Below are 142,361 nucleotides of genomic sequence, written 5' to 3'. Positions count from 1 at the left end.
TGTGGGACAAGTTTAAACTAAAAGTTTCTCCTCTTATGCTCACTGAAAGTCACATCTGGCTGGAGAGGAGTGTGTGTCTGTCTGTGTCCCACACTTGAGGAAGAGGCAGGAACATTTTGCAATCAGAGATTGGAGAACTCCAAGCCTAAGTATGGTCAGAAGGACTGTCTGAACTGTGCTTTCACCTTACCACTCGCCACCTCCATGAGTCGACAGGTGCCTCAGGCAGTACAATGACGCACCACGCACCTGAGATCATCATTTTCATGGGAATAGACTCCTGAGAGAAGAGAAAGAGTTGGTGAGACTCTCCCAGGGCTTCAGTCACAGTCAGCACTCACAGTGCAGATTTCACATGATACTTCAAAAGCCTTTAATAACCGCAAGGGATCTATGTTTAAAAACCTTCCAGAACTGTGCCAGGAGGAAATGCAGTCAATTAGGGGACAAACGTTTCACACCTCTTCAAATGAATTAACTGTATTCAGAGAGAGAGAGAGAGAGGAAATGTTTCTGTAAGACATAAACCAAATAATTCCAGACACTTATTGAAATTCAATACAGTTGGATTAGGTGCTTAATGATGTACAGTTGAGGAGGCCATTGTGTTCCGTAGGTCTTGGTTAATCATTATGCAAGGTGTATTAGGGTTTCTCAATTTAGGAAGCATTTTGAAGGGAATAAACATGCATCCGACCACCTCAATCCTGATGCTCCCAGGAATGCGCCTGCCAATCAACAACTCCACCCAGCAACTAGATCTGTGCATGGCAAGACTTTCACTTGGAGCCTGCAAGAAAAGGTACTTGTTTTTGCATAAGAACCCTTTTGCCCAGTCCACACATGTGTGGCGCACTGAAAATGCAGAACTATCTCACCGAAGTGCAATCGATGCCAGCATAGTTAACAAACATAGTCAAAAATACCTATTAGAGGCAAGAATACCTCCTTCAAAGAATGGAAGTCTTGTTCAAATGAAGAGAACAAAAAAGGAACACAAACCTTGGCTGAAAAAGGAAGTGCAGGCAGACAGTAAGGGATGCTTAAAAAAGAACATGAGAGGCACCATGGGCATAGCCAAGGGGGGCAAGAAGGGGCAGCTGCCCCCCTAAATCAGTAATAATAATAATAACAACCCCCTAACAAAAATCCTGGCTACGCCCATGTGAGGCACATGCAATAAACCTCAGGAGGCGAGAGGAGTACTGTGCTCAGGCGTTGCTTGCAAGTTTCCCACAAGCATCTGGTAGAGACCATAGAAGCCAACTCCTAGTGACTGAGGTCCCTTCAGCACCCCCAAATAAAATATTTGAGGGGGCTGGGATCCCCAAAGTTGATGGGCATTGCCATTCAAATGGTGTTCATGTGCCGTGTCATGTGATTGATTATGTGGGGCGGGGTTTACCGGCGTCCCCCAAATATTTTATTCAAGTTGGCACCCCTGTTGACCACTGTGAGAACAGGATGCTGGACTTGATGTGCCCTGATCCAGCAGGCTCTTCTTCTGTGCTTGAATTCTCAGTCTTGATGAATTCACCTCAAAATCACCATGCAGAGGCCTCAGCAGCAAGAAGAGAGTTTAGTCCTGCTGGCCACATGACCCGGAAAGCTGTCTGTGGACAAACGCTGGCTCCCTCAGCCTGAAAGCGAGATGAGCGCCACAAACCCATAGTCACCTTTGACTGGACTTAACCGTCCAGGGGTCCTTTACCTTTTTACCTTTACTTAAGAATAGTTTTATGAGACTGAGTCATCTTTCATGACTGAAGATCCAGCACTGGGAAGAAGGTTGGACTCAATGTCCTGCACAACATCCCTTCAGACTGTGTAAATCTGTGAGTTCATATCTACCTCCTTGCTTTACATACTGTATGTATGGTTTCAACAAATGGTTGGCGTATTAGATTTTAACTTGGCGATCACTATGATCCCCATAGTGGACGTGTCCAAAAGCACTTTCAGAAATAAGATTTTTGTAATACTTGTTAGCGTGTTGAATTAGCAAGTGGAAGCAAGCTCTCTGCTGATAGGGTTGGTCCCCTCCAATATCTAGCAGGGATTGATACACATGAACAATGTTCAGCACTGGAAGGTGTGTACCAGAGGTGGCAAATGTGTCATCCTTCCTAGTGCCATGAACTACAACTTCCATCATTGCGGTCAATTGGTCATGCCAAGCCAAAAGGAGGGGATTTTTTTGTTCACAATATCATTCTGGAGGTACCATGTCGGTTGTCCTTGGTGCAAACCACTATGCTGGTAGGAACCCCCACTTGATCACTCCCACTTCTGGTTCTGCAGTAGGATTGCCACTGTAGTTGCTGGGGGAATACAGATGGCAGAGACGGTAGCTTGGACACTTCCAGTTGGGACATCTAGAACCAGCCAAGCCTTAACTTCAACTATCAGCCAGCTACTTCACAGATATACTGTGAGACCGAGTAAGACCATGAGTGTTTTACTCTGAGAATCTAGTGATATTAATGAACATGACTAAGATCATTGGACAGTATTCTCAAACATGCATTTGACCAAACTGCAGGAGGCAGTGGAAGACAGGAGTGCCTGGCGTGCTCTGGTCCATGGGATCATAAAGAGTAGGACATGACTAAATGACTAAACAACAACGACAACAACAAGATCATTAATTTCAGTAGGTCTCTTCTGAGTAAAACTTAGTTGAACACCATCCAATTTTTTTAATGCGAACTCTGATCAGATTCAAGATAGGTAACAACTTTAGTGAACAGAGACAGGGTGGAATCTTGTATTCTACTGTTTCAAGCGAAAAGGCTCCATGCCTTCAACTACTTGCTTCTCTCTGCTCACGACAACCCTGAGGCTGCCGCTGCATGAGTCATCAATAGCTGGAAGCTGCTATTGTTACTGTATTTATCCTTAATGGAGCCAAACCAAAAGCAGGCACATTCTATGCGCCATTTCCCTCAGGGAGAATGAAAAAAAAAAGCATTTGAGGAGAAAATTTCCTCTCACAAAGAAGAATGCAGCTCATCTGGTGGGCTTTGGCACATCTCCATTGAAAACAGCAGCATGACGATATTTCTTTTTGACAGAGGTGTATAACAGGAATTCAACACGTGCATCAGCACCTCCAAAAATAACTACACTTGCTGAACGTAATACTTAAATTTAATACTTATTTTTATTTGTGTTCTTAGTTGTATTTGTCTTAATTTTATGCCGTGAGCCACCTTGGATCCCATACTGGGAGAAAGGTGCAACATAAATAAAATAAATAAATGCACTATTCATATTTATTAAACTTATTAGTCACTTTTTAAAAGCAAAAGTAACTCGCAGCAACTTACAATAATAAATAAATAACACATAGATTAAAACCAGCATAAAACAAAACAGAGAACAATCTAAACCTCAATTTTTAAAAGGTGGAACTAAAACATCCTACCCACTGAAGGAGGCCACAGATAATTAAAATCCAAAGGCCTGAAAAAAATGTTTTTGCTTGGCAGCTCAGGATAAGTAATGATAGCGCTAAGTGAGCCTTCCTGAGGAGAGCAAACCACAACCAAGGAGCCACCACTTAAAATGCCTGTTCTCATGATGGACCTCTGGACCGCCAGGGCAGGGGATACAGAGGAGGACCTCCAATGACAATGGCCAATCAGCAATCACCTACTAGGGTTTTGTTGCACTGGGTCAGAGCATCACTCAGAAACAAATAGAGAGAGCTATCAAAGCCATACCTAAGCAGGTGGATGAGGTCATGCTACAGCCACCTGAGATTTAGCCATGCTGCTGTCAGAGCAGGGCTTTGAGATGTCAGCTCTCTCCCCTTTTTGGAGGGCTGCTTTGCGGACGAGAATCTGGGGCCTCCCTGAAACTCGGCTGTGGGCGGAGGTACGCTGCCCACATCAGTAGCATCCCTGACTGCGTCATGCCCCCGGCCAGCCAATTGGGTTGCTTGGGGGTGTGGTCAGGGAGGTGGCCTCCTTTGCTTCCAATTTGGGATCTCCCAGCCCACCCACCCTCTTTCCTTGTTTGGTTTGACTATGGCGTTGCTGTGACTTATGTCGGTCGCCTGGTTGTCGGGGCCAGGTAGAAATTTTTCCACTTGGCATAATTGGCACTAGCCATTTGGTTTTCGCCTACCTAGTAGTAATCATCACAACTTTGTAAGGTTAGGCATTAAAGGTAAAGGGTAAAGTGACCCCTGACTATTAGGTCCAGTCGTGGCTGACTCTGGGGTTGTGGCACTCATCTCGCTTTATAAGCCGCTTCTGGCAAAACAGAGCAGCGCACGGAAATGCCATTTACCTTCCCGCTGGAGTGGTACCTATTTATCTCCTTGCACTTTGACGTGCTTTCGAACTGCAAGGTTCGCAGGAACAGGGACCGAGCAACAGGAGCTCACCCCGTCATGGGGATTTAAACCGCCGACCTTCTGATTGGCAAGTCCTAGGCTTTGTGGTTTAACCCACCATGCCACCCGCGTCCCATGAAGGTTAGGCATTGGGTAAGCCTTAAGGGTATCCTGTTAAAGGGATCCAGGGGTGTGGTTCCTGTCTGAAGCCTGGGCATGGGCCAGGGGCATGGCACAACCCCAACGGTGACCCGTGGCGGGGTGGGGGCTCAATTGATGTACATCATAAGGCTCCCCTCTTCTGGTGGTTGACCCTAAAAGAGACTTCCTGCGGTCTGGCAGGAATCAGGTTATAGTCTTGCTTCACCCAATTGCCTAAGCCAAACCGCTCACACCTGGAACCAATAAAGTTGTGGCCTTATTTATTCCATTAACCCAATATTCCTGTGTTTGTGTATTTATTCCGGGAAGCTGGGGGGGGGGGTGTCCCTGGGGCCTCGCCACACAAAGGCATTCAAGGCCCCACTCAAAGGTATGAAGGGCCTCCAAACACATCAGGGTGGGCTCACTGCATTTTGAAATGAGTAAAGCAAAGCTGGGTCAGGCCAATGACCCATTCAGTGCAGCACCCTGTTCTCAAAGATCTTATTAATATTGTTGTTTGGTACTAAACTTAGCAGGAAGGCAAAAAAATGCCTTAGAAGCAGAACCAGTTCCAGATTGGATGCCGCAATGGGAAGCCCAAAAGCAAGACGTGGACTCAACCCACTTGTGATTCGCAGTAACTGGTGTCCAGAATCCCACGGCAGGAGGTAGAACATAACCATCATGGCCAGTAGCCTTATCCTCCACGAACGAGTGTAATCCTCTTTTAAAGCCATCCAGTGCACATTGCCATCTAGAGAGGGGAGGCCCAACACCACGAAGTCCAGAATCTAAAATTTCCTAATTGCACCATTCTTTCTACTGCTCCTGAAAACAAACATTATTCCACATGGCTGCATGATATTAATCAAATTCTTTCCTTGCTGGAGTAGATGGAAAGGGAGACTGAGGTATTAAATGGCAGAGAATAGATTAATAATAAATAAATAAATAAATAAATAAATAAATAAATAATTTATATCCCGCCCTCCCCATCCGAAGCCGGGCTCAGAGCAGCTAACAACAATAAAAGTAACACAGCATTCTAAAATCAATTCATTTTAAAATAAGTTCAAAATCAAATTAATGGCAACCATTGGGCTAGAGTTCTGTGAGGATTACCAAAGGAGGGGGTCATACTATGTCTTGGCCAAAGGCCTGGTGGAACAGCTCTGTCTTGCAGGCCCTGTGGAAAGATGTCAAGTCCCGCAGGGCCCTAGTCTCTTGTGTTCTACCAGATCAGGGCCACAGCTGAAAAAGCCCCGGCTCTGGTTGAGGCCAGCCTAACCTCCCTGTGGCCCAAGACCTCCAAGATGTTTTTGTTTGAAGACCGTAAGGTCCTCTGTGGGACATACCAGGAGAGGCGGTCCCGTAGGTACGAGGGTCCTAGGCCATATAGGGTTTTAAAGGGTAAAACCAGCACCTAAAACCTGATCCTGTACTCCACTGGGAGCCAGTGCACCTGGTATAGCACTGGGTGAATGTGATCCCGCAGCGAGGACCCCGTTAGGAGTCTCGCTGAGGCATTCTGCACCCGCTGGAGTTTCTGGGTCAGTCTCAAGGGCAGCCCCACGTAGAGCGAGTTACAATAATCAAGTCTGGAGGTGACTGTCGCGTGGATCACAGTGGCTAGGTCAGGGAGAGAGAGGTAAGGAGCCAACTGCTTAGCTTGGCGGAGATGAAAAAACACCACCTTTGTTATAGCTGCAATCTGCACCTCCATGGAAAGAGAGGTATCGAAGATTACACCCAAACTCTTAACGAACAGTGCTGGCACTAATTGTGCCCCCGCAAGAGATGGGAGTTGCCCCCCCAATCCCATATCGTCCCAACCCAGGCCAAAGGACCTCTGTCTTCGAAGGATTTAACTTCAGCCGGCTCCCACGTAACCATCCAGCCACAGCTTCCAAACATCTGATCAGTGTGTCTGGGGCTGAGTCAGGATGGCCATCCATCAACAGATAGATGGGGGAGGGGGGCACAAACAAACGACAGGAAGCATTTTACTTTGACCAAGTCCAGGCATGCCTTTTGCCCTAGGTGTGGCCATCTTTAAGTCTATACAGACAGTGCAATAAGAACTGGAATGGCCCAGGATTAGGCTAATGTGCTGAGCTGTGACACTGTCAAGCTGAGCTGGCTAACACAACAGTTGTGATGATGAGCCCATTAATCACCTTGCAGCCCAGAGGACTCGTAGCTGAGGAGTCTGCCCTGGCAACAAACCCAATTAAGAAAAGAACTGTTTACTCTTCACATCTATGTCACGGCACAGGAGAACTCGAAAAGCCTGGTCATGGGAAGCCAAGAAAGAAAAATGCTTTTGCTGCATGCAATTTATGAACATAGGAAGCTGCCTTGTACTAAGGCTGTCTCCAGACTGCCGGTGTTTTGTGGGATTCAATTCAATCACATATTTGAGCTTTAAGTTTGCGCATTGAAAGTGCCCGGTCATTGTAGCAGAGCAAATTTGCTTTAAAGAAGCATCAATACACTTTGCAGGTTGGAAAGTGACGGGGAAATGCCCTGAAAACTGTGGCATGAATGAATGACTAACAGGAAGACTTGCAAACACTCTGCAAGCAAATCAGGATGAATGTTCCTTGTTGGATAACCTCCTTGCCAACCAGTGGCATAGCGTGGGTTGTCAGCACCCGGGGCAAGGCAAGTAATTTACGCCCCCTAACCCGTGGATTTGCGCCCCCTAACCCTAACCCCCAGATGTTGCGCCCGGTGCGGCCGGACCCCCCTGCACCCCTCACGCTACGCCACTGTTGCCAACAAATCAGAACAGATGTTCAATAAAATCTGGATAAAATCTAACCTTCGTGCAATATTTGTGTAAGCAAATCAAGATAAATGCTCAATAAATAGGTGATCTGGAGGGGCTCTAAGTCAGACCGTTGGCCATCTAGCTCAGTACTGTCTGACTGGAAGTGGCTCTTTGGGGTTTGGGGCAGAGTTCTAGCTCAGGCATAGGCAAACTTGGCTCTCCAGACGTTTTGGGACTACAATTCCCATCATCCCTGACCACTGGTCCTGCTAGCTAGGGATCATGGGAGCTGTACTCCCAAAACATCTGGAGGGCCGAGTTTGCCTATAACTGTTCTAGCTCAACCTTACTTGAAGATTCCCAGGATTGAACTTGGAACCTCCTCCATGCATAGCAGATAACTTATCACTGAGCCTGTCTATTCCAAGCAAAGCCCCCAAACCACAACAGCGGAACTGGGAGCTAATTCAGGAAGTGGGTTACAAATACTGTGTTTTTTTCTCTGTTAGGAACTAAAGTGGTCAGATCAAAATATTCAGAAATATTATTATAGCAACTTTAACTGAGATTCAGAGTATGAAACTATGTCCCCTTATGAATTGAAGGCTGAAATTAAGGAGGAAAGCCCTTAAAGTAGACAAAAGCCTTAGATCATGCCCCCATTATTTTTAAGCAGAAGCTGGATGTTCACCAATCAAGAATGTTGTGGCTTTGACAGGGGACTGGCCTAGATGGCCTTTGGAATCCCTTCCAACTCTATGATGCTGTGGAAACCTTTCATTGTACAATAGGCTTATACTAAGTCACTTTCAAAGTATTTGTGTGAAAACTTGGGATTCATTGATTTCCATGTCACCTTAGCTACCCACCTAAGGTTCGGTCCATTTTATCATCCCAAGAACCCTGTGAGATACTTTAGGCCAGGGATGAGGAACCCCAGGCCTGGGGATTGAATGCAGACTCCCAGGTCTCCTTGCCTGGCCCTGTCTCTCTGCAGTCCCACCCCCCCTCCCTTGCTGCTCCTGCTCCAAACCCTTTTCCTGGCTGGAATGTTCACTTGCAAACAGCACACCTGCACAATTTGGAGCCCTATTTAAAGCACTATTACACCAGTTTGTGGAGAATGTTTGCTAAGGAAAGTGACCCCTTACAGAGCTATAATTCGCAGCATGCTTGATGAATTATAGTTCTTAGGATTCTCCTAGCAAACTGCAAAACCCAAACTGCATATATGCCATGCTTTTTATCTTTTAAAAAACAAACTGCCTATCTCTGAAGCAAGTAGGAGATGCATAGATCTGCACTGGAATCCCTGATTCAAGCAGAGAGAAAACTTGTAAGAGAAAATAACAGAGCAACTGCTGTTGTCTAATTTAAGCTAATAACTTCCAGAGGGTTCATTGTATTTGTTGAAGAACAGACAAAGAATCACCCAGTGATGATGCAGCATATTTGCAATGGATTCTGGTCCATGGTTGCTTATGTCACAATAAATTTGTTTAGTCTTTCAGGTGCTACAAGACTACATTTGTTTTCAAAAATATATACATATATATGCAGCCAAAGCACACAACTGCCACCATGTGGTCCATTCAAGAACTTCAGTTCCTTGACAAAAGCTGACAATTACGTCTAATAAGTGGAACCTACGACGCAGTGTTGTTCCAGCTTCTCTCTTATTTCTTGAGAGGTGCTCCTTTTTAGGGCGGCTCCAAATAGCCTGAAACAGGTAGATAGGTAAAACGAAACAAAATAAAAAATTCATTCCAGTAGCACCTTAGAGATCAACTAAGTTAATTATTGGTACGAGCTTTCGTGTGCATGCACACTTCTTCAGATACAGTGAAACAGAAGTCACCAGGCCTTTATATATAGTGAGAGGGTGGGGAGGGATATTACCGTATTTTTCGTCCCATAGGGCGCACCAGCCATAGGACGCACCTAGTTTTTTGGGGGGGAAATAAAGGGGGGGAATTCCTTTATTCCCCCCCCCCAAAAAAACAGGTCAGGGAATTCAAACCAGGTTGGGGAACAGCGGGATGGCAGTGCTGCGCCTCCCCGCTGTCCCCTGAGCTTGTGGGGCTGCAGGCTGCTGCCCGCAAGCCTTGTGAGCCCGTGGGACCTCCCGCTGGGCTTGCAAGGCTTGCGGATGGCTTCCTGAAGCCTGGAGAGCGAGAGGGGTCGGTGCGCACCGACGCCTCTCACTCTCCAGGCTTCAGCGAAAGCCTGCATTCGCCCCATAGGACACACACACATTTCCCCTTCATTTTTGGAGGGGAAAAAGTGTGTCCTATAGGGCAAAAAATACGGTACTTAGAAGGGTGGTGGGAATGGGTGTTTGGCTGATAGGTGTGGTAAACCTGTTGATGACTGCTAACGACTGCAATTGGTCTTATCTTACAGGAAAAAGCAAGGGGTGAGATGGCCAAAAATAGCTTTATCATGTATCATGAGATAAGAATTCAATGTCTCTATTCAGACCAGTTCTCTCCATGGTTTTAAGTTTGGTAATAAGTTGCAATTTAGCAACTTCTCTTTCCAGTCTACAGTGATACCACGGGTTTCATGCGCTTCAGGTTACAGACTCTGCTAACACAGAAATAGTGCTTCAGGTTAAGAACTTTGCTTCAGGATGAGAACAGAAATCGTGCTCCGGCAGTGTGGCAGCAGTGGGAGGCCCCATTAGCTAAAGTGGTGCTTCAGGTTAAGAACAGTTTCAGAACAGACCTCCAGAACGAATTAAGTACTTAACCCAAGGTACCACTGTATTTCTGAAATTCTTTCGTAATAAGACAGCTACTTTGTAGATAGGTAGATTGAGAATCATGGCACAGCAGCAAAAACAAAATCCATATTGCACCATGCGCAGGCTTGTTGCAAATGCACCAGTGATTTAGGAACATAGGAGGCTGCCTTATATACTGCCTGGCAGCAGTTTTCCCTGGTTTCAAATGGGTCTCTCCCAACCCCAACAGAAGATGATGGGCATTGAGCCTAAAACCTTTTGCATGCATAGCATTGTGCTCTACCACTAAGTCTTTATACTTCTTCCCAATAATTCAGAGTGTCTTAAAAGGGGAACAGACTGTAGTGCCAAGGAGCCGTGCACGGGACCCATGTAAGGTAAAAAGGTAAAGGGACCCTGACCATTAGGTCCAGTCGTGGCAGACTCTGGGGTTGCGGCGCTCATCTCGCTTTATTGGCAGAGGGAGCCGGTGTACAGCTTCCGGGTCATGTGGCCAGCATGACTAAGCTGCTCCTGGCAAACCAGAGCAGCACACAGAAACGCCGTTTACCTTCCCGCTGGAGCAGTACCTATTTATCTACTTGCACTTTCACGTGCTTTCGAACTGCTAGGTTGGCAGGAGCAGGGACCAAGCAATGGGAGCTCACCCCGTCGCGGGGATTTGAACTGCCAACCTTCTGATCAGCAAGTCCTAGACTCTGTGGTTTAACCCACAGCACCACCCGCATCCCTTCCCTTGTAATGTAGTTCAGGTCTAAAAGGGATGTGTGAAGAGGACACAGAACATATTCACTCCTGGCTTTATCCTGCTGTGCTACGAGCCTAAAACTTGAGCAAACAATAGTTTGGGATAAGACAAATACAACTCCAAGCAGGAAAGGGGAAAATACGCCCTCCTCCTTTGCTTCCTCCTGAAGGTGCCACTAGAAGAAGTACATGACAATATGCCTCTGCATATCACTTGATGAACAGCACAAGTGGGAGAGTCATATTGTGTTCACATTGCACTTATGGGCTTCCTATAGACATCTGGTTGCCCAGTGTGAGAAGAGAAAACTGGACTAGATAATAATTTTATTATTTATACCCCACCCATCTGGTTGGGTTTCCCCAGCCACTCTGGGCGGCTTATATTGAAACATATATATTAAAACATAAATTAAAACATATATTAAACCATCAAACATTAAAAACTTCCCCAAACAAGGCTGCCTTCATGTATCTTCTAAAAGTTGTATATTTCTTCATCTCCTTGATATCTGATGGGAGGGCATTCCACATGGAGGGCACCACTACCGAGAAGGCCCTCTGCCAGGTTCCCTGTAACTTTGCTTCTCGCAGTGAGGGAACCAGCAGAAGGCCCTCGGTGCTGGACTTGTGTCCAGGCTGAACGATGGGGGTGGAGACGCTCCTTCAGGTATACTGGGCCAAGGCCATTTAGGGCTTTAAAGGTCAGCACCAACACTTTGAATTGTGCTTGGAAACGCATTTGAATTTATGTAGCAGGGCTCTTATGTACTTGTGTTGGCAATATAATCTGACAATCTCAGTCATGTTAGTCCCTTGGAATCAAGAAACCATGATCAGCTGCAAAGATAGCTCCACAGGATCAGTCAGGCTTCAAAAAAGTCAGCCAACTAAGTTAAGGAATGTAGTTAATGGGTTAATTCTCCATCAGTCAGCAGAGGTGACTCATTCCCCACAATGAAGGCATTTTGTCTCCTATCTGTTACTGGGCAGATTTGGCAAGTAACTCTTGTGTATAAAAGGGCTGCAGAAATTGAGTCAAGCGGTTAAGCTCGCCCCTTGATCAGGAAACTAGACTTCTGTCAATGCACTTTTAATGTGTATCTGCTGTGTTCTCATGATAATCAGGGTGTTGCAACTTTGGTGTCGTTTTACCTTTATTTTTGTGGTTTTATTATTTTACTGGGCCGAGTGCCGTGATTGATGTTTGTTTTAAAAAAATGTTTTATATATTGACTTGTCTGCTGCCTTGGGCTTTAACAAAAGCCCGTCACTCATAAAACACCCCATAGCCATAGGTTACAAGGAGACTTATTTGAGCAAGCAAGATCATGCCCGGTTGCATTTTCTCCTTATTCCAAACTAGTCTGACTGGTTGAAGGCCCAGTTTGAGGCGACACCTTTTTCCTCAGTCAGTTTTGGGTCCTAACATGCAGGAAGTGACCTCACAGCAGCAACCCTCTGACCTACTTGCTACCTGGCTGAAGAGCTGGGCTGGATCTACCATTATAGTGACTAACAAAGTTGCTGCCGTCTTATGAAATGTCTGACTGCCTCTTCCTTTCCCTGAAGCATTTTGACAACAGCGACTCCTGAGTCCTTCTCAAGTCAAGCACAACAAAATAACTTTCCAAGCAAGTAAGTTGCTACAAACAAAATATTTTATTAAAATTTACATCTACTGAGGGAGAGAAATCCAGAATTTAAGGGCTCAGGAAGCAGAGGTTTGCAGAAAGGGAACAAGGGGGGAGGGGGCAGATGGAAGGCGGGCAGAACTAGCAGATATAAAATATATTTTAAAATGGTGGAATAACCTGCCAACCACAGAAAATAATGAATTATCTCCTTCCCATTCCTTCACGGCACATTGGTGACCCTCACCATCATCTTCTCAATCTCATTCTGCCACTTCGCTGAGCATTAACAAAATCTGGCTCTTGGAAAGAGCTGCTCCCTTCTCTCAGAGAATTATTTTTGCTGGTGCCTGTTGGCTTCAGCAAAAAGTCCTTCTATACACACACACACACACACACACACACACCCATTAACACTACAAAATGAAGACACAAATATTCTCTGCTCACTCTGTCAACTTCACAGCAGAGGGCATTTCCAAAGCAGCAGACATAGCTATATACATTTGCTCTCCCAGTACAGAACTGTACCAAATTCATTTCAGAAAGCAGCCGCCCACCCATCACACAGAGAGGGTATTTTGTCCTGGTTCTTAAAGCAACGTTAGTAGGGCGAAAATGGGAGTTGGCTGATTAGCCAGAATGGGCCCATCTACTTAACCCAAACATTTGCGAGGGCTTCTGTGCCTGAAAATGTCTGGGAGTCACATGGAAACTCTCAATGATGGCTGCTCTAGGCTCACCATACAGCTTACCCCTATCAGATGAATCCTTTTCACAAACATCCTCCATACCTAGGGGAATGTATGCATGGGGGAGTAGTGTGGCCCCCACAGAGGTCCCATTCACATGGCATGCCTACACACAAGCAGCTGTTATATGGAGGGTAGGGAGAACAACACCACGGTTCATGATACTGAGGAGGGCATTGCAAAAATGTAGGGAAACGCATGGAGGATGGATCTTGTTCAAGCGTCGACAAGAACAATCAATTCAATACTCAGGACTAATGAGCGGTAGTCAACATGGTGCCCTCTGAATGTTGCTGGACTCCCAACTCCTACATCAGAATTGGGGGGGGGGTTTAAAAAAAAATCTGTTATACTGAACAATGGTGAACAGCAGCAAAAGGACAATAGCTTGCCTTGTCATCAGCAACTTCAAAACAGTAAATTGCAATTGGATTTATATATTATATGCTTTGACAGCTAAGACAGGTGATAAATGAGAAACCGGAACATACATGTCCTTCATTCACCCAGTTCATTCCTGTTCACTTTGGGGCAGAAGCTGCTTCTCTCTCTCCCTCTATTACTGTAGTCCACCAAAAAGCAGTGTCTCCTTCTGAAGCTCTTGTGAAAGCATGTAATGGGAAATCAGTAAGTGGTACTAGCTTGCAAATAAACAATTGGAATTCCCTATAATTGGGGCCATGAGGGCAGGGGAATAGTTACTGCTCCACAAGATTCACTATGTACTTGGGAGACCAGCTAGTTAACATCTTTCTAGTCACATTTTGATTCTATAAAAATAAATACATACAGGTGCAATATTCAAACTCAAAAACTAGTCTTCTAACATTAAAAGCAGAAATGGCAACCTTGGGAGGTAGGAACAGGCGGGAAAATGTCAAGGAGAATGAATGCAGACCCGGATTTTCAGTCATTTAGGAACAATTCTGCTGCACTTCTTCATATGTTCAAATTACGTTTAAAACTTATGGTCATGCTATATATTTTATGTTCCGTGCACTGCATCCTGCCTAGCGATTAGCATGCAACAAGGGCTGCAATGTATTTGGGAAGAGGCCAGATTCACTCCAGTGGTGCATCAAGCTTCTTTTTGATATCGTCTTGCTGGAAAGACCGCCATATGCAACCCTGAGTTCACAATGATCAAGTATGAGAACCTGCTCAGGACTCTCAGAAGTATCATGAGGTTTGAACTACTTAGACCCTTAAGCACAGAGAGGGTGGGCTCTAAGATGGCAGGACTTTCAAGAGAAACAAAAAGGAGCTAGGCAGAAGTACACACACACACACACACACACGAAATGTAGATTTGAGCAGGTTTGCGAAGGGATGAAATCCATACCAAAAATCAAACCACGACTCCTTCAATAGGTACAGTAAGCCCTCAGTGACAGCTTCCTCTGACAGCAACAGTGAGCCACTGTTGTCATTACAAAAGGGGTGGGGGTGGGATACTGTCCTTCCTCTTCCTCAGAAGCTGTCACATAGTCAGAACAATTGCTAGGGGCAGTAAGATGGCTGGAATTTGACAGTCTAAGGAAGGAAGCATGGAGGAAGAGGGACATCCTTCAGCCACAGGCTTTTGTTTCAGAAGTATCATCAGTCAATGCAACTGTCCCACTCCCAGAAGTGGAGGGCAGCTCTTCCAGATCAAATAGGCTTCGTAGTACTGTTGTAGACGAGGTGCTCCGTGTCCTCAGTGGTGGAGAGCACAGAGGAGAGAGTGGAGTTGGCGGCAGTAGCTGGCTGGCGCCGTCGCCGGTACGTCTTTCTGTTCTTCAGGAAAAAGTAGCCAAGGATTGCCAACACTATCATTATGCATACAGCCAGGAGCACTGCAATGGCCGTTTCGAAAGAACCTGTGAGAGATTTGAGGGGAGGGAGGGAAGAATCAGGGTTAACCAAAGCTATCTGGACCTTAACAAGCGTTAAGAAGGAGGTGCTGTTAACGTATTTACAGTAAAAGCCGGAGCAGCCCAAGGTTTGAAGCACCTCTGGTTATTTTGCTGCTTGCCTTTCCACACTCAAAATGGCACCTGTCCTCTTTTTGCAGTGTTCATCCAGTGAACCGCTTCTGACTTGGGTCAGTGTCCTAGGCTGAATGCACAGATCTTGAGATGCAAGATGCACTTTTAACGTGGGGTGCCTAGCCACCTCAAAAACAATAAGCAAAAGGTGATTGTGGGTCTCTTCCCAGAGTCCTCTGCAACAAGGACTTCCTGACAGAAGTACAATGGTACCTCGGGTTGCATACGCTTTAGGTTACAGACTCAGCGAACCCAGAAATAGTACCTCGGGTTAAGAACTTTGCTTCAGGATGAGAACAGAAATCGTGCTCCAGCAGTGACGCGGTAGCAGCGGAGGCCCCATTAGCTAAAGTGGTACCTCAGGTTAAGAACAGTTTCAGGTTAAGAACGGACCTCTGGAACGAATTAAGTACTTAACCCGAGGTACCACTGTACTCCATGGTGTGATTCCCTCACCAAGGTATGTAACATGCAGATACCCGGAGGCGCAGAATCCCAAGGTACCATCTTTTTCCGTGTATAACATGCCTCCATGTATAAGATGACCCCTATTTTTTTGGACCGCAACAAATAAAATTGGGAGGAGATTGCTCAGAGTTGTTAAGCTTTTTTGGGGGGGGGAGAAGCAACCACGCCTCACCGCTACTGTAAATAACCCGCCCAATTGCTGCAGCCGCTTGTCAGCAGGCCTTGCCACAGCAGCCAATCACACACCCAATCGCTGCTGCCAATCTCCTGCCACCAATCGCCTGTCCCCCCTCTGCTATCCGTGTATAAGACGACATGGAATTTTTGCCTATTACTTCTAAGGAAAAAATATTGTCTTATACATGGAAAAATATGGTAAGTGTGTTTAGACTTGCAGCCTAAGGCTACAATCCTATACATACTTACAACAGATCAATCCCATTGAACTCAACAGGGCTCAACTCTGAATAGATGTGCCTATGATAGCATGTCAAATACATGTTATTTCTAGAGCACTCGCTTAAATTTCACTGTTGTGATTTGTAGTCATAAGCTGTGTGACTAATTGTCAGCCGCCTAGGTCTTTTATTGAGTAAGTTGCATATACTTTTTGCTAACTAAAAACATAAATTACTTTTAAGAAACAATGCAGTGGATGAATATGTAACACACATAAGTGATGGTGACATGTTTCTAAAGGCAACAAGTTACGCGTCATCACTTTCTTTGTACAGAAGTATCAGGATTCTTCCCATGCCTCCTCCCAGTTTTCATATTTTCTAAAATACATGGCAGCTTACAGCCGAAGCAAAAGAGACAGACAGCAGAGACGGAGGAGCAAAGAAATATGTGTGCTACTAGAGCATTGTAGAGTTCAGTTTACATACTTAAACCTGCCTGCCGGGCCTCATAGGTGCTCCATCTCTGGCCAATCAGATCTTCTTCTGTGGAGGAGAGAAAGACAGGGTTGTATAATGATGCTTGGAATAATGGCAGGTGCTCCTTCCTTGAGGCAGTTTCATACAGTGCACTTTTAATATTAAAACTCTCCCAAAACTTTCCCTTTAAGTCATATCATATTTTCACCCCAACAGTTCAATCATATGTTCATTTATTATTTTTATTTTACTTCTTAGATTTATATACCGCCTTTCTCTGCTTTCCAACAGCTGGATTAACAATTAAAAAAGAAACCAGAAACCAGGAAGAAAAAGAAAGGAGTGTGGGAGGTAAAAGAAGATGGTGACAATGAAATATCACATTCTCAATCTGACCTGTGGACAGTCCAGGAATCAGCGTGTTTTTACATGAGTAGAATGTGTGCTTTTATTTAAATGCATCTCTGGGTTATTTGTGGGGGATAGGAATTCATTCATCCCCCCCCCAATATAGCCCGGCCCCCCACATGGCCTGAGGGATGGTGGACTGGACCACAGCTGAAAAAGGTTGCTGACCCCTGAAATAGGCTTATGAGGCCAACAGGCAATCACAGGCAATGATCATGCAATAAGCTAGACTTTGTGGCTTATTGTGGTATATTTATTTTATTTTATTGTTTATACCTTTGAAGGTGACCCGGAAACTACAACTAATCCAGAATGCGGCAGCTAGACTGGTGACTGGGAGCGGCCGCCGAGACCATATAACACCGGTCTTGAAAGACCTACATTGGCTCCCAGTACGTTTCCGAGCACAATTCAAAGTGTTGGTGCTGACCTTTAAAGCCCTAAATGGCCTCGGTCCAGTATATCTGAAGGAGCGTCTCCTCCCCCATCGTTCTGCCCGGACACTGAGGTCCAGCTCCGAGGGCCTTCTGGCGGTTCCCTCACTGCGAGAGGCCAAGTTATAGGGAACCAGGCAGAGGGCCTTCTCGGTAGAGGCGCCCGCCCTGTGGAATGCCCTCCCATCAGATGTCAAAGCGATAAACAACTACCTGACATTCAGAAGACATCTGAAGGCAGCCCTGTTCAGGGAAGTTTTTAATATGTGACATTTTAGTGTATTTTTCATCTCTGTTGGAAGCCGCCCAGAGTGGCTGGGGAAACCCAGCCAGATGGGCGGGGTACAAATAATAAATTATTATTATTATTATTATTATTATTATTATTATTATTATTATTAAATTTGTATACTGCCATTCATCCAAAGATCACAGGAAGAAGTGGCTGATTGCTCCCACTTTGCTTCCCCCCTGGTGCAAGTGGAATAAACAAACTAGGAACCTGGCTTTCTGTTACACCTGAACCAGGGATCAGGGTTAAATGCTTCCTGTCAAGCCACAATTGGGAGGCCAGCAACAAACCAGGTTCTTCCAGGGACCAGAATCAGCACTTGCTGTCAGCCAGCAGTCTATTACTGAGCTAGATCAGGCATAGGCGAACTCAGCCCTCCCGATCTTTTGGGACCACAACTCCCATCATCCCTAGCTAACAGGACCAGTGGTCAGGGATGATGGGAGTTGTAGTCCCAAAACATCTGGAAGGCCGAGTTCGCCTATGCCTGAGCAAGATGAACCACTGGCCTGGCTTAGTCTAAGTCAGCTTCTCACAAGAATACAAAAATGCTCACTTGAGCACTTAAGCATTCTGTCTTTTAATAGCAACCAGATAGATGCCACAGAGAAGTTCAGAAGCAGGTCATGATAAGCACCATTATTTGTTTGTTCCCACCATCTAGTACTGAGAGGTATAAATATGTGAACCTCTGGCTGCTAAACAACAATCTGTTACGCCTTTCATGCTAGTACAGACACAACAGGAGAAGGAGTCTGTGACTCCAGATTCTGCTGACCTCTGGCCTGCATGGTGCCAAAATTTACTCAAAAAACATTTACTAAGGAAAAGATGCCCCACATCTCCTGCCCACCTCTTTAGGTCCTTTTTCTACTTACTTGTGATACCTTCGCAAGATTTCATACACACTTCCTCCTCCTCAAAATTATTCTTGTTGCCTTCACAGCCTCCATAGGTGAAGCGACGGCATTTCTGAGCAAACGGGTTGTAATACCAGCGAGGTATGCTATCGTCACATCTCCCAGTATCTGGCATATCCACACAGTGACCTGCCAAAAAATATTATTTAAATGGTTTTGTATCAGGACATTAGCTAATAGCTGATCATCTGATAATAATTATTTAAATTGGCCTACTGCTTTCTTAGCACAACTGCCTTCAAAAACTGACTTTCCCCATAACCGCTTGTTGCTTCACTTTATTTCTGTTCTAACGCCGTTTACCTTCCCGCTATAAAGCGGTACCTATTTATCTACTTGCACTTAGGGGTGTTTTCGAACTGCTAGGTGGGCAGGAGCTGGGACCAAACGACGGGAGCTCACCCCGCCGCAGGGATTCGAACCGCCGACCATACGATCGGCAAGTCCTAGGCACTGAGGTTTTACCCACAGCGCCACCCGCGTCCCCTGCTCAGTGTTAGACCTATTGAAATTAATGAGCCTAAATAAGTCATGCCCATTCATTTCAATGGGTCTACCCTGGGCAGAACTAGCATTGGAGAAAACATAGGTACGGTCATACTTTATATGCCAGAATAAATTTGTTACTCTTTAAGATGCCAAACAACTTTTGCTGGTTTTTCAAACCAGTTGAAGATGAAGATATATTTTTGTTGTTTGAATAAAAATTAATGCATTTAAAATACTTGAACACTACTTGACCAGTGAACTGACCACATCTTCTTTGACTGGGAAAATGCCTAACCTTAGTGTTCATCAAAATGATGCATATACTAAGGAGCTGAGAATTGCTACTGTTCCTTTGCAGGAAAGCCTTTGGTACAGTTTATTTTTTTAATTTGAGCAAGGTAACTGCAATCCATCTCCAGTCCTTCTGAAAGAGTCACCCTTTCCAACCCCAATTACACTTGAAGAGATGCAAATGTAAGTAATCTAATTGGTTATTAGCACATTCATCCAAAGTAGAGTCCACTCCACAGGCATTCAGGATATACTTACTTTGGCTGGTGGTAACATTGATATTACGTAATCGATTGAACCCTTGCACATCTGCAAGAAACACAAAAGGGGAGGGGATAGTTCACATAATGGTTCTTTCGGTGTGATGACAGTGCAAAGACTCAGCATAAAGTCAGAAACTCCTCTTATTTAAATAGTTTCTCCCTGTTGTTTTGTTAGTAGTTCTCTGATCTTCCCCATTCACCTCCTTATTAGTTTCTGTTATCAATTTTAGACATACTAGACCAGGGGTAGGCAACCTAAGGCCCGGTGGCCGGATGAGGCCCAATCGCCTTCTCAATCCGGCCCACGTGTTTTTACATGAGTAGAATGTGTGCTTTTATTTAACATGCATCTCTGGGTTATTTGTGGGGCATAGGAATTTGTTCATTATTGTTACTATTTTTCAAAATATAGTCCGGCCCACCACATGGTCTGAGGGATGGTGGACTGGCCCACGGCTGAAAAAGGCTGCTGACCCCTGCTCTAGACAGTAATAAGTAGACCTGTATGTATGGCCTACTTTATAAACAAAACACCACAATAAAATTTTTGCATTTATTTAACTGAAAAGCAAGAAAAGCTGAAATAAAACTAATTCTGGGAAACGGAACAGGATTTGTATGTTCTCATTTTGCAAAATGTATCTGGCAATTTTTAAAGTATTAAACCTGTTGGCTGGAAGATTTCCTCTCTGGTTTCTGAGATTTTAGTAGACGTTGCCCACATACTTTTCAACAGCAACTGTGAGTGCTGTTGCTTCTGTAGCCCAAACAGTACCACCCACAAGAGGGAGGTATCAGCAGGCTTAGGGAAAGGTTTAGGAAACCCAAGGTTTGCAAGACATTTTGTTAAACAAAACAGAACACTACACAAAAAGTGTGTGTGTGTGTGTGTGTGTGTGTGTGTGTGAGAGAGAGAGAGAGAGAGAGAGAGAGAGAGAGAGAGAGAGAGAGAAAGAAAGAATAACAATTCAATAAAGACTGGGTATTCTCCATGGCCACAGATTGCTGATTGATTGTTGGGGTGTGTACATGTGCAGAATAGAGAAAACTGGAGCACAGGAAAACTAAATGGAATGGCTGGAATCCTAAACAGTGTACTCTACACAGCAACATTTTCCTTTAGTCCCCCCCCCCAATTTAATGAACAAGAAATAAAAAAATCAATGAAAGCTGGTATTATTTGTTAGCTGCCCTTTATCACCTAAAAAATACAAGAAATAAAAACACCCCCACCTTCAAATGCAAAACATGTTCTCAATAAGCCACATTTTGCAGTCCTGTGAAATTGCAATGGACACTTTGACCAGAAATACAAACAAGAGCAACGGGAACATTCGCAAAGGGAAATGCAGGACATTGCCATTAAAAGCTAGTTCATACATGCCAGCTGGCTGGTTCTAGTGTGCACATATGTGCACACACATGCATACTAGCTCATCATAAAATCTCTCCCCACTCAATCCAAATACAGAGTCCTGCGGTACAACATCAGCGCGAACAAGGCAATACACTGATACAATCAGTAGTCTGCTACGATGCTGGCGATTGCAATGGTTGGAAATATATTGATGGTGCCTCTGTATTCAGTCCTGCTTGCTTATATTTCTCCACACAAGATCCTGGACTCAATAAGAGAGAGAGAGAGGAGGGTTCATGTAAAAGTGTGCGGAGGGGAGAGAAATGCCTGATTTGCACGAGTGAAGCAGTCCTTACGCATTTTTAGATTTCAGAGGGGACTGTGATTTCTGTATTGGACTGATTAAAATGAAATAAGGTATGATCCATCTTTGGTGGTGAAAGAGAGGAAAAAAGAAGACTACCATCCTGCCCTTTCCAGCTTCAGTTCTGTGAACTTGTGGAAACGGTTCTAGCAGAAGAGATAGTAGATTTGATAGCAGCTTCAGTGGTCTGTCCCAAAATTGTACAAACACAAAAAATGAGAACAGAACATGACTTCCTCTCTTGGGGTGGGGAGAGAAAAGAACCATGTTTGCCATCAGAGGGTGGCTGCTTCCACCTGCCATGGTCCGCCCGCAGGTATCTCTCTAAGGGAGGAAGTGCCAGGAAAACAGCTAGAGTGTTTCTGGCCTTTTGACTCCAGATATAATTTCCCTGGAGATGCCAAGGCCTGCATTCTTCTGCATGCGTGGTATGATTATGCCCATTTTCAAAGACGTCACAGCAACACCTACTTACACGAATCACATAACTTCTCGTCTGACCCATCTGAACAATCTGCAGTTTCATCACATTCCAGGAAGCTGTCAATACAGCAGCCATCGTCACATTTGAAAGAGTAGGGCAGGCAGTTTTCATTGCACACTATAGGGGAAATATAAACCAGACCTTTTGGTTCTCAGCAAAGACAGTGCCCCTTTCCGGACGGGGACATTTGCTTCAGATCAATCATCCTTAGGGCAGACCAGGACTAAAGATTGTGCCAGTGAGAGCAGTAAAGACAAGAGCTTCACCATGCCAAGAAAGCTACCTCTTTGCAACGCTGCAAGCACAGAGGCAAGAGACCAGTCACCAGTATTTGCCATTGAGGCTCAAGTCAGCGAGAAAGTGAGAAAGGGTGGAGTCATGCAGATATACAGGCAGAACCAGCAAAGCCAAACCTTGGCTTAGGGAGAGGGCACAAAAGTGTTGCAATGTGCTGTGCAGGGGCCACGGTTTGGCATAATGTATTGTGAAAATCTGGGCTTATGGTTAAGTTCTTGCCTCGCTAACCATGAACTGTAACCAAGGTGTGTTATTGCTCACAGCTCATAGTTAGTGAGGAGAGAACTTAACTCAGGGACAGACTGTGGTTTTTCAAATTTCAGCGAAATCCTGCAGAAGGTCAAATTTCAGCACCCCCAGCTTGTCTCTCGCCTTCCGTTCTGCTCAATTTATGACATCGTAGTTGTGATGCTCTGTGGCGCCCCCTAGCCCCAGCACCCAGTGCGGCAGAACCAGTCCCGCTGCCCTAAATCCACCTCTGCTTAACTGCGAGCCCAGCTTCAAGAAATGTTAAGCCAATCCTTGACTCAGCTTAGTACAGCACGGCAACAGAAAGCACCAGGCAATAGCAGATTGGCTGCAGGTTCCACTCTAGGAATCTGCACATGTGGGCCATCTCCTAAGCCCAGACTTGGCTTAGTGTTCTGGACAAACCAGGCCACTGAAATGCTTACCTGGCTCATTTCGCTTTTCAACAGCACCTGGAGAGAAAGAAAGAGAGATTAGGAGGGGGAGAGATTGCTGTTTTTCAGAAAATTACGTGCAAGTCATTGGATCTCATCTAAAAAATCAGACAAAACAATAATACTTTATCTGTTAAAACATTTCCCCTCCTTTTAAATGCTGGCATGCACACAATTCATTTCCAGCTACACTACTGTGTTGGAGGGGCCACAGGAGAAAAAGAGGTTTTTTTGATGTGGTTTCCCAACAACACCCTTCTAGAATTAGTGAAACAGCGGTCAGTCCTTCCCGATTCCAAAACCTAGCTAGCTTTTAGCCAAGTACAAAAAGTCACAGGTTACAGAGACTCAGTGAACTCACTGTATTTAAAGCTATTAAGATTCAGCTCTGCCAATACCAGGGAGCAGAAGTATGGGAGAGAACATGACTTGTGTGTTGCAAAACTCAGCATTCTGAGGTTACGTCCTGAAAGGATTGCAAGCAGTTTGACCACAAAATTGAACATGAATTTCCCCAAGGAAGTGATTTACGGAGAGCTGGCTTCAGGTACCAGGCCTGTTGGCAGACCGACTGTGTTATTGGCCTCTACAGCCATAGCAGGCACTGTTTGACTTTACCCCCCAATGGCACACTCTTCCATTGTCTGAAGGAGCATCTCCACCCCCATCTTTCTACCTGGACACTGAGGTCCAGCACGGAGGGCCTTCTGACGGTTCCCTCACTGCGAGAAGCCAAGTTACAGGGAACCAGGCAGAGGGCCTTCTCGGTAGTGGCACCCGCCCTGTGGAACGCCCTCCCACCAGATGTCAAAGAGAACAACAACTACCAGACTTTTAGAAGACATCTGAAGGCAGCCCTGTTTAGGGAAGCTTTTAATGTCTGATGTATTAGAGTATTTTAATATTTTTTTGGAAGCTGCCCAGAGTGGCTGGGGAAGCCCAGCCAGATGGGCGGGGTATAAATAATAAATTATTATTATATTATTATTATTGTCTCTCAAGACAGACGGATACCAACAATGTTCAATTTTTAACTAAATGCATTTCTTGCATGCGATGATGAGCTCTGACTAGAGAGATGGGAAAAATTCCATGTTGCTTGCCTAGAATAGCTGGTCCTCATCAATCTTTAAAATAAATGCTTTGCAGGTACTGCCACAATTTATGATCTGTTCAGCATTAAAGATGTTGGAACAAGTCCCAGGCTAATTATTGCTTCTAAATTTATAGAGATTAAAAAACAGCCCCTCAAAAAGCCTGAGCACATCACATCGAGACTTGGTAGACGGGTTCTTCCTCCACCCCTTCAAAAATTAATTCTCAGCGGCATCTATCAAATGACAAATGTTTCCTCACTTGAATCTCTGAAATCCAGAAAGGAGGGATTTTCTCAAAGGACAGACCAACCTTGGACATTCTTGCAGGCAAGTTTACATTCTTCTTCTCGTATGTAATTGTTCTTGTTGGGTTTGCAACCCCCAAAGGTGAATTCCTGACACTGCTGAGTTTCTGGATTGTAGTACCAGCGAGGAAAGCTAGCCCGGCAACGTCCCACCTTATAAGGAGCCAAGCAGTGCTCTAGAAGAAACACACACAGTAAGTATCAGAGAAGACACTGGTTAGAAAGCACTAGTTAGGTTTAGGTTTAGCTTATTCCCCTGATATTATAATATTACTAGTTGGAAGGCCCCAGCATGCGACACTGTTCCCCAGTGTGTCCCTAAGACTAGTATCAGCCAGGGTTCCAGTTCTAGACTCTACCTTTGAAAGGTACAGTACCCACCTACAGTCTGCTCAGCATTTAGCACAGTGACGGTGATGTTGGTAGAGCCCTTCTGTCCAGAAGTATCTGTCACAGTCAGCTGGAAGATGTAAGTCCCTTCTTGCAGGTTGGTGAGCACCACATGATCTGTCTCTTTCTGAAGATGCAAAATGTAAAGAAGGGAGGTCCTTTCAGAAGGCATGATAACATAAGCTATAGCAAGAGCTTCAGCATTCTCTCATCTTGGTTCAAGAAATGGGTGTTGTCAGAGCCACCCGAGGTCCCAGCTCACAAGAGACCAAAATCCAGTCCAAGTTATATACAAAAGGTTTTATTGAAGAACATTGTTGTCGTTACATCCAAGCTCCGTGGCTCAGCATCTTTTACCCTTAGATGTTTGAAGTCCCCTCTGAGTCAGTCCCGCCCCTGCACCAGCTTAAGAGGCTTGTACTGCTCCACCTTTTCCTCTCCTTCCTTTTCCGCAGGGTCTTCCTGCCCCCCTGTGCTCCCTCCCTTCGGGACTCCCCCGAGGCTGAGTCTTCTGACGCCTGCTCCCCCCTCCTTCGTGCTTTGGGACCAGGCTCCTCCTCAGGGCTCTCCTCATTTCCGCGCGCCTCCACATTTGAACTTGGCGCGCGTACGTTGCCTCTGACCTTCCTTTCGACCGTTACGCTACTCTCGGCACTACACTCCTCCCCTTCCGGCAGGATGTTCTGCTCCGAACTCCTTCCCCTCTCTGCTCCCTGTTCTGCTCTTTCTGACACACTGGTAACTCCACCCCCTTCACTCCGTTCCGACGGAGAGGCCGGTCCCGATCTCCAACCCCCACTGGGGATTCCCTCTTCGTTCCCCTGCTTCTGACTGCTTCCCTCTCTACTGCCCCTTGGCCTGACCAGGGGGGCTCCCTTTTGGGAATCCTCGGATTCACTTGACGGACTCACTGACAACCTCGGGTCATCGTCGTCCTCTTCCTCGTCACCCTGGGACCCCTCCCCCTCGCTCTCTGTCCCTGAAACCCTGACATGTGTTTTTCAGAGTTGCCACAGAACTTCACCTAAAGCAGGCATCCCCAAATTTGGCCCTCCAGCTGTTTTGGGACTACAACTCCCACCACCCCTAGCTAACAGGACCAGTGGTCAGGGATGATGGGAATTGTAGTCCCAAAACAGCTGGAGGGCCAAGTTTGGCCATGCCTGACCTAAAGCCAGGATGGAGAACTTGTCCCCCACCACCACACCAGTGCTGCTGGACTACAACTCCCATCATCCCTGGTCAATGGCTATGCTCTGGAAATGATGGGAGCTGGAGTCCAGCATCATCTCAAGATGTCATGGGTTCCACAACCATGACCTAAAGCACCAAGGCAAATTTGGAGGTTCCCTACTCTGGCAAACCGCCACAGGAATTTTGAGGGATGTTTTTCAATGTCCATACACCGATACATTGAGAGCCAAGGACAATGGGGACTGCCCCACAGGACATTTCAAACAATGGACCCCAGCACTGGAAATGTTTTAGTAGACCAGTCTTGCAGAAAGACCACAACAAAATGTTACAGAACACACAGTATTATTAGGATAACTGAGATAGTTGTAATACAGCCTTTGAAAAAGTCACAAGGACCTCCAATCAAAGCTGTCCCTTCCTGATGACATCAACTAGAAGGACCAAAGACTAAAACTTTCTACTACAAAGAGTAGAAGGAAGTCATGTTGGCTGTAAGAAAAAATCTGAAAGCCATATTAGGGCAATACCTTTATTACACCAACCAAAATGCCATACAGTGATACAGTGAGTGGCCAAAGGAGAAGGAGACAGAACTTTGTAAAAGCTATTTGTACCTGCAGAGATGGGGCATCTGCTATTATGTGTTTTTCACTCCTAGGAAGAAAGGCCACACTTGCCAGACGTAGACACAGATGGCTTTGAACATCAGCCAACTCTCCTGCCTCCCCATCCCTCAACTTTCTTTTTTAAAAAAACAATGTAACCTGATGAAGAGTTCAAGGCAACCTTGGAAAAGCTTTTCAAAATTGTGTTTAGAAGCCATACATTGGTTCTGAAAAAACACGCACCAAGCCTTAAACACTGCAAGATATGAACACAGACTCAGATACCAAGATGGCACTGTAACCTGGCACCTCACATTTGTCCAACATAAAATGAGTGCTTTATATTCACTCTTGCGTCACGAAGTAGACAGTAACAATTTATGGGGCATGTAGATGGCATGGCATTATACAACAATTTAGAGCAGGAAGCAAAGGCACTGGACATAATAAGGTTGCCAGACTAGTCCCACAAGCTAGAATTTACATTTGACCTCAGGTGACCCACAAGGGAAGCTAGCAACCTCCAGTCTGGGATCAAGTTTCTCCCTTTCCCATCTCCCATCATCTCCCCTGAAGCAGAAAACTCAAATTTCCTTGTCCTGTTTGAAATCTGCATCTTCTTGTTTTGTTTGAATCCGTTTTTGTAGCCAAGACTCCATTTTCCTGGTAGCTTGTGGCCTAGCAAAACCATGAAATCTCACTATCCCTGTCTAGTTTAAACCCCCCTTCACACACACACACAAACACCATTTTTAGATTGGAAGTGTGAAAAACCTGCACCTTGGTATACTGAAAGAATGCACCATTAATCTCTGAAGACAAGTACCATAAGCAATGATTGAAGGAAGTTGGCTAGATGGAACAACTGACTAAATTTAATCTTGAAGTCAGTAGAAGAATGAAAATACTAATCACAAATAAATAAAAGAGGATGCTGGTGGATAGCTAACGAACGGAATAATTAGTCAAAGGTTAATAACAAAAGACAGAGCAGAATAGCTATACGTAATTACATATTTTAATGAGAAGGCTGGGAGGGCTAGTCAAAGGAGCGAAAGGATTCCCAATTGGTTTAGAGTGATGAAAGTGGGTTATAGGAAATTTATTGCAGTCATATGATTGGTTAATAGTAATCATGTGTGCCCAGCATAGAGCTTTTATACACTTCTGTATTACACACATGATTACTATTAACCAATCATATGACAGCTGGAGGGCCAAGTTTGGCCATGCCAGCTCTATGCAATTATACCATGTTACAGTCCTTCACTGATTTTTCATGAAAGCTGCCCCTGCATATGCTTGTACCACATAAAGGCCTAGTTTCACCTGAAGCCTGTTTTTTGAATGGCATTTTTCTTGGGACACCCCCCCCCCAGCCACAGACCCCTCCCTTTCCTTCAAAGCAGTAGTGATTTGTCCCTGTGACTGGCCCTCCCACTTCGCCTCCCTCTCACATGCAACTGAGGTGGCAACTGCCGGGTCTGATGTGGCTATTGTATACCTCCCCGCCAGTGGAAGGTACTTACAGTGCCCATTACAAGCAAGTGATGCTGTCAGCCCCCCCCCCCCCCCATTTCCCCCATAAAGGATAGAGCGGCAATTCTTGGATCGAAGCCCTCCTCAAATGCTACCACCTGCCATGTCTCAAAGTCAGCTTGAACACCACTGCATTCTAGGATTGAGGAGCATGAGGATATTCACCCAGTCACAATCCCCAAGACTCTCCCTTGCCCTGGGAAAAAGGTAGTTTGCTGCCCATCTCCTTGGGCCAGAAAAGGCAGATAATCTGACCCAGCACTCGTAGTGGCAAAGGACCTGCCTCTTGTTTTTGAACTCATTAAAGATTGCTGAAAGGCAGAATGTCAAACTGCTGGAGCCCTGCCTCCCTTGCAGTCATCACTGGAATCTGCCTAAACTGGATTTACTTACTCAGTAGCAAGCAAGAGATTGTATGTAGCACACATCTAGAATACGCGAACCCAGGACAGGTTCAAGCTTTGAACTGAGGCATGCCTTACATAATCAAACTTACACTAAGTACAGCTTACAGATCTGGCTTTCAGGCAGTCTCCTAATCCAGACACTGACCAGTCTCAGACCTGCTTTGATCTTACATATAATGTAAGAAAACCATATGCCCTTAGACGATTTTCTGGGATTAATAGTACTGAATGCTAATCTCATTGTCTTTTATCTTTGTGCAAAGTTCAACAATGCCATATTATTAAATATTAAAAAATGCATTAACCCATCTATTAAGGATATCAAGGATATAAAAAGGTTATTTAGTAGGAGAGGAAAGCAAAGGTGTTAGAGGGAGAAGGGAGTAAATGAATATCAGATGCAAAGCTGATGGCTATTCTCACAGAGCCAGTTTCTTTGCATAACATCTCCAGTAATTTGCTTAAAGAAAGGAGGCGTATGCTGAGTAACAACTTAATTGAACCATACTGCTGACATCATGACAAAATGATTCACTGGCTCAATTCAGATGATCATATGTTGACTTAATAAGGCAAGACATAAATCACCTTTTTGCCACAGCATGCAGCCCCTTCGCTCCTCTCTTAATAGGAGCCACAATTAAATCAGGGAATCCCTGAAGCAACCATAGTTTCCCATTTCATCCGTACCAAGAAACTATGGTTAGTAGTTTCAGAATCAAGGTATGATATTCAACCATAGACCATAGTTTAAGATTCAGGCTTGTTCTAAAGCTTTTAATCAATCTTAAACTATGGCCTATGGTTGAATATCATACCTTGATTCTGAAACTACTAACCATAGTTTCTTGGTTCGAATGAAATGAAAAACAATGTTTACAAAGAGATTCCCTTGTTTAATCATGGCTGACACAGAGGAAGGAGAAGGGGTTTCATGTGCAGGCAGTTCATTCTGTCTCAGCTTATTAAGCAGAGATATGATCACCTGAATGCTGATAAGTGTAGATTGGCAAGCTATTGTGGAAGCAAACCTAAGCCAAATATTTGGCCTTCCTTACCTCCATCACCAGAGAGTCATCGCCAGAGAGAAGAGTCCATTCATAATTCACAATACCATGGTCATCAAAACTTTCTGAACCCCTCAGTGTCACCGGCTCGTTAGGCTGCACTTTCATCTCCATCCATGCACGGGCCACAGGCGGACGATCATCTGACAAGGGAGAGAAGCAACAACATTTTTATGTATTAATTCAAAATATATTCTGCCAATCTACATACAGCACCATGCGCAGCTAACCAATAATAATCTAAACTGAATAAAATCATTTTTAAAAAATCAACAAAGGACGACAGAATGCCTGGATCCAACTCTGAAAAATGAAGGGAATGCACACATGACTAAAATGACATGACAGTGACAATTGCACCCCACAACCTGCAGGAGATTTTTAAAAAATGGATGTCTAAGGACAGGTATCACTGGTGGTTAAAATGCTACATTAGCAGTTTATTTAGTTTTTTTAAAAAAATATTAGACATTTTTTCAAAGTGGTGGAAGACAAGTAGCTTTAAGGACAGTAAGGTCAAGTAGCACTTTTGTAGCGTATTGTTGGCTCAGTGGCTGTTGCCGCCATCTTGTCTGCTTCCTTGCCTGTGCCCATTCTTATATGCAAATAGAAGAATAAACAGGGGAGGCTCATCCAGCAGTGGAGCACTGCCCTACTAACCTCAGTCTGCCTTTATCCAGCCCCCACCTGCTGTCTTCTTACTTTATAAAGTCCATTGATGGCATTTTTTTGTCCTCCTCCTTCTCAGTGTTGCCACTATACAACCCAGCACAGTGAAGGATGAGGGCAAAACCAGAATCCATCGGCTCTACCTCTCATTGGTTCTGACTCCACCTGTCACTGGTGGCCATCCAACCTCTACTTAAAAACCTCCAGTGAAAGAGTGATATTACTACTTGATCCTACTAACTCAACCAACAGGCCCTTGAGACAGTTGCCAAAGAAGCCAGACTACCGTAATCTTTTACCCCAGAAAGTTCACTCCAGCTTTCCTTTCCAATTTATCTTTAGCAATAAGGGCTGTTCATCTGGTGGGAAAGGGCCAAACCTAGTAAGCTGCAGGCAAAGACATCTGACGTCAAATGGAAATATACTGGGAAGTTTCCAGTGACCTTAAACTAGACCGAAGTGCAACCAGTTATGCCAGAGTTTTCAATCAGCTACCTAAATGTCATTACCAAAAGTGGCCGGAACAGCAAAACTTTTTAACAACAGGCAAAGACCAGCAAATGCTCAGGTCATACCCAAAGGATTACAATAGGTTATACCCATGCAAGCACACTGTTCCCATCATTTTCCCAAGATCGTTTCCCCACATGGATTGCCAGTGCTTAGGAAACTGGCAGTGGCTCTCCAAGATCTCAGGCAGTTAAAGGTTTTTCATAGCTTCTGCTACCTGACCCTTTTAACTGGAGATGCAAGGAACTGAATGGATAGAGAGTACCTGCAGGCATTGCTTCCATGGAATCCTCTGGTAAGCAAATGAAAGAAAACTCTCCATTTTATAGCAGGGGATTCTGATGCACCCAACCATCCACACCCATCCTGTTTCAACAATATGCATGATGCTGAACAGGTACACTGTGGGTGTGCATTCAGACATATATATGACAGATCAGATACATGTCTCAGAGGTTTTCAAATTAGAGCATACATGACTTAATAAATGAATAGCCCCCTGAGTATGTTTATTATGCCACCTCTTCTCCCCTGAAACTCATTAGATCAGTTTCTCCACAGCGACAGGCTCTTCTCATGTCACAAAGGGAGACAATCTAACATAAAGGTGCTTTACACAGAGGTTCAAACAACATAAGAATCTGGAAGATCAATTATAAAACTCCCCAGCATTTTTCTTCTTTTCTTACCCCATGAAAAGCAATAGGGGTGGGGCGCTGATCACAAAAATAGCCCGCAGGTAAATGATAACTACCTCCTTCCGCAGTGATATATATATTTATATATTACACAGCATTTAAACACAAAACATCCCTTCCAAAATAGAAATAGCACGTAACAAAAAATAAAAAATTACATCCTGAAAGTACTTCTATATAATGTATCTAATTTATGTTTATATATAAAAGTATCACTATACCATTTGATGTAAACCCCCCCCCCCCGAACACAAAGCCCCTTCATGTATATCAGAAACAGTTACCATGGGCCTATTTAGGCATTAATTGGTAATTTACATGATTTTGTTTGTTTGTTACTATGTTATATCTATTTTGTGTGTGTTTTTATACTGCCTCAGCTCAAATTACTTATTTGTGAAAACCAACCTGCATGATGCAAGAAGTAAGGCAATCGTTAGCTCCCTATAGATCATAGAGGACCCAGGCCCTTTTTATATGGTTAGGATCACATCAAAGTCCCCGTAGGTTTTTACTAGGATATCACCATGACAAGTGCACTTACTTGGCATCTGATTACATAAACCGTATGTCTCACAGTGAAGTACTCCTTCCAGAAACATTCCAGGAAGGTTTATAATTGCTCCAGGGAGTACTTCACTGCAAAACAAGTGTGAGCACACTTCCTAATCTCCAGTGCTATTTTTCTAGAAAAAGAGGTGCCAGAACTCACCATGAAAACTTCCCTCGTTCTCTTAGGATGGTTATGGCGCCCACCTGAGACATGTCAGAACCTAGTACCAGTGATTTACACCTGGGGGGGGGGGGGAGCCCTGCTAATCTCCACACTAAAACCAGGGCTAGAAAATATATCTATACAAGCTCTAGATAGGGTTTGTGCTGAAGCAATTGCCTGGTGTGGGACGTGATGGTGAGATCTTGTCTCTTTCAGAGCACCACTGATACATGCCCAGGTTGGAAGCCATCATTCATTTGTATCACTGACATTATGCCTCTGCAGTTCATGCACATGGCACATAGTTGCTCTGGGTGAGCTTTTGGGAACTATCGCTGGGTCAGTTTCAATTACTATAGTATTTAAACCTTCCTCCAAGGTGTTTAAAATAAAATTTTATTCTTGCACTGTTAGCAGCACCTGGGCCCTCCAGCTGAAGTCCCCAACTGCACCTTGCCCTGACCCCAGGAAGAAGGTGATCTGTTGTGCCAACTCTACCTAGGCCAGGAGGCTGCTCAGGCCAAGCAATTAAAACAGGAAATCTGTTTTTGTTTTCAAGTATCTTGAAGGTTCTTTCCTTTTACTGAAATAGGGGAAAAAATAAGATCAATATCGGATATATTTTTATCAAGACTAAAACACTAATCTAAATAAAAATGCAGAGCAGAAACAGAAGAAAAAATGAATGGGGTAAAATAAAAAGAGGGAAATGGAGAGAAATAGAAAAGAGAACTTCTGATTCTTTATCTGTCAGCTATTTAGAGAGAATTGTTCAACACATGGACTCCAAGACAACACTCAACAAATCCACCTTTTATAAACTAACATTATCTTCAATCCTCAAACCGAGATATCATAAGTACATTTTCTTTTTCATGCAAAAAACCCACAGAAAGTTTCCAATCTTTAGTAAATGTTGACAATGGTTTTTCTCTGATTAAACATGTCAATTTCACTATCTCAGCCAAGTCCAGTAATTCTAACAACAATTCCTCCACTGTAGACAATGATGAATTTTTCCTTCTTTGTGCATGTAAAAGTCTCGATGCTGTGATCATATATTGAAATAAAGTTCCACAGACCTTTTTTAATCATATACCCGTAAATCTCAGCAGGCTTGGGAGAACCTCTAGGTTTGCAAAAGTACCAAAAAAAAGAGTCAACCTAGACCAGGGGTCGGCAACCTGCGGCTCCGGAGCCGCATGCGGCTCTTTAACGCCTTTGCCGCGGCTCCGGGGTGGAGGCGAGGGGAGGAGGCGCATTTTCCTTTGTTCCCGCCCCAAGCCTCGCGCGCCCGACGGGAGCTCCTGCCGGGCGCGCAAGGCTTGCAGACACTCGCCCGAAGCACGGGGGAGCCCTCCGGAGGGCTCCCTGTGCTTCGGGCGGCAGGCTGCCGCCCCAAGCCTCGCGCGCCCGACGGGAGCTCCTGCCAGGCGCGCAAGGCTTGCAGACACTCGCCCGAAGCACGGGGAGCCCTCCGGAGGGCTCCGCGTGCTTCGGGCGGCAGGCTGCCGCCCCAAGCCTCGCGCGCCCGACGGGAGCTCCTGCCGGGCGCGCAAGGCTTGCAGACACTCGCCCGAAGCACGGGGAGCCCTCCGGAGGGCTCCCTGTGCTTCGGGCAACAGGCTGCCGCCCCAAGCCTCGCGCGCCCGACGGGAGCTCCTGCCGGGCGCGCAAGGCTTGCAGACACTCGCCCGAAGCACGGGGAGCCCTCCGGAGGGCTCCCTGTGCTTCGGGCGGCAGGCTGCCGCCCCAAGCCTCGCGCGCCCGACGGGAGCTCCTGCCGGGCGCGCAAGGCTTGCAGACACTCGCCCGAAGCACGGGGAGCCCTCCGGAGGGCTCCCTGTGCTTCGGGCGGCAGGCTGCCGCCCCAAGCCTCGCGCGCCCGACGGGAGCTCCTGCCAGGTGCGCAAGGCTTGCAGACACTCGCCCGAAGCACGGGGAGCCCTCCGGAGGGCTCCGCGTGCTTCGGGCGGCAGGCTGCCGCCCCAAGCCTCGCGCGCCCGACGGGAGCTCCTGCCGGGCGCGCAAGGCTTGCAGACACTCGCCCGAAGCACGGGGAGCCCTCCGGAGGGCTCCCTGTGCTTCGGGCAACAGGCTGCCGCCCCAAGCCTTGCGCGCCCGACGGGAGCTCCTGCCGGGCGCGCAAGGCTTGCAGACACTCGCCTGAAGCACGGGGAGCCCTCCGGAGGGCTCCCTGTGCTTCGGGCAACAGGCTGCCGCCCCAAGCCTCGCGCGCCCGACGGGAGCTCCTGCCGGGCGCGCAAGGCTTGCAGACACTCGCCCGAAGCACGGGGAGCCCTCCGGAGGGCTCCCTGTGCTTCGGGCAACAGGCTGCCGCCCCAAGCCTTGCGCGCCCGACGGGAGCTCCTGCCGGGCGCGCAAGGCTTGCAGACACTCGCCTGAAGCACGGGGAGCCCTCCGGAGGGCTCCCTGTGCTTCGGGCAACAGGCTGCCGCCCCAAGCCTCGCGCGCCTGGCGGGAGCTCCCGCCAGGCGCGCAAAGGCTTGCGGACACTCGCTGGGGCTGCAGGCTGCTGCCCGCAAGCCTTGTGAGCCTGTGGGAACTCCCGCCGGGCTTGCAAGGCTTGCGGATAGCTTCCTGAAGCCTGGAGAGCGAGAGGGGTCGGTGCGCACCGATGCCTCTCGCTCTCCAGGCTTCAGCGAAAGCCTGCATTCGCACCATAGGACGCACACAGATTTCCCCTTCATTTTTGGAGGGGAAAAGTGCGTCCTATGGAGCGAAAAATACGGTATATAGCATGTCTTTGTTGCTGGCTGATTTGCTGCTATTGCTTTGCAATTTGCAGCTACTGTTTTGAAGGGGAGTGAAGAACACACACTCAAAAAAAGGTAACTTGTTAATATAACGTTTATTTCTATGAGGAGGAGTAATTCTGAGGGGTCAAACAAAAAATAATTAAAAAGTGTCAAAAAAGTTATTTTTATAATGACGAGGATAACATTGGGCTAAGAAACAATGTATGCAGTGTTATATTTGTTTTAAATGTCGCAATGGTTTTGCGGCTCCCAGTTGTTGTTTTTTCTTCGGAAATGGGTCCAAGTGGCTCTTTTTGTCTTAAAGGTTGCAGACCCCTGACCTAGACCATGGCATAACCCCCAAAACAGCTATGGCTGAGCATGCTTAGTGGCCATGAAATGCTTGCTGTCTGAGTGTTGGAAGGGGGGGGGATGGGAAACTGGGAGGAGAAGAGGGAATGGGGGAAAAAGGAATTTTGACCAGCAAGGAGGACTCCTGTAGGCCTCATATGTAGCTCAGTTTCAAAACTCGGCAAGCCCTGCTGCACATTGTATTGTGTTGCAGCCATCCCTGGAATCTGCCTCAACAGGACTTGCCTACTTTATTCCAGACAAAAGATTTCACTCAAGGTACACATGAAGAAAAACAAACAAAACTCATACCAATAAAATTCTTATTTGAAAAGAGAAGACAGATTCTAAAGGTGAGTCTGGTCTTTAAGATAAGAGATTAAAGCATTCAAGCCTGAGCCATTCACCTTTATAGAGAAAGACAACAAGCACACAAACACACAAACACACACACACAAAAAAAAAAACAACAACAACACTTGGACCTTTGCTCAACCTGGAACTTTTTTTTCCCAACACGGAAATTAAATGAACTAAAGGACATATTTGTACTACAGTACAAGCTTAGATCAAGATTTTGGTAGTTGTATACGTCCAGGGAGGAGTATGTAGAGTCAGTCAGTGGAAATAATAAAGAAGAAGAAGAGAAGAAGAGTTTGGATTTGATATCCCGCCTTTCACTCCCTTTAAGGAGTCTCAAAGCGGCTAACATTCTCCTTTCCCTTCCTCCCCCACAACAAACACTCTGTGAGGTGAGTGGGGCTGAGAGACTTCAAAGAAGTGTGACTGGCCCAAGGTCACCCAGCAGCTGCATGTGGAGGAGCGGAGACTCGAACCCGGTTCCCCAGATTACGAGTCTATCGCTCTTAACCACTACACTACACTGGCTCTCAACACCACACTGGCTCTGTTATTAGGACCAGTTAATGTCCAAAACAGAAAGCAGTTGTTGCTTTTGTAGCAAGAATCAATTCCATGAAAGAGCCCTGGTTTGATCCCAGAACTATAATTCCCAAGGTTGTGTTGGGGAAAGGATCCAAAACAGTTAGACTGGGTAAAATCTGTAGCCAAGACGCCACTGGCAAACCCCTTTACAGATGAGAACATTTGAACCAGCTTGGTTTTTGCTCTGAGACGCAGCAATATTCTGAAGTCTCTGCCTTTTCCAGTTCTGCTATCCAAGATCCTTTTAGCTGGAGATTCAAATTGGGCCTTCTGCATCAACATGTACTCTGCCCCTGGAGATGCAGCCTCTTTCAACACCAGAGTTTCAAAGAAGTCCTTTCTCTTTTTATCATGACCTACACTATACAAAAACAAACCTCGCTTCGATACATAATCCTAGTCTAACTTCCTTTATCTGTGAACTTTGATTCAAGTAAGCATTTGCCTATCATAAGCTTAGATCAAAGTTCAGCATCATGAAACTGTCCAGTTGTTCGTTCTTTCTTTAGCACTGTATACATGAAAAATACCTTCCGACTCTAAGCACTGCAACTCTGTTTAGTCTGTACCACTTTGGATTTTCAGGGGTTCCGCTTCCCTTGTTTTAAGGCAAACAGTATCACATTCTCTTCAGCAAATCCAAAGAAATTCAGCGGCCACATGACACTGAATTTTTTTTGACTGCTGTGAAAGTGATGTTGGCCAGTATGAGTTCTGTGCCATCGCAATGAGTGGCTTTAAGCTTTCCTGCAAAAACACTGGCAAAGGTATCAGAACACTTCATATTAATCTAAAGCAGCAGCCAACTATGTCACGGTGAGGGTTAGGGCTGGGCGATATCAGCTTTGCAGCATAGCAGTATATCACCAGCCAAACGTTGTAGTCTGGCGATATACCGTGATGTTGAACAAACAAGCTGCACTGGCTGCGAGGCACTGGGTGAAATTGCCACAGCTCTCACCGCAGGAGCTGAGACACTTTCACCCCAGTGCTTAGCGGGCTGGGACAAGGCAGTTTGTTTGTACAGCTCAGCTGGGGCACAGGAGGGCTCCCCACCACCAGTTGAGCCATCCCTGGTGTTCCCCTAGCTTGCAGATGAGCAGGGAGACCAGCGGGGACCCCTTGCCTGGAGCCAGTGCCAGGCTGGGGGACTCTGAGGGGAGCAGCAACCGCACACTCCTCAGCTGAGCAGTTAAAAGATGCAGTGGGGGGAACAAGCTGTATGGGCGCTTCGTCGGTGTAGCTTTTTTCTCCCTCTGCACAGTATGAGGGTAGAGCAGGGGTGAGCAACCTAAGGCCCATGGCCACAAGCAGCCCATGGTGGTCGTTTAACCAGCCCATGGACCCCTGCCGCCCGCTCAGGGAACCCTGCTACCCACTCGGTCGGCTCCCATGCACCACGCTAAACTGGCACAGAGCAGACTGCCTTCCGTGACACTGACCAGCTTCCCATTGGCTGCAGGAAGCTCCTGCAGCCAATGGGAAGCTGCACACGCCTCCTCCGCGCCAGAAGGAGCACCGGAAATAGCCTTTGTGCATGTGTGCAAGCACGCACACACACACTCCGGCCCACTGCAGCGTCTGTGGGACTGTGAACCGGCCCAAGCCACAAAAACTTTGCCAACCCCTGGGGTAGAGCAACACTCGCTAGAGGAAGTCACTAGCAGAGGGACTCAGGAGCGGTGGTGGTTTCACCAGCGATATACTGGTGAGTGAAGCCGACATCGCGGTCTGCTCCTCATACTGGTCCTGGGATATACAGTGGTACCTCAGGTTAAGAACTTAATTCATTCTGGAGGTCTGTTCTTAACCTGAAACTGTTCTTAACCTGAAGCACCACTTTCACTAATGGGGCCTCCTGCTGCACCGCCGGAGCACGATATCTATTCTCATCTTGAAGCAAAGTTCTTCAATACGGAGTCTGTAACCTGAAGCGTATGTAACCCGAGGTACCACTGTATTGCCCAGGCCTAGTGAGTGTTGCTAAATCAAAATTAAATCCAGACCAATCCAGGATTCACACTTTTGTCCAGCAACGTTCACAACTGCTACTAACGGGTGCAAGCAATCAAAAGGAAAGAGGAATTTCTGTGTCCCACCATTTATTCTTCTGGTAAATGTGAAGGGGCTAAAGTACTTTACAACAACCCTGCAAGGTAGGTTAGGCTGGATGGCAAAGTCTGTTGGGAAAACAAATGGCGAATTGCTGGGCTCCACTGCAAAAACACCTTGGAAGGAAATCCCCATCTCTCTCAATAAAAGCCACTTCCCTGCATGCAAGTGCCTAGGATCAAAGTCCAAAAGTCACCAGCAGTTGCTTCTGGGGTAGTGACAGTTCTGGAGACACTTCTTCCCACCCAAAAAACTGGAGGCAGGCTGTGTTTGCAAGTATTTCACAGTATTAGGAGAAGTTGCTGTTCTAAACATAGGCAAAAGTTTGAGGAGGTTATTATTCCACTCCCACTGAACTGGTTTGCCTAGACCCAGAATAAACCTATGAAGTCATAACTTAAATAGCAGGCTCTAGATTGTTGCCAGTAAACATCTTTGGGTCCTGCCCTTCCACATAAGGAAAACACAGGATTCCCATTTTATGGAGAAAACAGAAGGAGCGCAGCAGCATCACTAAAGAGTCAAACAGCAGGCACCCAAGAATACAGTTTATGATGAACAGCATTATTCCTTTATTCTTAGCAGCCAAAACAATTCTTAACAAAAACAATGCTTAACAGCCAAAACAAGTGGCAAGAGCTGAGGGGGCGCCAGAATTGCTCAAGAATTACAAACAAAGAGAAGAGTCTTTGGCATATTATTCCATCTAAAGATTCCAGACAAAATGCTTTTATTTCTATTCTTGCTCAGCTTCAGCGCAATCATGTATCATCTTCTTTTGACTATTTTTTTTAAAGCGGTCAGCAAACAAGAACTCAAATACCCATCTATTCCTAAAAGCAGTTTTCTCATTTGAGCAGAAAGCGTTTAGGCACATAGAATCATAGATTCGTAGAGTTGCAAGGGACCCTGAGGATCATCTAGTCCAACCCTCTACAATGCAGGAATATGCAGTTGTCCCATACGGGGACCAAACATGCAACCTTGCCATTATCAGCACCATGCTCTAACTACCAACTGAGCTAATGCCTCCCCCCCTTTTTTTCACCCCAGAGCTGTTTTTGCACATCTGAGCATATATTCCATTTTTATTCTGGTATATAAAATCTTATGTGTGCTGATCAAAAGAATCATCATAGATCTTTCACCTGGACCACAAGAGAAGGAAGAAGGCTAATCTCAGTGAAGGAAGCAAATCTATTTCAGTACGGAAGGGGAGCCTATGGGCTTTCCAGAGGATGTTGGATTCCAACTCCCATCAGCCCCTGCCAGAATGGTGATGAGGATAGAAGGGTGTTCTAGTCCAACAATCTCTGGAGGGGGCACAGGTTCCTCACCCTGTTCTGTGGGATGGAACAGAGCTTCTACAGAAATAAACAAGCCACCCATGTGAGCCAAGGCACATATCGAGGATAAGGAAGAGCATAGCAATGTTACGCTGCAACCTCAGTTGTGTTTGCTGTGGTTGCATTTGACAGCTAACAAATAAAAACCAATGTGACTGTATTGGCAGTGCTTGGTGAGCTGATCATCACGAGGCTGTACAAGAGGGTGAAGGTTGCCACCATAACTGGGCAAGGCTCTGGAGAAATCATACTGGAATTATACTGGACATACCAGTTGGGGCATTTGGCCTACAGGATGACAAAAAGGAAGTAGCATGGCCCAACTGCCCATCCTTATTTTGACATTATGGAATTTGCCCATTATTACCCTTCATGTTCCGCCAGATTAACACTTTGGGAAGTGGCATGTACCAATTCTTAGAAATTATCTCTAAGGTACTCTTTAGGGCTCCAAATGCTTTGCAGTCATGATCAGATTTATCCTAGCAGCAGCCCTGTTCCCATTTTATTGATGGGGAACTGAGGATGCAAGAAAGGAACCCTGCCCCGATGCATTTCTGAAGTCAGCTCCCACAGGTCTAAATCCAACCCAGCACAGAGGAGAGGACCTGTGGCCCTCCAGATGTTGGACACCAGCCCCCAGCAGCAGCAGCAGCAGCAGCCAACCTGGCCAGTGGTCATGGATTATGATTATTGCAGTCCAGCAGCATCTATAGGGCTACAGGTTTCCATCCCTATTCTGGAAGCACAGTCGTCGTCTTCTTCTTTGGCGATCACTCATAGCCGAGTAAGACTGTCTTCCATAAACACAGTTTTAACAGTGAGTTTGTAAGTGACTGTGGAGGCCAATTCTGGACCCACACGTCCTTCCACAGTGGGGACATTGGTTCCCTGCAACATGATCAATGGTCATGGATGGTGACTATTGCAGTCCAGCAGCATCTAGAGGGCTACACATTTCCATCCCTACTCTAGGAGCACAGAACCATCTGGAGAACACATAAAAACAGAGAATCGTAGAGTTGGAAGGGACCCAAGTGTCATCTAGTCCAACCCCCTGCAATACAGCAATCTCTTGGCCAACGTGGGGCTTGAACCCATGACTCTGGGATTAAGAGTCTCGTGCTCTACTGACTGAGCTATCCTTCAGGTCATACTTGATTTATATTCTGACCTAGCCTCCTCCATTACCCATGTAGCTTATTTACTACTGCAATTCTGACCGCTATATTGCTCTTTGGGCTAATAATGTGAGAGCTAGGCACACATTACTTATGCACTGCATGCTGCAGGGGTGCAAAGCTGCTAAACCAGTGTTTCTCAAACTGGGGTCTCCAGCTGTTGTTGGACTACAACTCCCATCATCCTTGACCACTGGTCCTGCTAGCTAGGGATTATGGGAATTGGAAACTATGGAGACCCAAGTTTGAGAAACACTGTGCTAAACTGTATCATTTGAACAGTCAACTCTCCTACATTTTTGCTGTTCCCTCTCCCTTTTTGACTCTACATATCCCTTCACATTTACAATAACCTAAACACATCCAGCAAAAAAGCTTGGAGAACTGATCAAACGGAGTGGACAACATGTATATCTGACCTGCTCCTCTTGAGACTGCATGCAGGGTTCATTACGACTGGGATGCTATTCTACACATTCTCAGCGGTCTCTGTTCCTTACTCTTTGGGTGGGGTCATATGCATTGCCTGTCAGACAACCACACAGCCTTGCCTGCCAAAACTAAGTTTTAATGATATGCACAGACTGGAGGCAAACGTCTGTGTTTTGCCTCTTACATTCCCTCCTGTGCAGCAGAAGTCTCAAGCAGGTCATGGAGAGAAAGTGACGTAAACGAAAAAGTATCTGCCAGGTAGGTAAGTCACCTCAGTGCTCAGGGGCTTTGTTAATCCGGTCTCCTAGAAACACACCTATAGTAACCTCACTCTTCCCGGGCACCCAACGGAAATGATGCACTCACTTGTCCTGTTCAAACAAGCCTTCCATTCCCCACAGGATTCCCCACCTCCTGACCTAGTTCATATGTCATATCTACAGAATACATTTGTTTTCTGGCTCAGATCCCACCACCACTCCTTGTCAGCGGCTTCAATTGTATTTCATTTTCAAATATCTCAATCCCACAAATCAGCCCCCAGCAAACATAAACATGTGGAGATTTTTAAAGCCACACACAAAAACAAAGCGGGAAAGAAGCAAATTAAAGCTGGAGTAGACAAAAGAATAAGTGTTTAGCTTATCTCCAAAAGCTCATCTGGATAGAATTTACAATCCTGGGTCAAAATGAAGAACAGGCACCAAGCAAACCTTCCCAGAAAGGCATTCCATAATCTGGAGATGCCAGGAGGCGTCTATGATAGTCACTCAGAGAAGGCGCCTCAAAATATGCCCTCAACACAAGGGGAAGTTTATACAGGAGAAAGCCAAATTGATATTACTGCGTACAGTCTCCACAACACATTCAATTTTTGTGAGCTAGTTTATTGTTCACCAATCTTCCCATCTCCTGGCTTGAAACAGTTTTTCAGCTCCCTTATAATAATTGGGTGGTGGAGGTTAAGCTTCAATAACGTCAAACTTTTTCCTAACACTAACACACACACACACACACACACACACATATATATGTTTCAGTATACTGACAGGGTCTATTTACACAAACATCTACATTCCTTACTTTTTTGGGAACTGCCCCCACTAACAGATAAAGCATTAAATTTGCTTTGGTTACTATTCAGAAATCCTGCAGCAATTTTGAACAGGGAAATGTGTAATGAGTGCAGGGCAAATTGCTCTCACAGCCTTCAAAACCATCCATGCCCATGTATTTGCCATGCCTAGCATAAAGTATAAAAAGTAGGAAACTAGTGTTTTCATATACTGTATATATATAATCCACTACAACAGCTACATTTTAAAAAAATGTGGTGGATTGTTCAGGAACATCAGAAGAGTGTGCTGGATCAGGCCCACCTAGTCCGACATCCTGTTCTCACAGCAGATAACAAGATGCCTATGAAAAGCCCACAAACAAGACCTGTTATTGATGGCATCATGCACACACGACAAAACCTTTCAAAAATACCCGACATCACTATCATGTTATCCTCCTCTTTCCAGTAACAGAAAAGCATGAAACATTCCGAACAGAAGAGGAAGCAAAAATAAAAGGTCTTCCTAGCTGTGCCAAGACCTCCTTTTTAATGTTTTATTTATGCTTTTACAGTAAATTGGAACATCCAACTGGTAAATTGGAGCTGAGACCTCCTATACAAACATAGGAAGTTGCCTTACATCAGATCAAACCTTTGCCCATTGATCTTTCTAGCCCAGCTTTGATCACCTCCTTGCTATATATTTAAAGACGGAGCTGTTCCACCAGGCCTTTGGGCAGGATGCAGTCTGACTTACTTTCCTTTGTATAAAACAAGCCCAAAGGAGGCCCCCAACCCGCTCACAGGTCCTTGTAAGATCAGTGGAAACAGTTGGTCCTGGCAAGTACTCAATTCCAACCTGATAATTGCCACCTGCCCAGATTTTAACTTGTCTGAATTAATTTTAAGATGTATTTTAATTAATTGATGTCTGTTTTTATGCATTATTATTATTATTATTATTATTATTATTATTATTATTATTACACTGTTATGCCACTTTAACACTCATGGGGAATCCTGGGAACTATAGTTCTGTGTGGGTCAGCACCCAAAACAAACAACAGTCCCCAGGATTCTCGATGCCTGTCAAAATAATATAACAGTGCCTCAAATGTATGTTGTGGATGCGACCCTTGGCAGTGGCTCTCCAGAGCTTCATGCAGAGGGTTTCCCACACCACCTGCTGCCTGAGCCTTTTTAAACTCGAGATGCCAGGAAGCCGCAGTTCCACCTCCAAATACTGCACCTTGCACTGTATTCTTCTCCTCCATTAAAGCATTCCTGGTTCAGCATGAGGCAATTAGGTTCCAGGAAGGCTCAGACCTAATCCCCATGAGACTCCTTGCCCTAGGTTTAGATTTCTTTGAAGACTTTGATACTTCTGTTGCCAGGCCGCAAATAGTTAGAGAAGAGAAATGGAAAAAATGCTTCATGGAAGGCACATCTTTCCGTGCAATTAAATGCTTAAAGCAGCACTTTTAAAACGTTTGGACCCGCAAAGATATTTTGATAGGTGCACAATGAGCTTTTACTCAAAGCTCTCTTAGGTAATCCAAGATCTGAAACTCCCGTTTCTCTCCCACAAGTCTCTGGACATTCAGGAGTCAAAGCATATTTAGGCCAAAGGAAAAAAAATAATAGACTATAGGCATGGATGGGTACATCACATTCCCTTGACCCTTCAGCATTGTATCTGCAGATGACCTGAGTAAGGTCTGGGGTTGTGCATATTCAAAATGTTCCCTATGGCCTGGCACCGTGCTTCTGTCCTCAGTGAAATGTGGTAGAATCCCTTCTTACAGACTCTACTAGAGTAGTGCAGGACTTTGAATGTCATTTCAATGACTGTGCATGCGCTGTTCTTATTTGTTGATATACTCCTTAATATTCCCCCAGAAGTTCATGTCTGCAGTCAACGGGGCTAAAAGGTTTATCACTACAACAAGGAACCTGAATATGTATTAGCAACAAAGTTTCCCTGGTCCAAATCCTGCACAAGTCCAAGTCATGTCCTCATTGGGAATGTCCAACCAGTCATGACACAGGGCATTCCTACAGCCTTGACTGAGTTTAAGAAGTACAGCATCACATCATGGGTTGTTGCAGGGGAAATATTCTTGTTGGGTAAGTCAGAGATTTTTGAGTCCACGGCTCAAGCAACTACCTTCTTTCTGCGGCACCCCTGTGGGGCTCAGGAGCCCAGTTAGGTCACCCCTTGCCCACAGAGCTGGCAGCCTCTCACCCCTTTTCGAACATCCTCCTTTGTGGAGTGTTCCCTCAGCCTTCTCTTCTCCTGCTGCCGCCGTTCTTGCTGACCCCCCACCCTACCCCAAAGAGAGGTGCCTTCCAGAGGCACCATTCACCTGTACAGTTTATAGCCAGGGCTGCTGCAATAAACAGCCATGCAAGCCTTTGGGAGGCAGAGACATGAGAGGGCATCAAAAGGAGGGAGGGAAAGAAAGAAAGAGGGACAGAGGCTAGTGTTGCCTGTGGCACCCCGACCATCATTCAAGGCACCCCAGGGTGCCACGGCACACTGGTTGAAAACCACTGGGGTAAGTGATAGTCAAGCTGGTATGCAGGCTGGTTAGTTAGTGACGACTGATAAAATTACATCACTGACTATACCCAGGAGTTGCCCATAACACAACCTGAAGCTAATCACAGCAACCATAGATGAACTGTTGTGGAATGGGATGTAGTTTCCTAGGCACACAAGGCAATAGAGGAATCAAATAGTACAAGCAGATCAACTTTACTTGTAAATCTGGCAATACTCACCTGCATGTCTAATACTGCATTGTTTGTGTGTTTGGGGGCAGGAGCTATTTGCAGGAATGTTTATAAGATCAGCAACACTCAAATGGTATGTGCTTGACCAATGATGATCAGATACATTTGTGCAAATTTACTGTCTTGAGTAATAACGATAAATCACAGATGCAAATTTTGAAGCAAGTTATAAAATGAATTTTTAAAGACTCGAGTTACTAAAAAAATGAACAAGGCACTCTTTGCTAGAGTTAGTATGAAGCCGAAGGCCACCTTGGCTGCAAAGTACTATAAAATATAACATTTAGTGGGTGGAAAATGCAATCACCCTGAAACAAAAGCCCAGTCTTGAGGAAGGATACGCAGGCAGCACACAAATAATGGGCAGCACATGTACATTTATAGTGTTAAGAGATCAACATGTGCAGAAAGGCCTTTAGTGGCATTTCCCCATGAGTTTACCATTCTTTTTGTTAAAGTGCTACTCTGCGTCATAATCCATGTTGCATGGGGATGTGCGATACATGTTTTACACGGTCACAATTTGCATATGCACACAAGAAGCCACAATGTGGAAAAGTTCCATAGTTAAAGTAAACTGTACATTCCTGTAATATTACACTTTTCCAGGAAAAAGTAGAGAACTATGTTATTGATGAAGAGCCTGACTGACTGCCACTCCTCATATTAGTTTTGTTAGAAACTGCTGCAAAGAAAGATCTTTATGTAGACATTCTACTGGAAGGCTGCCATTATAGAGAGGCAATAACAAACCACAGACCCTTGCCCTTCACCCCTATAACACGTCCAGTTAAATTATTCAGGCAGGATCCATCACACAGTGAAAAAGCTGAAAGTTCTTAAGCTTTCATTTACACATTCCAGTTATGCAGTATAATCTGAGCATCTTTTTCTCACAAGTAAATCTCACTAAATTCAATGCTATTAACTCCCTGGTGGATTTTTCCAATGAGATTTCCTCCCTGTGCTTAGATTTCAGCCTTGGTAATATATGTGCTTTCCCTTCCTCCTGTTGAAGATTCTGGATTTATGAATTTTCAAAACAGTGCTTGACCAGAGTCTCTCTCACAAAAGCATATTAACTTTTTCCAGATCAGACCAAGGTCAACTGGTTCCACTGTTCATTTTCCAGGGGCAGCAGATGCCTCTGGTTACTCATGATCAAGGCATGAAGGTGGTCACTTTCTCCTGCCATTTGTGCCCAAGAGGTATAAACTGCTCCTGGACATGGGGGCTCAACTCAGTAGTTAAAACTGCTTTGATAGACCTACACTCAATTCACTTGGCTAATCCAGGGATCTCCAATGTAGCACCTCTTGGCACACATGCACCCTTGACACCCACAGGGTGCCTGCGCCTCCCACTGCTGAAATTAGGCTCGAAGGAAGCATTTAGCTGTAGCCAATTAAACAGGTTGTGGTGTGTACTTGGTAGTGAGGGTGGCAGCAGCTGTATAAACACATTAAACTTAAAGGGCAAAAAAGAAAGAAACCTGGGTTCGCTTCTACATAGTTTCATCCTTAATTCAGACTTTGTGATATATCGGTATATTGCAATGCTCAGCTGGTAATATATCACAACGTTGAAAACTAGACATCACCCTGTCTTACAGGGAACTGCAATTTGTGCTGAGAACTGAACCCGAGAGGGGTGAACTACAGTTCCCAGGATTTTTTTTGGGGGGGGGTTGTGTGTGTTGTGCTACCTACCACATTTCCTCCAGTTTGTGAATAAACTCAAGGCCCCTAAATGTTGGCGACCCCTGGTCTAATCCTTTTCTCAAAAAACAGCTCCTAACTCCAGTAGAAGTCCTACTTCTCCTTACTCTTGACCCGCCTTGTTTGGGTCTCTCTGGAATTCTAATATTGGGGGGGGGGGGGAAGAATAATACTTCAGTAGGGCAAATCTCGACACGTCCCACAAGACACCCCGACCACAGCACACATCTCCTTACCCCGATGGCCTTTCTCCCGCATGGCCACATAGGCCTCGTACACGTCCTTCTTGACATAGTTGAGGAAGCCATCCTTCCGGGCAAACTTGCAGACGAAGGCCTGCTCGTAGAGGCAGTCGAGGAGGAAGCAGCTGTGGATGCCGTCTTCCCCGTCCCCTCCGGGGACCTTCTCCACCAGAGCCAGGTTGCACTGCGGGTGCTTGCAGCAGGCCCGCACGCAGTCGCGGCCCCTCTCCACCGACGGCGAGGACAGGAAGGTGGCTCCGTTTTCCACCGAGGCGTCCGTGTCCAGGACGAACTCGGGCAAGCCGGCCGTGAAATGGGCCTGGCACCTGTCTCCGAAGGACTCTCCTTCCGCCGCCTCTTCCTGCCCGACGGCTACCAAGGCAGCCGCCACGAGCTGAAGCAGCAGCCCAGCCTGGACGTGAATCCGACGGGGGAGCATCGTGACGCAGGCGGAGCCCCTTCTTCCGCGCAGGCGGTGGATCTCCGCAGCCGAGCGAGGGCGGAAAGCAGGCAAAGCGCAGAAGGCTCGCCAAGGAGAGTCGACCGCGCCGTCGACTAGGAAAGCTGAAAGGGAGTTGTTTCGCCTCCCGTCTACTTGTGGCTCTTTAGCCCAAAGAGCATTTCTTTAAACAACTTTCCCCCCCAGATTTTATATTTTTTAAACTCTGGCTCGCCTGTTCCCCAAAAGTCCAACTGCAGATGCGCGACGGCGACTCTTCCTTTTGGTTCCTCCTCGGAGAAAATTGCGGGCGGCGGGCGCGTGTCCGGGGATCGGAAGAGTGAAGCTCCCTGGGCGCCGTCCCTTCGGTTTTGTGCGACGACTTCCTCCCTCGGACCTCTGCGATCTGTTTCCCTTTTCGGGTTTTTTTTCACTACCTGCCGACTGGTTTCAGGTGAAACTGACTCACGGGCTACGCTGCAGCCCAAGAGGGGTGTTTCCCTTCCGCGGATCTCCGATTAACTCCTTCCCCGCCGCCTGAACTTCAAGGTGCGCCCTTTAGCAAGAGCTCAGGGAGAGACAAAAGACTCCAGGTGACAGGAAGTGAAATTCAACGCCTGGACACCCAGCCCTTCCTATTTACTTTGAGCAGGCAAGAGGGAAGGGAAAGGGGAGGATGCTTAGAGGCGCGCCTTTCCCCCCAGCCGCCTCCTGTGAAAGGGAAGAGGACGGGCAGATCTGAAAGAATTTGGAAGCCCTTTCAGGCCAGGGGGAGAATGTGAAATTGAAATACTGCCCATTTCTTAGTGCCCGCTCTTCCCTGTGGAAAACGCTGGGCGAAAACGGCAGCCTTTGGCTGATTGACATCCGATGTTCTGGGAAAGGGATTATGGGTTTGTTGTTCTTAATTTTATCGTATATATTTTATATTGTAGTTTTATGTTGTGAACCTCCCTGAGAGATATCGATGAGGGGCGGGATACAATCAAAAATAAAAATAAGATGTTCCACTGTGGTTTCCTCCCCCATTGATTTCAAATCTAAATATGACTTACATGGGGCATTTCATCCGTGAATCTTCAAATATCCCCACACAGTGAAATGTGTTACATTGAACAAACATATTTATTATTTATTTACTTAATATCTGCCAAGGAGCTTTAGGAGGCGTACATGATTCTCTCCCATCATGTACCTCACAACAACCCTATGAGGTGGGTTTGGCTGAGAGACTATTATGGGCCCTACGTCACCCAGTGAGCTTCAGGGCTGAGTGGGGATTTGAACTCTGATCTCCGGATCCTAGTCCAGCACTCAAACCACTACACCACACTGGTTGTAGTGCACAATATTATACACTGTAGAATTATTTATTTTGTCTAGTTATGTAATACATTTTTAAAACAAACAAATTTAATTAAATATTTTCTTAGGTTACAGAAGTATGTGCATGGTCTCTTTTTTTTTCCAGGTCATGATATCTTTTCTACAGATCAGTTACATTCAATTTGAGACTGGGAGAGGCTCCCGCTCACCCAGCAATATGCCAGAAATAGTACCACTGTACAATCCAAGTTAACAACCCAAATCCTGAGCATAGAGGTGCCTAAAGGCTTTCCAGAATGGCACATCAGATGTGTTTCCCTGGGGAGGGCTGTAATTCATTTTTCTTAAAAAAAAAAAAAGGAAGATCACAAGAAAAGCATATTCTTTGTTCCATGTATAAATCCTTTAAGGAGCTAGATGTGTGCTGCAGGCCAGCGGACATCCGATCAGACGTGAGGAATCTTCGTCCCACCAGATGTTGCTGAACTACAAAACCCATCAGCTCCAGTGGCCAGGCATGATGGGAGTTGTAGTCCAGAAACATCCAAAAAGGCAAAGCTTTGTCACACCTGCCTTAGCCGTATCCTTCACTTTGCTCTGATAAAGTCAACTATGGATCATGTCTGTGATTCAGAAAGGCGGGTGGGGAGAATAAAATTCCCCCTGCCTCTTCATCTGTAGGGCCTGCCCTGCTGAAGTATGGGAAAACCCCTAGATTCATTGCCAACATAACTAAACTGTAGGTTCACATTCAGGGTCAGAATTCCATTGAACAGCATTTGGAGTGAGTCAACAGAGGGGGAGGAGGCTCTTATCCTCTTGTCCTGTTTCTATGGGCTTTCCAAGGGCATCTGGTTAGCTACTGCAAGAAACAGAATCCTAGACTAGATGAAACTTATCTTGATCCAGTTTTCTGATGCTGGAGACCAAAGCTTGCTTTTCTCTCTGTTGCTTTAGCTTAACAATGGGAAGAATCAGAGTTGATGCATCCTAGCAGGTGGGAGCCTGCAAGGCAGATATGAGCCACCCTGGCAAAACCCTCCATCCTCTGCCATGCGCTAGGTACTTGGCGCTCCCCACCCTCAGCTGAATGGCAGTGTGTTAGCAGGAGAATTGCAGTCCCCGGATTGTGAGTGTGATGCAGCAGAAGATTAAAGGCATTGCCCGTCCCCTTACCAATTGCCCCAGGCTCTTCTAACAGGAAAATGATGTCAGCAGTTTCTGCAGATTTTGTCTCGAGACTTTATTTGGATTTGATGTAGAAGTGATTTAAAACAAAGCAAAACTGCACAGTTTGGCTGGTTGAAAGTGATGAAGGACACTTCCGCATTATGCTTCCTCAATAGCTGCCACAGTGCTTACTCCCCCTCCTGCCACCCACCAAAAAAAAAAACCTAAATTGAAGAACCTCTTAAAAACCACTTTAGGGTGATCACATAAAAATTAACATTGTTTGAAAAGTCAGGGAAGACTTAAAGGGGTACCTGGGTAGCGTGTGGCATTGTGGTTTCAACCACTGAGCCTCTTGGGCTTGCCAATTATTTTTTCCTGCCCTTAACCCTGAGGTCCCAACAATGGGTTACAACGATTAAAGCACAACGTTAAAAGCCGTTTGAAACAACTTACAATCACAGAAATAAGCTGGGTCCTAAAAATATACACCCCAAAGATCAAAAGACAGGACAAAGAGGGGCATCTTCAGCGTTCACTGTGAGTTGTATGGTGAAGGTGGTAGATGCACCTTTGTGGGGAGGGGATTTTGTGGCTTAAGTCTAGCCATGGAGAATGTTCTTTTCTGGAGCACCACCGCCCTGAGTTTCTGAGGCTGGTGGAACAATCAAGAGGGCCCCCTCTGCAGATCTGAACACCTGAGAAGGACTATATGGAAGGAGGGTTTTTTCAGATATTTGAGGCCTGGGTCATTTAAACACTAATGTGAGCACCTTGAATTGGGCACGAAACAGCTGCCAATCTCTTTTGGTGCATAATAGGTGAAACCTTACAGGTGAAACTTTACCTCAGCATCAAGATCTAGTAATGCAGAGGAGGCCTGTTACATTTGAATCTCTGCTTCTTGTGAAGTTGTTAGTGTCACTGGAGCCCTGCCAGAAAAGGGTGGTTACCTATTCAGAAGAACCACTACGTATTGCTTTCCAGTGCCAGAATGTGTGAAGACAGGAATGACTGTGTCTTATTTTTACTCCTGCAGCTAGGTCAACTACTACACGATTAGCCTTAATAAGGATAAGGAGAAAGGTTGCATTTTATTAACGCTCTTCAGTGGGGGGCAGGAACAAAACCCATTTTGATTAAATCTGCTACACAGTAACCTTCTGAGGAAATACCAGAGTATTTCGATTATTGGAGTAATCGTCTTTGCTTAGCTTCCTCCAACAACAACCACTTCCAAATTCACAAGGCCAGTAAAATCTATTTATCTCCCTGCTCTAATGTGGAGAACCTGTGGCCCTCTAGATACTATAGGACTCGCACTCCCATCAGCCCCCAACAGCATAGTCAATGGTCAGAGTCATAGATGATGGGAGTTCTAGTCCAGCAACAGGATATCCTGCACGAATGGATACTCAGAAATCTCTGTCAAGCTTGTCAGCAGTTAAAGACATGTGCAGGCAAACATTCATGCGTGTGTAATATTTGCATGCCTGTATTTTATTTAAACATGCCTTTTATTCTAGTAGAACAATACACTAAGAACCACCAAACATAAATCAAAAGATTAATTGCTAACTCAGCCTTGTATTTATTAGCTCACCTGGTTGAAATAGGCGACAAGGAATTCCATGCAGGTGAGTGAGCAGGCTGGTAAACGAGGGACAGATTTTCTCCATCCTTCCTCTGCCAGCCTTCCACATTGCTATGCTACCTAGCTATGCCAGAGAGCACCTCCTCCTCTGTTCCAAGCATGGAAACATACTGGGCTGGTGGGGGAAAGTTTTTGCAAACAGTTGCATGGCGTTGTTTAAACTGAGACTGGAAGAGCTGAAACTAGGACTCAGAATTGTTGCCAGCACTTGCTGCAATTGGCACCTGTCAGTTGTGATGAGACTGATCCTCTCACATTCAGCATTTTTGAAACTCTATTCACAGTTTTAGAGAAACAGATAGAATTAGTTAAAGGATGGGTGCATATCCAAGTATATACACAAGTAATTCTTTAAAAGGAAAAATCAGTGCAATGCTACCTTTTCCATTTAGCAGTGCCCTGCAGAACACTTACTTTTCAATTTATAAAGCATTTTGCTTAGTGGTGAAATTTATAGTCTCTAAACGCTGCAATTCAGACAGTAGATTGAACAGTTTTCTTCCCTGAGGCAAAGGGAAAGAAAGATTGCAAAAAGCAAGTTTGTTCAATTAATTTTTTTGTCTTGTTCTTTCCTAGATGAGCACTGGATGGAGTGCATAATTCTCTCTTCCCTTTTTATCATCACAATAATCTCATGATGTAGGTTAGATTGACAGACAGAGCCCAAGGTTATTATTGCTTTTAAAAATTGCTTATAGTGCACAGTTAAAACATTTTCATGCCATTGAAATGCACTTCTGTAAAAACAACAACAACAAAAGGTTTATTCAGCTATATCTCATTAGAAAATAGTGACATAAGACACCTGATAGCTTAGGGACTGCATCAGAATTATGCTCGTACATTGTAATTAACATCCTAATCTAACAAACAGGACAAAGCTGGCCAACAAAAGCATATTTTGAAATATATAGATAATAGATAGATATAGATAGATGATAGATAGATAGATGATAGATAGATAGAGATAGATAGATAGATGATAGATAGATAGATAGATAGATAGATAGATAGATAGATAGATAGATAGATAGATGATAGATAGAGATAGATTAGATAGATGATAGATAGATGATAGATTAGATAGATAGATAGATAGATAGATAGATAGATAGATAGATGATAGATATAGATAGATAGATAGATAGATATAGATAGATAGATATAGATAGATAGATATTGTTTTATTTAAATGTATTTCTAATTGAGCTGTTTGATATGCTGAAAACTGCATAGTACTGATGCAATAAAGGGTGGTCAATTAAATATAATGAATACATAATAAACATTCTAAATAATAAAAAATAAAAGGTGGTTTCTTCTAAAATACCACTGCTGGTACTAGTGGGGCACTAAGAAAAACATACTGACACAGAATCCAAAATATAAATATAGGCAGCTTCAGAATGTCTAGTATGCTGGCTTATCTAAGGTCAACTAATTTGCGTGTTGTCTTTTTCTCTTAACTCTTTATTTGTTTGCAGTTTCCACATAAGGCCACAAATTCTTATCAAGAATAAATACTGGGCCTATTACATTGCATGACTTTCCATGGAAACTGTCTGCCCAGAGCAGACAAAAACGCCGCCTTTCTCATATTGATCTCTGTCCTTCAGACAGGCATTGTTTTGCCTAGTGGTTAGAAAACAGAGTAACTGTTTTATTTCATAGAATCAGAGAAACAAGGAATTGTAGAGTTGGAAGATCCCCTGACGGTCATCTAGTCCAACGCCCTGCAATTCAAAAATATATTGCCTGTTGGGCTCAAACCCACAACCCTAAGATTAAGAGTCTCATGCTCTACTGACTGAGATATTCCTCTCTTCCTATTGCCATATACTGTATTTTTCGCTCTATAAGACACACTTTTTCCCTCCTAAAAAGTAAGGCGAAATGTGTGTGCGTCTTATGGAGCGAATGTAGGCTGCACAAGTGATCCCAGAAGCTAGAACAGCAAGAGGGATCGCTGCGCAGCACTCCCTCTCGCTGTTCTGGCTTCTGGCTTCTGGGGGAGCCTTCATCCCGCTGCCCTGAGGCGGCTTCGCGCAGCTATCCCAGAAGCCAGCATACTAGACATGGTCTGGTGCGTCTTATAGAGCGAAAAATACGGTAGTAGTTTTCTTTGAACTATCAGCTATTGATATATCTGCCCCTTGAGAAGTAGGATTCACTTTTTGCAGTCTCAGTTTCTCTATATCACTGACAAGAATGTTTGGTGTCCCATAGTCAGGAGGCCATTAAGCATCACTTTTGAAAAAGAGTATCCATTTATTCTGTGTGGAAATGTGAATACAGGACATTAGGCTCCATCTATATCCAGATGTTCTAGAATGATATGGACCACCCTTTCAAACAAAGGATATTCTTAATTTCCAAGGACCTTGGTGTGTACTAAAACTGCAGCTATGGTTGAAGCATGCTTCAACTTGACCGTTACAGGTACTTTGCTCTAGTACTGAATGTATACACTTCACTAGGATGTTTAAGGTCGAAAAAACTTGTGGAAACATAGGCGCCGAGTTGCACCCAGCGTTGAGGGGCCTATTGCTTGTGCATGACATCACATGCATGACACATGGATCCCAACCTGACAAGGCCGACTCGGCCCGCCATCCCCCCCCCACCATCAGCCACCTTACCTTTGCAAAAGGGACATGCAGGGCAAAGATGTTTCACCCCGCACATCCCTGGCAGAGATTGTCATGGGCCAGGAGTTGGCTTCACCTGCTGAGCAGCAGCCTGAAGGAGCAGAAGGCGAAATGACTCCAACTGCTGCTGATCAGAGAGCCAGTGTGATGTAGTGGTTAAGAGCGGTGGACTCGTAATCTGGTGAACCGGGTTCGCTTCCCCGCTCCTCCACATGCAGGTGACCTTGGGCTAGTTACACTTCTCTGAAGTCTCTCAGCCCCACTCACCTCACAGAGTGTTTGTTGCGGGGGAGGAAGGGAAAGGAGAATGTTAGCCATTTTGAGACTCCTTTGGGTAGTGATAAAGTGGGATATCAAATCCAAACTCTTCTTCTTGCTCCTGATGAGAACCAACTGGCTCCAGCTTTCTTAAGCAGGGTTTCCAGCCTCAGTCAGTTGCTGGAAACAACATTTGTCGCGCCTGGTCAGACCTTGCTGCTTCTCATTTCTCGTGACCTTGGACCCTCAGATTTCATGCCCCCTGGATCATCTGACTACATGAACTGAGGTGCTCGTGACCTTAGGATTGGACTGAATCTTGCATATGGAGTCTGCCTCCAGGCAAGTACCCCACTGAGATTCGGCTGGTTGGCTGGCTTCTCCCTCCACTGAGCTCTGCCGTGGCTGGAAGCACAGGACTACAACAAAGATCACAGGAACGCCTTGCCACATTGCTGGTGGCGATCACCAGCATGCCCCCCCCCCCAGAAGGCACTCTGGTATCCACCAAAGGGAAGTGTGGGACGAAGCTTTATCCTGCCGCGTCCCTGGCGATCCTAAGGACGTGGCATCTTCATCCTGGTGTATCGTTTTGAGGATCACTGTGGAATTTTGGATGACTACCCCTTTCTTGAACATATTGGGAGTCTCTCCCTGCCCCCTCATAGATGACACCCTGTTTGGAAACTAGTGGAGGTTGTACACACTGGGAAATAGATCAGATGGTGCTATGCACACAGAAGATTGACACAACCCTTCACACAAGGACCTTAAATGTACCAACTCTGTTTTCTAGGTGGTAAAATGTGATCATTTTCAAGTTAAGTTTTTCGTATTTCTTTTATGGGGCACGCAAACCACCAGACTCCCCAAAAGCAGGTTATTTGTACCAGTATAAATAGATAGACATAATAACGAAGTAGGACAGTATGAGCTGCAATACTGTGGAGCCTTGTCCTAAGGACTCTTGAATGCCTACTCGTTGCATGGAGACAAGGCAGTGTGAATCAGTCCTTTGTATAATCCCAGTATGACCTATTTTTGCAACTGCAAAAAAACACACTTTAAAGTAATGGAAATAGGCTACACTCTTATATATTGTGGTCTCATGAAGTGATAACCAATGCCAGCCTCCACAGGGGACCCCAAAGCAGGCCTGCCCCCCAGAATGGCATGCATGTTTGCCACTAGCCATGCAGTGACTGACTTCATGTCAAAATTCTTGGGGCTTTGCTTCCATGACTTTATTCCCTTAAAGGAACTACAAATCACTCACCACAAATTAATCTGATGCTGTGATTTTGCATACAAAAGATTCTACTAGGGAGAGAGGTATATTTTTTCAGAACTCCTTCTAACAGAAAGAGTTGTCAGTCATAGTTCAGGATCTGTCGCTTTTCAGATAAGGCTAAAATAAATCAGACTATGGCACATTCCATTCTGCTTATACATTTGGGTGATAGGAGATTATTGCCAAGCGTAATGTCTAAATGTGATTCTGGCGTTATACATTGACTGAGCATGTTTGTGAAACGTCTTTGGTCTCAGCATAAATGTCTGCTTTTGGATCTATAGTGCTAAAACGATCAATTAGTCTGCATGGATGGATTGATCTGACGTGTGTCTAGTACAATAATAGTTATTAAACAAATATGGCATGCCACATGCTGCAGGTAACATCAGAACTGATTTTTTAAATATGACTCAGAGCTAAGCTAGCCCACATGAAGTTTATGTGCATCAATCTGTTTATATTCTTTTTTTTTCTAACTTAAAATTTAAGGGCAGAATCCAAGTTAGGCTCACAGAAAGGCTTTTATGTATCCACTAATGGAAGAAAAGAGAAGCCAAGGTTTGCTCCCCCAGTGCCCCTGAAAATAGGCTGCAGACCTGAGTATGTCTTCTCACCAGTCAGAGAAATGGAGTGGTTTTGTTTTGGATCATTTCTTCATTTTGGTTTGACATCTCTTCCCATTATTCCAGTTGTCTAAAAACAAGGCATGGTAGAGACAACAATAGGATGGAAGGATGCTCAAGTTGCAGGAAACATTTGCAGCCAAAGGCAATCTGACCTTTCATATAAAACTTAAAGAGGTCAGCGAGTGCCTTTTGGATCAAACTGTAAAACACCCACTCCTTTGACAACAAAAATGATGCTGACAGGTTGCCTAGATACGCCAGATGTCTCTGGGCAACCTGTCAACATCACTCCTGTTGTTCAGGGCAAGCTTTATGGTCTGCTGCAAGAGGCAATCTCCGGCCTGCAATCTCTTATCTTAATAATTTTTGGCTCCGATTACTCTCTGCAAACTCTCACCTTGTTCCATCTAGGTGTTGACTGCCTTGTTTCTAAACAGCTTTTAAGAGGCAGCTGAAAAAGGATTGGCTTGTTTGTCCTTTGGCTCCTCCATCTCCACCCACCAGTTTAATTGCCTTAGATGTTGTTGGGTGTCAAATTTCCAAGGCAAGAGGAAGAGGTGTGGACCTAAGGGAAGGCAGAAAGGTAGCGCAGGAAAGGGCGAAGGGGAAGGTTTCCAGAGTTCGGCAGTTCATGACTAACAGTCAAGTTAAGCTGTGGTGTGAAATAGAGCAGAAAAATGAATGACAGGCCTCTGAGTCCACAAGGAAACACACTGCTGCAGCGTTTTGCAATGTGTTTCTCTGATTTGCCCCCTAGATAAGCTTTCAGATGAGCAACTGAAGGCTCATCAACCCCATATACTTGGGGTTTATCTGGTTATAGTGAGTGAGGAGGGACCTACCAGGGCTCTGCAGAACCCTTGTTTACTGTCAGCAGAAAGCCCAACATTCCACGCCAGAAACTGTTTGGATGCCCAACACTTTCCTCTTTGTGGTTCCTCTTGCCGTAGCATGTTCAGCTGTAGTGCTTGGCACCTTTATTGGAAGGTAAATTCCATTGGACTCGGTAGAACTTACTTCTGAACAAGCACACTTGGGATTGTGCTCGCAGTATGTTACCAGAATTCATCCAGAATTCATTCCTGTTGTATTTGTTCATTCCTTTTGTTATTTAAAACATTTTTCAACCACTTAATACATTTTTAAAAAATACCTATCTAGGCAATATACAACATAAAATCAGTAAGCAACAGCTTTAAAAGAAAAAGGTGACATGAAACCGGTGAAACAGTAGTATGAATGCATATAAAAACAAATACAGGAATTCAGGCAATTTATACAAACAAAAACAGGGTTCAGTCTTATGGGTCAGGGAAAGCACGGGTGAAACGATACGTTTTACAACATATCAAAAACAAATGATGGCTGCTGCTTCACGTATGGGAGCTGAGCTGTCCCCACTCAACACAACCCCTGAAATAACTTAAGTAATCTTTTGTCAGGCCTTTAAGATTAACCATGAGGAGAGCCAAACTGCAAGAAAACACAAGTAATTAATATGGCCCCTGAAGTTCCACTGCCTAGGAAAAATGTCACACCTACTGACTGAGCAGTCCTGGGACTCGGCTAGACTGCTAAACAAAAAGCGATTTATATGTGTTGTATGTGCAGTATAACATTGTGCCATCAGATGGTGACGTGGAGTCCCGTTTTTCTCTACTCGTTTTCCCTGTTTAAATTTACAAATGCTTTAAACTGAAATGCTTCTTTGATGTGTCTAGATCCAACCCAGGCCATAGGGAAATAGGAAATAGCCTTATATGGAGAGAGCCCATTGGTTCATCTAGCTCAATATTGGCTACACTGGCAGGGGAGGGATTTTCCCGGCCCTAACTGGAGACGTCAGGGATTAAACCTGGCACTAATGGATTCATGGGACGCAGGTGGCGCTGTGGGTTAAAGCCTCAGCGCCTAGGGCTTGCCGATCGAAAGGTCGGCGGTTCGAATCCCTGCGGCGGGGTGCGCTCCCGCTGCTCGGTCCCAGCGCCTGCCAACCTAGCAGTTCGAAAGCACCTCCGGGTGCAAGTAGATAAATAGGGACCGCTTACCAGCGAGAAGGTAAACAGCGTTTCCGTGTGCGGCTCTGGCTCACCAGAGCAGCGATGTCACGCTGGCCACGTGACCCGGAAGTGTCTGCGGACAGCGCTGGCCCCTGGCCTCTTGAGTGAGATGGGCGCACAACCCCAGAGTCTGTCAAGACTGGCCCGTACGGGCAGGGGTACCTTTACCTTTAATGGATTCATAGCCTCCTTTCATACCCAGTATGAATCTTCTTCCCTAACAAGTCTTGTTGCTGTTGGTTCCTGGTTTTGAAAGAAGTGGCAATATATCTTAAATATTGGGAAATAATGAAGTTAGTCCATATGGGCGATAACCAACTCGGTCATATTCAGACTACACACAGTGAAATCTATAAGACCTGTCAGTTGATTTCAATGGGCCTGCTACTCTGACAAATGTTGGACCATCACTCTGTGGGTTTTGCAATGTGGCTTCCCACTCTGCAGTAGGACACGAGGAGATTACAACGGCCTGACTCCTTGTAGAAATGGCTTCTGAATTGTTTAGTGTGTGCACCAGTTGTTAGTTTTGACAGAGAGATGAATAGATGCTACTGGAAGAGGATGTAGTTTAATTGGTTCCAGAACAGAAACATCTTTCTTCTAACTGCCTGAGGAACAACTGTAATATGTTTCATTCTCTGCTTGAATGGAATGCGGATCCTGGCTAAGACTATAATGGACTTTGTAGACATGTGTCTGTACATGTCTCCTCTTATTTCTTTTCTTAGTACAGTGACCTATACAAACGTTAACTTTTATGAGAAAGGTCTGCAACCAGTCCGTGACAGGAGATGTCAACAAGTCTAAAGACTTGAGGTAAAATTTCACATGCAGAGTATAAATTTGAAATGTCACATTTAACTTCGGTGAAATTGGTGTTGCCAACTGAAAAAATATTTGCAAATTTGTGTTTCAGGTTTAATTTCATGTACCAAAATATGAAATAATGCATTGAATCAAAGTAACTATCACATAGGGGATTTTGTTGGTTTCCACTAGTGAATCTAATTCAGAAATCATTTCTACAAACTGGACTTGTTTTTTAAATTTCTTTCTTAGCCAGGTATTCAAACTAAGTTCAAACTGGTATTTCAGAATTTTTTTATTTTTATTTTTATTTCAGAACTTCACCTCCTCCTCCCCCACATGTAGTAACTTTAAGGCTCTATTACAAAGCAATGACATTGTTGCTGGCTGACAAGTCTTAAGGCCTCAAGCCCAAGTGAATTCAGTCCTGGAGTCTACGAGGCATGGATCTCTGAGCACACCCTTCTCTGGTCTGGGAAGGGCAAGATGTATAGATCAAGTAATCTTTCTGAGGGAAGACCTTTATAACAGGAGCTGCTTGGTCTTCCTGGTCTGGGCATTATCACCTGCTCAGCTTCTGGATCTGATCTGGGAGTGAAGAGTGCTTCCAGGGTAGACTTCCTTTTTAATGAGGGGAGGACAGCCATAACCTATAGAATGTGCTGGTCCCGGGGGGAAGGTACCGTGATCGTAGTCAGAGTTCACAAGATGAGAGGCGAGGTCCGAAACAGGGAGCCGGACGGGGAACAGGAACGCTGGAAGGTCAGGAGCAGGAGGCCGAGCAGGGAACAGGAACGCAGGAAGGTCAGGAGCAAGAGGCCGAGCAGGGAACAGGAACGCTGGAAGGTCAGGAGCAGGAGGCCGGGCAAGGAACAGGAACACTGGAAGGTCTGAAGCCAACAACGACGTTGCTCCCACAACCTGGGACCGGGCTGACTGACCTTTATCCTCTTCTAAGGCCGGGGGCGGTCCCGGCCCCCAGGAGCCCCGCCTCCTCTGGCCTTAAGGCGAGCACTCCTCCTGGGAGCAACCAGTTCCCTTCGCCTCTCTGCCCTAAGCCTCTGCAGTTCAGGAGAGGCCGAAGGGTTACTGGGCCCCGGAGGAGGCTCACCTGTAGACACTGAGTCCTCAAGCACCTCTGGGGCCAGAATGGTTTCACCTGGTGCCTGCTCCTGAGGATCTGACACAGGTGCAGGCTCCTCAGAATCTAGGCCTTGCCCCAGTTCAGCCGGCCCTGGAGGCGGGGACTCCTGTGCAGGCCGGGATTCCTCTGGTTCAGCCTCTGAATCGGAATCCCAGGCCATCACATAGAACTGCATTATAAGAACATGAAGAACTTGGACTTGAGCTTACGTACCCCTCCTCCCTTCCATTCCTTTTTCCTCACGTGTCATGTATTTTTAGATCACAGACCTGAAGACAGGGACTGCCTCGGTATGGATTTTTGTAAGCTGTTCTAAAAGCCTTTTCAACTAAAGGACGTGGGTGGCGCTGTGGTCTAAACCACTGAGCCTCTTGGGCTTGTCGATAGGAAGGTTGGTGGTTCAAATCCATGCGACAGGGTGAGCTCTTGCTGCTCTGTCCCAGCTCCTGCCAACCTAGCAGTTCAAAAAGCACACCAGTGCAAGTAGATAGATAGGTACTAATGTGGCGGGAAGGTAAATGGCATTTCCGTGCACTCTGGTTTCTGTCACAGTGTCCCACTGTGCCAGAAGCCATTTAGTCATGCTGGTCACATGAACCAGAAAGCTGTCTGTGGACAAACGCCGGCTCCCTTGGCTTGAAAAGTGAGATGCGTGCCAAACTGCAGAGTCGTCTTTGACTGTACTTAACTATCGAGGGGTCCTTTACCTTTTTACCTTTTCCTATAAGGAAATGCCACAAATAAATAAATAAAGAGATGGGGGGGGGGTAAAATATATATCCTGCTTTTCTATGGCAATATTGACTCGACACAGCTGTGTGTGTGTGTGTGTGTGTGTGTGTGTGTGTGTGTGTGTATTGTGAACTGCCCAGAGACCTGGGGGCATATGGTGGTATACAAATTTAATAAAACAACACTAACAGTGGCAACAACAACAACAATAGATAGCAAATAGATAGATGGATACTGTATCAGAAAGAGGCCTCCTTACGTAAGGGTATTAGAATTAGACTATTAAAAGGAAATAGCATATTTAAAGCACAAAATGTATTGATCAGAAATGCATCAGAGAGATGTGTGGTGGTTGTTTTTTGCATATTTCAGAAACATGCAATTTAATATTGCCTGCCTTCCCTCTCCTCGCTCTCAATTATCCCCACTTAGCTCATTCTCCTCAGGAAGTGGATTGCATAAAACATTAATGGACTCTGTCTGCCCAGTCTATGATCGCTCAGCCTCTTCTAACAACAGATGTTATTACAACTACTCTCCCTCCCACATTGCTTTTGTCAGTGTCACTAACAGTGAAACCAAATCAGCTTTTTCCTAGAGCAGCTGATTGATTGCTTCTCCTGCGACTTCTCTCTCTCTCTCTCTCTCTCTCTCTCTCTTTCATCTAGCGACTTGCTCTGGGACACCACAGGCAGTTTCTTCTGCTCTTTGAAAACAATCAATGGCAATTTTTTGAAGGAGGAGGAGGGTAGGGGGAAGAAACATGCTGGAAGAGAGAGCATTGTCCCTGGAGAGTACAGAGGAGGTGGGACAGTTAGTGAGCATAGCCCAGGGCCCAAGTTCCCTTCCTCGGGTCACTTTTAATGCTCCAGAGAAACCAGAAGAGGAAACGTCCCACAGAAGGCTGGGCAAATTAACCATCAAGTATAACCGAAAAGATCTTCAGAGATGGCTAGATCTGGAGGAGTGGATTGATGCCCAGTTGCAAGAGCTGTATCAGTACCAGGTGAGTAACTATTTGACTGGATAAAGACATCACACATAAGCCCAAAGAATTTTACCTATGCCAGGACTGTCTGTAGCACAATGTATGGCTTGGAATGGAATGGACATCTGTTTTGGTGATAAAGGAATGTGATTCACTATCACACTCATTAACTTGTTAAATTCTCCCACTCCCATTCTGCATGAGATTGCTGTGTGAGATTAGACTGGGGCTTAATGGTAGAGCCACAAAGCATCTGCCTGGAAAGGATCAGCTCATCCAACTCTCCACCCTGAGGCAAAGACATCTTATATCCAAAAAGCATTCCTGGCAGACACCTTTCTGCTCTTACCTTGGAAATTTCCAAGCCCGAGACCTCACCACCTTCTTAAGTAGCTTTTTCAGTTGTGGGAATGCTCCCATGATCAGGAAGTTTGTCTTAATCTTGAATTTAAATCTACTTCCTGCAACTAAAAGCCATTGTTTGTTGTCCTGTATGCAAGTTGAAGAGGGACGCAGGTGGCGCTGTGGGTTAAAGCCTCAGCGCCTAGGACTTGCCGATCGAAAGGTCGGCGGTTCGAATCCCTGCGGCAGGGTGCGCTCCCGCTGCTCGGTCCCAGCGCCTGCCAACCTAGCAGTTCGAAAGCACCTCCGGGTGCAAGTAGATAAATAGGGACCGCTTACCAGCAGGAAGGTAAACGGCGTTTCCGTGTGCAGCTCTGGCTCGCCAGAGCAGCGATGTCACGCTGGCCACGTGACCCGGAAGTGTCTCCGGACAGCGCTGGCCCCTGGCCTCTTAAGTGAGATGGGCGCACAACCCCAGAGTCTGTCAAGACTGGCCCGTACGGGCAGGGGTACCTTTACCTTTACCTTTTTTTTATGCAAGTTGAAAGAATGGATGACTGTTTCCCTTTTATTCTCCAATATCTCTAAAAATGTTTGGAGCATGTCTGGGTATCTTACAGAATTTCTGGATATTTTAGACTGGCCTCAAAGGATTTGCTTTTTTATTTAGGGCAGCCTTTCCCAGTTTAGTGCCCTCCCATCATCCCTGACCATTGTCCTGATGGTGGGGGCTGCTGGGAACCTGAATCTAAAACATCCAGGGTGGATCAGGGTGGGGAAGGTTGACTTTGATTGGCATCCGTCTGTCTCAGGAGATAATGAAGGGGTTTGCCTTGGGTGTATGTGTGAAGTCAAACTGTTGGGAAGTTACAGCGCCTGTTGGGTCTGTAGAGACCAATGCAGGAGAAACATGCTTTGTTGTAGCGGGTGCAGATGAAGGCCTCAAGTTGTGCTGTTGCAGATGCACCATGGCTTTTCTTCTCCCAGTGGTCATTCCTCCTCAGGTCATTGCTATGGATACACAACTTGACTGCATGTCTCCAGACACTGTGCTTGTCTACAAAGGATTCCCACACAGCAGGGTCGATGTTGCCAACCTCAGGTCACATTTGCAGACATTTTTGTTACGCATAATTGATTTACGGCATGTGTGTCTTGCCCAATTTGCAAGGGCATTTTAATTTCACAACATCCCTTTGTGGAGATGATCAGCTGGAAGAGATTGAGAAATCTGTCCATAGTCATCCCAATGAGTTTTCCATTTCCAAACTCACCTTGAACCATTTAATCCACATTTACTTTCTGTGGCTACTTTCACACTGGGCATTTTCTGTGGAACACCTACCCTCTGTTCACTCACTTTTTATGGGGAATCTGCATGATGCCGTTGTCAAAACATCCTCCCATGATGATCTTCTTCAACTTCCATCCTTTTCCAAAGCTCAATTTCCCAAGAGGTAGATGACCTATCAGGTTGTTGGGCAAGTTATGGATTATTAGGTTGTTGGGCAAGTTATGGATTGTATAGATTGCTCTAACAATTTCCTTCCCTATGATCCATCTCTCCTATCTATGAATCAGATATATTACTTTAACCCTTCCCTTCTCAAATAGCATTTCATTTATATCCATTTCTATTCTACTCTCCCCATACATCACACCAAAGGGAGGTAACTATGATCAAGACTGCAGCAAGTGGAGGAAAGGGGGGGGGACATTTAACCCTTTCCTCCATGCCCTTGCTGAAGTGAGAATTCTCTTCCTCCCCATGGACACTTGAGACTTGAAGGCACTGTCTAGTAGAGTGCCTAACAGAGAGCATCCAGGACCTTGGACAGCTCCAAAAAGCCCCCCTCTAAAACAGCCACAAGAGCAGCTGTTGCAGCAGGGAGCTATAGCCTTTGTTGTTGTTTAGTCTAACCAAGCCTAAAGTGTGGCAGATTCCACTGCCCTGGAAGAGCTTGTCTGCTGGTTAAAGGTCCCTTGCCTTATTTTGTAGTCTCTGGGTTCTACAAGGTTTGAGAGACAGAAGTAATGCAGGGGACTCACCCTTTAAGTCAGAAGATAGTGGCAGGACTGTGTCTGCTAGCCCTGAGTAAGGCACTGTTTGTTCTTCCTCTAATGAGTAGCCTGAACTTCATCTGAACAATGCACTGCAAGGTTCCCAGGTCATGGATCATGACACCTTAGCATCCGAGGCTGTTTTTCTTGGGGGGGGGGCTACCCACCTGGGTACATGTTGAATCCTAAAGACAATAAGCCTGAAAACAGAGTTGCTATTCCACTTGCAGCCTAAAGCAGGACAGCAATTATTGTGTCCGATTAATTATCACACCTGGAAACACCTGAGATCTTTACCCATGCTTGTAGAGTCCTCTTCCATCTTGTCAGCTCTTGAACTATGGAACTTAAAACTCAACATAATACTCTAAATGAGGTCTCAGCAGGGTCCCTCAATAGCACCACTAAATTTCTAAGTCTGGAAGACCATTTGATAATTTGATTGTACCTAAAATAAGTTTGTTTGTTTCATGAAATGCATACACCACTTGATTGTAATATTTTTTAACAATACTTTTAAATATACAGAAAGCTAAACTATTAAAACAGATTAAAATTCACACCAGCATTTCTAAGCATCTGGATAGGCTTGCTGAAACAATGTTTTTAACAAGTGCCAAAAAGAATATAGTGAAGATAGCTGCTTGATATCAATTGGCAGGGAGTTCCAAAGTGTAGATGCTGCCACACTATTGTGTTCTTATAAAGGCCGAATGGGTGTTATGTGGCATCTGTAATATTGCCAGTTCTGCCAATCGAGGTGGAATTAGTCTATTGGGATCCTTTGCTGGGGGTGAAGGAGGTTGAGGGAGCTTATTAACAACCAAACTAATTGTGGGCTAGCCTTCACAATTAGGGTCACTGAAAAGAGTATTTCAAGCCTGTTTCTGTACAGGCAGCATGTAAATGCCTGGCCCTCTTATCTCAGTTCCAAAGGTTGTTTTCCCGACACAGTTTTGCTGATGCTTTACTTTCCAGCAGGCTTATCCCTGCTTCTCAAAGGCAGGTAAAGGTGAGGATATTCAACATTATTGAAAGGAGGTTGTTAAGTAATCAAGACATTTGCTGACCTGTCTGTGTAATATGGAACTGAAATCTGACTGTGTGCATGTGTCACTGGTGGAGGTCCTGGAAAGATAGAGGAGGCAACCATTTGAAATTTGCTTCAGTCAATCAAATTTATGTATATTTATAAAGTTTACCTTCAGAGTAGCAATGGGTGGGCCAGATGAAGAAACAAAAACTGAAGGTGTTATGTGCCTCATTAAGTGTACACACACATACTCCTGAATGAGACAGAATCACCCTACCTGGGTAGCAGTCCTATATGAGATGCTACAGTATTTATTATTGTCACCAAATCCATAGTAATAATTCATTACAGCTGGGTGGAAATGAGAGGTTGGGGTAGATTTTTTTTTTTCAGGGGATAAACAGCACAGGGAAACCCCCTCACCCCACAATCCTGATTCAGATTGGGGTCTTCCTGCAGCTGCTAAGAAAGGTGTGGCTAGTTAAGAGCCCACAATTTAAAAAACGTGCTTAAAGTCACGTCTCATTGACACTTGTTAGGCCACTGGAGCTGTTGGAGCATGGCAGGAGACTCTTGATTGGCAGGTGCAAGTATCTGATCAAACAGAGTGCCAGGCACTAGCTAAAGAAAGATTCTGCCTGGGGACGTAACAGGAGTGGTTCTGCCTGAATAAACAGAGCTATGCCTGGCCGGGGGCCAGTTGGCCAGCTTCAACCAGACTGGTAGACATGGTGGAGCTGGAGAAGCCCAGGCAGGATGGTGGTGGCATCTGATTAGAGATTGAGGTGGGGAGGAAAGAGATGATGGCTCCAGTGCCTTCTAAAAGCAATAGAGAAGGGGGCAACCCCAAAACATGAAGGGCAGCGCCTGTGTAATTTGAGCATTGGTGATTCTGCTCCAGTTGCAGGAGGAGACAGAAGCCACAGCCGCTCCAGAGCCAGAAATCGACATTGAGGATCTTCTTGACGTCTCTAACGAGGAGCAGAAATCTAAACTGCAGGTTGGACAGAGTCACCTTTAACTGCCTATTTAGACGGTTTGTGGGGACCAAAGGAGCCTTTTCCAACGTTGCAATGTTAGTCATCATGAAAGGAGGTTCTCCGTGAGCTGTTGAACACAGCGTGACTCAATGAGACAAAACCATCTGCCCCATTTTTTGATGTGGTGCCACAACTAAATAACTGGAATTGCAGGGCGGGGTGGCATGGGGTGCAAGCTCTGTGTACCATTTTTGCATGTGGTTGAATTCTGAGATTGATTCAAAGCAGGCAGGCCATTTCAGACTTGGGAGCGTTTTGAGAGACTGTCCATAAAGTACATCAGTTTTCAACATATGAGTCTGCTGAATACAGAGTCAGATGATTGGCTCATGTGGCGCAGTGTGGTATACAGTGGTACCTCTAGATACAAACGGGATCCGTTCCGGAGCCCCGTTCGCATCTAGAGGTAAACGTAACTAGCGACGGCACGTCTGTGCGCACGCATCGCTTTTCGCCACTTCTGCGCATGACGTCATTTTGAGCGTCTGCGCATGCGTGAGCGGTGAAACCCAGAAGTAACGCGCTCCGTTACTTCCGTGTTGCCGAGGAGCGCAACTCAAACGCGCTCAACTCGAAGCATATTTAACCTGATGTATGACTGTACTCCTATTGCAGATAAGCGAAAGGCCATGGTTCAGTGCGAGAGCATTTGCTTTGCATACAGAAAGTCCCAGGGTCATTCCCCAGTATTTCCAGTTAGGGCTGGGAGAGGCCCCTGCCTGAAACCCTGGAGAACTGCCAATCAGGGTAGACTATACTGAGCTAGTTGGACCAATCATCTGACTCGCTATAAGGCAGCTTCCTGTGTTCTTTTGGCTGCCAACCAAAGAGATTTTGCTTCCTTGCCCCTGGGGGTAAAATGTAGAGGAAGCTATATAGAGATATATAATTCAAATACATGCATAAATGTTTTATCTTATCTTGTAGGAAATTCTCCAGGAATGTTCCAGACCTACAGAGGTGAGCATAGAGCAAAGCAATTGTCAGTGCTTTTTTTTTTATTTTTCCAGGAAGTAATCAAGTAGCGGCACCTTTTTTGTTGTTGTTAAAAATTGTGGCACTTACTCTAACAACTTCATGGTGAGTACTGGCACCTATTTTTCTAGAAGAAGAAAAAGCACTGGTGATGCTTTAATATCACAGTGTTTTGCTCTAGGAACAGCTGAACAGCCAGTTCTACAGATGTTTTGAAGCTATGTTTAGTGTGCATTGCTCATGCTTTCATTTTTCAGCCATACTTACACAGGTATAAATTATTTTATCCCAAACGGTTTGTGGCTCAACCAAGAGGTTTGGATAATGCCAAAATTTGGATAAACAGGAGTGCAGTTTATTTTCTCCAAATAGCACAAAACTACTAGGGTTGAATGTGGTGGGTGGACAAGATGAAAGTTCTAAATATATTTGCTTTGAATGCAGTAGAGCCAAACTCACTTAGGAAGGGCTGTAGCTCAGTGGTAGAAGGTATCAGGTTCCTACCATCTCCAGATAGGTCTGGATATGTCCCCGTGTGAAAGCCTGGAGAGCTATGGCCAGCCAGAGTAGACAACGCTGAACTAGATGGACAATGGCCTGACATGCTATAAGGCAGCTTTCCTATGTTCAAACTATATGCTACTCTTAAGGTGCAGCTATGTATCTAGTCTCATTTTCCTTAACTACAAGCAGATGGGGAAGAAATTATTACAGGGAAGTTAGTGGGGGCTTATTTCTTCCCTCTCCAGTGCAATCAGAGCCAAAATTGGCTTCCTTGTGCAGCTAAAATGCTTAAGGGAAAAAATTCCCATTGATAACAATGGTAAGTTTTCTTTGTAAGTATTATAGTCATGCTGGAGGGGGAGGATGATTTTGGTTCTGATCACAAAAGGGATGTTCAACGTTCCTTGCAAGGATCACCCACACACCCACACACCTATACTTAAGAAAGGGAAAACTTGATAAGGTTTCATATCAGGCAGGCATTAGTTTGGCCCTAAGAGAACTACTCAGTTCTCATGACATTCATTCCTCTTCCTTCTACCTGCGTTGGTTCATCCATGGAGTCACTATCATCAACTTTCCCTTCAAGGTTAACACCCATCCCTCATGCAGATTGCTGCACATGAGCTAGGCGACTGTGTTGTTATGCAAAGGACACCACTCGTTTTCATTCATTTCAATCGGTCTACTCAGAGAAAATTACTTGCATACCACCACCCTGTAATTATGTTTGGAGGGGAAATCAATTGGGTTATCTATTGAAATAGGACTCTGAACTATATTGTGTGCTACAGCTGAAGGAGGCGAGATTTTCCTTCTCTACAACTAGTGGCAGTTGACTCACCATTGTTGATCGCCATGGTAACTTGACCAATCCTTGTAGAAGTTGTTCAAAGGTGACACAACAAGCAGGGTTGGTGAATGATTTACTTGTGAACAATAAGATAGCACTCAGATGTGGCTGGGTAGAAAGGGAAACCCACCAATGACAGTGCTAGCTTGAAGCATTACAAGAGGTAACACACAAAGCCCATCACTCGGTACAATTGGATGTGTGCAAAATAGTCACCACCTGTACAGCTGGTGGGGTATAAGCACATGGAAGGCGGCTTCTAGATGTGTAACTCAAGCGGGATGAAGGGCAATATGTGATCTAGCTTCAGGACTGCGTCTCTCTCTTTCTGTTAGAAAATAGCAGCAGTAACCTTCAGTTACTAAAGGGCAAGTGGAGGCTTACATGGCTGAATGGTGCCCACAGCAGCGTTTGGTGGGAGGCCGGGATATACCGTAAATTCCGGCGTATAAGACGACTTTTTAATCCCTGAAAAGATGTTAAAAAGTCGGGGGTCATCTTATACGCCGGGTATCCATCCCCCGCTGCTACTGCAGCGGCTCCGCTCCGTGCCAGGAGAAAGCCGCCCGGCACGGAGCCTGCCCCTTGTGCTGCTTCTGAAGCAGCAGCAGGGGCTGCAGGCTGCGCTCCGCTCTGGGCAGTTTTTTCCTGGCGCGGAGCCCAGCCCCCCGGCTGCTTATGAAGCAGCGGGGGGCTGGCTCCACTCTGCACCGGGCGGCTTTCTCTCGGTGCGGAGCTGCCCAGCGTATTAGGCAAGTGGGCTTATAAGACGAACCCCCAAATTGCAGCTGCCAATTTGGGGGGTCATCTAATATGCCCACTTGCCTAATACGCCGGAATCTGCAGTACATTTAACAAATAAATGAACAAATACATGTTCCTCCAGACAAAAAAAAAGGCAAAAAAACTGAGAGTCAGGAAATAGGCTAAGCTAGAATGCTTCTTCCTGACATACCTGTTTTCTAAGCAGGAACTGTTTTCGTGTAGATGAGTATTCAGACATAAGAGTTGCCATCTGCATTCTGAAGTGGTACGGTCCAGAACCTCAATTGCTGTGCTTTTGGTATGCATGACTTACATTTAATTTGCTTGATCAGCTGAGTCTCTCCATTCTACTTGCACTCCAGGGTAGAATGGTTGAAGTCCCCCAAGAATAGATTTCAATTTATATTTATAAATTGGTTGGCATTTGGTTTATATTTAAATAAATCCCCTTATGGTGATCTTAGAAGATAGCGGGGAGAAGAATCTGTCATGTAGTTGATCCTGTTTTTTAAAAATACATGGCGATTCTTCTCCCACCTGTCTGCTAAGATCTCCATTGCATGAATGGCTTTTCACAAAGTGCATTGCAAGTATGGGGACCCCAGTCCAGACTGGAACCCTGGTACTGGAGGGAGAGAACCTTTAACCCAGTGTTTCCCAACCTTGTGCCTCCAGATGTTTTTGGCCTACAACTCCCATCATCCCTGACCACTGGTCTTGCTAGCTAGGGATGATGGGAGTTGTAGGCCAAAAACATCTGGAGGCACAAGGTTGGGAAACACTGCTTTAACCTTTTGCCCCTGCTGCAGTCCTGATCCAGCCTGGGGCAGGGGAAGAGGGGAGGAGACAAGACCTGGGTGTCAGCACTATATGTCTTCATTTGGCCTGGAGAACCGGTGTGAACTAAAAACTGCTTTGTAGGGTAACAGAGAGGAGGAAGGCCTACCATCTGCATTAAAAGAACAGCTCCATTGGTGTGAACGGGAGCTTCTATTCCAATGCAAAAAGTGGGTCTGGGGACATAGATCCACACTGGAACTGCAATTTGGGCCACGCCAAGATCCCCATCCAGACTGGGGGCCCTGCACTTGCTATTTACTTACTTAACAAAATAACTTTGAAATTGGTAATGGCGCAGAAGACGTTTTGTCTCCTTGTGCCCCAAAGCTACCATGTCAAACAGGCTGGCCTCAGGCCAGCGAGGGTCAGGGCTTCTGAATCTTTAATAGCTTGAAAGAAGGAGTTTCAGCAAGTCTGTCATGTCAACTCCAGGCTCATCCAGACTTCTTTTTGTGCTGCATTTCTAGGAACAGACCTGTGCCTTAAAGTGTCTAAGGGCTTTTGCAGTGAAAACTCGCTCTTTGCCTCTGAATCAGAGCAAATGGCAATCTGCAGAAAACTCAAATTGCTGTTTGTTCCGAGCTAGTTAAGGAAGCTACACCCACCAAGTTTCCTCTTCTTCACAGCTACTGCACCATTGTTTATTTGCATGCCACTTATCCATGGAAAACCATACCCAAAGCAGCTCATATCAAAGTTTACATAAGATAATTCACTAGCAATTATACGACATAACAAAATGTAAATAGTCATATAAGCAATATGCCAATGAAAACATCTCATTATAATGAAACTATAATGAAATTAAACTATCTCCTGGTAATTCCTAATAAAGGCCTAACAATAAAAATACAAGAACATAACAGCACAACTTCTCAGCCACAGCAACAACCCTAAACAAAACTCTAGCCTGATTGCCTGAAAACCTTAATCTTACCCTATTTTTAGCCCTAGCCTGATTGCCTGAAAACCTTAATCTTACCCTATTTTTAGCCCAGATGGGGGGGTGGTATTTTAATTATGGCTTAAAAAGGTAAAGGTAAAGGTACCCATGCCCGTACGGGCCAGTCGTGACCGACTCTAGGGTTGTGCGCCCATCTCACTTAAGAGGCCGGTGGCCAGCGTTCTCCGGAGACACTTCCGGGTCACGTGGCCAGCGTGACGAAGCTGCTCTGGTGAGCCTGCACCAGCGCAGCACATGGATTATGGCTTAATTAATTAATTAATTATGGCTTAGCTGCTTCTTAATGCTTTGCAAGAGGAGCATGCCAGGAGGTTGTAAAGATCCAGCTACTTTAATTTGGTGGAGGGTGAGTTAACTGTATGAATTAAAACCTTGTTTTATGGATTTTGATTCAGGACTTTGTTACAGAACTGCTCGATCGACTGAAAGGTCTCAGGAGAATGGCCAACAATCAAAAGAAATGAACCGCGATGACAAAAACCTGTAACACAAAATGCATCATCCCGTGGAAGAGAATTATTAGAAGACACAGGGATGGAATTCCAGCGCTGCCTGATATCGTACACATCAGATTCCAAAGCATCCATCTTCATTTGCCCCTTGTATTTCTATCTGCAAGCAGTAGCTTGTTTGCGGGGAGGAGAGGCCATAGCTCAGGAGGCAGATCAGATGCATTGCTGGTCAAAGCTCCCAGGTTCAGTTCCTGACCTCTCCATTTGAAAAATACTTATAGAGCAGGGCTGATCTCTGCTCAAAGCTCCGGAGAGGTAAACATGGAACTAGACATGCCAATGCTCAGACTGTTAGAATCAAGCTAGGTCTTTAAGAACAGGGACAGGGAGTCTGTGTCTCCCCAGATGTTGCTGGATTTCAGCCCCCATTGAATCCTCCCAGTGTGGCCTTTGCTCAAGGGTGCTGGAGAGCAGGGTGGGGAGGGAACAGCTGTTATGGGAGGGAAGCATCTCTTTCCTCTTTGCATTAAATCAGGGAGGGGAACCTTTGGTCCTGCAGATGTTGCTGGGCTCCCATCTTAGCTTGAGCCAGCATGAACACCAGAGGGCCACCAGATCGTTGTTATTATAATTAAATGTGTATACTGCCCTTCATCTGAAGATCACAGGGCAGCTCACAACATAAAAATACAAACACAAAATACGTAAATCCCTTGTTGCCCTCCACCCATTGTGTCATGTTTTTGAGGGATGGGGAACCTGGGGCTCTTGTTGTTGGACTCCGGCTTCCATCATCCCTGATGCTGGCAGGATTTGGTGGGAGTCAGAAGACAGCAACAGCAGATTCTTTGCCCCTGAATTAGAGCATGGGGGACAGGACAAGTCCCTCAAGCGGTACAGGTTATCTGTTTGTATGATGGCATTTGCAAGGAATAATAATTTTCAGTTGAATATTTTTGTGCTTCTTAATATGAATGTATGCACCAGACATTTAAAGCACACAGTTTCCTCATAAATCCTGGGAACTGTATTTTGTAAGGGTAGTGGAAATTGTAGCTCTGTGAGGGGCATTCTACAGTTCCCTGGATCTTTTTTGGATTTAAAAATGTATTATAAATGTATGGTGTGTGCATAGCCTAAGAGAAGCATTTATTAGAATTTATCAGACTCCCCAGTTTTCATTGACATCACCTCTGAGATCAGTCTTTAAAAACATTTTTCCTGCCTAAAGTGATTTCCAGCTTTACTTCCATCAACGATACAGCTGAGAAGGTAAGGCACAGGAAACAGAGTCATACAGTGAAGAACGACATCATGATGGGGGTTTACAACTGGAGTATCCTATCTTTGTTACATACCTACGCACCATTCAAAATGCAGAAAGCTGACAGAATGCCAAAAATGGGAAGCGGGGAAGTCAAGTTTTCAGTGACTGAAAGAGGGGAAGAAGTTGGACATGGGAAAGTGGATTTAGCTCAGCCCTTGATTATTTCTCTCTTTCATGGATAAATGCTCTTAGGTAATTGCACGTGGCTTAGCTACCAGAGTCTAGAATCCAAAAATACTGAGGCATGGGAGTTTCTAGCAGCTAAACGTGAAGGAGGTGGGAGATGAAATACCTGAGCTGCTGCAGATCTGTGAGTTTTCTTGAGTAACACATGTCCATTCATGTAATTACAAGGTGGGGTTTCCTGTCCTTTTTATTTCCTATTCTGAGGAATACACACTGGTGACTAAGGCAATGTTGAGATCGTTCATTCTTCTGAGCAATGGGAATGACTTCACCAAAAGATCTGTGCTCTTTCAGGCACCAGGGCTGCATCCATAGCAAAAACCTGTGTTCACTGTTGCTTTTCCCCCCTTTCAAATATTGTGTTTCAGCACAAACACCTCAAGCATGTGATAGTTTGGGATGCATAAGGAGTTAACAAAAATGTATTTTTGCCTTTCATTTCAATCACTTTGTACAATATCTTCGTCATCATAATCATCATGTTTAAGAGGTACATTTTCTATGGCCTCGGTGTGGTCTTTCCAATGTCACAATTCCCATGCCCCCATCTCCAGGTGTCTTTCACTTGCCACATTGTGAATGGAGGTGACTATATAATGCTTGGTAGCTAATCTGTGGCATGGGTGCTGTAAATAGCACAAGGAACGCAGGTCTATGCTATTCCTGGACCAGAGCAAGCGGGTTTCTGGGCAGAGGTGGATTTCGGGGAGCGTGACCAGCTTGCCCCCACTGGGCTGCAGGGGCCCCCACAACTATGACTTCGAACAGATGAGAGACAGGGGGCACCGCTGAAATTTGAAAGCCCAAAGTTTGCCACTGTTGTGGCAGAAAGCTTGGACTATGTGCCTGCCTCTCTCACCTGCCTTGAGATCTAGAGCTTGGTCTCGTATCTCTGTCTACTGGACTACACATATAGTTTGGGTTACAGGCCAATTTCTCTGTCTGTCTGCAAGAGATCCATTGTTAGGTTACTTCTGAAACTGAAACACGCCATGGATAGTGTAAGAGGAGAGCAGCATGTGCAGTGGTACCTTGGTTTTTGAGCAGCTTAGTTCCCGAATGTCGCAAACCCAGAAGTGACTGTTCCAGTTTGTGAACTATTTTTGGAAGTCAAACATCCAACAGGGCTACCGCGGCTTCTGAGCAGAAGCTGCAATTTGGTTTTTGAAAGTTTTGGAAGTTGAGCACACTTCTGGAACGGATTCTGTTCGACTTCCAAGGTACGACTGTACTGCACTGCAACATGCTTCCAGGCAACGTCTTCTGCTCGCACACTATGCTCACATGCATTACAAACACACCACCTGAAGGAAAACACTCATTTCTCCATTCTTCAAACCACCTGGCTAGCTCAGCCCTCCTAACAAACTGATCAAAGTGCACTGAGCCTCATATTAGAAATGTTGTGTCTGTTTCCCTCCCTTTCCTACATGCATTTTCTTTGCAGTACTTGCTGGGCAAGTTGCTCAAGTCCATAAAACACACTCGAGAACGGCAAACAACAAACACAAAGGGTCAAACTGAGGTTGAAGAAGAAATTATATTTGTGGAAAAATACAGCATCAAGGAACTAAAACCGATGCTTCCCTCTCCAGCAGGCAGTTTCATGCAACTTTTTGCATGAATGCGTTTAAGCACAACATGCCACAGAAGGCATTGTAAAGAAAGCCTGTCACTGACTTCAGAATTTGTAGGAACTGAAATCTCTGTGGGGAGAAAGTGACTATGTGGTTCTGGGCCAGTTAGTATTCCCCACCCTGCTCTATAGCTGTCTTGGTTCAATCCCCTTTCCTTCCCTTTCAGCAGATAGTCTGAAAAAAAGGACACACACACAAAGACCAACATGAAGAAAGCTTCGATCCAAGGGCAGGGCCCATAGTGGTTAAAAATAAAACCTGGCAGACTGGTTACTGAAACAATTCAAGGGAGAATAAGCTGGATGTCAAATAGATTGTCACCTCTGAGCAGGCAGACTGCTCCTCCCTTTCCCCCCATCCTGTCTTCTTCAACACGGTCCAAATATGCTAACCACAAACACAGCAGCAAAAACTGCTCTGTCTGAAACCTGCTGTCCATACGAAGCAAATCCGAGCTGACAGTGCATGACTAGATACTACAACTATAAATGTTGTGGTTCAGCTACTAATCGTTTCTATGAAAGTGAGACTGCCTTTAAAATTCTTATCCTGCCCCCTAACAGCCATCCAGCCCCCATGATTATGCATCTGGATTCTGCATCAGGCACACTTCTGCTTCTAATAATGTTGTTGTTGTTTAGTCGTTTAGTCGTGTCCGACTCTTCGTGACCCCATGGACCAGAGAACGCCAGGCACCTCTGTCCTCCACTGCCTCCCGCAGTTTGGTCAAACTCATGCTGGTAACCTCGAAAACACTATCCAACCATCTCGTCCTCTGCCGTCCCCTTCTCCTTGTGCCCTCCATCTTTCCCAACATCAGGGTCTTCTCCAGGGAGTCTTCTCTTCTCATGAGGTGGCCAAAGTACTGGAGCCTCAGCTTCACAATCTGTCCTTCCAGTGAGCACTCAGGGTTGATTTCCTTCAGTATGGAGAGGTTTGATCTTCTTGCAGTCCATGGGACTCTCAAGAGTCTCCTCCAGCACCATAATTCAAAAGCATCAATTCTTCGGCGATCAGCCTTCTTTATGGTCCAGCTCTCACTTCCATACATCACTACTGGGAAAACCATAGCTTTAACTATACGAACCTTTGTTGGCAAGGTGATGTCTCTACTTCTCAAGATGCTGTCTAGGCCTGTCATTGCCCTTCTCCCAAGAAGCAGGCGTCTTTTAATTTCGTGGCTGCTGTCACCATCTGCAGTGATCATTGAGCCCAAGAAAGTAAAATCTCTCACTACCTCCATTTCTTCCCCTTCTATTTGCCAGGAGGTGATGGGACCAGTGGCCATGATCTTCGTTTTTTTGATGTTGAGCTTCAGACCATATTTTGCGCTCTCCTCTTTCACCCTCATTAAAAGGTTCTTTAATTCCTCCTCACTTTCTGCCATCACATAATAATAATAATAATAATAATAATAATAATAATAATAATAATAATTTATTATTTGTACCCCGCCCATCTGGCTGGGTTTCCCCAGCCACTCTGGGCAGCTTCCAACAAAGATGAAAAATACACTAAAATGTCACATATTAAAAACTTCCCTGAACAGGGCTTCACTGTAGACATAATGCTAATATGGGATGCTGATCCTTTTTAGGGGAAATCATGACATTCAAGCTTCTGCAGCCACAGACCTCTGAGTGGGGCAGTCCATCACAAATTACTGAATGCACAACACCTGGTGGATACAAGCCATGCATCTGAGCGGGGGGGGGGGGGTTTACGCTAAAGTGCTTCTGTTTATTTCAACCCATCTTCCTGTTAAAACACGATTTGTTTTCTCTTTGGGCGGTGTCCAGATCCGATGATGGGCATGTTACTCTAGCACTAGTCATTGTCCGGGTATTACTTGCTCTATTCAGAGTAATTACCACCATTCACACTGAAAGGAAATGGTCTGTATGTGCTTCTTTGTCAGCTCACACCTGCCCATCCAGACTCCTGCCAAGTGCCTGGCTTCCCAGGTAGACTGCCCTTCTGTTCACCCTAGATGGAAACACGCAGAAAAGGCCACCAATCCACCCAAGAGTGTGTTGCAATTGCAAACCAGCTGCTACAGAACACAGCTTTATGCCCAACCTCCTCTGGCTATTTAAATTGTTTAGAGGAGAGATGCATCAGGAACCCATGCCCACCCAGCTATGAATTCTCGAAATGTTTTTACCGCCTTCAGTTCAGACATGCAGAGTCCTTCAGTCACCTTGGTTCACATGTCCAAGAATGCCATTTCCTTGAGTTAGAGGAAAGCAGAAGATCTGGACACCAGTAAGAGCCAATGAAGAACATTGCTTCACACCCAGTGGCGCCATCCCGTTCACAAAAGGACTTCCACAATGGAACTTCCCTTTTCTCTCCTGTTCTGGGGGTTTGCCAATGCTGGCAGTTCCCTCACGGCAAGAAGCGAAGTTACAGGGAACCAGGCAGAGGGCCTTCTCTGTAGTGGCACCCGCCCTGTGGAATGCCCTCCCATCAGATGCCAAGGAAATAAACAACTATCTGACTTTAGAAGACATCTGAAGGCAGCCCTGTTTAGGGAAGTTTTTAATGACTGGTGTTTTACAGTGTTTTTAATATTTTGTTGGAAGCTGCCCAGAGTGGCTGGGGAAACCCAGCCAGATGGGCAGGATATAAATAATAAATTATTATATTATTATTACCGCGACATAGGGAAATGAGAGGGAGGGGAAGTTCCACTGCAAAAGTCCTTGCAGGATGACTTCATTGGATGCAACCCCATTGTTTATAATTTCATTTACCTCACCACTTGGATTTTTCACTTCAGATGCCAAAACGTCTTCGGCAAACCCTACAACATGGCCGACTAGGACAAGCAGGGCAGATGAAGTGACTGGCTGCACCAGCCTGCCTCCTCCCCCTCCCCCGGTTCCTTGTAAGGGTGTGATATGCTCTGATACAAGGGAAGTGTGACCGGAACGAGTAAAAATACAGTGGGCAAATCTCTGTCTGCCACACTCTCCAGAAGGGATAGTTCTAGCAAAACCTAGCACAGAGAAGATAAAATAGCATACACTTGAAGCATAAAAGTAGTCAGAAGCAGTTTGCTGGATGGAGTGGAGCCATAATGCTAGTTTTGCAATGTGTGTGTGTGTGTCTCACTGTTGCTTACAATGAGAGAAAGGGACAACATGCAGAGCGGAGGGTAAGTCAGCACAGTACAAACATACCAGCAGGAGTGCTGGATTGGGTCCCATGCCTTTGCTCTTCACCAGCCTTCCCACAATCTCTGCCCTGCCCCCCCCCCAAGCCACTTCTAAAAGAAGCAATGTAAGGGGTGAAGTGGTCAATAAATCCATGTGTTTTGCCTATGAATGAACACAGAACTGAGAAACGGGGTTCCATTTCTAGAATCTGCTGTTGTGCATTTCAAGGGACCTTGGTGCAACGCCAATACATGTCCGTTTAGCACACTCAGCTTGACTTACTAAAAGCATTCACCTCATAATGGTTTTGGAATTCGCTATTGTGAAGCGAGAACAAAAAGGATGCTATTCTGAAAATTTAGTAATTAAAAACAAGACATATGAAACCTAAATCTAGTTCCTTTTGTAAGGGGGAAAACTGACCAAAGAGAATGGAAAGATAGGAATTGAATGTTTTCCTGATTTCAGAGGAAAGGCCTTGGTTATGATCCAAGCCTACCTGGAATTTACTATAAAACTGGTTCCATTTTTGTGAAGAACTTTGCTGTTGAGGCAACACTACTGCTTGCATTAAGGACGGTGTAGTTTTAAGAGACCTTGAGACGAGTTCTCAGATTGTAGAATGCAACAGTGGACATCTACGGGGGGGAGAAAAATCACCACAAACTTCTCTTCATATAATTTATTATCTTTGCAATATTTCCTATGAACATCTCATCCAGGTCAATGGCAAATCTCTGCAAAATAACCCACCTTTTCAAGCATGCCAGTCTTCATTCTCACTGAATTAACAGCTTACTCACATGGCAAACCACCTTCAGCGTACTACAAGCTCCACAGTGGCTGCCTTGATTTTGCTGGGCACAACCATTTGCCCTCCAAGCTTCTCAGTGACACAAAGCTGCCTTTCAGAGTCTGCCAGCTTTTGCTGAAATAGCAAACCTTTGTGGACATCTTCTCTTTTATCCCCTTCCATTTCACCTTCCTCCCCTTTTCTTCTCACGCTCCATAGGCTCATTTTTGCTTTCGAGGACGACAATAGCTAGACGTTCGGTGCTCCCTCCGATCAAATTCATCATGGCTTTCCCTGAAAACCAAAACAGGAAGTGCAGGCAGTGTTTACTAGGAGTCTACTGTCATGCCAACCAGAATATCCTGCAGAAGTGATGGCGACTCTCACTCATTCATGGAGGTAAGAGGAGATCACAAGCCCTCCAGTGATCTGAGGCACAAGGTTTTGCAGGCATAGAAGTCTATGAATTACTAGTATGAAAATTTAGGTTACTGGGCACAGCTGGCAAACAGGAGGCCTCCAGCCATTCCTTCAGATCCAACTCTGAAACTGCACTACAGGGGTGGGGATGCCTTCTCTGTAGGATTGTGAGCCACAGAAAAGAGCAGAGAAGGGCCCAATCCGCTGACAGGATCGTCTTGCACAAGCTCAATGGAAGGAAACAGAACTATGTGAGTACACATCACTGTCATCACCCGCAAATAAATTACTCTATTTTATGTATGTGCTCACACACTGTGAAGTGTTTTAATCTTCGGCACCATAGTCTGAATGACAAATTTCTCCCTCCCTGCCCTACAAGAAGAGAACTGCAGAGAGCCAGTGGGGTATATAATAAGCCAAGTGATGGACTTGAACTTTGGGACAAACTACATGTTCACTTAGGTACGCAGCATAGAGCTACTTATTTCCCCTTAAATAATTGCAGGCATGAGAGTTCCCGGTTCTTAATGTAAATACAGCTCATAGAGAGGGGAAGCTTCTCTCTTCACTCTCCCACTTTGATTGGAATGGAGATTCCTTCCCTTCCTCAAATGCAGCTAGAAAAATAAGTTCCCACTGATACCAATGAGGACTTTTTATCTAAGGCTCTCAGCAGCACAGAGGGCTTGATCTCCATTCCAGCTGTGGGGTGTGAATATGAAGAGAACTTCTCCCCAGGCTCTGCTTTTGCAGTAAGAACCAGGCTTCCCCCAAGCCTGTAACTATTTAAGAAAAGGCAATATACACAAACTCATGCGACCACTTTAGACAGCCATGGCTCCCCACTCAAAGAAATCCTGAGAGTTGTTAGGAGACCCCTGTTTCCCTCATGGAGCTACGGTTCCAAGTGGTTTACCCATCAATTCCTCTTCCCAAGGAACTGTAGGAATTATATCTCTGTGAGGGAACAGCGGGGTCTCCTAACAACTTTCAGCACCCTTCATAAACTACAGCTTCTCTGGGGTAAGCCATGCTTAAAGTGGCAACATAGTGTTTTAAATAGACAGTGTGAATGTGGTCATAGTCTGGGCCTGAGAAAAGCTGCCTTTAGGCCCGACACCAGTTGTGTGGTCGTTGCAGGAGGCACTGCAAGCGTAGATTTTCCACCAATTTCCCTCTCCGAAAACAGCCCTCAACTCCTGTCCCAGATGATTCCTCCATCCTTTTTAGGGAGAGCAGGAAGTTGCAGCAGGATAAAGGAAGTGGGACAGTCCCCTCCCCTTAGGCCCAAGTCATGGGGATTGCACATTCAGTGCTAGCTACTTTCTGCCGTGGGGCCCCTGCAACTAAGGAGCTTTGTTTCAGCCTTTCTGGCACACAGCTCTTCCTGCACACTCTAAAAAAACATGCAGCACACGATCACGCTACACAAGCTGCATGGAATGCTGGGATTTCCACCCTCCGCCCCGAGGTTCTTGCCATTACCGGAAGCATCGCTGGCAGTAGAGGTCGCCATCACAGGCGTGGCAGCGTAGGACAGCATCCTCGTTGCAGATGCAGCACCAGGGCAGCTCTTCCTCGTCGCTGTCCGGTAAGACGAGAGGTTTAGCAACCGCTGGAGCTTTTCCCTAACGGGAAGGGTAATATGCATAGATGTTGCAACAGAAACTCCAAGAGTACCTTCTGGTGTGAATGGGGAGCTGCATGACATTGCCTTCACTGTTTGCATTCTGCAAAATTCCTCCCACTACAACTTTGCACCAATTAAAAACCCAAACCCACTTATCTAAATCAGTGCAATATTTCTACATATATCATGTAATGCTCTCATTTCAATTTTTTTAAATTCCAGTTTTTTAAAATTAAAAACACACACACACCTTGCCTATGTGTTTTTTGTTTTTGGGGAAGCCACATGAGTGTAAGAGGAAAGATGTGATTGGCAGTCAGAGCACATAGAAGGGATGCTATAGTTGTTTCCTGGATCCCACTCTCAGCCATGGGTTGGACTGCATGACCACCAAGGTCCCACCTAAGACTCTAGTCATGGCTGAGAGTGGGATCCAGCAGGTAAGAAACTGAACTAGACAGGGCGCAGGACTCTGTTCCCTGAAGATCACACCATTTTAAATATATGCTATGCACATATCTACATATACAGTGGTACCTTGGGTTACAAACACTTTGGGGTTACAAATGCTTCAGGTTACAGACTCCGCTAACCCAGAAGTAGTACCTCAGGTTAAGAACTTTACCTCAGAAATCGCACACCGGCAGTGCAGTGGCAGTGGGAGGCCCCATTAGGTAAAGTGGTACCTCAGGTTAAGAATGGTTTCAGGTTAAGAACAGAGCTCCGGAACAAATTAAGTTCTTAACCAGAGGTACTACTGTATACACATTCTTTTTTTTGGAGATTTGAGATAACCACTGTGTTATTAATATGAACCATCAATTTCCTGCTTCAGGCCTCAGACAGTTCTTACCTGAGACAGTTCTTCTTTCATTCTAGGCCTACATTCCCTCCTCCTCACCATGTACAATACGATGCTTGTGGTGTTACCCCATGTTACAGGGCTGTTTTAAGGAAAATACTGGGAATATACATGAAGCGTTTGAGACACCTGAAATGTCTGCATAAATGCGAAGTATTAAAATCTTACAGCCACAAGGACCAGAAACTCAAAAAATAAAATAAAACTGAGCTGCTACGAACTCTGCTGCAGGCCCTAGAATACACTTCTAACCCTGCGCAATATTGGACACCTGAAGACAATGCAGAACAGCCCAAGCAATAAAGGAATGACCGCTTTTGCTTGGTACAGGAAGGGCCCATCTGAAGCGATGAGGCCTTGACGTGAGTTTTGTAAAGTCACAGAGGAAGAACGTGGAAGAACTGTTTGTTATTTCCCACATCAGCACCAGTCACGCTTGATTGCTATTTACTTTAAAGTGCACACACAACTTCGGGCACCTCATCTTGCTCACATAGACATCAAAACCTATTGTTCTAGAAGAGGACACCTATCAATTTTGCCTACAGCTGGAGGGCTTTGAATTGTTTGGCATAACACAGAACTAGGACACAGAGTGTGGCTCAGAATTAGCAGGCCTTCGAGGAATCATTTTGTCTTTTGCTTCTCAGCTTAACCATTCGGCCAATGGGCATTTTGTTGTTGTTTCTGTTTAGGTGCCATTTAGCACGATGGGATGACACCTAAACTAAAAAGGGCCTTGCTGGGATCAGCCTGATACTGCACTGAGCACAGCAAAGTCAGAGAATGCCACACATATACGCAGTGCTTTTTTCCTGGGGGTACGCAGGGGTACACATACCCCTAAACATTTTGTGAATCTTTGTACTTTTGTCCATTTACTGTATTTATTTTTCCTGATTTGAACTATAAAACGTTGATTTTCTTGAGTCAAAATGAGAGTACCCCTAAACATTTTTTTAGAAAAAAGCACTGCCCCTAAACATGTATTTTTGTCCATTTACTGTATTTATTTTTCTCGATTTGAACTACAAAATGGTGATTTTCTTGACAAAAAATGAGAGTACCCCTAAACATTTTTTAGAAAAAAAGCACTGCATATAGGATTGAATTGGCTGCTTACTTGCTCAGGTTTCCTGGCTGGTTTTTGTTGGTCGGTCGCTGGTTGGGTGGATCGATCCGGAGAAATATTGAAGCCGCTTGCTTCATCCAGAGCCGCCTCCTCAGTAAGCTGATGGCAGAAACAACAGTTGAAACAAAAGACTTTTCTTCACACAAACCTTCCTCTTAGAAGCGTCTTTCTTCTACTACTTCCTTAATCTTTGGTTTAGTAAACAAACATGCAGCCACCAGATTAACTATTGGGCAGGAAAGAAAGCAGCTTTACAAAGGGCATTTATGACCAAAAATCTAGTCATTAAATACTCAGAGAGCACCTGGGTACAAATTCCTACTCAGCTAATTAATATCTCTAACCTACCTCACAAGTTGTTGTGGGTAGCTCCTCTGGCTAAAAATTAGGTAACAAAATCAATAATATGGATGCCCTTCCCTTCAGATATTTGCATGGCTTGTCTTTCTGTCTCTCAAAACCCTTTTCAAAAGTCTCAAGCATGACAGCTTTGATTTTTATTATTTTTATTATATCTATCTTCGTTTCATCATTCTTTCATTGCTTCCACTGAATAGCAAATATTTGTTCATTTTACTACGTACTTCCTATTTCCCTCCCCTTGTTTCTCTGATATTGTGAGCCTGCAGGAAGAGCCCACTGATTACAGAATGCTTAAACATGCATCCAATTGCTGAACTACTGCCATTGTGAGTTTTAGATGGTATTGCTTTTTATGATTGCTGTAAGCTGCCTTGGATGGGCTATACCCCAAAAGGCAACCTATAAATGAGTTTACAGATAAATAAAATTGTACTACACAACTCCTACAGTTAATTGACTACAGTGGCTGTTGTACACATATTTTAACTCTAAGCTGACATGCACAGGAACTGCATCACACGATTTCTTTAATCGAGTGAAAGCTCTACATAGTACTCTACAAGGCTTATGGACTAATTTGGGAAAACCATTAGGAGCACACTCTGAGGATGGATTTACAGCAAAGATAAGAAGCTGGGCATAGCAGAAATCTTGTCTTTGCAGCAAGGCAAAAACAAGAGGCTTGACAAATGCAAAACTCAATTCCAATTACTATGGACCTGTTTCAAAACTCTCTGAATGGCTTCTTCTTCTTCTATTTCTTCATCACTATTGGGGAATCTGTAGTCATCCAAAGTCACTGCAAGAGAAAGAAGAGGAAACTGAGGAGCTAAAGATGCAATTCATCAAGACGGCCCATCATCATCTTATGTTTCTTGCCCTCCTTTGCAGATTTGCCTTCCCTATGGGAAGATGGGTTTTTATTTTGGCTCACATTCTTTAGTGTATTTCTAGTCCCTGTAAAGCTAGAGAGAGAATAAAGGACCACCTGATAGCATGTACCACTAATACATCCCCGATGGGTGTATTCTTAGAAGAATAAGGGCTGTTCCCTGGTCACTTCCATTCCATCATCAGATGGCACAGTATACCAGAAGGAGTGTCTCCACCCCCATCGTTCTGCCGGGGCGCTGAGGTCCAGTGCAGAGGGCCTTCTGGCAGTTCCCTCACTGCGAGAAGCGAAGCTACAGGGAACCAGGCAGAGGGCCTTCTTGGTAGTGGCACCCGCCCTGTGGAACACCCTCCCATCAGATGTCAAAGAGATAAACAACTACTTGACATTCAGAAGACATCTGAAGGCAGCCCTGTTGAGGGAAGTTTTCAGTGTGTGACATTTTAATGTATTTTTAATCTTTGTTGGAAGCTGCCCAGAGTGGCTGGGGAAACCCAGCCAGATGGGCAGGGTACAAATAAATAATAATAATAATAATAATAATAATAATAATAATAATAATAATAATAAATTTGCTGCCTTTGGGCTCAAGGAAGCTAGCAATCCGCCCTCTTCCTTTTGTGGCCTTGTTTCTCTAGCAGCCAGTCCTTCCTTCTTGTTCAGCCCAGGCTCTCTAGGCTGATCATTCTTTATGGTAGAGTCCCAGGAGAAACATGTTACTTTTGGTTCCAGTCAGCAGGATTTCTAAAGACATCCAGGACCCTCCTTCTCCCATCATCAGTGTAGGCAAGGCTAACTCTAGCTGTGGCAAATGGAGCTGCTAATGGATGAGAGGTCACTTTGACAGCAGCTTTGTTTGTAGGATTAGCAGCGGATACTTTTTAGGTGGAAAAGTTCCACACACTCACTCTTGCATATCGAGGTTATATCAAAGGCAAAAGATTAGGCCAAGGTATTGTCTTTCCTCCAGTTAGTTGGGAGCCCTAGCAGACAATGTGAGAATGCACTTATTGATTACAGAGGGAGCATGAAGCTACTGTGCAGCTGACCCAGTTGCACAGGCTGCAATATTTTCTAACACTTGGAATTACTTGAAGGAATAGTGTGTATATTTTATTTTATTTTATTTTATTTTATTATAATAATGTTCTGCAAAGCTATTTGTCTGTTTGATACACATTTGGACACCTCTTAAGGTATCATAAGTCACATTTTGAATGGGGGTTCCTGAGATCAAGGAGCAGGTGTTTAATCTATGGTGCGGGGGAAATGGAAGACCAAACCTTTCAAAATGGCACCAATATTTTTGTTTCTTCAAATTCCTGAGCAATGCTAGGCACCCAGGGGTGAAGAAATATGAGAGATGACCAGGCCCCTGGCAAATGCCCAAGGCTGGAGAAAACACAGCTAAGTACTGAATTTTGCTACAGGCCTGTCTATACGCAAATCAGGCTTTGTTCAAACAGTTTCGCTTGTGAAAGAAACTAAGGGTTTCTGTTACAAGTTAGCTTTGAGCTATCCACCGATACCAATTACTTGTTCCTTAAAAAACCAGAATCACAGCACTAGGAAACAGTCATATTTTTCGACAATTGTTTCTCAGGCATATTCCCACTAGCCAACAAAGAAAATGTAAGGATGTAAGAACGGTCTGCTGGTTCAGGCCAGTGGCTCATCTAGTCCCACATCCTTTTCTCACAGTGGCCAACCAAATACAGTCAAACGTCGGTTCTTGAACAGCTCCGTTTTTGAAAGTTTTGGCTCCTGAATGCTGAAAACCTAGAAGTAAATGTTCCGGTTTCTGAACATTTTTCAGAAATTGAACGTCCAACATGGCTTCCACTTGAGTGCAAGAAGCTCTTGCAACCAGTCAGAAGCTGTGCCTCAGTTGTCGAACATTTCTGAAGTCAAATGGTCTTTTGGAACAGATTACGTTTGACAATCGATGTTTGACTGTATTCCACGGACAACCCTGCAAACAGGACCCAAGAGCACTGGGACTCTCTCCTCCTGTTGAGAATGACTCCACTTAAGGAAATAGAGTGGCTGTTTTTCTGCTTCCTTTAATATCCCATGTTACACACCTTTATCAGGATCTTGGCCTTTTAGTGCGGCCAATCGCTTGGCTACTTCTAGAATCTTCTCCTGCCTGGTGTTGTCTTCCCTCAGCTCAGTCGCCGCCGATGCCAGCAATCTATTCTTCTCCTCCTCCAACTGTTTGGGATCCATATCATCAATGCCGCCAATGCTGTCGGCTCGATTTAAGTCATTTAAAGTTTGGGTCCTAACTTCTGGAAAAGCAGAGACTTAGGGTTAATTCAGAAATATATGACCATTGCACGATGACTGCAACCTTAAATGATGCACGCAGCACAAACCTCACAGACCAAATGCGGCAGACGGAACATCTATTATCTGGCTCCCACATCACCATAAAAACAATGCTATTTCAGTCTGCAATGTCTATCGCCCCATGAAAAGGATTGTGATTACAGCAAGAACCAGCAGCCAGCAAATAAAACACATCCGATCGGTAAAGGCAAAGGTAAAGGACCCCTAGACGGTTAAGTCCAGTCAAAGGCGACTATGGGGTTGTGGCACTCATCTCGCTTTCAGGCTGAGGGAGCCAGCATTTGTCCACAGACAGCTTTCTGGGTCATGTGGCCAGCATGACTAAACCGCTTCTGGTGCAAAGGAACACCGTGATGGAAACAAAACCGCATGGAAATGCCGTTTACCTTCCCACTGCAGCGGTACTTATTTATCTACTTGCACTGGCATGTTATCAAACTGCTAGGAGATGGGACAGAGCAATGGGAGCTCACTCCATCGTGCGGTTTCGAACTGCTGACATTCTGACCGGCAGGCCCAAGAGGCTCAGTGGTTTAGACCACAGCACCACCCCATTCCTCCATCTAATCGGTAGCAGCCGATCAGTGTCAAGCACCACTGATGGTTACCAAGCTGGGGGATGGGGAGGAGCAAGGCGGCAGGGAGTTTGGTGTACTGCAGGCAAAGCGCTGGAGCCAACACGATACTCCTGCTGCTGTGCCTACCCTGCAGTAAGCTCTCTGCCTTCTTGCCTTCCCTCTCAGTAGTCAGTCGCGATGTGTGGCATCAAGAAGCCAGGTCAACAATACAGCATTGTCCCACTGGGCACTGCTGCATCAATCCCAATAAAATAACTAAGACACAATAAATCATTAAAGCTAGAAGAGTATTGCAGATTCAACAACCCCATGCAATTCTGTTAAAGAGAACATGACAGAAAACAATCAAAGCCTTTGGGGGCTTTTTGAAGGCCTGATATAATGGGGATGATCATCCTGGAAATGCAGCTAAAATTCAAGATGCTTGGAGATATAACACTGAAGGATATATTTTCATGCCAGTAGTGTATGGTGTTCAAAGCGAATTTTCATGGTAAGTTTCTGTGCCCAGGAAAACTGTGGCCCGATGCAGTGGAAGAGTTCTGCTAGTTTGCAGCAGGACCCAGCTGTGGATAGTGCAGTTGGCTGGCACCTGCAACATCAAAAAAGCTCTGCTCCCTCCCAGAATAGTTTTGCACTAATTTTTCAAAATGCTTTCTTTAAAAAATAGTGATTAATTAGTAATGGTCGATCTTGACTTGGGTTACATTCTGGGGGTTCATGTGCAAAGGCCAAATCATGCAAAGTCAAAACAACCGCTGGAACTGCCCCAGCTGCTTGAGATCTTGCAAGGCCCTACAAGATCTCATGAGAGCCTCGAAAGCCTGAAAAGCAAGGATTTTCCATCACCTTTCTATTTATTCGTACGTTTGCAATTGCTAAGTAAAATAAGTGTAAATTTACATGTGGCACTTTTAAAAAATAATAACAAAAAGCCCTCCTGAAGCACAAAGAGAGGGTGGGGTGAGGCTGGAAGATGATGCAGGTTTTGAATTTCTGGTATGTGAATCTGTTCTGCAAATTGCCAGGCCAGGTTCACACTGCAGGACGTGAATAATTATTCTCCCCACCTAGTGAAAATTAACAGCAAATAACCCGCTACCATTTCTCTTTAAATGTTAGGTTTGCCTTCAGCCTAGGACTCGCCTAGGGAGGTCTGCTCTCAGGGAACCTCCCAAGATCCAAATGCCAGCAGAGGGTTGGGCCAGAGGCAGACATGGGCAGAACAATCGATGTGACTTTCACCTTCGCGCAGCAGATACATTCTAGCCCCACAAAAACCAGAGGTTTCTGCACCTCCCACCTACTCTGGCTTCCAGGCAAGTAGAAGACACAGTTTAAGGATGGGAAAAACAACAACATTGAAGAACAGGAGCAGGCAGCATGGAGCCCTCTGGACAGTAGTGTCACTGCTGCTTTCTGGGTCGGTATGGGGGTTGAGCAGGGTGACATCACAGTTGTGTGGCTGCACCAGTGGGGTCAATCCTGCATTCCCACTAGTGTGTGCCTGCTAGAACCCTATCCCTGCTGCCACCATTCTGCAGAGGACACTGGTGTCAGAGAGGCAGCTCCATACCACCAACCCAACATGCTGGCCCTTCATGCTCCATGAGAGTCCTGGGGGCCAGATAGAGAAGCCTGGAGGGCCACATTCAGCCCCACACCTGCTATATACATAGGAGGGGAGTCAAATTTCTGGTGGGTATGATAAAAAGTAAGACCTCCCTGTATACTTTTAAATATTGTCGGTGGGGGGGGGGGGAGAGATGCATCTTTGTAGGAGTTATTAATGAAAGAGAGGTTTGATACTATTGAGGATTTCCTCTGAGGGTTAGAGGTGCACTTTTGCAGTGGTTCTGTATCTATCAGCTGGGTCAATTTCAGAAAGCAACCTTGGTCCCCTAACAGTTATGCTGTGAAGCACCACAGGGCACTATTTTCTCCCCATTCCTATTTAATGCCTAAATGAAGCATTAGGAGTAGTCATTAGGAGATCTGCAACACAATGCTTCCAGTAAACTGAAGACACTCAGCTTTCTTGCCCCATAACATCTGAATCAGGAGTGGTCTCTTTCAGAGGCATACTTACGTTTTGTTTTATTATTGACCACTGATCATCTCCTGGTCTTGTACTGAAATTTTAAACTATTATCGCTACTGCATATTTTATGTTTATTTTTGCTTTTCTGTACCCCACTGTTGATATTTTATAATGAGTAGCTTATATTTTTTTTTTGAAATAAATACAGTGGAACCTTGGTTCCTGAATGGCTTAGTTTCCAAACAAATCGGCTCCCCAGAAGTAAGTGTTCCGATTTGCAAACGTTTTTTCAGAAGCCGAATGTCCAACGTGGCTTCCACTTAAGTGCAGGAAGCTCCTGCAGCCAATCGGAAGCCGTGCCTTGGTTTTCAAATGGTTTCGGGAGTTGAACGGACTCCCAGAATGGATTAAGTTCGAGAACCAAGGTACCACTGTAAAATGAATAAAAACATGTCAGCCAAAGAACGACACTGCACCATGACTCTGATCAAAGTACTCATACTGTTCTCGAACTGTAACTAAAGAGATCATAGCAAACAAAGATGTATACAGTGGTACCTCGGGTTAAGTACTTAATTCATTTCAGAGGTCCGTTCTTAAACTGAAACTGTTCTTAACCTGAAGCACCACTTTAGCTACCGTATTTTTCGCCCCATAGGACACACTTTTCCCCCTCCAAAAACGAAGGGGAAATGTGTGTGTGTCCTATGGGGCGAATGCAGGCTTTTGCTGAAGCCTGGAGAGCGAGAGGCTCTCTCTAGGCTTCGTGCAGATCTCCGCAAGCCGTGGGAGCCCGCGCCGGGCTCCCGCAGCTTGCGAAGATTTGCCTGCATGCCGAAGGCTGGGCGCGCTGAGCTCTCCGCAAGGCGCAGGAGCCCAGCGCTGGGCTCCCACGGCTTGTGGAGAGTTGTGTGTTCTGGGGGCTGGGGTCAGGGGAAGCTCTGGCTTCCCCAGCCCCACGCCTGGGGGGGGAAATAATTCCCCCCCTTTATTTCCCCTCAAAAAAACTAGGTGCGCATTATGGGACGGTGCATCCTATAGGGCGAAAAATACGGTAATGGGGCCTCCCGCTGCCACCGCGCCGCCACCCCACGATTTCTGTTCTCATCCTGAAGCAAAGTTCTTAACCCGTGGTACTATTTCTGGGTTAGCGGAGTCTGTAACCTGAAGCGTATGCAACCCAAGGTACCACTGTATATGGAAACAATTCAGATAACCTTGTTTTCCTTTATATACCGTACATTATTTAACTGGGACCTGCAGCAAGGAGTAAATGTTGGGTGATGTGCTTGAGCGAGTGATTATACTGTAATGGATATATTGATCTATAGCAGTGGTGCCCTTTGAGGTCTTGAGGTGTACTTGCTTGTTCCTCCATTTTTAATCAACTTGCGGGGGGGGGGGGGAGACTGAGCAGATTTAAAACAAGACAGGGACCTTGTGGCGTAACTCCTGAGCCACCGCTCTCATCAATGGCAACTTCCTCAGACATCTGCTTCAGCAGGTCATCTGACTGCTCAGTTTGCGTCCTGGCATTAGGGGCCTCGTGTACCTAACAAGAGAAAGAAAAACAGAAAGGGATTGCACAAGTTACATCGGAATTCCCAAACTTTCAAGTTCACTGACCTCTGGATGAGTTCAGAAAGTTGCCATCAACCTCTACCCGAATTCTTAGGAAATAAAGGGGTGGCCTTGGGAAGCAGCTAAGCAGAGCCCTGAAGAAAAATGAGGCTTTTTAAAGGCTCACTGAAGTTTCCCAAAGGCAGCTTGCTTTTATATATTTGGTTGAGGAGTGTTATAATTAGTCTTTTAACACTGTAAAAAAATAATATTTTACAAGTGAAACTCTGCACTTACATACATTTATTTTTGCAAAAGAACAGAAGAGCATGGTCTGAGAATCCTGTTGCAATGTGGAATCATCTTGTTAAATACAGAGGTTCCTCAATGGCAAGGGCATTCAATGGCTCTCTGAACATGCCCTTGCTCAATAGTTTGTAATTAAATTTATTTTTCACATTGTACCTTATAAATTCCTTTTCCACCCCAGGCCCTTTTGGACCCCCAGATCTTTATTCACCCCTGCACAGTCCCATCAACCCCAGAGGGTCAATGTTGACCACTTTGACAAAACCTAAGTTATACAGTCAATGGAAGGAGCCCAGAGGTTCAAAACTAAAAGAAAGAACAAGGGGCCCAGCCACAACAACTTCTCAAATGTCTCAAGGGACCCAGGGACATTTCTATTCTTTCACACCAACCTAATATACCCAATCTTATTTTCAGGGGGCCAGACAACAGATATAGCCTGTCTCTGAGGCAAATGGCCTTGGACAGAGATAGCACAGGGAAAACCAACACCTGCTCTCTCTCTCTCAGCTTTCGAACACAGCTGAGAACTTGAAACACTAGTAGGTACCAGAATGTCTCTGGTGGATTCTGTACTTCATAAAATTTCCAAACCCTATTAGTAAGAGAATGATAATAGGTAAAAAGGTATAGGGCCCCTGGACTGTTAAGTCCAGTCAAAGGCGACTATGGGGTTGTGGCGCTCATCTCGCTTTCAGGCCGAGGGAGCTGGTGTTTGTCCACAGACGGCTTTCCAGGCCATGTGGCCAGCATGAGTAAACCGCTTCTGGCGCAACGGAACACAGTTACAGAAACCAGAGTGCACGGAAACGCTGTTTACCTTCCCGCCGCAGTGGTACCTATTTATCTACTTGCACTGGCATGCTTTCAAACTGCTAGATTGGTAGGAGCTGGGACAGAGCAATGGGAGCTCACCCCATCATGCACATTCGAACTGCCGACCAAGAGGCTCAGTGGTTTAGACCAGTAGCATTGGCCAAATTAATTTCTCCACATAGCCTATCTCACAGTTATTACATTAGGTTGGTGTTAGACCACATGCCACCCACGTCCCTTGACAATACTTATGTAGCAGCTAGAAACAGAATCTGGAAAAGAGTGGAACCTGCGGCCCTCCAGATATTGTTGGACTACAATTCCCAGCATCCCTATTCACTACCATGCTGGCTTGGGCTGATGGAAACTGGAGTTCAATAACATCTTGAGGGCCACCAGTTCCTTATCCCTTGGAAATTATATATAGTGGTACCTTGGTTTACGAACTTAATCCATCCTGGGAGTCCGTTCTTAAACCAAAGCGTTCTTAAACCAAGGCATGCTTTCCCATAGCAGCGGGGAACTCAATTTACAAATGGAACACACTCAACAGGAAGCGGAACATGTTCTTATTCCAAGGCAAAGTTCACAAACCAAAACACCTACTTCTGGGTTTGCAGTGTTCTTAATCCAAGTTGTTCATAAACCAAGCTGTTCTTAAACCAAGGGACCACTGTATATATATACCTATATATATATAGAGAGAGAGAAATCTTACTGGTTTTGGAGCTGGAGAGGGGATTGTTCTGCCCTGCAAGGCTGCCAGCCGGTTTTCCATCTCCTGGGCTGATGGAATGGGTCTTGCAGGGTCATCTTTCAGTGCTGCCAGCCTAGACTCTATCTCAGCCTGAGATGGAATGGACTCTGTTCAATTAAGAACAATCTTGTTTTACTAAGAGAGCCCAAGAGGCTTTTGTAGCTTTCGTGCCTTGCATTAAAACAGATAGGCAAGTATTTCCCCACCCCCACGCCTGCTCCAGCCATCATATTGACTAGACCCAGAGGATACCGAGACCCACCTGTGATACTGGAATAAAACATTTCCCTTCTCCACCCCCACCGCATCATTCCCTAGCCTGCGCACGTTCAGTGCCCTCCAAACCCCAAATCCTGCTGTCTGAATAAAGCTTAAGTAACAGACAACAATTGATGCATTGTGTGCTATCTCTGCAGGCAGGACAAAGAACTATTCAGGACACAGAAGCTCCACCTGCTGACCACTGGAGGGCCTTCCCATTCAGTCTGAGGTTTCCATCAGACATTGTTCACATATCAAGCAATGCTGCTTCAGAGACCTCAATCGCCAGAAACTAAACAATGAATAGAAGTTCCTTTCAACCGCCCACAAGAATATTTATAATGCCTACCAAATGTCAGATGCTTGCCTTGTGTGGCAATCCCAGGGACACACTAATTATACATAGCCCTGCCTAAGTATCACACAGATGTGAGCTGAATTCAGACCATTGTTAGTCTCTAGTGCCTTCCCTTCAGCACCTTCAATTGGAAGGTATCTAAAGCAGCTTCCAGCAGCAGCACAACAGCCTGCAAAAGGAAGAGTCGAAGATGGACACAGAGGTCATCAACCCAGAGCATATAGCAATATATCGACTAACTGCACAATTCCATAAGCACTGCCTGAAAAGTAAGTTCTATTTTTGCTCAAGACAAACCATGAGCTGTAAACCAAGAGCAAACCTAGGTTACCGCTCAGGTTACAGCTTGTCCAAAGCAAAACAAATCACAAGGCCAGGTTTGTACAACAAACCATGGCTTAGTTCGCAGCACTGCAGCAGGATCAGAGGAAGAGTAAAGTGGCTACAATCGCCTCTCCAGGAACCAGTGTGTTCACACTAAGCCATGGTTTAGTGTAGCATTATGTGCAAACTGGATCAGTGTGTGGCAGATCTATTGTGCAAATAGTGAAGGTAACCTTGCCATTGTTGGTTTTTCCCACACTGCTGCAAGCACGTGTTGGCTTTAAAGCTAAGGACAAGCCTTCCCCTCCATTTGCAAGGCTGGGAATTCATTTTTTAAGTTCTGTTTTATGTTGTGTCTAAAGCAGGCTTTCCAGGGGTGATAAGAGCGAAAAATAGTACACAGCTTACTGGGTTTTGTTTCCTTCTTGAGCCTCTCCAGTCTCTCTGCTAGAGCTCGATCCTCTTTTGATAGACCTTGATATCTGGAGCCTGCTTGGCTTTGGGACTTCAACAAACCCTTCTGGAGTCCCTGCGGCCGGTTCTGCTTGGCTTCAAGGGCTGCTACACGCCTGCAGAAAGAGCAACCAGGAGTTACAGCAGGGTTTTGCATGCACAAAACAAACACTACAGATGGAGTCACCCCACCAAGTTAAACACAGTCCTGTTTCCCAAGCCCATTCACATGTTCAGCCAGAGTCATGAAATACTGAGCAATCAAAAAGTACCTAGGCATGAGTGAATCGGTCCTAAGCAAGGGGTAATTTTAGATGAAGGTTATGCAGCGACTATGGAAAACTGCCTTCGCTCATCATATGAGTGGATATCACAGCTACTAGAAATAAGAAACAAGAACTACCATTTCAACAGCAAAGCAGTGCTAGATGAGGTTGAGAAAACAATTTTGACTTCCCACCCTTTACATTAGGGCTTCAAATCCTGGCACAAACTAGAGAACGAGAACATTACAGGTGGCTGGTTATTACGTACAGTGGTACCTCGCAAGACGAAATTAATTCGTTCTGCGAGTTTTTTCATCTTGCGAATTTTTTGTCTTGCGAAGCACCTAAAATCCAAAAACCCCCCAAAAAGTTTAAAAGTTAAACTTACCAAATGGCTGCAAAAGAAGTTTTGGAAAAGCTTCAAAAATCACCAAAGTCTTAAAAAACCTCAAAAAAGGCTTTTAAGAAAAAGGAAAAGGAAAGAAACTTGCAAGACGTTTTCGTCTTGCGAAGCAAGCCCATAGGGAAATTCGTCTTGTGAAGCAACTCAAAAAACGAAAAACTCTTTCGTCTTGCGAGTTTTTCGTCTTACGAGGCATTCATCTTGCGAGGTACCACTGTAGAGCTAATGGTGGCAGTTCAGAACAAAGACTTGGATCTGTAAAATGAGCAAATGTATACACCCTTGTTTGCAACTTACACCAAGGATATGGAATAAAACCAGCTAGACTGTTATTTGTGTACCAGATCCAGGTGCTCTTGGGGAAAACTGATTTTCTGTATCTATTTCACTTGGGGTTTAGGCCTGGTTTTGGCACAGAAATTGCTATGGTCGCCCTGTATGATGACATCTGTCAGGAGAGAGATAAGGACAGTGTCTCCCTGTTTGTGGAATGCCCTCCTCAGGGAGGTTCGGCTGGTGCCTTCATTATACACCTTTAGGTGCCACGTGAAAACAATTCTCTTCAAGGCCTTTGGCTGATTAACATCTGATACCCTTTTAAATGTGTTGTGAGAGGGGGTGAGGGGAAGGGAGTTATTAGATTGTTTTTGTTCTTGTTTTTATTACATATTTGGTGTTTTATATCTTGTATTTTTGTGTGGTAAACGGCCTCGGGACTTGTGGATGAAGGGCGGTATAAACCTTTTAATGCTGATAATAAATTAACATCTGCATGAAACTACTGAATAGGATTATCTGGAGTTTTGCAGTACATTGTCAGCAATATGCTGATGACACACACTTCTCATTCACATCGGCAGGTGTGGCAGTGGAAGAGCTGGACCAATGTCTTGCCTTGGTCACAAACTGGATGAAAGCCAATAAACTGAAGCTCAATCCCGGTAACATTGAGACACTGTTAGTGGGCTCTTCCCTAGACTAAATGGATGGGGAGGTTGCCTGCTTTTTATGGGGTTACACTTCCTCTAAAGGAGCAGGTACATAGCATGGGGTATTTCTGGATCCACAGCTCCCCCTTCTGGACAGGAATAGCCTAACTTCAGTCATCTATGCTCTGGCAACCTCTAGGTTAGATTACTGCCATGCAGAGGGCGGTTCAAAAACTTCAGCTGGTTGACCACTGGGGAAAGATGGTTTGAGCATATTACACCAATCCTGACCCAACTGCACTGGCTGACAATTTTGGGGCCCAATCCAAAATGCTGTTTTTGACCTATAAAGTCTTAAATGGCTCAGGACCGCAACACCTCAAGGACTGCCTCTCCTCATATGAACCAATGTGGACCCTGTGGCCATAATCTTAGGCCTTTCTTCGTGTGCCTCCTTCACTAGATGTCCAGAGGGTAGCAACAAAAGAACAGGCTTTTCCTGTGGTGGCTCCTTGCTTGCAAATGCTCTCCCCAGGGAGGCTTGCCTGGTGTCTTCATTACATATATTTAGGCACCAGGCAAAAACATTTCTCTTTAACCAGGTCTTTGGCATCTTTGGCTTTGGCATCCTTTTAAATGCATTTGTGGGATGGGGATATTGGTTTGTTTTTGCTCTCCTTTTTATTATGTATTTTGTGTTCTCACTTTGTCTTTTTATGCTGTGAATCATCCTGTGATCTTCAGATGAACAGCAGTGTAGAAAATTTAATATATAATAGATTAGATTAGATAGAACTCACTTTTTATAGTTCTCTGGTGGAGACCATTTAGCTGCATTTGACTGAGGTGAGCCGCTGTAAAGCAAAAGGAGAAATGTCACAACGGCAGAACATAAATCCCTTCTTTTTTTCTTTAAATATTTTTTAATTAGGAATTTCAACAAAACATTTTATCAAAAAACATATCATCCTTAATTCCCCCCCCCTATTTTTCCTCCCTCCACTCCCCCCTGACTTCCCTCAGCTCCTCTCTCTAGTTTATCAACAAATGTTATTCTAGAACATAAATCCCTTCTTAATCATGGCAGGACATGCCCTCAGACAGAACCCCATCCTGCCTTGCCTTTGATCCTATGAGAAGTCCCGGGTATAACACCAATCTATTTCACCCTATGCCTCAAAAGCAGCAAGGGAGATGGTGAGGCTGTTTGTTGATTGTGCCTCTCTAGCTTGCATTTGAAGAATTACCTGACTGAAGGCACCCCCGCAACAATCTTCCATCAAAGTACACAGAAAACTAGACGCGAAGGAGAAAGGTACCAGCCTAAACTTCAGTCTGACATGCCAGTTTTCTAAGCGATTTCACAAAGTCCACTCCAAAGGTGAGGAACCTCAGCCCCAGGGACAAAACCTAGCCCTCACTGGCCATGGTCCATTTCCTCCATGAATGCTTTTGCCTGGATAGAATATGTCCCTCAACTGGAATAATGCTGCTTGCTTGCACAGATGGAGAGACAGGGAGAAGTTTCTGACTTTTGCATTGCTGGAATGTAGCCTACTGTACAGAGTTAAGAGGCTCGTCTGTTGCGCCAACTACTTTTCCCTCTGCCCCCTCCCCCTTTGCAGGCATGCAGCCCCTGCCCAGTTACCTATGAGAGAATGCAGCCTTCAGGCTGAAAAACAGCCTGAAAAACTTCCTTAGTCTAGAAAGACCCTTGCAGCATCATATGGACTTCATTGTTGCGGGGAATGCCCACCTAGCCTGTAGAAGTGCTGGAGTGGCAAGCCCCTGCAGGAAACGTCCTAAAGCGCGAGAACCCCTCAATCAGAACCACAGCTCTGGTTTCTTACCTTGTTAATTCCCCATGGCATTGCTTGCAGACCTTCTGCTGGGTGTTTCCACAGTGGGGGACGACAGCACTGAATCCCAGGCAGCCTGAGCAAAACGCTCGCCCGCATTTCTTGCATCCACACTGAGAGAGGAAGGGAAGAGGAAAAGGAAGGAAGTGCTCTTAACACCCAGCTGCAAATGATTCCAAGAAGTCTGAATGACTCTTTCTTGGAAAGGGTTCACAAAGGGGATGCTTCCACATCAAAACATTATAGCCATTTGTTTGACAATACAAGAAACATTATTGACATTATGGAACTTCTACAAACAAATCTGAATACCAGAGCGGTTTTGATTTTTGTTGACGCAGAGAAGGCCTTTGATAATATTTCTTGGATGTTTATGAAGAAAAATTTGGAAGGGATGGGAGTGGGGCGGGGGTTCGAAAATGGTATAGAAGCAATCTATACAGAACAAAAAGCTAAATTGATTGTAAATAATGTGGTGACAGAGGAGTTTAAAATTGAAAAAGGGACACGCCAGGGGTGCCCTCTATCCCCCCTATTGTTCATTTCAGTTTTGGAGGTGTTGCTAAATATGATCAGAAAGGACCGGTTGGTTCAGGGAATCGAGGTCGGAGTGAAACAATACAAATTGAAAGCATTTGCAGATGACTTGGTATTAACACTTCAGGAACCAGTCTCCAGCACTAAAAGAGTGTTAGAATTAATTTCTGATTTTGGTCGGGTGGCGGGGTTTAAGTTAAATAAGCAAAAAACTAAGGTTTTAGCAAAAAATTTGACAGTTACAGAAACAGATGAGTTCTCCAAAGAAACGGAGCTGAATGTGGTTAAAAAAGTAAAATACCTAGGGGTGTACTTGACCTCCAAAAATTTGAATTTGTTTAAAGACAACTATGAGAAATGTTGGTCAGAAATCAAAAGAGACTTGGAAATATGGTCAAGATTGAAACTTTCCTTGTTAGGCCGAATAGCTGCTGTAAAGATGAATGTATTGCCGAAAATGTTATTTTTGTTTCAGGCCCTACAGATCGTGGACAAGGTGGAATGTTTTGGAAAGTGGCAGAAGGATATTTCTAAGTTTGTTTGGCAGGGCAAAAAGCCCCGAATAAAGTTTAAAATATTAACTGATGCGAAAGAAAGAGGGGGATTTGCCCTGCCAGACTTGAGGCTATATTATGAATCTGCAGCCTTCTGCTGGTTGAAAGATTGGATTTTATTGGAGAACACTGACGTCCTGGATCTGGAGGGGTTTGACAATGCGTTTGGGTGGCATGCATATTTGTGGTATGACAAGGCTAAAGTGCACAAATTGTTTAAAAACCATATTGTCAGAAGAGCAATTTGGAGGGTCTGGATAAAATACAAAGACTTATTGGAGAGTAAAACTCCGAGGTGGCTCTCACCGGTGGAGGCCAAGGCACGTAAGAGACCCAACATGGAGGCCCATTGGCCTAAATATTGGGAAATAATTGAAAAAACTGGAGACAATTGGAGGCTGCTAAGTTTGGAGAAATTGAAAACTAAGGTACGAGATTGGCTGCACTATGCGCAAATTCAAGAGGTATTTAAAATAGATAAAAAAGTTGGATTCCAGGTGGAAAAATCGAAACTAGAGACTGAATTGTTAGAGCCAAAAAGCAAGCTACTTTCGAGAATGTATAACTTGCTGCTTAAGTGGAATACACAGGATGAGACAGTCAAATCCGCTATGATAAAATGGGCTCAGGATGTGGGGCATAACATTATGTTTGCAGACTGGGAAAGGTTATGGAACACCGGTTTGAAATTCACGGCTTGCACTGTCTTGAAGGAAAATATTATGAAAATGGTATACCGGTGGTACATGACCCCAGTCAAGTTAGCCAAGATATATCATCTGTCTGACAACAAATGTTGGAAATGTGGAGAGGCGGAAGGGACATTCTTTCATCTCTGGTGGACCTGCCCGAAAGTGAAGGCCTTCTGGGAAATGATCCATAATGAACTAAAAAAGGTACTGAGATTTACCTTACCTAAAAAACCAGAGGCCTTCCTTCTGGGCATGGTGGACCAGAGAGTGCTTAAGAAGGACAGAACCTTTTTCATGTATGCTACCACAGCAGCAAGGATCCTGATTGCAAAATATTGGAAGACACAAGATTTACCCACGCTGGAGGAATGGCAATCGCAGTTGATGGACTATATGGAACTGGCTGAAATGACTGGCAGAATCCGAGACGTGGGAGAAGAAACAACTGAGGAGGACTGGGAAAAGTTTAAGGACTATTTGAAAAAACATTATAAGCTGTATGAATGTTAAAAAATGCACCTTTCAGGAAATTCTAGCTTCAGCAAATGTAAGTTAATGAAATGAAAATTAAGACACAAGAATTTAGAGGTAAAATAATGAAATAACTTTATTGTGTTTAATATAAAACATATAAGAATTGAGCTACAGTAAAATTGAAAATAGGGAACATGATAAAATGGAAGTTACAATAAGTTTTGAAATAAGTTAACAAATTGCTGATGCTTTATAAGACAGAGAACGCAGGGTTCGGAGGATGTGGGGAAGTCCTATAGAATAGATGGAAAAAGAATATGGAAACTTGTTATTTATACCCTATCTTTTTATAACCACTCTTTATTCTTTTTTCTGTATTTTTAAAAAGCAATAAAAAATGTTTTTTTAAAAAAAGGAAAAAAAACATTATAGCCTTCTTCGATCATTTTCTACCTTTTGAAAGCAAAAGAATTTATGTGAATGCAGAAAGTGTTTGCTAACAGTATTTCAGCAAGCCAAACCGGACACATGGTTTAGTGATATTTGTTTTAAATGTTTTCCTGATTTTAATAATGGGTTTATCCATATTTGTTTTTAACTCGTTTGTAAATTTTAGTTATGCTTTATGACTAAACTTTATGCTTTATGACTGAACCTGGGTTGTTTTTTTGCTTATACTTTTTCTAAATAAATAAATAGCATAACATAAATACTTCCCATAAAACACATTAAATGAACCTTTGTTTACTAAATCTGTACTCAAAGATACCAATCTTAATTTCAGCCATTCCACACATTATGTAGCTGCAGACCTTTGCCACCAAACTCAATGACCAAAAGAGAATCCTGGGTCTCTGGTGAATGTTCTTTTTATACATACAAGATTCCAAACGTATCTTTGCTTCACCCACACCTTACATTTTTAAGTGCACACTACACAGAGCATGCCTACTCATTCAGAAATTTCCCACAGTGACGCTTACTCCTATGTAACTGTACACAGTTTTGCACCCTTACAGATATTGGATATTTGTTTTATTTTATATATTTATATTCCATTTAATGCAAGAGTAGTCTCTAAGTGGTTCACAAAATATTTTATTATATAAACAATGAAAGTAAAACAATACAAGACTGTATTGAAAAGGTGTATAAAAAGCATAATGTATTAATCAGTCCTAATTCTTACTTTGCAAAGCCAACATAGAAACAACATTTTCACCCCTTCACACCACACCCCAAACTTCTGAGGGTGAACTAGCAAGAGAGCCCCCTCTGCCTATATTAGCACCTATACACTTTACAGCTGTACAAAAGAGAAAATTGGGACAAAAGAAAGTGATCTGCTTAAGACCTACCTCATCCAGTAAATTAATGACAGGAGACGATTAAACAACTGTCACATCATTAAAATAACTAAAATTTGAGCAAGTACACCTGTCACAAACGATTGAAAGCCTGAGTTCTAGTGGAACATTTTGGAATAATAATTCCAAGTTCTACTCTGCAAGCTCTGCTTTTTCAAGACAAAGACGATTAGTGGAGAAAATCATACCTGTTTCTTGAAGACAGTAAACTTCGATGCACAGCCATAACATCTGCTATCCATCATGTCAGGTGAGGTGGCACACTCAGTCTTCAAAAATGTACAAATGGAGACACATGATTCTATTCTGTCTGCTACCTCAACTTTCTTCCTCTTTCAGAGAGAGACCAGACAATAAAAGAGATGGTACAGTTATGGAATGTTAGCAATGGACCACTGAAAACATGCCATGTTATGGAACCTGAGGTTCATGCAATCTTAAGAAAATGTTAGGATCTGGTCCTTACTTAACCTTAACAGCGATGGTTGCCACTGAAATGTTCTTAAATCACTAAATCAAAGGAAAGGAAAACAGACACTATACTTCTATAAATATCCTTTCTGAGGTGACCATCCTGGTGACCCCTCCAAATTTAAAGGAGAAAATCATTGGGTCTCCTAGACAGCAGAATTCTAGATTTCAGCATTATCAGTTTCAGATGAAAGCAGTGCCCCCAATCTCTGTGTGTAATGGGTCGCCCACCCCACGAGTTCCCATAATCATCATCACAAATGGCAAACACAACCATCTACAATGCACCGATTTATGTGAGAAAGGTGGCTGGCAATGTACATTTTTGAAGAGGAGTGACTCATCACTTTTGCAGGCCGCTAGCACATTACCCACCACCTAAGGGTAGCATCCTACAGGCAACCTTTAAAAATAAGAAGAGGTTACACTTTCCTGCCATACTCCAAGGCTTTTAGAGAGGATCACAGAACAGCTATAGGTCCACCTATTTCCGCAATACTGTACTGTATGTACTACTGTAAAATGCAGATGCGCTGGGCTGATACATGGACAAGCAAACATCCGGAGAGATTTCCCACCTGGTACTCATCTCGTAACAGCTAAACATTTCAATATTTTTTGAAGACCAGGAATGCCAGCCCCACCTTATTCATGGCACCCACATTTATGTATGTATGTATGTATGTATTGAACAACCCACACATTTCAGCTATCTCTCCTTCCGTCTTCCTCCGCCTTCTCTCCGCCCCCTCCTTCCTCTCACTCCCTCGTTAAAATAAAAAAGGCAAAAAATGGAAAATGGAAATGATGATGGAGAAAGCTCTGGAGCAACCCACCTTAGGCTGACCCGGGGCGTCATCCAGCCGATTCACACGACCCAGCAGTCGAAGGCAAATGCTCTACCACCGCGGAACTCGACGGCCGTTTTACCATAGAAGAGCAAAACAACAACCCGCCAGGCACACACCTCGGTCCCAAATCTGGAAATCCAACACCCAGCTGCACGACACGACACAGCCTCTGGGCGCCGGGAGGGCGAGGAGGCTGGAAGCGAAGCGAGGCAGAAGCCGCCTCCGCCTCCCCGCCAGACAACCACGAGCAGAACCTCACTAATGGCAACGTCCACTGGCCCGGCTTGGTAATACTCACTATAGTGCAAGAAACGCGCGGTGCGGCGAGAGTCCCACTCCCATCACCCCGGACAGATCTTCTCCGGCAAGACAGGAAGGAACGGGGAAGCGGGGAGAACTACATTTCCCAAGAGCCCACGGGGCCTCCCCGCCGCCACCTCCCCTTACGCGGAGTCTCGTGGGAGCTCCAGCCTTTCTAGGTCCGAGGCATGACGGGAATCGTAGTTCTAGCCACACCCTCGAGGGGGAACTGCTGAGGAGGCAAAGACTACGTTTCCCAGCAGCCTCAGGGCAGCGCGAGTCGCTGTTGGGGTGGCGGACTAGGGTAGCCTCGCTGAGGAAAGGCAAGCTCGGTCGGGCAAGTCGAGGGAATAACAGTCGCTTTGGCCCCGTAGAGAAGCGGGTCGGAGCGGGAAGAGAAATGGCGGTGGATAAGGAGCTGCTGGAGTTGGACTTATACGCGCTGCTGGGAGTTGGCGAGAAGGCGTCGGATAAAGAGGTCGGGAAGGCCTCGGGCTGAGGGGAGGGAGAGGCGGCGGTGGCGGCCGCTGGAGATCCCTGAGGGCCCAGCCGGACCCTCGCAGGCCCCCGAGGGCCAGAATTATAGCAGGGGGCTCTGTCCCTGGCGGGACAAGACCTCAGGGCCCTCGAGCTGCTGTGTTCAAGGGCCCATGGCCTAAAGTATTGATACGATTCTGCACACACTTTCCTAGAGGACAGTTGGCACTGTACTCGATGGGTCCCCTCTCTGAGTTACCCAGTAAATCTGAGATGCGCCGGGGTGCAGCCCTGCGCGAAAGTCGCGCCTTCTTCAAATGCGATCATACTACTGTTTTCTCATAGTCACTATAGAAGGGACCACGACGGTCATCTAGTTCAAACCTGCAATGCAGGAGTCTTTTGTCCAACGTGAGGCTCGAACCCACGACCGTGAAATACAGTCTCGTGCTCTGCCAACCGAGCTCTCTCTCATAGAATGGTAGAGTTGGAAGGGTCATCTAGTCCAACCGCCCCCCCCCATGCTATGCAGGAATCTCAACTAGATCATCCATGACAGGTGGCCATCGAGCCTCAGCTTAAAAACCTCCGAGGAAGGACAGTCCACCACCTCTCGTGGGAATCTGTTTATGATAGGCTTTGCAAGTGTGTGGTACTGAGCTGCAAGAATGAACTGTGATTTGAGATGGCCTCTTAGGTTTGCTTTGGATGGTTGATGTGGTGAGTATAATGATGGGGGAGGTGAACTATGAGCTAGGAAGTCCTTGGTTTGCATCTGATCTTGGCCACAATTCTTTCAGTCTCTCCATCTGGCATAAATTGATAATAATGCCGTCTTATTTTGTGTGGGCAAACATTGTGGCAACCTTGCAAGTATGTTCCTCAAAAGTTACTAGAAGACTTATTTTTATTTGTTATCCTGATCCTTTCACCCCCATTTGAGGCATTTTTTTAAAAGCCAAATTTTAACATGTTTTCCTTCCAAGAGGTGATATTTCCTTCCTTAGAAGCTTCTTGAAAGCATGTTTGTAAGAGTTTCTGCAATAATGGGTTTTAAGCACTTTGAGTAGTCAATAGTGTTGTTATATATTATTGTGTTAATATTTTGCTTTAAGTTTAAGGATCAATAGCTTCAATTGTCTTTTTAGTACTCATTTGGTCCACTAGGTGGTGCCTAAATACCAGACGTTTTTAGTCTGTACATACTGTATATTGACATAACTTTTTAAGGTAGTTATCTTAGAATAATAAGACACTGCTTTGCATATGAAAATGTTTCTGATAAGGAGTATTAATGTTAAAATGAATGCATGTGATCTATACTTCATAGTAACTCTGTTGTGACAGAATTGTACAGCTGGAAAGATGCTAACAACATCTGATCCAGCAACCTGAACAGAAGAAAGATTCAGTGTCTTAACAGTCTCACACGGATTTTCAATGTGCCAGAGAACTCAGAGGTTCCTTACTGAGAAGATCAGTAATACAGTTTTTCCAGCACTACTGAACAACCCATCAAATGTGCATTTGCAAGGATGGGTTGAGGCTTCTGGAGCACACTTTTGATTCACAGGCAGAAACAGCAAGAACAATCGGGGCTGGCCAACATGGAACTCATGTAGTATTTTGTAGCTTCTGGCCAAGTGTCAGCACATGTTCAGTTCCTGTCAGGCCAGGTTGTTGCCATTGGATGGAATCAGCGAAACAGTTACTTTGACAAATAAAATATTTTTATTTACCTGAGCAACGCAGTCCAAGCATTGAGGATGCATTAGGCAGCAGGTGTGTTTGTCATATCTACAGCAGTATTATACCAGGGTTGCTTGGTATAAGGTAGGCCTGCATTTGGGCAGATAACCTCTGGCAGCAAAACAAACCTCTTAAAAGAATGAGCTAATTTTAAAACTTTTCCTATTTACTTTTAGTTGCCTGCTGTCCTATCTTCTACATAACTGAATACTGCCATAATCTGCTAATCACACTGTTCATTGCATTGTTTTTGCTCTGTCATTTACAGATTAAGAAAGCCTACAGACAGAAAGCCTTGTCCTGCCATCCAGATAAAAATCCAGACAACCCCAAAGCAGGTATGGAAAGTATTCATAGACACTCTTAGCTTTTATTGACTGTTTTCCCTGTGTGATCACTAGAAGTGGCTAGATTTATCCAGAATTACACTGGTGTGTTTTATTGGTAATAGATGGAATGTTCTGGATATCAGTATCTAGGCTTGATTATTTATGTGACCCTTTAATCACATGAAGCCTCTTGTGTACCAGGTCCATTGGTTGACAAATGGTGCAGTTTTTAGGCCTGCTACCAAGAACCATAGATTGGCAGGTACCACAGACAGAGCTTTTCTGTGGTAGCCCCCGATATTTGAAGCTCCCTCAGAAATTGTGTATGGACCCCCATTGTTTGAGTCTTAAGCAGATTTGAGATTTTTATTGTTCCTCTAAGCTTTTGTTGATGATTTTATGTAGGCTTCATCTTTTAGCTGCTGCTATTCTGTTAATTCTGTAATTGCTCAATATGTTATATTTATTGCTGCAAGCTGCTTTACAATGTTCATAAGCTTATCTGGGGGAATATAAATATATTCAATTAAATGATGACTCAGCAGTATTTTGTATTCCGAAGGGGGCTAATTGTTTGAGATTCAGGACAGACAAAATAAAATGAATTTTCATACATGATGGCTAAGTTCTACTTTCACTGTCCAAGGTTGTGTCCTCTGAATACAAGTTACTAGGAATCACCTGTAAGTTTAGAAATAAGATATTAAGAATAAACTACTGATCCTTGCATAAGGGACGAACTGTATTTTAAATGGAGCAAACTGAAGTTTTGAAGTTATGGTGAGGATTGACTTTCAAATATTGTAAGTAGCTTTGTTGTGTTCTCTGAAATGATTTACTTAGACAAATTTCAGACAATCATTTACTTAGTTCTATATCTAGGAATTGTATGCATTCTCTTATTGCTGTTTCATTTTTTTCACTTTCTGTTTCCTAGCTGAGCTCTTCCATCAATTGTCTCAAGCTTTGGCAGTTCTAACAGATGCAGCAGCAAGGGTGAGTTATTTTAATGCTCTGTTAGAACTCCAAGCATTTTCTGGCTCTGCTGTTAGACACAAATGCTTGGAAAAGAAAAGTGCAGTCAGAAACTTATTTCAGTACAAGCCAACAAGTTGTTTCTGGCTGTTCCCTTACATATCTCTGGATATGTACAGAAATTCCCTACTTCTCTCAGCAATAGACTCCTATTCTAAACCGTGAGTGGCTGAGGCTGGGTCATACTTGCATGGAGGGAGAACTCTGTAACCATCAGAGGTCATTTGAGCCTCTAATAACACAGATGGATCAAAGAATACTCCCAGACTGCACACCTGCTCCTTCTGGAGAAGTGCTACCCAATCCAGAACAGAAAAGTGGCCTATCTCCGAGAAACAGGAGCTACCCAATCACAAGACCTCTGTCTTTCCAGGATTCAAGCTCAGTTTATTGACTCTGATCCAGGCCACCCCTGCATCTTGCTCCACACTCAGTTGTAATGGAGAAATAAAGTTGAGTTTCATCAGGGCAACACCTTGCTCCAAATGACTGCTTCCAGTGGTTTCATATACCGGTAGATGTTGAATATCATTGGGAACAATATAGTGCCCTGTGGCACCTCATAGTGTAAATGTGTTCGTTGACCTCGGGGAAGGTTAAAACTAATTTATTCTTGCCTTGGAGGCTCGATACGAATCCTTCATTTCAAACTGATCTCTGCATACTTTCTAAATTAGTGATAGCTTGGGATGGAAGAGATTTTTGGCATTATGATCAAGTATTTAGGTTCTAAAATGAGCTGGGTTCCACTTATCTGAGTAAATAATACTTCATATAAAGAAATAAGATGGAATTGAAAACAATGTGAGAGAGATAGAGGGAGAACTATATGCACAGCTTTAAACTCGTTTGCTGCAACAGATCTTATTACTGAAAAAAGTAACTGCTTTTTTTATTGGTTTTCTCCTGTATTTGGAACTGTTGTGACATGAAAGCAGGTAGAGCTCTTGCAATTCTATTGTTCTTGCCCATTCTTTGGATTCCTGATAAAAGCTGCAAGCAAAACTATACCTGTTGTTAACACCTGTTGTCAGTATGTTTCAGACCATGCTGCCCCTGCAGTGCTAGCATTAAACTGGGCTAGTGATCTAATACAGACATTATAAGTAAAATGTATACTTCAGAATACTTTCAAACATTTGTATCTTTCTGGATTTCACATATTCTGGTCCATCTTTCTTTCCTCTGTTTGTGGATATTACTAATGTTAGTTACTGAGAAGTCTGGAACTATTAAAATTTTTATCCTTTTTAAACACAATCTGAATGTTCATGACGCTTGCAGATCTTTGTTTTGTTTTAATTTTAATATTTCTAGATATGTGATTGAAACTTTCATTTGTTTTGATTTATTATTTTTTCTTGTCCTATCACTACTGCAGGCAGCATATGATAAAGTGAGGAAAGCAAAGAAACAGGCAGCAGAAAGGACTCAGAAACTTGATGAAAGGAGGAAAAAAGTCAAACTTGGTATGTAAATCTAGAATATTATTTTGCATATGGAGTAAATGCCAGGTTGCAGGATCCTTACCATTTGTTCATGTCTGCAATTCGTTTGTTTTCATTGAAATTTGAGGTGGTATCAGTAGGTGGTATCTTAAATATACTGTACTGTGAGCAGTGATTCATCCTGTTAGAAATGAATCGCAGGAAAAACCAATCTGTTTGGGTTTGTCCTATCTTGGAATCATAGAACTGTAGAGTTGGAAGGGACCATGAGGGCCATCTAGTCCAACCTCCTGCAACGCAGTAATCTTTTGCTCAATGTGGGGTTTGAACCCACGACCCTGAGATTAAGAGTCTCCTGCTCTATCAACTTGTGGACTTCTTCTTTTGCTATAGATCTTGAAGCCCGGGAAAAAGAAGCCCAGTCCCAGGTTAGCAAGGAGGAAGAGATCCAGATAACTAGAACATTAGAGCAAGAGGTAAGGGTAGCAACCAAACAAAATGTTATTTTATCAGAAATGAGGATGGGATCCTTTATGTGCACAGCCATTGTGAAGAGCAGAAAGTTAATAGTATTGAAAGATAAATTATGCTGGCAGCCTATAGGAGTAGCAGCATTGAAGTTCAGGCTGTGTGAAAACATAGCATAAAGGGATTATAAACTTGAGGGGCATAGTTCAGTGGTAGAGTGTGCTTCACATGCAAAAGGTCCTAGGTATTGATCCTTGGCATCTCCAGGTAAGACTCCTTTCTAAAAAATACCTGTAGAGAGAGATAGTCTAACTTTATATAAGGCTGCTTCCTGTGTATCTATTCTTCTCCCCCCAAAAAAAACACTTTTCAATTTGGCTGTTGTTGCTAGACAGGAGATAAATAGACTGCTGGTCTATTCCTTGTGACACTTTCTTCATACCTACAAGTTAAAGAGTAGATTGTTTTGTAACAGCCACTTTTCTTGGCAACATGGCCACCTTTTTTTTTGCCTTCTGCCTCTTTCCCCAGATCCTACGGTTACGTGAGGAGGGATCCCGCCAGCTGGAGGAACAACAAAAACTTATCCAGGAACAAATACGACTTGAGAAAGAACAGCGAGTACGAGGTAAGGCCAGGCAAGGTCAGAGCCTCTGACTGCCACAAAGTTGTCTTGCCTTGGTCCTCTTTGGAACATGCCCATGGGTGCTCAAAGCCAGTTTGTTTTTGTTGTTAAGGAGTATATGCCTGTAGAAAAATAGTCTTTTCTTTGCTGCGTCTCTTGTTGTGGAGCTTAGTGGCAAAATATTCTTTTATTAAGTAGAAGGGTCAAACAAGAAGAGTTAAATTGGGAGATGTACAGCACACTCCTATTCATGTCTACTCAGAAGTAAATTGAGTTCAGGGGGACTTTCTCCCAGGTCAGTGTGTGTAGGATTGCAGCTCTGGTCTCTTCTAAGCTGTGCCACTTATTTCCTTTTTCACCCCAGGCAGATGTGAAAATGAGGAAGGTATTGACGATTATTTTAATGAATGTTTGCAAAGAACTTTGCAATATTTGTTACAGATTTTTCAGTTGGCATGTGAGATTGGTTTATGAACATTCAGTGCTATTTTTATCCTTCCAACCCAAATTTATTTATTCTTTTATTTATTACATTTATATGCCACCTTTCTCTTCCAATAATCTGAAGTTGGTGTACATGGTGTAGTGTGTCCCCCCATTTCATCCTCACAACAACCCTGTGAGGTAGGTTAGGCTAAGACATGGTGACTGGTCCAAGGTCACCCAGTGAGCTTCATGGCTGAGTGAAATTTTCCAATCTTGCTGTCATTGGAGCTCTACTTCTGGAAGTAACAAGAGTCAAAATAGAACCCCCTTTTGACTTGCATAGTTATCAGGATAATTGCCAACCTACACCCAAATCCCCTGTGGTGGAGTTTAAATCAAGCTAAGGATATGCAAAACATAGACTTTCTTATTTTCATTCATTAAATGTCAGTGTAGTTTTCATTTTCTTTTTCTTTTCTTCTTTGAGGCAAACATGATGGGTATGGAGAGGAGGGCAAAGGAACACCCAAGCTCAAAGTAAGACATTCCCAAAAATTGAGCTATGAAGAGAGATGAGCAACTAACTTATCATTCCATCAGTAGAAGCCACATGGATCGCCTCTGGCCACACAGAATGCTGGACTGTCTCTGGCATCCTCGCTGCTTACTGGAATTGTCACTTACTTCATCTTAATGTGTTCCTTGCACTTTAATCTAGAATCTAGGCACTAGGATGAAGGTAATTAGAAGTTAAGTCTCTGTGACTTGGGATATTGACAAGTTGCCAGATGCTGCTTGATGTATGTAGTAATTTTCAGATCTTCTAAATGTGAACTTTTCCCTGTGCCTAGGACTATGTACATCTGTCCCTGTGCAGTGTAGACATTCCTTTTAGTATGTCTACAAATTTTAACATCTGAATCCGTTGCCTCTATAGCATCACAGATGCAAAACCAAATGCTAGATTCTGCTATATATTGCATCCAGTACACTGACCAGTGTGAATTAATTTCTAACTTTTCCTCATTAGCTACGCTGGAAATGCAAGAAAGAAGATGAAACTAAAGGAGGCTATTCAAAAGAAGTTCTTCTGCAAATCCTACAAAAGGTCCTGTTCCAAAATGCTCCTTTCATCTTGGTTGGTTGGTTTTGCCTAGCATTCTGTAAGAATAAGCAAAGAAAGTTGATATCTTCATAAACTAATGAGGCCCCCCCATGGTAATTATAAATCATTCCATTCCTTTTTGTTGGTACAGGAGGACACTATAAGGAATTTATTAACATGTCAGCTAATATTTAATACAACTAATATATCCCTGTGGTATGACTAGTAAATAATTTGATGGTGTGGTTTAACATGTGATCTTTACTTCATCCCTATTTGTACTTCAGTAACTGCTAGGCAGATTTGACTAGCTTGGGCTTTCTCTTTTTTTGGGGGGAGGTGAACAATTAATTCAGAACTAGGCAGGAACAATAACCTCATTCATTACATCACATGATGATGATGTTCTATGGGGTTTTGCTGGGAGAGTGTGATCTGTGAACTGACTTATGGCTGTGTTGCATTTCAAGCTTGTTATGATGACCTTGGCCTCAAATCAATGACTACTATTGTAATATCTCTAAAAACTCTTTAACTAGCGTTTTGACATAATTATGCACAGTATATCTTATTACAAAATGTACTCTTCACCAGTATTGTATCTCATCCCGCTGCAGTCCTTTTTCCATTTGTTATTTATGGAGACTTTGGCAAGAGCTGTCATATATCCCATTTTAGAACATACGGTTTCTCCCCTAGACCTATGTCTTGACTTTACATTTCTTATTGATTCTGGCAGTATGGCGAAGTTCTGAATTTGCTAATCTCTAGCAAGAAGACTGGGAGTGCAGTTGTGGAATTTGCCACGGTGAAAGCTGCTGTAAGTTTTTCGACTTGGGAATTTCTCAGTGCACCTTTATGGTGGTATACATTGACCTTTATGGAAGAAGGTATCATTAGAAGTCTTTCTATGACTCTTCTACATCAACTGGGCTTCCCCCACCCAACCCTTCTGACTGGCGCAGAAAGCAGGGCCAGTTCCCCATCTTTCAGCAATGGATGGGTGTTTATAGAGGGGTGGGAGGCTCTGAGAAACTTCACCAAAACAAAGGGAAAGCATTTATTGCAGTTTAGGAAACCAAACTTAAGTATTTCTATATAGATAAGTAATTTATGTGAATAGTTTCTTGTTACTTTAAACACTCACTCTTATAGCCCCTGAGTAACAAAAATATCATGGTAAAACCTTCTCCCATCAGTATGCAAATACCACTATCAAGATAGTTACCAGTAAACCCTATAATGCTACATCTGTTTTTTTATTGTTACTAGGATGCTTCTCTCCATATTATGATGAGCCTTAGATGCAAAAAAACAAAAAAAAAACCTTAATGAAGTTAGGAAGGAATTTTCCTCCCATTAGATTATCTGATTATTTTACTTTTTACCCTTCCATACAATACATTTAGTGTGGTTTGCTTTAAGCAAGCTGGATTTGTTTTACTTTTCCCACAAGCTCTCCCCTATCAAATGGTGCATCCATGTGGCACTGGCATGCATTCTCTCACATTAATGTGCGCACACAAACCTACTGATGGAAATGGGATGGGCTAATCAGGGACTGGGAGGGGCCGATATATAAGCTTGGAGGGGTTTTCAGCTCCAACTAGCACAACCTTCCCCAACCTGATGCCCTTGAGATGTTTTGGACTCCAACTTCCATCAGCCCAGCATAATCAGTGTTTGGGGATAATGGGGATTATAGTCCAAAGCACCTGGAGGGCACCAGGTTGGAGAATGCTGATTTAGCATGATTGTTTAATCAATTGACCTGTGGCTATTCTGTTATTCTGGGCTTAGTATGGGAAGCCTGAAATGAAGAGGCTGTTTTTATTCATTAGGAGATGGCAGTGAAGAATGAAGTTGGCCTGATAAGCAATCCTCTAAAAATCTCCTGGCTAGAGGGCCAACCACAGAGCAATCCTGTGTTTGCTGACGGCACCAGCCTGCCACAGATATCCAAGGTAGGACCAATACAAGCTGCTACTTTTGCATTTGGTGGTTCTTAAAATCTGTTTGAACTCTGCATACACCTGGTAGGGGCACTAGCAAAAATATTCCGTTCATCTTTGTACTTTTGCCTTGAGAAGCATTCACTGCGCAACTGTAAGCCATTTAAAGTTTTTCATTTACGAACTTGTTCTAATGAAAGCAAGTATAAATCTGGCTTGATGTTGAGCTTGTATAGATATGATCTGCTGCAGCACTAATTGGGCTGTTGCTAAATGGAGTAATAGAGAGGATCCTATGTGATGTTTGCTGTGTTTAGGGTTGGGCTGAAGAAGTACTTGCACAGCTGATGAAAGATGAGCCTTGGGAAGCGATCTCTTCTGAGAAACTAGATTGGGGCAGATAATTCTCCCACAAAAGGAAAGGCTTGTTTTACTGATGAAACTCATGGTTTTAGAGCAGTGGTGGGAAACCTCCAGCCCAGCATCAGCTGATGGTCAGGTCTTGCAAAGCCCTGTGCACAGCACTTTGCAAGACCAGGCAGTAAGCAGATCATCACCAATTTGTGCACTGTGTCTTTGCCACCCACCTGTCAATTTTGTGGGGAGGGGACAGATCCAGTTCCCTACCCCTGCTTTAGAGTATATAATGAGAAAGTCCCATCATTGGAAAGAGCCCTACAAATGTGATGCACTGCCTGCAAATCTGCTAAATAAAATAAACCTCTGTGATCTCTTTGAAAGCAGATCTAAACTATAGGTTCCTCACATCCCCAAATGTGGATTGCACCATTTCAATATTATATTTATAAAGACTGTTCTAATGTTTCTAGAACTTCCCCTGCTCTGTTGAAGGCAGGGGAATCGGTGCTGTAGAGTGCAAGATCATCTGAGTTTCCATTTTATATTTGAAGCTTCATTTGTTTTTACTTTTTCATTTATAGCTTGTCGTGTCTTGAATCAGAGCACCTATTGTTAGTCATAAATGAAATAAGAGTCTTATGTGTTAAGGACAAAACAGACTAGATAAATGGGTGATGGAGGGAAGTGGGAACATGTAAATACCACTTTATTATCTTGATTTGGACCATCTCTTATAGATATGTGAGATGGGAATGCCCAGCTATTCATTCTGCAGATGCTGATATTCTTTAAAAGCAAAAGCAAAGAGAACTCTGGGGCAAAGTCTGCCCTCCTTTTCTCTGTGCACGTGGCTTGAATAGCTTTTTCAATAGTGTGTGGGTGGTAAGGTAGCAGCTGTCTACTTAATGAGCAGGTATTCTGGTAGTTTCTCAGGTGAGGCTGTTATTTGCATCTTCCTTTGTTTTGCTAGCTGGTTACTTTGTGTTTAATTCCAAGTAGTAGTTCCTGAGAAACTGCCTCTCAGCCTCCCTGAGGTTTTGTTTGAGCCTGGATGGCTCCACCTAGGGAGCACTTTCAGCTCTTTTCAAAGAGTGGCTTTCCTGCCCGACTCCACAGGGCTGTGTGTTTATGGCCACAAATAGTCTTGCCTGGAGTGCAGTGCGGAACAAATGCTGTGACTGGTTGTGCTGAACTAGGTGGAATCCAGCAGTACTTTCTGGTTGTTTGGGGCCAAGAGATGTTTTTCTCCCTTGCGCAATATAGGCGAAGCTACTGGGCATGATAGCTATGCCCTGCCTCTCCAGCCAGAGGCAGCAATGCTTCTCAATACCAGGAAACCACAGGAGGGGAAAGTGCTGTTGTGGTTGGGTCCTGCTTGTGGGTTGGCCATTGTGAAAACAGGATGCTGGACTAGATTGGTCACTAGCCTGATCCATCAAATTCTTACTTTCTTATCACAAACAATGCCTATAAATGTTGTTTTCTCAGGACTGAAGAGCAACAGTTGTCTCCAAACAGAAGCTCTTGTTGGTTTTCAAGTTAGCTTATTGCTTCTTATGAAGCCTCTGGCTTATGACGTGAGTTTATCTTGGCTTGTTTCTGTTCCATATGTTTCTTTCTGGGAGCCCATATATTCTGCCTGCTGCACAGGATTAATGTGTATGAACCCAAGCTGGGAGCTGTGACTGAGTTCATAGCTCTGCGGAAGTGATAGATGCTCTGATACAGAGGCCTTCCAGCTACTTGCTGGAGTGCAGACATTGGGATTGTGCTATTCTGAACTCTTTCTTAGATGATACCTTAGCAAGTTTTGTATTTGGACACATAGCAGCACCTTTCAGTGGGATGTAATTGCAATTCATGTAATTCCTGGTTTTTCAGTGGGTTTCCAGCTAGAAGGGATACAACTGGTATGTCTTTCAGGTTGGAGATTAACTCCAGTACTTGCACTCCCCCCCCCCCCGAAGTAATAGTTTGCACCTAAGCTAACTGGCCTGCCAGTTTTTATGAATCAGTTTTCATAAGAACTGGGATGGTTGCCTAAAATAGCAGGGTTGTGTTTGATCCCAATGTATTTTTTTAATAAAAAAAATGCAGTAGGCGGATACTGATTTTTTACTTGAAAAGATAGTAAACTTCTGTAAAGGTAAAGGTAAAGGTACCCCTGCCCGTACGGGCCAGTCTTGCCAGACTCTAGGGTTGTGTGCTCATCTCACTCTATAGGCCGGGAGCCAGCGCTGTCCGCAGACACTTCCGGGTCACGTGGCCAGCGTGACAAGCTGAATCTGGCGAGCCAGCGCAGCACACGGAACGCCGTTTACCTTCCCGCTAGTAAGCGGTTCCTATGTATCTACTTGCACCCGGGGGTGCTTTCGAACTGCTAGGTTGGCAGGCGCTGGGACCGAATGACGGGAGTGCACCCCGCCGCGGGGATTCGAACCGCTGACCTTTCGATCGGCGAGTCCTAGGCGCTGAGGCTTTTACCCACAGCGCCACCCGTGTCCCAATAGTAAACTTCTGTACTGTAACCTAAATTCAGTACAGAAAAAGCTGGATCCTGCAACCTGAGTAAATTACCTAAATGAAATAAACATCCATACATTACAACACAAAATATGGTAATATTCTTAATCAGGAGAATTTAAAATTGCTTTTATAATTTTTACAATTACACAAAAATATTAAACCTGTGAAAAGTTTACTTATATTTTGCATCCTTAGCCTTTGACATGTGAAGTTCCAGTAAACTTCACTTTGATATGCAAACTTTTTCCTGTTGCTTGTGCCATGCCTGCGGTGATCACCTTCCTTCCTCTTTTTGTATAATTACTCCTGAGGTGACATCACTGATTCCTTACATCCTTTCTACAGAAACTTCCCACAACTTATTTTGTTTGGCAGTACTTGAATATGAATGCTTGTAACTTGCTCTATTCATTCTCTTCCCAATTTTAAGCGACATCTTTAATGCCTCTTTATATTTTGGGATCCTCTTCCACTTCTGTCTGTAGTTACACGCTAAAAAAAAGTTATTGAATTTTAATGACCAATTTACTTCAGCGCTTATCTCTTGACTTCTGTCTGCCCTGAGGTTCTTTTTACTATCCTATTCATGTTTACTAGCCTTCCAATAAATACTTAACTTAGGTGCCCTCCTCCTGAAATATTGTAAAATCCATTAAGCATGTAGACTGTATACCCACACAGTGCTTGTTTTGTCTGTGCTGTCATCTTGCTTCTAAAAGGAAACCTCTTGCGGCATTATCCTGTTTGTTGGCTTGCTCCTTGAGTTATGTGATGTTGCATGCTTAATGTATTTTTTTGTTAGAAAAATTATATGTTATCTGCAAAGATGATTCAAAAGCAGATGCTTTTTTGCAGCATGGACACTAGCTTGGCACTTGCACCAGGACAAATCTGCTATTCATTTATTTCATAACATTTCTACACTGCATGATTGTAAAAATAAATAAATAAATCTCAAAGCTGTTTACAAAAAGATAAAAAAACAGAATCAAGAAAAATCCACAGCCATACTTTAAAACATACAAAAGTTAAAATACTAAAACATTAAAATTACCTCAACTTTTTAAGCATCTGAGTAAGCATCACTTTTTGTGCTGGAGTGGGAATTGTCTGGCATGCTAGCTGAAAAGTTATGCCAATATACATTGCTGTAGAGCAGGGGTGGGAACTAGATCCATTTAGTGGGCCAGATCCTGGGTTCTGCTAACCCTGCAAGGCCACTTTGACAGGTGGGCAGGGCCCTACCCACCTGTCAATCTGACATTGGGTGGCATGTTCCGTGCTAGAAAAGGAAAAACAAGCTTGAAGTCACCCCCTGTCAGTGAATAGACTTGCTCTCGCTGCCAGTCAGCTGATTGGATTAGTGACAGCACACAACTGGGAGTGCACTTTCAGACTCCTAGTTGTGCAGTGGCAGCCACATCTCCACCTGCCCCACACTTGATGTCACCTATGGCAGCAGGTTGGCGTGGTTTGGGAAAAACTGTCTCACGGGCCAAACTGGGACTTGTGTTGGCCCTAATGAGGACCGTGGGCCAGAGGTTCCCCACCCCTGGGAGTTTAGTGTGTCCTGTGTTTCTCACAAGGCCATGCTGTTAACCTGAGGAAATCACTCTAAGCTCGGTTCTCACTCTTGACTTGTTTATAATGTGAAGACAGAAGCAGAAACAAGGGTAAGAGTCCCTGGTTACTTAGGAACTCTTGGCATGCTACAGCTTTATCTTGATGGCACAGTCATTATGGCAAGTATGCAAAAATGGGTGGAGTTCATAATTCAATTCAAGTGTTAGTTTTACAGAGGGCAAAACTACATGTGATGTTAGCCATGCATTGCAAACAAATATGCACAGCCTGACTGTTTTTATATTGAAGCAGCAGCAGCCATAGGGTTCCAATCTGCAGTACAGATAGTAAATTGCACCTTTGGAGGTAAATAGCAGCCAGTGATGCGGCAGTTTTCCACAGGAAACCTATATGAGGTGGTTGTTTTCTCTCTGAAATAAAAGCCGTGAGGTTTTGTATTCTTGTTTAAACTTGGAATTGTTGTTGTTGGTTTGTATACCACCCTTCATCCATAGATCTCAGGATAGTTCACAACATAAATTTACAATATAAAAAGACAAAATGCATAATACAAATAAGAACTCACAAAAATAACACTTGCATTTTGGTCCTGAGACTGACCTGCAATAGCAAGCAAGGGAGTATGACTGTGAATCCATCTACACATTGTAAGTGTTTATTCAGGGCAGTAACTCAATAAATTATTTTGACATGGCCCTGGAGCCACATGATTTCATAAACAAGCCTTGGGACATGATATTTCTTACAAGGGGGTCTTAGGTGGTTTGGATATGCTTAGGAGAGCAGTAGCTGTTTGGTTTTCCTTTCAGTGGCCCCTTTCCTGCTCTTTCTAGAGTTTGATGTAACAGGGTTTTCCCCAGTCACACTGTTATATGAATGCTTGCCAATGGAAATTAAAGGAGACACAAATGAAGTACATGAAATACTTTTAATAAGGTCTAAAATATATATTCTCTTTCACATTTTACAATGGATTATTCATAGCTTATTGTGGAAGCTATAGTTATACACTTCCTTTCCCCTGTGACAAATAGAAAGAAAAACAATTGCTTTCCAATAATGGTCTGGCTTTCTAATAGCTTAAATATACCCATTAATGAGGAAAATATGCACCAGCATAAAGGAAGATGAACTTCAGTCATGTCTAGTTCAAGGCTCTTGTATATCCATGAGTTCCTTATAGTTCCTTCATGTTACAACCACCCACCCTTTTCCAGACACACACTAGTTGTAGAATCTCTGATACGGTCCAAATGTAGGAAGCATCTTGTCATAATGAAGTACTCTGAGTAGGAGTTCTTGGGAATGTGTGATGAATGGAAATACAGTAATGCTAGTAAATTCCAAGTAGATACTGTGTTCAACTGCTAGCTAGTCGTCTGTTCTCAGTTCATTGAGAAAAATAAAAAGCAACCTTGGTTGCGTATAGGCAGTGAAGATGAGCCAGTGGTTCGGTGTAATTAATTCCTCTGCTTTTATTTGCGAGTCTAGCTAATCTGACAGTAAATTCTGGTTTCTGAGTGTCTGCAAAACATCATCAAGGAGTGAGGGCCCCAAATCCAATGTGAAAGAAAAAAAGGGGTCTAATGGATCACGAATAGGATTTCTGTAGCAGGAGGTGGTTTCAGAGAGCCACCAGTTTGTGGCTTGGTTCCTATAAAATAGGTCTGGCTGTGTTTGAGTGGCCTTGTGGAAATGACGTGAAGTGCTTGGGAAAGAAATGTCTGTAGAGGGAGAATCAGTGTGGTTTATTATATTGGGGCAGCTGGCACTGTCCAGATATAGCCGAGGTGGTTTGGGAGGTGGCAGTGGCTTGCTGAGTAGGTTTTGCTCGCTCTGACATGATAAATAGTCCGACTTTCCCGTCAAGTCTCTTGGGAGCTCCCTTTTGTTGTACTGTTGTCCACTGGTGTCTATTGTTTGGCTGTTATGATTCCAGATCGTGACTTGATTGCCCAGCTTTTTATGCCTCCTGAATGAGAGGCGCTTGAAGAAACCAGAGGATCTGATGGATCCTCTCCGCCAAGTTTCCATGGTGAGGGAAGCAATAAAAAAGGCTGGTGACTCCCAACTGTATGATGAAGGAGGCCAGAGGCCTCCGTGTTGAGCTTAATTGAGGCTTTCTGAGTCAGTGGGGAGCTTCTTTCTTCTAATTTCTGGAAGAAAAAAGAAAACCTAACAAGCTGGCTTCCCAGAGAAGGCAATGCTTGACTGTTAACCCTCACTTCCACTAAAGAAATCATTGGGAAAGAGTTCTACCAACATGACTTTCATGACCGTATTAGAACTGTAGAACTGTCCAAGTTATCAGTATTTCAAAGAAAATGTTAAGTAGACATATAAAAAGCACTTCAAGTATTGTGAATTTGAAAGCCAATCATAACTCTTAGTGTGTAAATAGTTGTGTTTTAAAGCATTTGTAGTTGAGGCTCTGTCATCCCAGCTGGCTGAGATGCAGCAGATGAGTTATTGCAGTGTACAGGATGGGGCTTGACCCTTCTTACTCCTCTGCTGCTTGACTCTGCCATGCTTCTGCAGTAGCCTTTATTCAGGACAGTGGCAACCAGTATAGTACTATTTGAGAGAGAGTTACTGACCTATCTCCGTCATCATCATCAGCCTTCTTCCCTGCCTCCCTGCTTCAAATCACCTTATCCAGTGGTCCCTTAGAACACCTCCCTGGTATTCTTCATTCCTATGTTTCCTTATCTGTCACCCCCATTAACACAGTTTTCCACAGCTTTTTGTACAAATCCACATCTCACTCCTTTTTTTTCTTTCTTCTACCTTCAATGGTCTTCCCATTTTCCATTTATCAGGCCACTTTCCTTTCTTTCTCTAGAGCTCTCTTTAAGACCAAATTATTTCCAAAAGAGTCTTTTCTGACCTACCCTGCCTTTGTTTCACTTGATCTGCTACCTTCCCTACCTCATTTCCTTCCTCAGTTGTTAGGCAAAATGAGGTACTATCTAATGCAGATTGAAAGCTGTAATGTGTCAGGACGTACTAACTTCATCAGCCACCTCAAGGTCACCAAACTCCACTTGCCCCTTTTAGCCCATTTTAAATCCTTACCACACAAAGGAATTATGGGGCTGCCAAATAAAGGGCTGTATATACATATCATCATCTCAACAAATTTACCCAGATTCTAGAGCACAAAGCAGCATCCATATGGTGGAATTGCTGAATGTTACATGACAGAAAAGTCATTATCAGTCTCTCACTACTGGATTGGCAGAGCCGAGAATTAGCAAAACTATATTCATGAAGGATTTCTAGAGCTTAAGTAGTTGCAGAGCTTAACATTGAAGAAAATGAAATGTAGAGTTGCTACTTACTGTGAGACAGAGGGGAATTTTGAAGGAAGTTCTTCCAGCCCAGGGCACAGCATACCTGTGTCCATGTTTAAAAATCCACTGTATCTTCTTGGCTTTACCTCTAGAACACCATTCCTTCGGTGTTACTCCTTGCCCTTCTCACACAGCCACTCATGTGTTTTGCTGGTGGCAATTCCTTTGTGTGTGTTCTGTGCCAAGCCCTTGCTGACTCAGTTACATCAGAAACTGGGATTTACACTATTAGTTAATTGCAGAGATTGCAGGAAGTAGGTGTGTAGACCTGTGAAGTGTCAGCCCACACATACAAAGCTTCAAGAGAATACAGGGCATCTATGGAATACTACTTGAACAACTTTCAGTGTAGCTGCTGGAAGAGGGGGAGGACAAGGAAATACAGTAAGACCCAGTTCGGAATTGCAAGTTCAAGGGACCCATGCATTTCTACTTAAGGTTGGAGATGGGATCTCTCCCCGTCCCCAAATGGCACCTTCATGGTCAGAGGCAGTAAGATTCTGACTATCAGGCGTGGTGGAGAGACAGAAGCAAATAATCACGCTATGCTTACAGCTGTCCAGGGACACCTGACTGGTGGTCACTCCTGGAGACAGGATGCTGAACCAGAAGGACCTTGGTCTGATCCAGTCCAGCAGATTTTTAAGCAGAGGTTGGATGGTCATCTACCATGGATGCTTTAGCGATTCCTGCATTGCAGGGGATTGGACTAGATGTCCCTCGGGGTCCCTTCCAAGTCTACAGTTTTATGATTCTATTATTCTTTATATTGTATTCTCACACCATTATATGTTACATAAGCAAGTCACAAATATAAGGTGCCAACTGCCTTCAAATTTTTAAAAAGGCCTGACTAATCAGGAATGTACAAAAATGGCTGTTTTTACTCTGCTGTATGAACTGGATAACTCCAAAGCTGAAAATGAAAAGCTGTTGATTGGTATTAAAGAGCCATGCCACCTATAATTCCTCTTGAGACTCAACAACACTAAATGTTTAAGTACAGAATCTGTTTAATAGAGTGCTGAGAAATAAAATGCCACACAATTTCTAGGATAATGGTTCCACTGGTTTTACAGGATATTAGGCCAGGGGAATCCCCTCAATGTAAGATGTTTCGTTTTCAAAAATTTTAGATTTGAGGATTTGTATTGTTCTCTTCTTGGAATCTGAGGAAGAAATCACTAGTTAAGATTCTGGAACCCTCCTCAAAGAGTATTTGCAGTGTTTTGCCTATTCTTAATTAAAGTGATATTACGTTCCTGTAAAATTAAGGCAGTAGACAGTATTTTGATCCTAGAACATTTATGATGCTGCTTTAGTACTTCCTGTTATATTGCAGCAAAAGGAAATTTATTTATCATTTATTACATTTCTGTTTCACTTTTTCAGTAAGGAGCTAGCTTGGGTCTGTGTCCCCTTGCATAACCATTTTACCTTTACAACCACCCTGTGAGGTAGGCTACAATTACCTGTAGTAATGAGAACTGCCACAACTGTAATAGCTGAGAGTGGAGGAGCTTACTTATTCTAGCATGACATTTTGCTTGGAGTGGCTACATTAGAGTTGTCCCCACTTTGGGCAATCTTTATCGCCAATAAACACTAGCTAGTAATGTCTGTAAGGTACTCTGCGCCAGAAGACCTCTTTTCTTGTGCCATTGTGGTGGTGTTTATTTTAGGACTTCTGAAAGAACTAGCAGAGATTCCACCTTACTTTTCCTGCCATCCCTTTTTCTTTAGGGTTCGGTTGTCTCAGAGCGGGATTACGAAAGCCTCGTGATGATGCGGATGCGCCAAGCCGCTGAGAGACAGAAGCTGATTGAGCAGATGAAACAGGAAGATGAGGAAGAACCTTCCACATAGTACAAGGAGAAAAATAGCATTATCTTGTGTGTTTGCTTATACTTAAATTAAGTCAATAAATATCCTTTTTAAAAACAGCCGTGGTTTTCTTTGAAAAATAAACTGATCATCCTCAATAAGGGTATAAATCTGGTGGTGTGTGGCTCTGCTTCTGCTTAGATATCGGGTGCCCACACTGTCAAAGCTACCAAGTGAAATTTCTCCTCCCATTGACAGACCATGGGCTAGTTTTAATCTTATGGAAACTGCCCGAAAATGGTTCCTTGCTGTTGGCAACTCCACAGATGGGTATAAGTTATATAAATGATTGCCATGTTTACAAGGTATCTCCAGCAACCTCTGTGTGTTAAAGGGAGTTTCAAAGACACTGAAATGGTGATGTGATGAATAGACACATTAGTTGAGAAGAAGTCACCAGAAGGTTGTCATGCAATGGACCTTTGAGAAACCTATTGCTTCTGTTCCCACATGGAAGGCTTTTTTTTTTTTTTTTTTTAAAGGGTTCTGAAATACATTGGATGCACCCTCAAATCTGCAGCAATCATCATGGCAGGTTCTGGTGCTGTTTTTGGTCTTTTCTCACTGCTCTCATTAACAGTGAAACATGGAGATTATATATAATCGGTATTGGCCAAAGTAAGGTAAAGGTAAAGGTACCCCTGCCCGTACGGGCCAGTCGTGACCAACTCTAGGGTTGCGCGCTCATCTCGCTCAAGAGGCCGGGAGCCGGTGCCGTCCGAAGACACTTCCGGGTCATGTGGCCAGCGTGACGAAGCTGCACTGGCGAGCCAGCACCAGTGCTGCACACGGAAACGCCGTTTACCTTCCCGCTATAAAGCGGTACCTATTTATCTACTTGCACTTAGGGGTGCTTTCAAACTGCTAGGTGGGCAGGAGCTGGGACCGAATGACGGGAGCTCACCCCGCCGCGGGGATTCGAAGCACCGACCTTATGATCAGCAAGTCCTAAGCACTGAGGTTTTACCCACAGTACCACCCGCGTCCCACGTTGGCCAAAGTACATGACCATATTTTCAAACACAAGGGGAGTAAATGGTTTGGAACTACACTACTAATCAGTAAATAGCCCATGATACCGCCATATTCCTACAGCTTCTTGAAGAATGGTAGGCTGTACAAGTTGGGATAGCTCGGTTGGTAGAGCATGAGACTTCAGGGTTGTGGGATTGAGCCCATTGGGCAAAAGATTTCTGCATTCCAGGGGGCTAGACTAGATGACCCTTGTGGTCCCTTCCAACTCTACAATTCTATGATTCTACTAAGGCTGTGGGCCTCTGATTCATTATCTGGCAATGCAGGAACTGGCCCATATCCAGGGTCATTATCTGTGTACTTCTTCTAAAGCCTTTTAGCAGCAGCTGCTCATTATTTCTCAGAAATTCATTCAAGAGTTAAACGCTTGCCCGCTGCTACTTCAAAGGAATTAAACTCTGGACAATGTGAAGTCTGTTTGTTAAATTATTTTATTTTGCCAGCTATTTTAAGAATGGCTTACTGCATAAACACAGTTCCAAATAATCCCAGCAATGAATGGACTGGTACAATTGCAAAACTGATGTTCAAATATTTACAGGACCTTTCGCCTCCATTTTCCAGTTTGCGTATAGAAGGGGTAACTAAAAAAAACCACATTCAGGATTCTATTCATACTCTTTAACTTGAGTACACCCTAGATTATTTTCAGCTTGGAGATATGCTGTGCTTACTGGTGATCAACTTGTTCTGCAGCAGCATCCGCCCCTTTCTCAGCAAAGTAACAAACTTATAAGCTTGGCCTTTTCTCCCCCCAGCCACTCTAGCCTGAGAGAATTACTTTAATGCCAGCTTTTCATCATTCAACAGGAACAAATGAGGATAATGCTGCTATATTGGCAGTTCTGGACTGGCATTCCAATTAATGCTCAAAAAGGATTGATCTCTTCAGGCCAACGCCAGCCCTAACTGGGCCACCTTCCTATGATGCACTTGTGGTAGTGGTACCTATGTTTCATAATGCCTTAAAACGAGTAGCACGCTGGAAAATGAAGGCAGGACTATGCTGGGCGATTTACAGCAATATCTTGGGCAGAGAGAAAATCAGAGTTCTCTGTACTTTCTTTGTGGAGGCACCACACCAGTGTCTGGCCCACTCCCGTCATGCTGATCACACGATAACCACGCTTCTCCAGCTTGTCCAAAACGATCCGAGGGGCATCGTGCACATAGTATTCCCAGCTGTTGTAAACAAGATGTGGAAACAATGAGAAGAAGCAATTTCCCAAATAAGTTCAACTGAACTGTAACCGCCACTTGGGGAAGGCTACCAAATTCCATCAAGGTTCTGACAGCGCAATCTGTAAACCTAGAAAGTAACTGGACGTAAACTAAAGTGGTGCGGATCAGGGTTATGCCCAGTTATGGCTTTGCCATCCCAATTTTTTGGAAGACTTAGGACAGGGTTGGGAAACCTCAGGCCTTGGGGCCAAGGGTAGTTCTTTCCAGGTCCTCCTGGGCCTGGAAAGGGGTTAGTTTAACCTCTGATTTGCTAGTAGTAGACCCCATACAGACCAATCACACTATCCAGATCAGGGGTAGGCAACCTAAGGCCCGGGGCCAGATGTGGCCCAACTGCCTTCTCAATCCGGCCCGCGGACGGTCTGGGAATCAGCGTTTTTTTTTACATGAGTAGAATATGCCCTTTTATTTAAAATGCATCTCTGGGTTATTTGTGGGACACAGGAATTCATTCATATTTTTTCTTCAAAATATAGTCTGGCGCACCACATGGTCTGAGAGACAGTGGACCGGCCCATGGCTGAAGAAGGTTGCTGACCCCTGATCTAGAGCAGTTTTATCCAACCTGGTGCCCTTCAGATGTTTTGGGCCACAACTCCCATCAGCTCTTGCCAACCTGGGTATTGGGTGATTAGCATGAAGCTTACACAATTCATGGCAGAGTGAGGTCAAAACCAACTGTAAATGCAAGCTTGGAGTTGAACTTGGCTGTGGAATCTTCAGCATATCTTTTCTTGTTTCAGTTTAGGGATCACTTACAGAAACATTAAAATGCCCATTGAATAATGAGGAAATAGGAAGGACGGCCTAAAACCTGGGAATCTAACTGATAAGAAGAAATTAACAAGGGAATCCAAATTGACTCTGCTCTTGATACATCCCAACTAATAAAGGATAATTAACATCGGCGAAACATTTTTGACATTTCTGTGGTCCTTGCCACACATTTTGGGCTAGATAAGAGGTCGTCTTGCTCCGTGGGGAAAGCCATGGCTGTGTATGACCCAGATTCAAGCCACACAATCTCCATTTATTTAGGTACGTTCTTGTTAACTACATTTGTAATACCAGCTGGTGCATGCTTGTTTTAAGATTTCCAGGCTTACTTCAAAATACTTTTTTCAATTAAAAAAACATCCACTTGCACCTTTAAAACCGGGGTGGGGAATGTGTGACCTTCCAGTTCCGGTTGAACCAGAACTCCCATCATCCCTCAACATTGACCATTCTGGCTGGAGCTAGAATCCAACGATATCTGGAGAGCCTCAGGTTCCCTACGTCTGCTTTAAAACTAACAGGAATTATTTTACTGAAAGAGCGGGTTACCTGCATAATCATTTAGTGCAACTGGATTTTTAATACAGTTAAAAGCTACTTAGTTATAACACTTTAAGTGTTGTAGATATGCCATTCACAAGTCGTTTACAACTTGAAGAGCGCCATAATTGCTAAGAAAAGCAATCTTCCCTTAGTATGGCTCAATCTCTGCCTTGATATTTTAATAGGCCTCCCTTGGTTGTGTTTCTACTTGGTTCTCTGAACTGATCCCTCTGACTTAACCTTCCTGGAATGCAGGTTTTCACACCCACAGCAAAGATGCCAAGTATAGCCCTACATTCCACCAAGGCAGGTTTGTGTTTTTTGTTTTGTTTTTCCCCCTCTTCCTCCTCTTCAATTACAAAAGGGAGGAGGCAAGCTACGCAGCTTTTCGCCGTGGCAACGGAGACAGGAAAAGCTTCCACTGACTAAACATTGATTGCATCCTAGAAATGGATGGGGTAAGAATTAGAACTTGCAATGTTTGGAGACACGTCAGCCAGAGACAAGTACAAAAGTTGACATGAGGGAGTGACACTTCTCACAGCAAAACCTAGAGCAGGGAAAGGCCACGTGCTGCCCTCCAGTTGTTTTGGATTACAAACCCCATCATCCTTGGCCATTAGACCTGCCTTCTGGGGCTGATGGGAGTTGCAATTCACAAATTCTGGAGGGCACCATGTTGTCTATACCCAATCTAAAACAAGGTCTCAGGTAGGATTCCTCTCGCATCAAAGCTTTTAATGCTTGATGTTTTGTGTTTTTAGATATGCTGAAAGCCGCCCAGAGTAGCTGGGGAGACCTGGGCGGGGTATGGATAATAAAGTTGTTGCTGTTGTTGTTGTATGAATAATAAAGTTGTTGTTGTTGTTGTTACATCCCACCACATAGTTGCCACACACCTGCTGGAAATGAACAAGGACACTTCTCTGGTGAGCACAAGAACTCAGTGGCAGGTGACTCTTTTTCAGTCCAAAGGCCACATTCTCTCATGTACCACCTTCCAGGGGAAACATGCCAGTGGTGGGTGGGGTCAGAGGTAAAAGTGGATGCAGCAATTGATGCGACTCTTACCTTTCGACATGAAGCTACATTCCGTCCACACAAAAGCCAGAGGGTTGTTTCCCCCCACATGCACACACCTGGAGGGGGCTTGGCCTAGGGACAGTCTCAAGGGTCAAAAAGAGGCCTCGAGGGCCACACTCATCACCCAAGGCTTAAAGGACCTCACTCTTTCTTAAAGGCACTTGCAGGAAGGCAGCTGATCAGAATTCTAGGGGGCCTCTCAAGACAAGCTGGTGCTTCCAACAAATGCCATTTTCCAGCAATGCAATTTTACACATTAAATCACTTTTTCTCTGCTAGTAAAATGGTTGCTTTCAAGTATAAACTGTACGATCAGGGAATATGACAATGAGAAGGGAAAGAGCAGAAAACATTAAGAGTGCACTGTGGTTTTAAGAAGGGCATGATTATAAATGACCGGGGGGGGGGGGGGATGCTAGTTGTTCTTCACCATTTCTTAGTTCTTATCTCTGAGGTAAATGTTCATGTGGGATAAAAATGTTCCTTAATTTTCCTCTTCTTCAAATCTGAAATACTTGTTTGTTTCAAGAGATTTTCAGTCTCACCTTATAGTTATGAAACAATAAAGTATCACCTTCAAAACTGTGTGTTTAAATCGTAATTATAGGGTTCTATATTGTGTGGGGACCTTCCACAAGTATAGGAGGCTTCCTGCTTCAGAAGTTCACTCTCCAGCACTGGAGGGCGACATTAACAGTGATGGTGGGCCAAAGCTTTGGGTGCTCTTCATCACACAATGCTACTTGTGGGGGAAATTATAACACCTGAAAAGGGCTTCTTACATGTCAAAGGAACACCAGACTGAAAACAGACTGAGGACAGGAAGGGGAAAATGCACAAGGAAGAAGTTGAACTAAAGACAAGGAAGTGGTAGAACATTTACTCTGCATGCAGAATGTCCCAGGTAGGTCTGGGAAAGCTCCACCTGAAATCCTGGACAGCTGCTGCCAGTCAGTGCAGGCAATATAGAACTAGATGGACCAATGGTCTGATTCAGTGCAAGGCAGCTTCCTATATATTTAGGGGCTGAAGCAAGATGCGAGTCCTGCAAGGGACAGTGGCTGGAAAACTCCTCCTGAAATTTCTCAGCATGAATGGGCCTTCATTTTTTTATTTTTTACTGTTGTTCCAACCCTACTCTGGCATTAAGCCCTCACACGATGTTTACTGCATGAGAGGAAGAGTGGGGCCACACTTGCTGGTCACAACCCCATTGCCCAGCCCTGCTGCCCTCCATGCATTGAGTGGAAATGTCTAAAGCAGAGAGGCTGACCTGCAAGTGTACAAGTACACAGCAGGCTTCTTGCTTCATATTTTTCCCTCCCTAATGCATGGATAGCAGAGGCGGGGCCAGCAGGGGACGAGATGGAAGGGGTAGAGCCAGCAACCACAGCTAGGCCTGAAGAGGACTCTTTTCATTTACTTTGGACTGAAGTCCAGGAAACATCTCGGCAGCAGGGTGGAGTGTTCCATCCATCCTAAAGAATACACAGAGTTTTCACAGAGCTGAATGATGAAGGTGACCAGCAGGGCACGATTTGGCCATAGATGAGGTGTGAGGAAATGTTTTTAACCACTTAGATCAGGGGTAGCCAACATGGTTCCCTCCACACGTTGACATAAAATGTAGACACTGGGTTGGTAATGGACCATAGCTGTCAACTTTTCCCTTTTCTTGTGAGGAATCCTATTTGGCATAAGGGAATTTCCCTTAAAAAAGGGGAAACGTTGACAGCTATGTAATGGACTTTTCACTGTGCCTCCGAATGTTTAGATTCCAATTCACATATAAACATATAAAAAACTGAAATCCACTGAAAAACCTCGGGTTTGAGAGGTGATAGGAACAACTTGCCTGCAGTGCTGTAGCTGTGATGGCCTATTCACACATGCAAGGCACTATTTGATACTGCAAGCATCCCGTGATGGACACAAAGACATGTGAATCTCCCATAAGTATTGTATTTGCAGTGCACATGCAAAATCAAAAGGCGAAAGTCACGTTATACTATCAATATCTCTGACTGGTTAACCAAAGGATGGAGAAGCAAAAAGATGGGAGATCAAATACCCACAGAAATACTTACAAATGGTTCCCCAGCATGTTTCTTTTCGTGGCCCCAAGGTATTGCATCAGGTTTGGGTCAGAATGCTCATCACCAACCATGGTGGGCCCAACCTCCTGCAGGGAGAAATACCCGGTTTCATTACTGAAAATCATATTAGGATCAGGGCATTCATTCAGTCTATCTAGCAAGAGTATCTAATCCAAGGGTTAGGAACTTGTGGCCATCCTGATGTTGATTGATTACTCTTATTTTTTCCTTATTCCAATGACAATATTATTTATAGTGACTTTTTATGCTGTTAAATACATGGCCCAGGAAGGTGGACACAGCAGGCATGCAAAACGAAACATTCTGCTGGAGCTCCTCCTGCAGGCTGAACAAGAGACACCAGGATTTCCATATGCATCGTTTATCCTGCCAAGTTAGATATTATGCTTAAATTCAGATTAACTAGAGAGAAGAGAAACACAGTGAAGGGTTAGAAGAATAACTGTTTAAAGAGTTACACTACTTAGAGGCACTTAGGAAGCCGAACCAGCCTTAGCTGCAACCAAGATCACTAGCCACACTTTTTACTAGCCTGCCTGCCCAAACTTACAAGTCGTATCAACCTATAAGGGGAGCAGCCTGGAGCCACTTCCTACTCATCACAAGCTAAAGGTGAACCATTTGAATGCTTGCTAAATCTTACTTAGATCTCAAAGGAGCCTCTTTGCAGTTGCAAATATACTGCTTTAAAATGTTCATAGCACTGGAGGAAATTCAAGGACTATTAGAATAAATATTGTAAAATAAATAAATTACTTGAAAGAAACAAATAGGCCTAGGATTAAATTATTATTAAATAAATGGGATTTAGAATGTTAAAAAAGTGAATAAGATGGACTATAATTGGAAACTGTTTTAGTTTAATAATGATATTGGAAAGCTGTTACTTTTAATTACAAGGAAACTCAGAAGGGAGGGATTTGAGGAAGTCAACCAAGATGTTTAAAAGGTTGGATTTGTGAAGAATTAAGTTAGTTGTTATTGTTTATCTGTTTATTGTTCCCCCCTTTCCCCCCTTCTTTCCCCCCCCTTCCTTCTTTTTTCTTTTTCTTTTTCTGTTTTTGTGTATCATCTTGCTTTGTGGTTTGTGTTATCACGGTGGAAAATCTAATAAAAAAATTATTTTTAAACAAATTAAAATGTTCAGAGCATGGAGTCTCAAAATATGCTAAGAAGCAACCTGCCTTTTACCCCAAAGGTCAAGATGCTTGCCAAACAGCAAAGGGAACCCACAATGGCTGTGCCTAATGTACCGGTAAGTGACAAAGAGGCTGCAATGCTAAAAGGGTCCACTGTGTGACCAGACCATGGTTCAGGAAAGGGAAAGAAGAAAACAGTGCAACTGCCAAAGCTCATTCAGAAACCATGAAGGAGCTCTTTCGCACTCACTGTGGCATGCACTGCAGAGCAATGTCTACAAGAGCATGCCACAGCCAAATGACCTCGCAAACCCTCTTGTCCAGCAGAAAACATATTCAGTGCAACAGCGTTTCCTGGCCAATTTGTCCAGGAAATGACTTGGCATTCCAGCTTCATAAGCCCTTTGAGTAAAGGGACCGAGTGCTGCAGGAACTGGCAAATAAGTGCATCCCTGGACTGTATTTGGGAAAGAGAATCTTGCACTATTTGAAATGGCTGTAGGCAGACAACAAAATGTTGTCACCCTATGGTTTCCCCCCTCTTTATTCATATTAGTTAATGGTCTAGTCAGTGTTCTAAAGCTTCTCAAAGTTCACTCCCCTTTCATTTCCTACAAAATATGCATTGCAAATAAAAAAATGTCAGCCTCCTATAGAAAGCTGGAATTTATTCATACTGAGGGTGTAACCCTAAACAAATTCATTTGAGAGCAAGTCACGCTGAACTCAACTTACTTCTGAGTAAACAGTAGGATTGTGCTGTTTATTGCTTAAGCAAATATGTGATATGTTGGTGGCAAGGGGAAAATACTGTAGGTATAAAAAGTAGAATTTCTAGATGCCAAGATCCAAGTCTGGGGCAAGTACTCATTGGTGGGAGACCCCAGCAGAGTTTTCACATCACAAAATATGCAGCAAAGTAAAGCATGGAAGTATAGGCTGCTAGACCTTTAAATTTAAACAAAATTTAAACAAAAACAAAAATAACCTTCTTCCCCAGCATAGAAAAAGACCACACATTTGGTCAGTTAAAAAATGGTTTACTTACAAACTCTGCAAAGGTCAGATTCATGTGCTTTTCCCCACAGCATTCAGAAAAAGTTACAGGCAGTAAACCTGACTTAGTTACAGTGGTCAAAGTTCCTAAATTATTGGTACAGGAATTAAAGAGAGGCTTGTTAGAGTCATGTGGTCTGAGCTTGGAGCAACCAAGGTAGGCTGACAGAAATGAAGTCGTGATTACCTAGTCCCGCCCAAGGTGGGCTAAGCCTTGCAAGACAGCTTACTCTATGTTATTAATCCCTTCATGCATAAATTAGACCTAAGCATGTAGGTTATTTGAGGCTGGTTATCCGACATGATCCACTACAGATTTCTTAAAACTTTTTTTTTTAATGTGCTGCAATGTAGAGTGTACCACACAGAGACACAAGGGAGCAAAGGTGAAACTTGATAGAGCTTTTAATAACAAATGAGGGCAAGAGTATCCATTTGTGTATCAGAGAGGAACTGGACTTTTTAACTTTTATTCGATTTTGAAAGCACAATTGTGCAACCCCATTTGATTCACTATGCACTGCGACACACTGCCTTTGTGTTTACAGATCAAAATGACTGGAAGTTTCTTCCACATTGCCCTTTGCCACTCTTCACTCAGTTTCCAGTTGTTTTGTAACTCCATTTCTTTCCTTTGCTAACATTCAATACACCTAGCCCATGCAGCTTGATACTCTGGCCGGCAGGCACAGGCCCCTGCAATGAATAGAATGGGACTCTGCTAGAGTCTCTACCCAGCAAGAACAGAGCGATACATCTGCACAGTGCCTGCCTCCCTTTGCCTGAAGTCACTCAGGTTGAGATTAGCACATTAAAAAAGCTAGACTCAAAGTGCTTCCCGACAGTCACTATTTTGCAGAAGGGATTTCCCTGTATCAGGAGGTTTTTAATGTTTGATGTTTAATTATGTTTTTATATGTGCTGGAAGCCACCCAAGAGTGGCTGGGGAAACCCAGTCAGATGGGTGGGGTAGTAATTATTATTATTATTATTATTATTATTATTATTATTATTATTATTATTAAAGCATGTATCAGAGATTTAGGTTGGTGCAATGCAACAAATTCACTTAACTCACTTTTTGCAGCTCAAAAAGCGACATGGAAATGCACTGGGAAATGTAGGCTAAATGACTGAATAATGGGAAGGCAAGCAAATCAAGATGAATGCGCATAGTCATACAACCACCCTATAAGAAAATCAGAGTGACCGCTCAACCAAGACTGGTCACAGTTTAATCACTACATAAGCTTTCTGCAGGTTGAGGGAACTGGTGTAGCAGCAGAGCCAAACCTAGGAGTAAGGGGTGGCTCCAGGCATGCGTGCTTAGTAAAGCAGAAAAGAACTGGTATATGTGCCACCATATACAAAGCTGCCACCACATAAAAAGCTGTTGGTATTCTGAGATTCCACAAAAGCATAGAGTACAAAAGGGGACCAGAAATTCAGCTTTACAGTTTTCCTTTCCTTACCCTTGGCTTTTTAACTCAAGCTTATAGTCCTTATGGGCAAAAATAAATTGGAATGTGCGGGGGCAGTGCTCAGCAAAGGCCAAGTGACATTTTCAGTTGGCTAGGAGATGCGGATTCCATGCCTAGCCTCGTCCCTTCCATGCCCAGTACAATCCAATAAATATCCACTCAGAAGTAAGTTTAACGATACATGATCTCAGATGTGTTTAGGATTCCAGCCTAAATTATGGGAAAGAGTGAGTGAAGATATGCCTAATCTGCATTATGTACACAAGTTGCAAACAATGGGAGTTACCATGGCATGGAATCTTTCCACTGTAATTTACAGACTGAGCAGTGCTGAAATAATATCACAGGGTATGCAATTTCAGAGTGTTTCCCAACCTTCTGTATGCAAAGCATAAGCATTACTACTTAGCTCTGGTCCTTTCCCTGGGGTTTGCGTCACATTACATTTTTAAGTGTGCAGATAAAATATAATGCATCAAGCAGCTTTAAATGTGCTCATTTGGTTCCATCTAGGCATATACACATACACATACACACCACCAAACACATAAATACATATATACACACATACTTATATGCCTGCATATACACATACTGTACATACATATATATGCCCCTCTCACAGGTCTGTTTTGAGGATAGCAAGGAGACTATATATGCTGTTTTGAACTCCTAGGAGAAAAGGTACAATATACAAAATAGTAGCCTTCTACCATTTTTTGTAGGATGAGCTAGTGCAGTGCAGTAGCTAACAGTCTAATATAGGAATCAGGAATTCCTTGGTTCAAATCTTACCTCAGGCATGAAAATAGATAATATTAACCTAACCACTTTCTTTGAGCCGCAGCCTCCCATCTACAATATGCGAGTAATAAAACTGCCCTAACTTGTGGAGCTGTCATAAGAATTACAACAATAATGTACCAATATGTAAATTGATTTGAATACTAAAATCTTCTACATAAATAAGCAGTATTAGTCATTCACATGTAACAGAACTTCTGGCAGCATTGTCTAAATTTACATCAGACTCAAGCTGCTTGTCATGCAAAGCTATAACATACAGTATTGGACTTCAGTCCGTTATTTTTGTCAAGGAGACAAAAAGTAAGCGCTATCAGTTTGTAATCTAGGACATGCAAACTGTCTTATCACGCAACTATTCTACAGAATCACTGGTTGCTTCCTCAGCCTGAATAACAGCAACTTTTAGAATCAAAAAGGCAAACTTGGCACCCGTCTGAGATATATCCACAGTAGGTTCACGCTAACAGACAGACCACCCTCGGGACCATCGCTCAGCGGAAGAAGCCACCTGTCGGGCATCCGTTGAGAACTGCTGCACTAAGTTACCTGGACACTTTAGCAGGTGGCATCCCTGAAAAAGGAAGGAAACCAGGAAACAGCCAGGTATGTTTCGATCCATGCAGAGATCACAAAGCCACCTTGGGGGGGTTTGCCAATCACACCGTCACCAGCACAGCACAGAAAGAGGCAGCCCCATCGGGATCCGAAAATACTTATGCACGCTCAGAGGCCAAAGCGAGAAACAAGGGCCGGCCGCTATTTAATGCAGGGACGTATTATAGCCTGGAAGCAGGGGCACCTCCTGCAAGGCAAATGGGATCAACTCTGTCCCGCGCCCCAGTCCACCTCTGCAAGCGGACACGGGCGGGCAGCAACCCATTCGGGGCCGCCCCTCGCCTTCCTGGGCATGGGCACCGACGGGCTCCTGCTCAGCACCATCCCGGCAAGCCCACCTAGAGCTCCCCCCGAGCTGCTCACCATGCGGATCTGCGTACTGATGAGGACGTACGGCATGATGCCCCGCCGCGAAGCGCTGCCCTCAAGGTGGCCGCCGCTCCCGCACGCCCAGCTTTTGCAGCGCAGCGCCCACGTGACATCCTGCCACTCCGCGGCCACGCCCTCGCTCCGAGGAGCCAATCGGCGAGCGGGCTACGGCGCTGGAACGCGAATTGCTTGGCTTCGGGGGCGCGGGCGGCTTAAGGGGCGCGCGGCGGCGTTCGGTCGCTTTTGCGCTCGGAACTGGACTGCCAGGGGGTCACGTGCGGGGGAGCCCCCTTCTCGTCTGCACTCTGCTGCGTTGCATACCCGGGTGGGTCACCCCACAGCCACAAGGCTCCGCGGGGCAGAGGCTTTTTTCCCCACAGCCTTAAACTCCTCCGCGTCGAAAGCCGTGCACCGCCACCAACCTCCTCCTGCTCCCTTCAGACGTTTCTGTCGCCGCAGACAGACAAGAAGGTGGTGGGGCGGTGCCCCATATGCCCTCATAGACCAGCCTCCGTCGGCAATATACGGCATGATACACCTGCCGATCTTTCAGTGCATGTCACAAAATTAGGCATGCGTACGACTGCATGGATCCCCTTCATGGATCACTGCCCCTTCATGGATCACTGCCTTGCCGTGGCGAAGGGGCTTGAAGAACTCAGAGAAGCTATGAACTATGCCGAGCAGGGCACCCAAGATGAACAGGTCATAGTGGAGAGTTTCGACCAAACGTGATCCACCTGGAGGAGGAACCGGCAAGCCACTCCAGTATCCCTGCCAAGAAAACTCCATGGACAAAGACAACAGGCATATAAAAGATATGACGCTGGAAGATGAGCCCCTCAGGTCGGAAGGCGTCCAACATGCTACTGGGGAAGAGCGGAGGGCAAGTACAAGTAGATCCAGAGCTGATGAAGCGGCTGGGCCAAAGCCGAAAGGACGCTCAGTTGCGGATATGCCTGGAAGCGAAAGGAAAGTCCAATGCTGTAAAGAAAAATATTGCATAGGAACCTGGAATGTAAGAACCATGAACCTGGGTAAGTTGGAGGTGGTCAAAAATGAGATGGCAAGAATAAATATTGACATCCTGGGCATCAGTGAACTAAAATGGACGGGAATGGGTGAATTCAGTTCGGATGACCATCATATCTACTACTGTGGGCAAGAAACCCATAAAAGAAATGGAGTGGCCCTCATAGTCAACAAAAGAGTGGCGAAAGCTGTACTGGGATGCAATCTCAAAAATGATAGAATGATCTCGATACGAATCCAAGGCAGACCTTTTAACATCACAGTAATCCAAGTTTATGCACCAACTACTTGTGCTGAAGAAACTGAAATTGACCAATTCTATGAAGACTTACAAGACCTTATAGAAGTGACACCAAAGAAGGATGTTCTTCTCATTATAGGGGATTGGAATGCTAAAGTAGGGAGTCAAGAGATAAAAGGAACAACTGGCAAGTTTGGCCTTGGAGATCAAAACGAAGCAGGGCAAAGGCTAATAGAGTTCTGTCAAGAGAACAAGCTGGTCATCACAAACACGCTTTTTCAACAACACAAGAGACGACTCTACACATGGACATCACCAGATGGGCAGCATCGAAATCAGATTGATTATATTCTCTGCAGCCAAAGATGGAGAAGCTCTATACAGTCAGCAAAAAGAAGACCTGGAGCTGACTGTGGCTCAGATCATCAGCTTCTTATAGCAAAATTCAAGCTTAAACTGAAGAAAGTAGGAAAAACCCCTGGGCCGGTAAGATACAATCTAAGTCAAATCCCTTATGAATACACAGTGGAAGTGAGGAACAGGTTTAAGGATTTAGATTTGGTGGACAGAATGCCTGAAGAACTATGGATGGAGGCTCGTAACATTATACAGGAGGCAGCAACGAAAACCATCCCAATGAAAAGGAAATGCAAGAAAGCAAAGTGGCTGTCCAATGAGGCCTTACAAATAGCGGGGGAGAGAAGGCAAGCAAAATGCGAGGGAGATGGTGAAAGATACAGGAAATTGAATGCAGATTTCCAAAGAATAGCAAGGAGAGACAAGAAGACCTTCTTAAACGAGCAATGCAAAGAAATAGAGGAAAGCAATAGAATGGGAAGAACCAGAGATCTGTTCAAGAAAATTGGAGATATGAAAGGAACATTTCGTACAAAGATTTCCATAATAAAGGACAAAAGTGGAAAGGACCTAACAGAAGCAGAAGACATCAAGAAGAGGTGGCAAGAATACACAGAGGAATTATACCAGAAAGAAATGGATGTCTTGTATACCCCAGGTAGTGTGGTTGCTGACCTTGAGCCAGACATCCTAGAAAGTGAAGTCAAATGGGCCTTAGAAAGCACTGCAAATAACAAGGCCAGTGGAAGTGATGGTATTCCAGCTGAACTATTTAAAATTTTAAAAGATGATGCTGTTAAGGTGCTACACTCAATATGCCAGCAAGTTTGGAAAACTCAGCAGTGGCCAGAAGATTGGAGAAGATCAGTCTACATCCCAATCCCAAAGAAGGGCAGTGCCAAAGAATGCTCCAACTACCGCACAATTGCACTCATTTCACACGCTAGCAAGGTTATGCTTAAAATTCTACAAGGAAGGCTCAAGCAGTATGTGGACCGAGAACTCCCAGAAGTGCAAGCTGGATTTAGAAGAGGCAGAGGAACCAGAGACCAAATTGCAAACATGCGCTGGATTATGGAGAAAGCTAGAGAGTTCCAGAAAGACATCTACTTCTGCTTCATTGACTATGCAAAAGCCTTTGACTGTGTCGACCACGACAAACTATGGCAAGTTCTTAAAGAAATGGGAGTGCCAGATCACCTCATCTGTCTCCTGAGAAATCTCTATGTGGGACAAGAAGCTACAGTTAGAACTGGATATGGAACAACTGATTGGTTCAAAATTGGGAAAGGAGTACGACAAGGCTGTATTTTGTCTCCCTGCTTATTTAACTTATATGCAGAATTCATCATGCGAAAGGCTGGGCTGGATGAATCCCTAGCCGGAATTAAGATTGCCGGAAGAAATATCAACAACCTCAGATATGCAGATGACACAACCTTGATGGCAGAAAGTGAGGAGGAATTAAAGAACCTTTTAATGAGGGTGAAAGAGGAGAGCGCAAAATATGGTCTGAAGCTCAACATCAAAAAAACGAAGATCATGGCCACTGGTCCCATCACCTCCTGGCAAATAGAAGGGGAAGAAATGGAGGTAGTGAGAGATTTTACTTTCTTGGGCTCAATGATCACTGCAGATGGTGACAGCAGCCACGAAATTAAAAGACGCCTGCTTCTTGGGAGAAGGGCAATGACAGGCCTAGACAGCATCTTGAGAAGTAGAGACATCACCTTGCCAACAAAGGTTCGTATAGTTAAAGCTATGGTTTTCCCAGTAGTGATGTATGGAAGTGAGAGCTGGACCATAAAGAAGGCTGATCGCCAAAGAATTGATGCTTTTGAATTATGGTGCTGGAGGAGACTCTTGAAAGTCCCATGGACTGCAAGAAGATCAAACCTCTCCATACTGAAGGAAATCAACCCTGAGTGCTCACTGGAAGGACAGATTGTGAAGCTGAGGCTCCAGTACTTTGGCCACCTCATGAGAAGAGAAGACTCCCTGGAGAAGACCCTGATGTTGGGAAAGATGGAGGGCACAAGGAGAAGGGGACGGCAGAGGACGAGATGGTTGGATAGTGTTTTCGAGGTTACCAGCATGAGTTTGACCAAACTGCGGGAGGCAGTGGAGGACAGAGGTGCCTGGCGTTCTCTGGTCCATGGGGTCACGAAGAGTTGGACACGACTAAACGACTAAACAACAACAACAACAACACGACTGCAAACTTTAGTTGGGCTCTCCTGCTGAAATCGATGGGAATGAGAAGCATTTCAGTTTGTTGTTTAGTCGTGTCCGACTCTTTGTGACCCCATGGACCAGAGCACGCCAGGCACTCCTGTCTTCCACTGCCTCCCAGTTTGGTCAAACTCATGTTTGTAGCTTCGAGAACACTGTCCAACCATCTCGTCCTCCGCCGTCCCCTTCACCTTGTGCCCTCCATCTTTCCCAACATCAGGGTCTTTTCCAGGGAGTCTTCTCTTCTCATGAGGTGGCCAAAGTATTGGAGCCTCAGCTTCACGATCTGTGAGCACTCAGGGCTGATTTCCAGTGAGCACTCAGGGCTTCCAGTGAGCACTCAGGGCTGATTTCCTTCAGAATTGAGAGGTTTTATCCTCTTGCAGTCCATGGGACTCTCAAGAGTCTCCTCCAGCACCATAATTCAAAAGCATCAATTCTTTGGCGCTCAGCCTTCTTTATGGTCCAGCTCTCACTTCCATACATCACTACTGGGAAAACCATAGCTTTAACTATACGGACTTTTGTTGGCAAGGTGATGTCTCTGCTTTTTAAGATGCTGCCTAGGTTTGGCTGGATGTAATATAGTCAGTGCTTTTTTCCTGTAAAAAAATGTCTAGGGGTACTCTCATTTTGACTGAAGAAAATCACCATTTTATAGGAAAAATAAATACAGTGAACGGACAAAAGTACAAAGATTCAGAAAATGTTTAGGGGTATGCTACTCCTGCATCGCCCCAGAAAAAAAGCACTGAATATAATTAAAAAAAAATTCTGCAGTACATGGCAACATTCATCTGCCCTTGCTAGGGTTTCCATTCCTTCCCTGAAGGAGCAGGCATGTAACTTGGGGGTACTCCTGAATCCTTTGCTGTCGCTTGAAGCTCAGGTGGCCTCAAAAGGAGTGGCTGTGTGCCAGAGGGCAAGTGGGATGGGGGCTCCCTCCCTCAATGGTCAGTTAGTTAGAAAGACAATGGGTAATTTAGGATGGAGTTCTGTGGCAGTTTCTAAAAGTCAGCAAGCTGAAGAGAGGGCCATGTTTTTGAGGATGTCTATTTTTTATTTGAATCCAGGACTACGTCTATGGGTGGCGGGGGCAGCGGCAGTGCTCTGAACCCCTCCATGGCAGGCTCAGGTTGTATATAAGTGTAAATAAACCTTATTATCTTAAAGAAACCATAGTCTCCGCTGTGCCTCATTTCCAAAGGAAACACGAATCCTGGGTAGGTGCCTGGACCCCTGGAATCTAGCACTGTTGTGGAGGTTGTGGTGGCTTGTAACAATACCCTTCATTGACTTCCTTTAAATAAAGCAATAAGTTTGAAGGTTGGGGGAGCAATATTTCACTCATTTTTTTTGCTTTTGAACCAGGAGGTGGGGCTGTGCACAACAGAATAATAATATTGAAATAGCAAATGTGGGGCTCTACATACATATTCATTTCCTTTGTCTTGTATTTATTAATTTATTATCTTTGAAGGGAAAAGCACAAACCTCTCAGGATCCCAAGGTACAGTCTGAGGACACATGAGGCCACCGTCTTTCTAAAGCTGATGAGGTCTGGATCTGGGTCAGTGCTAGGGTGGGTGAGTATCCAAAACCACATATATGCTGCCTTGAGCTCCATGATGGAAGAAATATAGAATACAGTGGTACCTTGGGTTAAGTACTTAATTCGTTCCAGAGGTCTGTTCTTAACCTGAAACTGTTCTTAACCTGAAACACCACTATAGCTAATGGTGCCTCCTGCTGCCGCCGGGCCGCCGGAGCATGATTTCTGTTCTCATCCTGAAGCAAAGTTCTTAACGGCCTCGGCCAAGTATATCTGAAGGAACGTCTCCTCCCCCATCGTTCTGCCCGGACACTGAGGTCCAGCTCCGAGGGCCTTCTGGCGGTTCCCTCACTGTGAGAGGCCAAGTTACAGGGAACCAGGCAGAGGGCCTTCTCGGTAGTGGCACCCGCCCTGTGGAACGCCCTCCCATCAGATGTCAAAGCGATAAACATCTACCTGGCATTCAGAAGACATCTGAAGGCAGCCCTGTTCAGGGAAGTTTTTAATATGTGACATTTTAGTGTATCTTTCATCTTTGTTGGAAGCCGCCCAGAGTGGCTGGGGAAACCCAGCCAGATGGGCGGGGTACAAATAATAATAATAAATAATAATAATAATAATAATAATAATAATAATAATAATAATATTAACCTGGGTTAGCAGAGTCTGTAACCTGAAGCGTATGTAACCTGAAGTGTATGTAACCCGGGTTCCACTGAAATGATTCATTTGTAATTTAACAGAGCATCTCATTTTCTGCTTCACCGTTGCTTTCATGGATATCTTTGTTCAGTCGGCATAATTTTAAATAAACTCAAACATTAGAAAACACCCTAAGTCTCAAGTAACCTTCATCCAAAGGAAACCAAATTCAGGTGTGTGCTGTGCACCCAGAACTTTTCATCACTCAGAGAAGTGGGGTGAACATAAGAGCAACCAATTGTGCTCTGAGCTTTTTCATGCAATTGACGTTTAAGAAGGCTTGAGGTGATTTAGCTGCCTCGTAAATTATGGTTTGGTTCCTTTACATAATATTAGAGATAAATGGCTTTTTAAGCAAGATTTGTGTGTGCCTTTTCTGTTATTGTAACAGCTTTTTCAAATTAATGCTTTCTTCTTCACTCTATAAGTGCTACAACTAATCTTTGAGTTTATTAAGATTGTTCATAGTTTCTTGAGATCAGCCAACATTGTTAAATTAACTTCCTACACAGAGCGAACATCCTTTTTCTATCCTTCCTTTCGGTATAAAATATATTCGAGGCAGTTTACAAACAATAAAACAACTATTACAATGATTTGCAACAAGGCTAAAAACAATAAAGCAACTTTTACAAAGTTTGCAACAAGGCTAAAAGCAGCAGTAGCAGTAAATTCCTTAAAATGGGGGGGGGGATCCCAAAATAGCTCCCTGAAATAAAACAGTATTTGCTTCTTGTCTAAATAAAATAAACCTTCTTGGGAGGCTGAACTATGGCCACTCTCTAGCTCTTAAAGGGAGAGGTAATACTTGAGAGGGACGCAGGTGGCGCTGTGGGTTAAAGCCTCAGCGCCTAGGACTTGCCGATCGAAAGGTCGGCGGTTCGAATCCCTGCGGCGGGGTGCGCTCCCGCTGCTCGGTCCCAGCGCCTGCCAACCTAGCAGTTCGAAAGCACCTCCGGGTGCAAGTAGATAAATAGGGACCGCTTACCAGCGGGAAGGTAAACGGCGTTTCCGTGTGCGGCTCTGGCTTGCCAGAGCAGCGATGTCACGCTGGCCACGTGACCCGGAAGTGTCTCCGGACAGCGCTGGCCCCTGGCCTCTTGAGTGAGATAGGCGCACAACCCCAGAGTCTGTCAAGACTGGCCCGTACGGGCAGGGGTACCTTTACCTTTACCTTAATACTTGAGATATACTTGGTCCAAGCTATGTCTGCCTATTAAATTAGCATCCACTTGGCTGATAAAGGATTGGTGTGATCTGATCTGTGCACAGCTCTGTGGGTTAGAGTGTGGGGCTGATAATGCCAAGTTTGCTGGTTCGATCCCCGTATGGGACAGCTGCATATTCCTGCACATTGCAGGGGATTGGATTAGATGATCCTCAGGGTCCCTTCCAACTTTACAGTTCTATGATTCTGTTATCTGATCTACCAACTCCAGACAAGCCTGTCATCCACATTCTGCACCCTGAAGCTTCTAGACTATCTTCAAGGGAAGTGCATTACATTACAGAAATCTAATGTGAAAGTGATTAGAGCAGGAGAAATTGTAACTTGCTCTACGTGGGGCTGCCCTTGAGACTGACCCAGAAACTCCAGCGGCTGCAGAATGCCGCGGCGAGACTCCTTATGGGGTCTTCGCTGTGAGATCATATTCATCCGGTACTATACCAGCTGCACTGGCTCCTGGTGGAGTACAGGATCAGGTTTAAGGTGCTGGTTTTAACCTTTAAAGCCCTATACGGCCTAGGACCCTCGTACCTACGGGACTGCCTCTCCTGGTATGTCCCACAGAGAAATTTACGGTCTGCAAATAAAAACATCCTAAAGAT

At 44.4% G+C, this 142,361-nt stretch overlaps 6 protein-coding genes and 1 long non-coding RNA gene across 15 annotated transcripts; 3 read left to right on the top strand and 4 right to left on the bottom strand.

Annotated features, from left to right (window-relative positions):
• Positions 1-12,395: 12,395 nt before the first annotated feature.
• Positions 12,396-48,024, bottom strand: SPINT1 (serine peptidase inhibitor, Kunitz type 1). Of its 2 annotated transcripts, XM_083743203.1 has the most exons (10): positions 46,929-48,024; positions 29,392-29,543; positions 24,577-24,712; positions 24,201-24,371; positions 22,785-22,811; positions 21,805-21,930; positions 19,604-19,654; positions 18,524-18,694; positions 16,521-16,577; positions 12,396-14,997 (listed from the first exon to the last, which is right to left on the bottom strand). In XM_083743203.1, the coding sequence occupies exons 1-10, from the start codon at positions 47,371-47,373 to the stop codon at positions 14,789-14,791; spliced, it is 1,545 nt and encodes a 514-aa protein (XP_083599329.1). In that variant the 5' UTR covers positions 47,374-48,024; the 3' UTR covers positions 12,396-14,788. The 2 variants fall into 2 exon arrangements, with proteins under 2 accessions (XP_083599329.1, XP_083599330.1); XM_083743204.1 differs by lacking the exon at positions 21,805-21,930 and having other exon boundaries at positions 46,929-47,992.
• A 13,351-nt stretch (positions 48,025-61,375) lies between these two features.
• On the top strand, positions 61,376-77,667 carry PPP1R14D (protein phosphatase 1 regulatory inhibitor subunit 14D). Of its 3 annotated transcripts, XM_083745660.1 has the most exons (6): positions 61,376-62,101; positions 66,421-66,519; positions 67,487-67,519; positions 69,862-69,954; positions 71,856-75,688; positions 76,625-77,667. In XM_083745660.1, exons 1-4 carry the CDS (start codon positions 61,859-61,861, stop codon positions 69,880-69,882), a joined length of 396 nt encoding a protein of 131 aa, XP_083601786.1. In that variant the 5' UTR covers positions 61,376-61,858; the 3' UTR covers positions 69,883-69,954; positions 71,856-75,688; positions 76,625-77,667. The 3 variants fall into 3 exon arrangements, with proteins under 3 accessions (XP_083601786.1, XP_083601787.1, XP_083601785.1); XM_083745661.1 differs by lacking the exon at positions 69,862-69,954 and having other exon boundaries at positions 61,379-62,101; positions 71,869-75,688; XM_083745659.1 differs by lacking the exon at positions 69,862-69,954 and having other exon boundaries at positions 61,384-62,101.
• Positions 77,668-78,890: 1,223 nt separating this feature from the next.
• On the bottom strand, positions 78,891-102,954 carry ZFYVE19 (zinc finger FYVE-type containing 19). Of its 6 annotated transcripts, none has more exons than XM_083745012.1 (12): positions 102,516-102,954; positions 101,397-101,540; positions 97,576-97,697; positions 96,526-96,579; positions 94,083-94,243; positions 92,693-92,838; positions 90,727-90,841; positions 86,403-86,609; positions 84,146-84,225; positions 83,055-83,162; positions 80,925-81,067; positions 78,891-79,310 (listed from the first exon to the last, which is right to left on the bottom strand). In XM_083745012.1, the coding sequence occupies exons 2-12, from the start codon at positions 101,451-101,453 to the stop codon at positions 79,238-79,240; spliced, it is 1,266 nt and encodes a 421-aa protein (XP_083601138.1). In that variant the 5' UTR covers positions 101,454-101,540; positions 102,516-102,954; the 3' UTR covers positions 78,891-79,237. The 6 variants fall into 6 exon arrangements, with proteins under 6 accessions (XP_083601138.1, XP_083601140.1, XP_083601141.1 ...); XM_083745014.1 differs by having other exon boundaries at positions 86,403-86,606; positions 102,516-102,933; XM_083745015.1 differs by having other exon boundaries at positions 86,403-86,606; positions 102,829-102,933.
• On the top strand, positions 86,617-101,739 carry LOC310847806. The gene is made up of 3 exons (XR_014566026.1): positions 86,617-88,946; positions 95,657-95,737; positions 101,548-101,739. It is a non-coding gene; the product is annotated as an uncharacterized lncRNA (long non-coding RNA).
• Positions 102,955-103,087: 133 nt separating the features above from the next.
• On the top strand, positions 103,088-122,208 carry DNAJC17 (DnaJ heat shock protein family (Hsp40) member C17). The gene is made up of 11 exons (XM_083745289.1): positions 103,088-103,308; positions 105,325-105,394; positions 106,323-106,381; positions 107,802-107,889; positions 108,262-108,344; positions 108,868-108,964; positions 109,875-109,924; positions 110,418-110,495; positions 111,232-111,312; positions 112,334-112,456; positions 122,011-122,208. Exons 1-11 carry the CDS (start codon positions 103,231-103,233, stop codon positions 122,131-122,133), a joined length of 930 nt encoding a protein of 309 aa, XP_083601415.1. The 5' UTR covers positions 103,088-103,230; the 3' UTR covers positions 122,134-122,208.
• On the bottom strand, positions 117,829-122,001 carry LOC310847655 (uncharacterized protein C15orf62, mitochondrial). Its single transcript, XM_083745656.1, has 2 exons — positions 120,256-122,001; positions 117,829-119,070 (listed from the first exon to the last, which is right to left on the bottom strand). Exon 2 carries the CDS (start codon positions 118,946-118,948, stop codon positions 118,406-118,408), a length of 543 nt encoding a protein of 180 aa, XP_083601782.1. The 5' UTR covers positions 118,949-119,070; positions 120,256-122,001; the 3' UTR covers positions 117,829-118,405.
• A 1,391-nt stretch (positions 122,209-123,599) lies between the features above and the next one.
• GCHFR (GTP cyclohydrolase I feedback regulator) lies at positions 123,600-134,845 on the bottom strand. The gene is made up of 3 exons (XM_083745726.1): positions 134,410-134,845; positions 128,919-129,013; positions 123,600-124,368 (listed from the first exon to the last, which is right to left on the bottom strand). Exons 1-3 carry the CDS (start codon positions 134,443-134,445, stop codon positions 124,188-124,190), a joined length of 312 nt encoding a protein of 103 aa, XP_083601852.1. The 5' UTR covers positions 134,446-134,845; the 3' UTR covers positions 123,600-124,187.
• Between the last annotated feature and the right edge of the window lie 7,516 nt (positions 134,846-142,361).

The sequence above is a fragment of the Podarcis gaigeae genome, assembly GCF_964106915.1.
Source record: "Podarcis gaigeae genome assembly, chromosome: 1".
Classification (NCBI taxonomy): domain Eukaryota; kingdom Metazoa; phylum Chordata; class Lepidosauria; order Squamata; family Lacertidae; genus Podarcis; species Podarcis gaigeae.
Note: the sequence above shows the minus strand (reverse complement) of the source record. Positions and strands in the feature narration are given on the sequence as shown.

Bases quoted from the DNA above. Each gene is read 5' to 3' on its own strand.
- SPINT1 (XM_083743203.1), bottom strand. From the start codon at position 47,373: ATGCTCCCCCGTCGGATTCACGTCCAGGCTGGGCTGCTGCTTCAGCTC. The intron at 24,372-24,576 runs GTGGGTACTGTA...TGTTTCTTCTAG, and splicing joins AAATGCTGAGCAGACTGTAG to AGCACTGCTTGGCTCCTTAT. The intron at 16,578-18,523 runs GTAAGTAGAAAA...TCTCCTCCACAG, and splicing joins ATCTTGCGAAGGTATCACAA to AAGAAGATCTGATTGGCCAG.
- PPP1R14D (XM_083745659.1), top strand. From the start codon at position 61,859: ATGCTGGAAGAGAGAGCATTGTCCCTGGAGAGTACAGAGGAGGTGGGA. The intron at 62,102-66,420 runs GTGAGTAACTAT...ATTCTGCTCCAG, and splicing joins AAGAGCTGTATCAGTACCAG to TTGCAGGAGGAGACAGAAGC. The intron at 66,520-67,486 runs GTTGGACAGAGT...CTTATCTTGTAG, and splicing joins AGCAGAAATCTAAACTGCAG to GAAATTCTCCAGGAATGTTC.
- ZFYVE19 (XM_083745012.1), bottom strand. From the start codon at position 101,453: ATGATGGATAGCAGATGTTATGGCTGTGCATCGAAGTTTACTGTCTTC. The intron at 97,698-101,396 runs GTATGATTTTCT...TTCCTCTCTCAG, and splicing joins TTACTGTCTTCAAGAAACAG to TGTGGATGCAAGAAATGCGG. The intron at 81,068-83,054 runs GTAAGCAGCCAA...CCTTCCCGTTAG, and splicing joins CAGCCAGGAAACCTGAGCAA to GGAAAAGCTCCAGCGGTTGC.
- DNAJC17 (XM_083745289.1), top strand. From the start codon at position 103,231: ATGGCGGTGGATAAGGAGCTGCTGGAGTTGGACTTATACGCGCTGCTG. The intron at 105,395-106,322 runs GTATGGAAAGTA...TCTGTTTCCTAG, and splicing joins TCCAGACAACCCCAAAGCAG to CTGAGCTCTTCCATCAATTG. The intron at 111,313-112,333 runs GTAAGTTTTTCG...TTTATTCATTAG, and splicing joins TTGCCACGGTGAAAGCTGCT to GAGATGGCAGTGAAGAATGA.
- LOC310847655 (XM_083745656.1), bottom strand. From the start codon at position 118,948: ATGGAAACTTGGCGGAGAGGATCCATCAGATCCTCTGGTTTCTTCAAG.
- GCHFR (XM_083745726.1), bottom strand. From the start codon at position 134,445: ATGCCGTACGTCCTCATCAGTACGCAGATCCGCATG. The intron at 129,014-134,409 runs GTGAGCAGCTCG...TTCTCCCTGCAG, and splicing joins TCAGTACGCAGATCCGCATG to GAGGTTGGGCCCACCATGGT. The intron at 124,369-128,918 runs GTAAGTATTTCT...TGTTTACAACAG, and splicing joins AACATGCTGGGGAACCATTT to CTGGGAATACTATGTGCACG.